This window comes from Brassica napus, chromosome A2 (assembly GCF_020379485.1).
Source record: "Brassica napus cultivar Da-Ae chromosome A2, Da-Ae, whole genome shotgun sequence".
Classification (NCBI taxonomy): Eukaryota; Viridiplantae; Streptophyta; class Magnoliopsida; order Brassicales; family Brassicaceae; genus Brassica; species Brassica napus.
This window is the reverse complement of record NC_063435.1, coordinates 9,902,023-10,038,472: the sequence shown is the minus strand read 5'-3', so window position 1 is coordinate 10,038,472 and position 136,450 is coordinate 9,902,023. Positions and strand designations below refer to the sequence as shown.

At 37.3% G+C, this 136,450-nt stretch overlaps 20 protein-coding genes, 1 non-coding gene and 1 pseudogene across 30 annotated transcripts; 11 read left to right on the top strand and 11 right to left on the bottom strand.

Annotated features, from left to right (window-relative positions):
• The first annotated feature begins 5,458 nt into the window (after nt 1-5,458).
• LOC111203074 (meiosis-specific protein ASY2-like) lies at nt 5,459-8,801 on the top strand. The gene is made up of 5 exons (XM_048752207.1): nt 5,459-6,434; nt 6,500-6,634; nt 6,715-7,382; nt 7,484-7,570; nt 7,641-8,801. Exons 1-5 carry the CDS (start codon nt 5,459-5,461, stop codon nt 8,799-8,801), a joined length of 3,027 nt encoding a protein of 1,008 aa, XP_048608164.1.
• A 14,225-nt stretch (nt 8,802-23,026) lies between these two features.
• On the bottom strand, nt 23,027-24,444 carry LOC106354473 (vesicle transport v-SNARE 12). The gene is made up of 5 exons (XM_013794415.3): nt 24,175-24,444; nt 23,961-24,019; nt 23,677-23,865; nt 23,422-23,592; nt 23,027-23,335 (listed from the first exon to the last, which is right to left on the bottom strand). Exons 1-5 carry the CDS (start codon nt 24,269-24,271, stop codon nt 23,183-23,185), a joined length of 669 nt encoding a protein of 222 aa, XP_013649869.2. The 5' UTR covers nt 24,272-24,444; the 3' UTR covers nt 23,027-23,182.
• A 15,373-nt stretch (nt 24,445-39,817) lies between these two features.
• On the bottom strand, nt 39,818-43,484 carry LOC125587512 (probable protein S-acyltransferase 22). Of its 2 annotated transcripts, XM_048758203.1 has the most exons (10): nt 43,383-43,484; nt 42,999-43,055; nt 42,796-42,909; nt 41,902-42,264; nt 41,749-41,817; nt 41,597-41,668; nt 41,369-41,497; nt 41,205-41,285; nt 40,947-41,138; nt 39,818-40,854 (listed from the first exon to the last, which is right to left on the bottom strand). In XM_048758203.1, the coding sequence occupies exons 2-10, from the start codon at nt 43,038-43,040 to the stop codon at nt 40,147-40,149; spliced, it is 1,770 nt and encodes a 589-aa protein (XP_048614160.1). In that variant the 5' UTR covers nt 43,041-43,055; nt 43,383-43,484; the 3' UTR covers nt 39,818-40,146. The 2 variants fall into 2 exon arrangements, with proteins under 2 accessions (XP_048614160.1, XP_048614158.1); XM_048758201.1 differs by lacking the exon at nt 43,383-43,484 and having other exon boundaries at nt 42,999-43,362.
• Nucleotides 43,485-47,671: 4,187 nt separating this feature from the next.
• LOC125584173 lies at nt 47,672-48,723 on the bottom strand (annotated as a pseudogene).
• A 195-nt stretch (nt 48,724-48,918) lies between these two features.
• Nucleotides 48,919-51,386, bottom strand: LOC125588579 (mitotic checkpoint protein BUB3.3-like). Of its 2 annotated transcripts, none has more exons than XM_048760004.1 (9): nt 51,148-51,386; nt 50,926-51,056; nt 50,782-50,864; nt 50,092-50,343; nt 49,910-49,985; nt 49,711-49,791; nt 49,563-49,644; nt 49,374-49,474; nt 48,919-49,267 (listed from the first exon to the last, which is right to left on the bottom strand). In XM_048760004.1, the coding sequence occupies exons 1-9, from the start codon at nt 51,250-51,252 to the stop codon at nt 49,231-49,233; spliced, it is 948 nt and encodes a 315-aa protein (XP_048615961.1). In that variant the 5' UTR covers nt 51,253-51,386; the 3' UTR covers nt 48,919-49,230. The 2 variants fall into 2 exon arrangements, with proteins under 2 accessions (XP_048615961.1, XP_048615963.1); XM_048760006.1 differs by having other exon boundaries at nt 49,910-49,982.
• Nucleotides 51,387-51,698: 312 nt separating this feature from the next.
• On the bottom strand, nt 51,699-53,436 carry LOC125588577 (cell division topological specificity factor homolog, chloroplastic-like). Its single transcript, XM_048760000.1, has 2 exons — nt 53,124-53,436; nt 51,699-52,439 (listed from the first exon to the last, which is right to left on the bottom strand). Exons 1-2 carry the CDS (start codon nt 53,211-53,213, stop codon nt 51,870-51,872), a joined length of 660 nt encoding a protein of 219 aa, XP_048615957.1. The 5' UTR covers nt 53,214-53,436; the 3' UTR covers nt 51,699-51,869.
• A 113-nt stretch (nt 53,437-53,549) lies between these two features.
• On the top strand, nt 53,550-55,618 carry LOC125588574 (protein RETARDED ROOT GROWTH, mitochondrial-like). The gene is made up of 7 exons (XM_048759997.1): nt 53,550-54,014; nt 54,121-54,232; nt 54,341-54,500; nt 54,587-54,735; nt 54,851-55,002; nt 55,098-55,212; nt 55,310-55,618. Exons 1-7 carry the CDS (start codon nt 53,722-53,724, stop codon nt 55,451-55,453), a joined length of 1,125 nt encoding a protein of 374 aa, XP_048615954.1. The 5' UTR covers nt 53,550-53,721; the 3' UTR covers nt 55,454-55,618.
• Nucleotides 55,619-56,909: 1,291 nt separating this feature from the next.
• Nucleotides 56,910-58,084, top strand: LOC125588569. The gene is made up of 4 exons (XM_048759989.1): nt 56,910-57,130; nt 57,230-57,356; nt 57,446-57,518; nt 57,589-58,084. The coding sequence occupies exons 1-4, from the start codon at nt 57,103-57,105 to the stop codon at nt 57,847-57,849; spliced, it is 489 nt and encodes a 162-aa protein (XP_048615946.1). The 5' UTR covers nt 56,910-57,102; the 3' UTR covers nt 57,850-58,084.
• A 304-nt stretch (nt 58,085-58,388) lies between these two features.
• Nucleotides 58,389-62,347, bottom strand: LOC125588559 (protein GDAP2 homolog). 4 transcript variants are annotated; one of them, XM_048759972.1, is made up of 16 exons: nt 62,193-62,211; nt 61,933-62,004; nt 61,370-61,755; nt 61,212-61,289; nt 61,083-61,138; nt 60,673-60,792; nt 60,495-60,565; nt 60,318-60,411; nt 60,026-60,229; nt 59,678-59,929; nt 59,466-59,574; nt 59,281-59,348; nt 59,116-59,185; nt 58,971-59,045; nt 58,793-58,884; nt 58,389-58,707 (listed from the first exon to the last, which is right to left on the bottom strand). In XM_048759972.1, the coding sequence occupies exons 3-16, from the start codon at nt 61,703-61,705 to the stop codon at nt 58,632-58,634; spliced, it is 1,701 nt and encodes a 566-aa protein (XP_048615929.1). In that variant the 5' UTR covers nt 61,706-61,755; nt 61,933-62,004; nt 62,193-62,211; the 3' UTR covers nt 58,389-58,631. The 4 variants fall into 4 exon arrangements, with proteins under 4 accessions (XP_048615929.1, XP_048615939.1, XP_048615926.1 ...); XM_048759982.1 differs by lacking the exon at nt 61,933-62,004 and having other exon boundaries at nt 62,193-62,347; XM_048759969.1 differs by lacking the exon at nt 62,193-62,211 and having other exon boundaries at nt 61,933-62,158.
• Nucleotides 62,348-62,804: 457 nt separating this feature from the next.
• On the bottom strand, nt 62,805-63,630 carry LOC106357299. Its single transcript, XM_013796983.3, has 3 exons — nt 63,488-63,630; nt 63,299-63,380; nt 62,805-63,209 (listed from the first exon to the last, which is right to left on the bottom strand). The coding sequence occupies exons 1-3, from the start codon at nt 63,541-63,543 to the stop codon at nt 63,024-63,026; spliced, it is 324 nt and encodes a 107-aa protein (XP_013652437.2). The 5' UTR covers nt 63,544-63,630; the 3' UTR covers nt 62,805-63,023.
• Nucleotides 63,631-73,039: 9,409 nt separating this feature from the next.
• Nucleotides 73,040-76,696, top strand: LOC125575615 (probable WRKY transcription factor 57). Its single transcript, XM_048759964.1, has 4 exons — nt 73,040-73,627; nt 74,433-74,576; nt 74,723-75,090; nt 76,209-76,696. Exons 1-3 carry the CDS (start codon nt 73,239-73,241, stop codon nt 75,087-75,089), a joined length of 900 nt encoding a protein of 299 aa, XP_048615921.1. The 5' UTR covers nt 73,040-73,238; the 3' UTR covers nt 75,090; nt 76,209-76,696.
• A 3,651-nt stretch (nt 76,697-80,347) lies between these two features.
• On the top strand, nt 80,348-82,119 carry LOC125588554 (PLASMODESMATA CALLOSE-BINDING PROTEIN 4-like). Its single transcript, XM_048759960.1, has 4 exons — nt 80,348-80,619; nt 80,811-81,050; nt 81,166-81,193; nt 81,512-82,119. Exons 1-4 carry the CDS (start codon nt 80,568-80,570, stop codon nt 81,822-81,824), a joined length of 633 nt encoding a protein of 210 aa, XP_048615917.1. The 5' UTR covers nt 80,348-80,567; the 3' UTR covers nt 81,825-82,119.
• Nucleotides 82,120-83,354: 1,235 nt separating this feature from the next.
• On the top strand, nt 83,355-87,518 carry LOC106410245 (pentatricopeptide repeat-containing protein At1g69290-like). The gene is made up of 2 exons (XM_048759956.1): nt 83,355-85,615; nt 86,354-87,518. Exon 1 carries the CDS (start codon nt 83,550-83,552, stop codon nt 85,524-85,526), a length of 1,977 nt encoding a protein of 658 aa, XP_048615913.1. The 5' UTR covers nt 83,355-83,549; the 3' UTR covers nt 85,527-85,615; nt 86,354-87,518.
• TRNAN-GUU lies at nt 83,361-83,434 on the bottom strand. Its single transcript has one exon. It is a non-coding gene; the product is annotated as a tRNA-Asn (tRNA).
• On the top strand, nt 87,366-89,292 carry LOC106393578 (probable LRR receptor-like serine/threonine-protein kinase RPK1). Its single transcript, XM_013834267.3, has one exon. The coding sequence runs from the start codon at nt 87,562-87,564 to the stop codon at nt 89,107-89,109; it is 1,548 nt and encodes a 515-aa protein (XP_013689721.2). The 5' UTR covers nt 87,366-87,561; the 3' UTR covers nt 89,110-89,292.
• Nucleotides 89,293-91,106: 1,814 nt separating this feature from the next.
• LOC106393558 (general transcription and DNA repair factor IIH subunit TFB1-1) lies at nt 91,107-95,800 on the bottom strand. 4 transcript variants are annotated; one of them, XM_013834253.3, is made up of 21 exons: nt 95,758-95,800; nt 95,500-95,659; nt 95,351-95,429; nt 95,206-95,267; nt 95,047-95,110; nt 94,826-94,946; nt 94,665-94,740; nt 94,485-94,580; nt 94,245-94,289; nt 93,863-93,919; nt 93,608-93,763; nt 93,444-93,509; nt 93,065-93,188; nt 92,853-92,909; nt 92,610-92,737; nt 92,363-92,536; nt 92,146-92,259; nt 91,941-92,018; nt 91,791-91,838; nt 91,556-91,624; nt 91,107-91,452 (listed from the first exon to the last, which is right to left on the bottom strand). In XM_013834253.3, exons 2-21 carry the CDS (start codon nt 95,566-95,568, stop codon nt 91,354-91,356), a joined length of 1,782 nt encoding a protein of 593 aa, XP_013689707.2. In that variant the 5' UTR covers nt 95,569-95,659; nt 95,758-95,800; the 3' UTR covers nt 91,107-91,353. The 4 variants fall into 4 exon arrangements, 2 of the variants coding, with proteins under 2 accessions (XP_013689707.2, XP_048615903.1); XM_048759946.1 differs by lacking the exon at nt 95,758-95,800 and having other exon boundaries at nt 94,665-94,730; nt 94,822-94,946; XR_007324676.1 differs by lacking the exons at nt 91,107-91,452; nt 95,758-95,800 and having other exon boundaries at nt 91,555-91,624; nt 92,338-92,536.
• Nucleotides 95,801-101,102: 5,302 nt separating this feature from the next.
• On the bottom strand, nt 101,103-103,650 carry LOC106393550 (nuclear transport factor 2). The gene is made up of 9 exons (XM_013834246.3): nt 103,466-103,650; nt 103,110-103,299; nt 102,680-102,938; nt 102,373-102,590; nt 102,122-102,296; nt 101,916-102,031; nt 101,757-101,822; nt 101,626-101,686; nt 101,103-101,531 (listed from the first exon to the last, which is right to left on the bottom strand). Exons 2-9 carry the CDS (start codon nt 103,281-103,283, stop codon nt 101,326-101,328), a joined length of 1,275 nt encoding a protein of 424 aa, XP_013689700.2. The 5' UTR covers nt 103,284-103,299; nt 103,466-103,650; the 3' UTR covers nt 101,103-101,325.
• A 4,216-nt stretch (nt 103,651-107,866) lies between these two features.
• LOC106420490 (putative methylesterase 15, chloroplastic) lies at nt 107,867-111,756 on the top strand. The gene is made up of 6 exons (XM_022702283.2): nt 107,867-108,982; nt 109,363-109,599; nt 109,705-109,848; nt 110,005-110,139; nt 110,208-111,092; nt 111,593-111,756. The coding sequence occupies exons 1-5, from the start codon at nt 108,434-108,436 to the stop codon at nt 110,496-110,498; spliced, it is 1,356 nt and encodes a 451-aa protein (XP_022558004.2). The 5' UTR covers nt 107,867-108,433; the 3' UTR covers nt 110,499-111,092; nt 111,593-111,756.
• On the top strand, nt 111,603-112,385 carry LOC106393539 (protein SPIRAL1-like 1). Its single transcript, XM_013834239.3, has 2 exons — nt 111,603-111,868; nt 112,116-112,385. Exons 1-2 carry the CDS (start codon nt 111,617-111,619, stop codon nt 112,197-112,199), a joined length of 336 nt encoding a protein of 111 aa, XP_013689693.2. The 5' UTR covers nt 111,603-111,616; the 3' UTR covers nt 112,200-112,385.
• A 408-nt stretch (nt 112,386-112,793) lies between these two features.
• Nucleotides 112,794-118,471, top strand: LOC106393531 (serine/threonine-protein kinase 3/4). 2 transcript variants are annotated; one of them, XM_013834226.3, is made up of 17 exons: nt 112,794-113,590; nt 113,662-113,750; nt 113,836-113,943; nt 114,068-114,175; nt 114,334-114,424; nt 114,629-114,681; nt 114,808-114,870; nt 115,211-115,255; nt 115,473-115,508; nt 116,096-116,151; nt 116,330-116,411; nt 116,637-116,762; nt 116,875-116,995; nt 117,353-117,696; nt 117,777-117,977; nt 118,058-118,143; nt 118,224-118,471. In XM_013834226.3, the coding sequence occupies exons 1-17, from the start codon at nt 112,906-112,908 to the stop codon at nt 118,321-118,323; spliced, it is 2,394 nt and encodes a 797-aa protein (XP_013689680.2). In that variant the 5' UTR covers nt 112,794-112,905; the 3' UTR covers nt 118,324-118,471. The 2 variants fall into 2 exon arrangements, with proteins under 2 accessions (XP_013689680.2, XP_048611652.1); XM_048755695.1 differs by lacking the exon at nt 118,058-118,143 and having other exon boundaries at nt 112,834-113,590; nt 118,237-118,471.
• Nucleotides 118,472-118,603: 132 nt separating this feature from the next.
• On the top strand, nt 118,604-120,290 carry LOC106420479. Its single transcript, XM_013861323.3, has 5 exons — nt 118,604-118,921; nt 119,179-119,246; nt 119,320-119,495; nt 119,599-119,707; nt 119,791-120,290. The coding sequence occupies exons 1-5, from the start codon at nt 118,654-118,656 to the stop codon at nt 120,091-120,093; spliced, it is 924 nt and encodes a 307-aa protein (XP_013716777.2). The 5' UTR covers nt 118,604-118,653; the 3' UTR covers nt 120,094-120,290.
• A 1,469-nt stretch (nt 120,291-121,759) lies between these two features.
• On the bottom strand, nt 121,760-124,847 carry LOC106410226 (probable aspartic proteinase GIP1). The gene is made up of 3 exons (XM_048752194.1): nt 124,778-124,847; nt 122,362-122,732; nt 121,760-122,074 (listed from the first exon to the last, which is right to left on the bottom strand). Exons 1-3 carry the CDS (start codon nt 124,845-124,847, stop codon nt 121,760-121,762), a joined length of 756 nt encoding a protein of 251 aa, XP_048608151.1.
• Between the last annotated feature and the right edge of the window lie 11,603 nt (nt 124,848-136,450).

Below are 136,450 nucleotides of genomic sequence, written 5' to 3'. Positions count from 1 at the left end.
AAATTTTTTAAAAGTTAAATTATATTTAAAATGAAATTTATTAATATTATATATTTTATTATTTTTGACTAATATTTAATATAAAGTTGATTATTTAAGCATAAAATAAGCAAAAAATAATTTTGTTTATTTTAAATTATATTTAATAATATATATTTAATATATTTTAAATTTGAATCTTAGATAAAAAATTTATCTATTTATTTTTGTTAAATGTATTAAATCAACTTGTATAAAATTTCTAAAAAATCATATAAAAATTGTATAGTTATTAAAAATTATAGCTAAATAATATTTATAAAATTTGTAGATATCTAAACGAAACTAATGAAATTACGATTAACAATTTATTAATATTTTAAAAAACATGTAGAAAATTTTGAAAATATTAGTAATAAAAATTGTATAATTATAAAAATACAATTAAATAATGTATTTCGAAATTTATAATGCATATTTCAATATATTTATTTTAGTGATGATTTATGAATTATTACCTACGTTGCACGGAAGCTTCATCGGACGTCCGCTTCCCGCTTCGGAATCGGAATCGGAATCGGAACCTTGTGGAAGCTTGCGGAATCTCGCTTCGAAAACGTTTCTAAAATATTCTCTTTAAAAACCTGTTGGAAGCTTATGATTCCGTTTTAGAATCACGCTTCCGTTTAAAAAACAAATACAATGTATATCAATAAAATATAAAACCATAGTTTTAATCTATATAAAATAAAAAAAAATTAATAGTAATGAATATTGAGTTATAAATATACAAATATCAAAAATAATACTATAAATTATCTTTATGCATTGAGATTTTTTATTAAAGATATAGCACATATTGAAACATATTGTGTCAATTATTTATGAAGATTAAAAATAATTAATATAATATTTTTTGTAAACATAATTTATGTGTATTTTTACAGTTTTAATATAAAATCATTTCAAAATTATTATAAATGAATAAATGTTTTATTTCAAATTTAAATCATATAATTTTTAGTCCTAATTTTTATGAAAAATTTACACACATATATATATATATATATATATATATATATATATATATATATATATATATATATGGAAATACGCTTCCAACACGTACCCGCTTCCTAATATTTTAAAACTTCTCGCTTCTGCGCTTCCTTACGCTTCCGCTTCCACGTACCCGCTTCTGTTTCCATGTAACATAGATTATTACCATATTTTAAAAGTTTACCAAAAATATAAATCAACATTAAATGTAATGTATTAGTTATTGCCATATTCTATAAAATTTACCAAAAATATATGTCAGTAATAAATGTGATTGTCCATGTCATATTAATTATAAGCAATGCCATCAATCTTGTTAGCTATGTCATCATTGTTTTTGTAAAAATGATTGTAGAGAGGACATGTGACAAAATCACTTCGCAAATATAGTCTAGGGAATATGCAGTTACATAAAATAAGGAGTTGTATTTAATTTTTGAAAGAGTAAAACATGAAAATAATTAGTTGGACATAACATTTATCAATTGGTCATGATCCTGATTTAATAGAATAGATCAGAGTGTTTTAAAATTTAATACTCCCTCTGTTTCATTATAAGTGTCGTTTTAGGTTTCAACACACGGATTAAAGAAACAATTAATTTTGTATTGAAAATCGAAAATGACACTTATTTTGTAACGAAAAAAATTCTCTAAAACGACACTTAATACGGAGGGAGTATGTAACATTTGAGTGAAGTGGAGTTTGAATGTTTCTTTTTCCAGCGCTTTTGCATTTTTTAAGGGAGAAAGTTGATTACCATATCTATATATATAAAGTAGATTTTTATCCCTTCTCATGACAAGTGGTAGGGGACTTTTGCGACACGTGTCCCCTTTTGTTTTTTTAATATTTAAGGTCCTTATTCTTTTAGATTATTGTAATTTAGCTCATCATTTTCTAATTGTGTACTATCTAATCATTCTCACATTAACAATCATCATATTTTGAGAATCTACTTTACTGATCCTTACCATTCAAGAAATAAGTAAAATAATATAAATATATCTATATATATAAAGTAGATTTTTATCCCTTCTCATGACAAGTGGTAGGGGACTTTTGCGACACGTGTCCCCTTTTGTTTTTTTAATATTTAAGGTCCTTATTCTTTTAGATTATTGTAATTTAGCTCATCATTTTCTAATTGTGTACTATCTAATCATTCTCACATTAACAATCATCATATTTTGAGAATCTATTTTACTGATCCTTACCATTCAAGAAATAAGTAAAATAATATAAATATATTTTAAATGTTTAATTTATTCACAGCTGAAAATAGCATAAACTTTCATTATTTTCTTATTTTTACTATTTTCTATTATATCATTTACAAATTATATATTTATTTTAGTATTAAAATCATAAAATAACCAAACTAAGAATAAGATACTAGAGCACAACAAAAAAAATTAAACCTAAAACCTCCACAATCACTGAGAAAAACAAAATGTCATAGTAATACTAACTCAATAAGGGTCTGGAACTGAAAGAAGATCAAGACCGAAGATTAATTTACCTCATTGTAATATAGAGTGTCTTGACTATAACAAATAGAAATATAACAAAGTAATCCCCCTAATATAAAGAAACTTGACCAAACACCAACGAAATCATCAAACCGTGGAGCCGTCATTGAGTTATAAAACACATCATATAAGTCAAATCACCAAAACCTAGATCTTAAGAACCAAGACGAGCAGAGACTATTGATGGTAAGCCAACGACGAGGAAGACAACATCAAAGACGACTAAATTATGACCCAACCCAAGAAGATGTAATTCCTAACATCATCTGAAATCTAAGGAAGAAGAGGAGCAACCAATATTGACTGGAATAGCCTACAACGCCGTGAGAAACAACCTTACAATTGAAACCTCATAAACCCAATCTACAACAAATACAAAATAATCTCAAAGTGGAGAAGGCAAGGAAGAACAAGAGCATGAGGTGAGTCTTTTCTGGTGATGGTGAGAAGCACCATACACTAGAAAAGTAAACAAAATACATAGATGGTGACAGTTTATTGTCAAAATACGGAGAAAAGGCAAAAAACATCTTAAAAGTTATAATGTTCAAAAATATGAAAAAAAGAATAAAAAACAATTTTGACGCTGAAACCTTTAATTTAGAATCAACAAATGACTAAATGCAAAGTTGTTGAAATTCAATATGTATTTACATTATAGGCTAATTTCACTACTAACGAATACTATACACACAAAACACATTATTGAAAAAAACAAACACAAAATATATTAACCTATCACTACTACTATATAACACAATAAAAATACCAAATATTGCTCTTAACAAATCAAAATGACCACATAATTACATTATCCAAAAAATTATATTCTTACCAACAAGCGTAACTATTAAAAGGGTCAATTGCATCGAATAAGCGCTCAGAGAGGTCCGATTCTAGTGTGTTTCATATGAGACGTGTGTTACAAGCTATATAACTTAGAATGAGTTGGATACCAAAGAGAGTTTCGAAAAATAAGAATCAGCTTGCATAGCATCGAAAACGAAGTATAGAATACCTACAATTCGGTAGGGACCGTCCCATATTTATTTGATATTTCATCGATCTAAAGACCCATCAGGCTATATTATGCCTACATTACTTATATCGCAAGGGACCAATAATAACAAGTGAGGCATACTAAACAAAAAAAGCTCAATAATATAAACCCTAACCCTTCTTAGTTCTTTTTTTCTTTTTCTTAGCTTTCTGACATTTATAAACCTTGAAAACATCCAAACACTAACAGAAAAAAAAAACTAGTTTGATTCGTTAGATTCTTCTAATTGTTCTAAAAACACTTCATGTTTCGTTAGAGCTCATTGTTTTACTATCTCCAAAACCAGACAATGTCTAAGCAATGCCTTGTCTCAATCATCCAGAAGTAGATGTCTACATCCATGGCAATATATCTGGCCTTGTCGTTGACGTTAACTCTGTTATTTTCTTTTCATTGTAAAAAACTGAATAGAGAAAACAGAGTTTGGAGGGGGAAACGAGTGGAAGCAGGGGATTACATGGCTTGTTTCTCATAGGCGTGAGGTGGCGCTAAGCATTGATTCTGAGTGGAGGACGGGTGTTCAGTCCAAGAGTATGGGTTACTGTTGCTAAGAAGGCCAAGTCCAAGTAAGCTCAGCTCTGTTGTTCTTTATTTCTCCTTCTCTTTTGTGTGGATCGTCTGGTTTCTTACATAGATTGTAGCTGAACTGTTTAGTTTGAGATTGGCAATAGAGAAACTGTTTGAGCTGGAGACTATGGATATGGTAGTGTTGGGCTTGTTGAGTTTGTCTGTTTATTAACAATGTTCATCTTCGTTGTTTGTACAGGATTCGGTTGATTAGAATGATGAACTTAGGAAATGGGGTGACTAAAGACGTTTTTATTAGGATCAACACAATGGGTTACAAGACTGATCAAAGGTAAGGAGACAAGATCAAAGGTTTAAACGACAAGATCCAAGAGATGATTAGGAAACCCTAAATCTAGCCGCTTAGTGTGTGATGTGTCCAAAAATCCTTCTTTCGTTGCCTCCTCCTTCTCTCTTATAGTGCCCTTGTGCGTGATGCCCTAATCGCGCTTGTCCTTTGGGCCTTGTCGCCCAAAGGCCGAGTATGTGGGCCTTGGTACTGTTTCGTCCAAGTCGAGTATAGCTGATCGGCTTAGCTGACCGGCTTAAAGTACTCTAGGGTCGAGCCGACGGCTCTAGCCGCTAAGCCGACTAAGCTCGATCGACCTTGTCGGGCTAGGGCCTGTTATTTGATGGGCCTTGTGGAGGGATGTAATCCATCTCCTACAATAAGTCCCCCCCCCCAGTTCACTTGTGAGCGGCTTGTCGGTCTCAGTGAATTTGCGGGTCAGGTTCGTTCATATAACAGGATCTAATGCCGGCGACAGCTCGTTTTACCGGTATATGGTTTTAGTCGCGTGCCGCGTCTAGTCGCTCCGCGTTACGTCTTCTCACGATGCGTTGTGTTTTACTCGGGAGGTAAACTTCTCGAATTAGGAGCCCAGGCGGTCTTTGGATGGTTAACTCTGTTGAGTTGGTTCGGGCTAGAACCGGAGATTAATTTCGGTCCGGTTTCTTGATTGAAAACCGGTTTGGGCGAGAAACCGAACCGTCGCGAGTAGGCTTTTGGGCATTTAGGCGGCCTTTGAAACCCATTTAGGCCTTTGTAGACCTAATGATGATGCTTCGAAGAATGCGCCTCGTTTTTGCTATAAATAGGCGTCTCTCCTTTGCTTTCGTCATTCTTCTCTGCAGACTCAGGTATTCCACTTTCTCTCCCTTCTCTCTACTTTTACTTTCTCTCTCTAGATAAGCCTTCTGTAGCGTAGGGTTTTCTGCTAGCGATCTAGCTAGTTTAGTCGTCCCCCCGAGTAGAAAGGATATGGCTTCAGGGAATCGGTTATCGCGCGAGGAGAAAGGGAAAGATATAGCTACCTCTCCGAGCCCGGCTAGGGATGCGGACGGGGGTCCGTTGGAGGATTTCGACATAATCCATCGTGATGCTCTGCGGGATACGGAGAACATGAGCCTTTCCCAGCGTCTTCTGGTCGCTGACGCCCATAGGCAGTTTCGCGAAGAAATCGAAGGAAACATTGAGGACGAGGGTAGAGAGGCGAGTGGTTCTGAAGCGCCTATTTCTGAAGCGCCTAGCCTTGTTGTGAGACCCAGGAGACGGGCTCATCGGAGGGGTCGTATCGACCAGTCAGACCGTCTTCCCGCTCCGAGAAGCGTTCCGTTCGACGAAGTAGACTGCCGTCCTGTGATATATCACCCTGGTGGAATTTTCGAAGAACTACCTTCGCTGCCTCCCGAAGCGTTACGCGACCCGCGAGTTCAATCATGGGGAAACGTTTTCAGTTCCTGTTCTTCCAACGAGACTGTGAAGAGATTGCTAAGGGAGAATGGTGGCGCAGGAGTCACCTTCCTCATTCCGTCAACCGAACAGCGGCCGTGGTCGCCACCGGTTGGTTACCAGTGCGTGTACGAATCTTACTTCAAGGATCAGACGAAGCTCTGGTTCCCAATCCCCAGACTGATCACGTCTTACGCGTTTCGTCGGGATATCGCGATTTCTCAGCTGCTGAATGGGTCGCTGCGCATAGCTGTCATGTTGATGGTTATGGCAGCGAAGATGGATGTTTCGATGAGCGTGAGGGTGTTCGAGGAGCTGACTTTCACGAAGGCGGAGCCTAACGGGATCTTTTCAATAAAGATGCGAGCGAGTTACAACGTCTTGACCGGTCATCCCAACAAGACGCAGGATTGGCAACGCGCATACTTCTTCATTAAGTCCGACGAGCATGCCTTCGAGGAGCCGCCGGGGGACGATTATCGCGTTTTATGGAATCAGCAACTTGGTAGAGATTTGTCTGTTTACTCGTATTCTGGTCGATGGTTCTGATGTTCCCTTTTTCTTTTGCAGTTCGTCATCCCAATACAATTGCCTATCCTGAGAAATTCTTTGAAACTGCTCAACTGATCGCGACGCATAGTCATCTCAGGTGGCCGGATCTTAGTCGTGAGTGGATACGTCGGCAGCAAGCTAGGATCGCTAGAGGTAAAATTGCTGTTCACCTTAGAGAGATGTTCTTGAACCTTTTTCGTAGTCTTCGTGTCTGATCTCTCTTTCTTATACAGTTGATTGGGAATCGAGACTTCCTTGTGTACTCGGCCCCCGCAAGTCACGTCTCTCCCTGTTTACTCGGAAACAACAAAAACTCCTTAACCAAGCTAGAAAGATGGAGGGAGTTCCCGACTTGAGTGCCCTGTTGAAAGGGAAGCTTCAAATGCTCTCAACAAAGTCGTCTTCTGCCGGTGCCTCAGAAGTCAGGCCTGTCCCCGTAGATGGAGATGTGAACTCTGAGCCACCAGCTCAGAGTTCCCCAAAGAAGAAGGCCAATAAGGCCAAGAAAAGGAGTGTCCCTTCGGAGGAGGCACCATCTTCTGCTGATGTCTCTGAAGTCGCGGCTAAGAAGAAGAAGAAAAAGGAGAGCAAGAAAAGGTCTCGTGAGGAGGCTTCTGTTGAGGTTTTGGAGACCTCAACTGCCGCGGGGAATGATGATGCGGAAAGAAACGATCCAACCAACTCTACTCGGGGATCGCCTGAGGAACGTCCCAAGAAGAAGTTGAAGAAAAAGACAGCGGAGGATGATGGGACTTCAGCTCCCGGGATTCCTTCTGGAAGTGGGGAACCGGCAACCGAAGCCGGAGATGGCTCACGGGATGAATCTCCGTTAAGTAAGGGAGCCCCTTCTTCTTCTGCGAGGGAGACAGGTGCGGGAAGCGGAGGTTCGCTTCCGCAGAAGGCGGGAGGAGGAATTCGCTTCCGGATCACGTAGAGTTCCTTTACGACGAGGCGACTCCGTTGGTTCTGAATCCACTTCAATGTGCTGAACTCACCCGTCAGATCCGTGGAGGGACCAAAGAGTTGCCGCCGATCGACGACTTATACTTCAAAAAGGAGTACATTGACGCGGCTATGGCGGGCAGACGGGTAAACTCGCTTTTCCCTTATTCCCCTTTTCTTCCTTAAAAATTTCCTAAGTCTTTATTGCTTCATGCAGAGCGACGAGAGCATGAATTATCTCGTTGAGAAGTACGACAGCACCTTGAAGCAGACGATGGTCCAGCTGGGCGCCTCGGAGAAGCTCGCACGGACCAGGTTGGGCGTGATCGAGAGGTTACGTGCTGAAAACAAAAAGGCCTGCGACAAAGCGGCCAAAGAGAAAGAGGTCCTCCGAGTCAAATTTGAGGAGTTGGAAGACAAATTGAAGTCTGACCGTCTTGCGAAGAAGGACGCTCTACGCGAGAAAACTCGCTTAGAGCGGTTGGTCGCTTCCCTCGAGAAGGAGAAGGCTGAGCTCGAGGGAGAGAGGGACGCTGTCGTCGGGACGCTGGTCAAAGAGAGGCAACGCCTGAGGGACTCTAGGGTTCAGGAGGTCACCCGCGAAAGGATCAAGGTTCAAACGGCTATGGCGGACAAGTCTACTCGCTGCGTAGGTAAGATGAAGGGATATCTGGATCGCCTTAACGCGCTAGAGAAGGCCAAAAATCTATACGGGCAGGCTTCAGGAACAAAAAGGTGCCTTGAGATGATAAAAGATAGCGGGGTCGAGATTCCGCAGAGTATGATCAACATCTTCTCGCAGCAGGAGAAGATGTATGAGGCTGAAGTCGCCAATCTTTACCTCGAGCCATTCTCTGAGGATGACTTTGCTCTCTCTCCTCTCAACCTCCCTTCTCGATTTGTAAGTGAAGAGCTCATGGGGGTACTCGACCCGTACGGATCGAATGTTGGCTTGATTGGCCAGGAATCGGCTTCCCAGTTGATTACTTCCCACGAGGCGACCGAAGATCCAGTCGACGAGCCGGTGGTAGATATTACTTCTGCTCTGTCAGAGCATATTGTCGTTCCCGAAGGAACTGTCATCGAGGAACGTCCTGACGGAAACGATCCCGAGGAAGCCGGGGACGCGATTCAAGCAGACACGGGAGATGTAGCCACCGAAGATCCGGCCCTGGTTTCTTCATCTGAGGAGCGAGAAGAGGACGAGGTGGGCGAGGAGGAGAACAGGTCGCTACCGGCACTTATCGAAGAGACGGTTCCGATCCCATCAGTTTCAGACCCTCCTGCTCAAGTTGAAGACCTTGGCGCTCAAGCCGTTGAAGAGGAAACGGTTGAACCGCTTGACCCGAGCAGAGACGACCAAGATGTCGTCGTTTGATCTTGTTGTAATATTAGAATGTTTTCATCGGTGGTCTTGATAGACCTTGTTGTTGTATTTTAAGATTCTTTTTGTGTTTCTCATTATTTATTTGCAACTCTTTTAAGCGATTTCGGTTATCTGTTGTGTTTGGAAAACATCAGATTTTTGTCCTTAATCTTTTGCAAATAGACAAGTGATGAACCGGTAATTGGTTTTACTCGGTTGTCATCATGTTTCGATAACAAAGAGTTGAGTATAAGAGTTGAAGGTTCTTCTGTCCGTTTCCTCAGTGACAATTAAGTAACCGGGTAGCTAAGCCGTTACATTTTAGTCGAGAAAAGGCAAAGATTCACTCTGTTTAGTCGGTTCAATGCTTAGGCATAGGTGAATCGCGACTATTAAGGTCCTGGAGCCAAGTGTCTGATCAGGACATAGCTGTAAGCAAAGGAGCGTGAGTGTCCGCGTGTCCTCTGCTGGAGGCACGGGAGTCATTCGATGTGAAAGTCATTATTTATTCGATTGAGAGCTAGGTAAGGTTTTGACTTTGGTTTTGTTACAGCTGGACCTGTTAAGGCTGCCTACGTACCTCGGTTGAGGATCAAGCCATTCGTAGTTCGTTTTTCCCGAGTAAAAGTGGCTGTGAGTGGCGCATTTACTCGGTCGAGTAGAAGTGACCACGGGGGTGCATCTACTCGTTTTTTTTTTTTTTTTTTTTTGTGTGGAAATACTTCTACGAGTAGAAACGTCGTAGGTGCATTGAGTTCCATGATCGTGGGACTTCTTCGCCGCGCGACGTTTGGAGTCTGTATACGCCAGGCTTGACGACTTTAATGATTTTGTAAGGTCCTTCCCATCTGGCGCCGAGTTTGCCGGCGTTTAGCTCCTTAGTGTTTTCGAACACTTTGCGCATGACGAGGTCGCCGAGTTCCAGGGGTCGTGCGCGGACCTTTTTGTTATAGTAACTTTCTATCTGATGTTGGTAATTCTGGATGCGCAGCAGGGCCTGATCTCTTCGTTCTTCTATCTCATCGAGGGCATCAAGTAGCATTTCCTTGTTGAGCTCGACGTATTGAGGCATCTTGGAACGTCGGAGGCTTGAAACGTTAACTTCAGCGGGAGCCATTGCTTCGACACCGTAGGCGAGGGAGAAAGGTGTCGATTTAGTTGACCCTCGCGGGGTTGTGCGGTGGCTCCATAGGACTCCGTCGAGTTCGTCAGCCCAGTGACCCTTTTTCAGGTCCAGACGCTTCTTAATACCATCGATGATGAGTTTGTTGGAGGACTCAGCCTGACCGTTACCTTGCGGGTAACGAGGAGTGGAGGGGCTTAGTCGTATGTTCCACTTGCCACAGAACTCCTTGAAATTACCTGACATGAACTGAGATCCGTTGTCGGTAACAATTTCATAAGGTAGACCATGGCGACAAATGATGTTTTTCCAGACGAAACCGCGGACTTCTTTGTCTGTGACTTGGGCGTATGCTTCAGCTTCAATCCATTTAGTGAAGTAGTCGGTCAGGACCAGGATGAAGCGTCTTTGGCGGGAACAAGGAAGCGGTCCTATGATGTCCATCGCCCATCGCATGAACGGGTAAGGGGCGGTGGTTGTGCGCAACATCTCGGTTGGACAATGGATGCTAGGTGCGTGTCGTTGGCACTTGTCGCAGCTTCTCGCGTATGACTCGCAATCAGCGTTCATCGTCGGCCAAAAGAAACCTAAGCTCCTTACTTTGATTGCTAACGCACGTCCGCCCGAATGATTTCCGCCAGCGCCTTCATGTGTCTCAGCCATAACCCTTGCTGTCTCGTCGCCATGGATGCATTTGAGGAGCACTTTACTCGCCGTCCATCGGTGCAGTTCATCGTCAAGAACGACGTAATGGGCGCTGCGGGTTTTTAGCCGGCGAGCTGCCCATTTTTCTGCTGGGAGTTCCCCCCTAGAGAGGTAGTCGATGAACTCGGTTCTCCAATCTGGGCCAAATCCGTCGTCGTCTGGAGCAACAGGCTCGACGACCTGGGCGACGAGGGTTTGGTCGGTCAGCATATCGATGCTTGGTTTCTCGATACGATGTATCGGGATTGTTCTTTTCACTTGATCATGAAGCTTGCTGCCAAGGGCAGCAAGGGCGTCGGCTCAGACGTTCTCGCCTCTCGGAACTTTGATGAGTTCGAAGAATTCGAACTCTGCTGCCAAGCTTTGCACTATTTTGAGATAGGCGTCCATCCGATCGTTGCGGGCGTCGTAGTCGCCACTGAACTGACTGGCGACTAACTGAGAGTCGCAATAAGCGCTTAGTCGTTTAGCTTTGACGGCTTTTGCTAAGCGGAGTCCTGCGATCAGAGATTCGTATTCTGCCTCGTTGTTTGACGCGGGAAAGCCAAAGCTGAAAGATTGTCTGATTAGCTCGCCGGTCGGGGACTGTAATTGGACTCCGGCACCTGCTCCTTTGTTGGTCGACGATCCGTCGACGTGCAATGTCCAGTTTGAGCTTGGGAATGTGAGATCTTGCTCTAACTCTGGGGCCAGTTCGACCAAGAAATCGGCAAGGACCTGGGATTTCGCTGCCGTGCGGTTCTTGTAGATGATATCGAGCTCGCCGAGTTCGATGGCCCACTTTGTAAGTCTGCCGGATCTGTTAGTGTTCTGGAGTATCGTTCGGAGAGGCTGATCAGTCAATACTTCCACGGAGTGCGACTGGAAATACGGTCGTAGTTTTCTCGCTGCTTCAACAACTGCCAAAGCCATCTTTTCTAGAGTTGGATACCGCGTCTCGGGTCCTGTCAAGCGTCGGCTCGTATAGAAGATGGGCTTTTGCTCGCCGCGGTCTTCTTTTACAGAACGCTGCTGACTGCAGCCTGTGATACTGCGACATAGAGAGATAGAACATCGCCGACGTCAGGCTTAGCGAGTACCGGAGGTGTAGTCAGGTACTGTTTGAGCTGAGTGAATGCTTTCTCGCACTTTTCGTCCCAAATGAACTTTTTATTTCCTCGCAAGAGATCATAGAATGGCAGGCACTTGTCGGTGGATCTGGAGATGAATCGATTTAGAGCGGCTATCCGGCCTGTGAGCCGCTGCACTTCTCTGCTGTTCTTCGGACTCGGGAGGTTTAGGACCGCAGAGATTTGCTTTGGATTCGCCTCGATTCCTCGCTGTGTGACAATGTAACCGAGGAACTCGCCAGAAGAAACCCCGAAAGTGCACTTTGCTGGGTTTAGCTTCATGCCGTACTTGTTGAGCGTTTCGAAGCATTCTTGTAGATGGCGGAGGTGATCGGTGGCGTGGAGCGACTTAACCAGCATGTCGTCGATGTACACTTCCATGGTGGTGCCCAACTTATCTGCGAACATCTTGTTCACAAGCCTTTGGTAGGTTGCTCCGGCGTTCTTCAGACCGAATGGCATGACCTTGTAGCAATAGGTTCCCCTATCTGTGATGAAGGCCGTCTTCTCGCGATCATCCGGGTGCATCATTATCTGGTTGTATCCGGAAAAGGCGTCCATGAAGGTTAGCATCTCGTTTCCAGCCGTGGACTCGACTAAACGGTCGATGTTGGGAAGGGGGTATGATGTGCCTCAGTCCGAGGAACTCGACCATCAGGAAGATCAGGACATTCCAACCGAGGTTCATCGTCCCAACCAAGGCCGAGCTGTGTACCGGATCGATCCACGGATGGACGGGAAGGAGCTTAGACTAGATCCTCGACCTATCAGCCGAACTGACCGTACGGGGTCGTCTCTCTCTCGGACAACTCGCCAATCTCAGACTGACGGTCAAGCCAGAAGCAACTTAGGCCGAGCCGAACAAGAAACTGGACGCGACTTCTCTTTTCTCGCACGTTTGGAACGTACCGACCGTATTGACGAACTGATCGATCCATTTGATCAGTTCATACACTTTGATCATCCAAATCCCTCTAAGGCACAGATTCTTCATCTTTCAGAAGACTTGGGACGCTTATGGTCGAAGATGGTTCAGGAGACGGACAAGACGGAACAGACGGACCGGCCCGCGACCGTCCTGCTCTTGGCCGCGGTTCAACCAGCCGAAGGGTCACTTTGACCAGTCCGAAAATTGAAGAGTCTTTCTTCTTTGTCTTTCAAAATTCTAGTCAAATGTCTTTAATTTGATTTGTCTTTCAAACTTCTAGTCAAGTAGCCCCTTTGTCTCCTACTTGTACTATAAATAAGTGTTTCATTCCATTAATAAAATCAGATCATTTTGGATTAAGTTTCTGAGTTTAAACTCTCTGTTCTCTTTAGAACTTGTTTTCGATTGTCTTGGTGAGTCATATCCGAGCAATTCACTTCTCAACTAGTTGGTCTTGTGAGTCATATCAAGCAACCAGTTCGAGATCTTCCTTGGCGGACTTGTGAGTCATATCAAGCGCCTTTGAAGTCGGGAATATCAAGGGAACATCCGCAACCCTTGTGCGACCCAACGTTTCATCAGTTCTCCTTTCCGGAGTTCATATCCAAACGAATCCAGTCGAGGGCAATCCGATCTTAGGGTCCTTCAAGTGGTATCAGAGCCACTCTTCTGGTATTCTCTAGCTCGATCCATCTTCTCATCTCCCATTTTCTTCTAAACACTTCTTCATCTGTCTATCTTGAATCCGGGCCCCTCAATACCATCCACTTATTAAAAAAAAAAAAAAAGAAACAAGCAAGATCCATATTATTAAAAAAAAAAAAAAAAAAATGAAAGAAAGAGTTTACTTTGTGGATTGGTGGTGGAAGAGGAAGCCTGCTGGCTGAGGAGAAATCCAGCCTTTGAGGAGGTTAAAACGGATTCTTTCAAAACAAATCTCTTATCTTTCTATCTTTAAAGTTCCCGTGTGTTTTGCTTAAGTTTGGCCATCCAGATTCCGAGATCTGTTCTTCATAGAACTTTGAGTGGAAACTTGAGTGATCACTTTTAAATCGAGAGAAACACGTGTGTGGGTGAGGAACAAACACTTGAGAGTGTGAGTTTTTAATCCTAACGTTTTGTGTTTAAGAAAATTTCAGGAACCATGAGTAGCCATGAAGAACAAAACCGTCCCGGAAATTCAGTTGCTGGACTGTCTAATCTTCAGATGCGAGCTTTGAATGATTCTTTTTCTAACCTTATAAACACAGGTCTAGAGCAGATCCATCAAAGGCTTGACGAACTTCAAGTAAGTCAGTCCCATCCGAGATCAAGGACAAGAACCAATCAGCCGCGAAGGAATACCCGGTCAGATGATGAGTTTCCTGATGAGGACGCCCAAGAGGACGAGGTTAGATCCGCTTACCGGCCTAGAAGAGGTCATAGAACTCGAAACCCAGGTGATGTCAATCCATTTGCTAGAAACAATCGTACTGATGATAGTTTGAACGGATTGAAATTGAAAATTCCACCTTTTGATGGTAAAAACGATCCTGATGCTTTTCTAGAGTGGGAAAGAAAAATTGAGCATGTCTTTGATTGTCAAAACTATTCTGAACTTAGAAAAGTAAGGCTTGCGGCCACTGAATTCTCTGGCTATGCTATTAACTGGTATGATCAAGTGTTGACCCACAGGAGGAGAACAGGTGAGCGACCGATTGAGACATGGGATGAGCTTACCTTGTTGATGAGGAAACGATTCGTGCCAACCCATTATCACCGTGACCTTCACCAAAAGCTAAGACGTTTGCTTCAAGGAACCAAATCTGTGGAAGACTATTATCAAGAGATGGAAGTTTTGATGACCAAAACGGACACAGATGAACCTTTGGACGCCACTATGGCTCGCTTTCTTTCAGGCCTCAACCGTGACATCCAAGATCGTATGGAGCTTCAAGAGTATGGAAGTGTGGAACAGATGCTACACAAAGCCATCTTGATCGAGCAACAACTCAAGAGAAGGAGTTTCTCAAAACCGGCCACTACTTCTAAGCCGGCCTACTCTCCTAAACCGGCCTATGCTCCTAAGCCAAGTTATCAAGACAAAGGTAAGTCTCCTATCACAACACATACTGCCTTTAAAACTAATGTTTCCACTCGTGATGACAAAGGAAAGGCAGTAGACGACTCAAGCCGAGCAAGAGGATTAGATGTTTCAAATGTCAAGGGCTAGGACATTATGCCAAGAACTGTCCAAACCAGCGTGTGATGATTCTCTTGGAAAATGGTGAAGTTGAGTCCGAGGATGAACAAGAAAACAAGGAGGATCTTGGTCCTATCTTTGATGAGGAAGAGGAGTCCTTTGACTACCCACATCACGGACCATTACTTGTGGCTAGGCAGGCATGGAACGATCCCATCTTCGATAAAACGGACGGCCCCGCGAACGGCCACACGGACAACGACCATGACCTGTCCTTTGATTCAGATTCTGAGCCGATCTTTGATGATGAAGATAGTTTTGACTATCCAGCTCATGGACCACTACTGGTCACTAGACGTTCCTTGAGTGTTCAGCCCAAAACCGATGAAAAGGAACAAAGGGAGAATCTCTTTCATTCTCGTTGTTTAATCTCTGAAAAAGTTTGTTCCTTGATCATTGATGGTGGGAGTTGTACTAACGTTGCTAGTGATACTCTTGTCAGGAAATTAGGTCTAGCTACTCGACCTCTTTCTCGTCCTTTCAGGTTGGAATGGCTCAATGAAACTGGTGAACAGTATGTTAAGGAGCAAGTCACGATCCCTCTCACCATTGGTCGTTATGAGGACGAGATTGTGTGCAACGTCCTTCCCATGGATGCTTGTCACATTCTGTTGGGACGTCCATGGCAGTTTGATAAAAGAACCGTCCATGATGGTTACACAAACCGGCACTCCTTTGACCATAAAGGAAAGAAGATCACGCTTGTACCACTCTCGCCCTTGGAGGTCCATCAAGACCAGCTCCAACTTAAAAAGAACCGTGAACAAGAGGCCAAACCAGACAAACCTGAGTCCTCAACCCGGAACTCCAACTTCTTTGTCAAACAAAGTCAGGTTAAGAAGTCTCTTCACTCTCAAAAGCCCTTTCTTTTACTTGTGTACAAAGAATCTCTGATGGCTTCTACTTCTTCTAACCTTGCACCGGAAGTTCCGAGTGATTTGCTAGATGTCTTGCAGGATTATTCGGATGTCTTTCCAGATGAAAACCCAAAGGGTTTGCCACCAGTACGAGGGATTGAACATCAGATTGACTTTGTTCCGGGTGCGTCTCTACCTAACCGGCCAGCTTACAGAACCAATCCGGTGGAGACCAAGGAACTTGAGAAACAAATTGGAGACCTTATGGAGAAAGGTTACATCAGGGAAAGCCTCAGTCCTTGTGCCGTTCCAGTTCTACTTGTCCCCAAAAAGGATGGATCATGGCGCATGTGTGTGGACTGCCGTGCCATCAACAACATTACGGTAAAGTATAGGCATCCCATTCCTAGACTAGACGACATGCTTGATGAACTTTACGGTTCATGTGTCTTTTCTAAGATAGATTTGAAAAGTGGCTATCACCAAATCCGAATGAAAGAAGGTGATGAATGGAAAACTGCATTTAAAACCAAGCTAGGATTGTATGAATGGTTAGTTATGCCATTTGGTCTTACTAATGCACCTAGCACTTTCATGCGATTGATGAACCATATCTTGAGAGCATTCATTGGTCATTTCGTGGTAGTTTACTTTGATGATATTCTTATCTACAGCAAGAACATGGATGAACATAAGAAACATTTGAAATCTGTCCTTGAAGTTCTTAGAAAGGAACATTTGTTTGCTAACCTTGGAAAGTGTTCTTTTGGCACAGATCATGTGGTCTTCTTAGGTTTTGTTGTAGGTGCTGAAGGACTTAGAGTGGACGAGGAGAAAATCAAAGCCATCCGAGACTGGCCAAGTCCAACTAACGTGAGTGAAGTAAGGAGCTTCCACGGCCTTGCCGGGTTCTATCGACGGTTCGTTCAAGATTTCAGTACCATAGCGGCCCCATTGACCGAAGTCATTAAAAAGAATGTTGGGTTCAAATGGGAACAAGCTCAGGAAGAAGCCTTCCAAATCCTTAAAGGGAAGTTGACTAATGCCCCTTTACTTGTTCTTCCTGACTTTTCTAAAACGTTTGAGATCGAATGTGATGCTTCGGGTGTTGGTATTGGTGCAGTTTTGATGCAGGATAGAAAGCCTATTGCTTACTTCAGTGAGAAGCTTGGAGGCGCCACACTCAACTACCCAACTTATGATCAAGAGTTGTATGCTTTGGTAAGAGCTCTTCAAACATGGCAACACTATCTTTGGCCTAAGGAGTTTGTTATCCACACGGATCATCAGTCCCTGAAACACCTTAAGGGTCAACAGAAGCTGAACAAGAGGCATGCCCGCTGGGTTGAATTCATTGAGACATTTCCTTATGTCATCAAATACAAGCAAGGTAAGGAAAACGTTGTGGCTGATGCCTTGTCCCGAAGGTATACTCTTCTTTCAGCCCTCGAAACAAAACTTCTCGGTTTTGAATTTATCAAAGACTTGTATGCTTCTGATCCGGATTTTAAAGAAATTTTCAACAAGTGTTCCAGAGTGGCTTATGGCAAGTATTATCGAAACTCGGGTTTTCTTTTCTATGATAACCGTTTGTGTGTGCCCCAATGTTCTTTGAGGGAATTGTTTCTCAGGGAATCTCATGGAGGAGGTCTTATGGGACACTTTGGAATCAAGAAGACATACAAGGCCGTGTATGATCATTTCTACTGGCCTAGCTTGATGAAGGACGTAGAGAGAATTTGTGGCCGATGTGTGGTGTGCAAGAAGTCCAAAGCCAAGGCATCCAATCACGGTTTGTACTCGGCCTTACCTATTCCTTCTCATCCTTGGATTGATATTTCTATGGACTTTGTTCTTGGATTGCCTAGAACTAAGAATGGCCGAGACTCTATCTTTGTGGTTGTCGATAGATTTTCGAAAATGGCTCACTTTATTCCTTGCCATAAAACTGATGATGCTGTACAAGTTGCTGATCTGTTCTTTAGGGAAATTGTGAGATTGCATGGAATGCCTAAGACCATTGTTTCTGATCGTGATGCTAAGTTTCTTAGTTATTTTTGGAAAACTTTGTGGTCTAAGTTAGGAACGAGATTGATGTTTTCCACAACTTGTCATCCGCAAACTGATGGTCAAACCGAAGTTGTTAATCGAACTTTGTCTGCTTTGCTTAGATCTTTGGTCAAGAAAAATCTTAAGTCTTGGGAAGATTGCTTGCCGCATGTTGAGTTTGCTTATAATCATGCTATGCATTCAGCTACAAAGTTCTCTCCTTTTGAAGTTGTTTATGGTTTTAATCCCTTATCTCCACTTGATCTTTTACCTTTACCTTTGAGTGAAAGAGTTAGTACAGATGGTAAAAGAAGGGCGGACACCATCAAAAAGCTTCATGAGCAAGTTCGAGCCAACATTGAAACCAAAACCGAGGGATACAAAAGATATGCCAACAAGAAGCGAAAGGAGTTGGTTTTCCAAGAAGGTGACTTGGTTTGGGTTCATTTGAGGAAGGAACGATTTCCGGAAGAAAGGAAGTCCAAACTTATGCCTCGAGTCGACGGTCCATTCCGGATTCTTAGAAGGATCAATGATAATGCTTACCAGCTTGATTTGGAAGGTAAGTATGAAATCTCTTCAAGTTTTAATGTTTCTGATCTATCTCCTTTTCTGGCAGATAATCCAGATTTGTGGACAAATCCTTTTGAAGAGGGAGGGAATGATGTGCCTCAGTCCGAGGAACTCGACCATCAGGAAGATCAGGACATTCCAACCGAGGTTCATCGTCCCAACCAAGGCCGAGCTGTGTACCGGATCGATCCACGGATGGACGGGAAGGAGCTTAGACTAGATCCTCGACCTATCAGCCGAACTGACCGTACGGGGTCGTCTCTCTCTCGGACAACTCGCCAATCTCAGACTGACGGTCAAGCCAGAAGCAACTTAGGCCGAGCCGAACAAGAAACTGGACGCGACTTCTCTTTTCTCGCACGTTTGGAACGTACCGACCGTATTGACGAACTGATCGATCCATTTGATCAGTTCATACACTTTGATCATCCAAATCCCTCTAAGGCACAGATTCTTCATCTTTCAGAAGACTTGGGACGCTTATGGTCGAAGATGGTTCAGGAGACAGACAAGACGGAACAGACGGACCGGCCCGCGACCGTCCTGCTCTTGGCCGCGGTTCAACCAGCCGAAGGGTCACTTTGACCAGTCCGCAAATTGAAGAGTCTTTCTTCTTTGTCTTTCAAAATTCTAGTCAAATGTCTTTAATTTGATTTGTCTTTCAAACTTCTAGTCAAGTAGCCCCTTTGTCTCCTACTTGTACTATAAATAAGTGTTTCATTCCATTAATAAAATCAGATCATTTTGGATTAAGTTTCTGAGTTTAAACTCTCTGTTCTCTTTAGAACTTGTTTTCGATTGTCTTGGTGAGTCATATCCGAGCAATTCACTTCTCAACTAGTTGGTCTTGTGAGTCATATCAAGCAACCAGTTCGAGATCTTCCTTGGCGGACTTGTGAGTCATATCAAGCGCCTTTGAAGTCGGGAATATCAAGGGAACATCCGCAACCCTTGTGCGACCCAACGTTTCATCAGTTCTCCTTTCCGGAGTTCATATCCAAACGAATCCAGTCGAGGGCAATCCGATCTTAGGGTCCTTCAGGGTAGCTATCCTTTGGGCAAGCTTTATTGAGGTCGGTGAAGTCGACGCAGACGCGCCACTTGCCATTTTTCTTTTTGACGACTACCGGGTTTGCCAACCACTCAGGGTAGCGAACCTCAGCAATCGAACCCGCGCCGAGTAGCCTGTCAACTTCTTCGTTTACGGCCTTAGACCTATCAGGGCCGAGCTTGCGTCTCTTCTGCCGGATAGGCTTGAAAGTTGGGTCGACGTTTAGTTCGTGAGTTGTTATAGTAGGGTCGATGCCTTTCATGTCTGCCATCGACCAGGCGAACGTGGACACGTTCTTTCTGAGGAAATCCAGGACTGACTGCTGCATTTCGTCGGAGAGGTATGCGCCAACTCTCACGGTGCGACTCTTGTCGGCATCATCAATAGGTAACTCGAGAACCTCGTTTTCATGAGAGTTGGCTTTTGAGGTTGGAGGGGACACTGAGTTAACGGGTAGTGACGTTCGTTGGAGTTTGACTGTGGCGACTAGGAGATCCCTAGCGGCCTTTTGGTCCCCGCGCAATGTTTTTATCTTCCCATCCGCGCCGGGGAACTTGACGCACTGATGGTAGGTGGAAGGGACAGCCTGCATCGAGTGTAACCAAGGGGTACCGAGTATAGCGTGATACGGAGCTTTTGTGCTAACGACGGCAAATTTGACCGTTCGAGTAACGCCGCATGCGCGCACCGGGAGGCGGATCGTTCCCAAGATAGTTTCGGATGACCCATTGAATCCTGTTAGCGTTCTGGAGGACGCTTTTATGTCGTCGAGGTCGACTCCCATCTTCTGCAGAGTTCCTCGGAAGATGAGGTCAACGGAACTTCCGGTGTCAATAAGGATCTTGGTGACATCGTACTCTCCAATTCCAAGGACGACGAGGAGGGGATCATTATGGGGCGCGTGAACACCTTCAGCGTCATCTGGTGAGAAGGTTATCGGGGGATGACTTGTCGGTTTAGTCGGCCACTTCTGGGACGTTGCGACTTGTCGGCGATAATCTTTCACGGAACGGACTGAGTCGCCACTAGGAGAGCCTCCCATGATGACGTTCAAAGACTGTTCCGTTTGTACTTGCTTGGAGTTCAGTAAGGCGCGGAGGTCTGTGGGTACGCTGGTATCAGGATGTGGAAGTTGAGGCTGACCTTTAGCTCGCTCCAACTGTCGTCGTACGTCTGTTGGTTTTGAACGGTTGAGCTTTACGCGGAGATCGCCTGCTCTGGCATTGAGTTTATCTCGGAGGTCGCTAATTGGGCCTTCGTTGTTGTTGCCATTGCTTGTCGAGATGCGCCGAGACTTCCGTGCATCCAGCATCGTCCGGAGATCTCTGCGAGTGGAATCGCCTCCATTTTCCGGTTCGAGCTTCCGTTTAAGGCTATCTCTCAGGTCTCCGAGTACGGGTGACTCGTCGTTATCTTCGTCGGACGACAAGGATTGCTGAGAGAGTATAACCTCAATGCGTCTGCGATTAGCCGGATGCTCTTCGTCGGCTGAGGAGTCTCCCCCGCCGTTATCCCTTGGGGTTTCTTCCTCGTCGTCTCGTTGCGGAGCGTCGTTTTGTCGACCTTTGCCAGTGGCTTTGCGCTGGGCCCTTCTTTCTTTATTCTTGCTCCAGCTCTTGCCGTTCTTTGGTTTGGCTTTCAATGGCTCAAACTTAAACTCGCCGCTTGCAAGGGACGAGAGGTAATGTGCGTAGAGAGATTTGCATTCTGAGGTATCGTGTCCTTTGACGTCGTGATACTTGCAATGTTTGGTGAGGTCGACGGTCCGGGAAGGACCTGCTGCTGATCCGGCTCCCGCTGCGGGTTGGGTGGTGCAAACAGAATCGACTTTTTGGTCGGACGACTCGAGTTCTCTAACCCACTTGTTCCACCCCTCTCCGCGAACTACGAGAGTGGAGATTGGTGTGTTATTCTCGTTAACGACATACACGTAACCGTCTTTGCGACCGTTTTTGTCGTTTGGAGCGTGTTGGCGCGGTTCTTGTTGCGCATTTGCGTTCTTAGCCACTGGAGCCTTGGGCGCGCTCATCTTGCTGAGGATTGCGTTCGTGTCCTCCTCCATTCGGATGAAGTTATCGGAGCGTGCGATAGCGTCTTGGAGCGACTTAGTTGGGTTCTGGTACAGGTCTTCTCGGAACTTGGAGTGGACCCACAAGGTGTTGCGCAAGGCGTCGATAGCAATTCCGTCTGGGATCTCAATCTTCGACACTACGGCTTTGAATTTCTCCATGTACTCGCGCAAGCTCTGGTCCTTTTTCTGATTGAGGTTCCATAGGCTGGATGCGGTGGCGCTGCGCTTTGTGAACATGATGTATGTCTTGAGAAAAGCTGCTGATAAGTCGCGGAAACATCCGATTGAGTTCTCTTCCAACTGGGAGAACCATGTCAGGGCTTGCTCGTGGAGAGTCTCGACGAACAGCTGGCAGTAACCTGCGTCCCTTTCGTCGTCGGGGAGTCGAGCTCGCGCCATGGCGATGTTAAAAGCGGTCATATGTTCCACCGGGTCTCCGCCGGGCTTATACTCGGGTAAGCGCAGCTTTTCTATCTTTCCGAGTTGGACGCTAGTTAGCGCGCGAGTAAAAGGAGTACGCGAGGTTGCGGCGAGTACACTCTCTATTTGCGGATCTGCGCTGGTTACTTGGTGGATCTTCTCTCCCATTTGTTGAAGGCTGAGTATGAGCTCGGCGAGCTCGCGTATTGTCGTGAGATCTGAGCCTGCTGGGAGAGCGTCTGCGAGAAGGGCTTCGTTAGGCTCCGAGTCGTCAGAGATATGGTCGACTCCGGTTGCCGTAGGGTTTGTGTTGAAGAGGCGGCGGCGTATCTGCTGGGGACGGCTCGTTTGTCCTTCAGGAGCTGTGAGCGCCGCGACCAACGCAGCGAGTTGGTCGTTGGTTGTCTTTTGGACTTCGTCTTGGCGAGCGAGTCGAGCCATGACGGAGTTCATGAAATCTGAGGTGATGGGCGGCGCGGCCGCAGGCGTAGGCGTCGGTTCCTCGCCTGGGGCGCCGAAGGCGGCGTCGTCTTGAGCCATGTAGATCTAGAACGTTGCTTTAGTCTGCCCCACGGTGGGCGCCAATTGTTTGTACAGGATTCGGTTGATTAGAATGATGAACTTAGGAAATGGGGTGACTAAAGACGTTTTTATTAGGATCAACACAATGGGTTACAAGACTGATCAAAGGTAAGGAGACAAGATCAAAGGTTTAAACGACAAGATCCAAGAGATGATTAGGAAACCCTAAATCTAGCCGCTTAGTGTGTGATGTGTCCAAAAATCCTTCTTTCGTTGCCTCCTCCTTCTCTCTTATAGTGCCCTTGTGCGTGATGCCCTAATCGCGCCTGTCCTTTGGGCCTTGTCGCCCAAAGGCCGAGTATGTGGGCCTTGGTACTGTTTCGTCCAAGTCGAGTATAGCTGATCGGCTTAGCTGACCGGCTTAAAGTACTCTAGGGGCGAGCCGACGGCTCTAGCCGCTAAGCCGACTAAGCTCGATCGACCTTGTCGGGTTAGGACCTGTTATTTGATGGGCCTTGTGGAGGGATGTAATCCATCTCCTACATTCGTGTTAAACTACAGAAAATGTTTCAGTTTCAGACAGCAGAGAGAGAACATGTACCACTTGTAATAGTAATATGTAAAAAACATGTCATAACACATTTTTGGGTCATACAAGTGGAAACCTGCTGGAGAGACAAAGAGATTCAAGCGCATTACAAAGGAAAGTACCATAATCTTATACACAAATGGCTGAGAGCATATTAATGAGAAAGTTTGAATGAGATGATGAGGATGATGGCTAGAATGAGAGCAATGATCACTGAAGTAACGATCCATTTGTTCCTCGTTATTCTTCTTGACATCGCCGTCAAGACCTTCTTGCTCTTGTCAATGGCCTCATCCACACCATGAAGCTGCAAATCAAATAGGAAAGGTATTGATCTTATGGTTGCCTTGATACTATAGAGTAACTTTATTGCTGTAATGTCTGGGACCATACCTTGCTGTGGGAGTGGAGGAGAGTTTGGCGCTGCTGGCTGAGATCTTGAAGAATGGAGACACCAAGCTCTTCAGTCTCCATCATGGTCCTTCTACTCTCTCTGATTCTGTCGCTAGACTGGTCCAGCCTCTCTACGGACATTGCCAATCTCTCTCTTTGATCAGCAGAAACCTGGAAAGGAAAGACTAACTCAAGTTTACTCTCCTCTGCATAGAGAGAACTAACAAAGAAAGGAAGCAATGGATCGATGTATACGGAGAGAGGATCAGCCATTCCAGATTCCATCAACTCTTCGCGGGCAGATTGATTAACATCAGGAGAAGAAACCCTTTTGAACTCCTTCTTGAGTTGGTTGAGGTCAGACTTATATTCTCTGAGTTTAGCAAGACAAGTAGCCTTAGCACTCGGCTGCAAACTCCTAGCCTCAAGGTCCATTTTTCGGATCTTTTAGAAAAAATAAATATGTTATATCACAAGTTTTGTTGTCTCTTGTCTTGTGTACAATAAAAACAAGAAGAAGTGAAATGGTAAAAAGTTACCAAGACATCAGCTTCATCAATCCCAGATTTGATCTCACCAAGCTTCCCTTTCTTATCATCTGCCAATAAATAGTTCATGGATTCACCACTCTTTAATCTAAAGATGTAAACTTTGAATCCCAAATCTCAGATAACAAAGCTAATTAATACAAACGAAAAAGGTTGGTGATTTGCAGGGGAAAATCAGATTAGGATCGTGACAAGATGAGAATACCTCCGTGGGGGAGAAGGGAAGCTGAATTGGATTTTCGGGTGAGATTAGTTGATAGCTCGCAGTACTGCCGCTCGTACCCTTCGAACACGTCGCTCATCTTCTTCTTCTTCTTCTTTGATTGGATCGAAAGAGGTGCGCTTGCTTCTCTCCTCCCTCCGCTCTTCGCTTTCCCAAAGCTTAGATACAATATTATTTCCTCTTTCAGATCGTCCAGGCTCTAAACGGTGCGTCTCATTGCTTCCTCAATGTTTGTAATGTCTTTTACTATTTCAATTTTTTTAAAACAAATCATGATAAAATAATAAATCTAGCAATTTTAGATTGAACTTTTATGTGCACAAAAAGACTGATTTTAAAAAAAAAATCTTATGCAAATAAAAAAATGCTACTGAAACACTTTATAAATTAGGATAACACGAATTTTTGTTGAAAGATGAGTATTCTTTTAGAATTTTTGATCAATATGATGTATTTTAAAAATATTTTTCTAAAACCTGCTATTTAAGGAAAGTTTTTATTTTTATAGACAAATATTGTAGACTTGGGATTGACATTTAGAAATTAGGATAACAAGAATTTTTGTTGAAAGATGAGTATTCTTTTAGAATTTTTGATCAATAGGATTATTTTTTAAATAATTTTCTAAAACCTGCTATTTAAGGAAATTTTTCATTTTTATAGAGAAATATTGTAGATTTGGGATTTTGATTTAGAAATTGGGATAAATAGAGTTTTTATGTTAGATGTGTATTCTTTTAGAATTTTTGATCAATAGAATAATTTTTTAAATAATTTTCTAAAACCTGCTATTTAAGGTAAGTTTTCATTTTTATAGAGAAATATTGTATATTTGGGATTTTGATTTAGAATTGGGATAAATAGAGTTTTTTTGTTAGATGTGTATTTTTTTAGAATTTTTGGTCAATAGGAAGTATTTTTAAATAATTTTCTAAAAGCTGCTATTTAAGAAAAGTTTTCATATTTATAGATAAATATTGTAGATTTGGGATTCTCATTTAGAAATTAGGATAACAAGAATTGTTTTTTGAAAGATGAGTATTATTTTAGAATTTTTGATCAATATGATGTATTTTTTAAATAATTTTCTAAAATCTGCTATATAAGGAAGTTTTCATTTTTATAGAGAAATATTGTAGATTTGGGATTTTGATTTAGAAATTGGGATAAAGAGAGCTTTTGTCGTTAGATGTGTATTCTTTTAAAAATTTTGATCAATATGATTATTTTTAAAATAATTTTCTAAAAGCTGCTATTTAAGGAAAGTTCTCATTTTTATAAAGAAATATTGTAGATTTGCAATTTTGATTTAGAAATTGGGGTAAATAGAGTTTTTTTGTTGAAAGTATTCCTTTAAGTAGGAATCAGTTTGAGGATAGGAATGGATGGCATTTTACTACTAATGGAAAATATTCAGTCCGATCAGGTTATCAAGTGGAACGAGTCTATCCTGATAAGAAAAAACCACCAGATTTTTATGGCCCTACAGTGGATATACTTAAAGCTTTCTGTTGGAAAGTTCGGTGCCCCCCAAAAATAAGACATTTTTTATGGCAACTTCTCTCGGGATGTATATCGGTAATGAAAAATCTCAAGGCAAGAGGGATACAAGGAGATATATGTTGTGCTCGATGCGGAGATCCGGAAGAATCAATTAACCATGTATTTTTTGAATGTCCGCCGGCACGCCAAGTGTGGGCATTATCCAAGATTCCGTCGTCTCCTAATATATTTCCTATCACCTCATTATTTGCTAATATGGATCATCTTTTTTGGAGAGTTCAGCCAAAGATGGATGACCATCACTTTGCATGGATTTTATGGTATATTTGGAAAGCCCGAAATAACAAAGTTTTTAGTAATCTGGATATTGATCCGAGGGATACTCTTCAATTAGCTGAATTAGAATCATCACTTTGGGCAGAAGCACAGGTGGGAAATGATCCTACGAGGGAGCCTTCGGTACAGACCAGTTCCTCCCTAGCAACACAAGGTCGATGGTGTTTCATAGATGGTTCATGGAAAGATAAGGATTCTTTTTCAGGGCAAGGTTGGTATAGTACTTTACAGGGGTTTGATGATCTGTTAGGGGCAAGGAATGTAAGGGCATGTCTTTCACCCCTCCATTCGGAGGTAGAGGCTTTGATTTGGGCAATGGAATGTATGAAGAATTTAAGACAGTTACAGGTAACGTTTGCGACGGATTGTTCTCAATTGGTGAAGATGGTTTCAGAACCAGAAGAATGGCCAGCATTCGAAAGCTATTTGGAAGATATCAAACTTCTCAAAAGAAGTTTCCTCAACTCAGACATCGTTCATGTTCCTCGGACGGCGAACCTTCGGGCGGATAGCTTAGCACGCAATGCTAGGAAACAATCGTCCTTTGTCGTTCACATGGATGCGGAGTTACCAACTTGGTTTACAGAGCCAACATGAGTCTGTAAATTCTTTGCTGTCAAAAAAAAAAAAAAAAAAAAGAGTTTTTTTGTTAGATGTGTATTCTTTTATAATTTTTGATCAATATAATGTATTTTTAAAATAATTTTCTAAAACGTGCTATTTAAGGAAAGTTTTCAGTTTTATAGAGAAATATTTTGGATTTAAGATTGTGATTTAGAAATTGAGATAATAAGAATTTTTTGTGTTAGATGTGTATTCTTTTAGAATTTTTGATCAATAAGATGTATTTTTAAAATAGTTTTCTAATACCTGCTATTTAAGGAAAGTTTTCATTTTTATAGAGAAATATTGTAGATATGGGATTTTGATTTAGAAATTGGGATATATAGAGTTTTTGTTGTTTGATGTGTATTCTTTTAGAATTTTTGATCAATAGGATGTATTTTTTAAATAATTTTCTAAAACCTGCTATTTAAGGAAAATTTTCATTTTTATAGAGAAATATTATATATTTAGGATTGTGATTTAGAAATTGAGTTAAATAGAGTTTTGTTGTTAGATGTCTATTTTTTTAAAACATTTGATCAATAGGATGTATTTTTTAAATAATTTTCTAAGACCTGGTATTTAAGGAAAGTTTTCATTTTTACAGAGAAATATTGTAGATTTGGGATTTTGATTTAGAAATTGGGATAAATAGAGTTTTTTTTTGTTAGATGTGTATTCTTTTACAATTTTTGATCACTAGAATGTATTTTTTAAATAATTTCTAAAACCTGCTATTTAAGGAAAGTTTTTAGTTTTATAGAGAAATATTTTGGATTTAAGATTATAATTTAGAAATTGAGATAAATAGAATTTTTGTGTTAGATGTGTATTCTTTTAGAATTTTTGATCAATAAGATGTATTTTTAAAATAATTTTCTAATACCTGCTATTTAAGGAAAGTTTTCATTTTTATAGAGAAATATTGTAGATATGGGATTTTGATTTAGAAATAGGGATATATAGAGTTTTTGTTGTTAGATGTGTATTCTTTAAGAAATTTTGATCAATAGGATGTATTTTTTAAATAATTTTCTAAAACCTGCTATTTAAGGAAAGTTTTTATTTTTATAGAGAAATATTATAGATTTAGGATTGTGATTTAGAAATTGAGATAATTAAAGTTTTTTTGTTAGATGTGTATTCTTTTAGAATTTTTGATCAATAGGATGTATTTTTTAAATAATTTTCTAAAACCTGCTATTTAAGGAAAGTTTTCATTTTTATAGAGAATTATTATAGATTTAGGATTGTGATTTAGAAATTGAGATAAATAGAGTTTTGTTGTTAGATGTGTATTCTTTTAGAATTTTTAATCAATAGGATGTATTTTTTAAATAATTTTCTAAAAGATGTTATTTAAGGATAGTTTTCATTTTTATAGACAAATATTGTAGATTTGGGATTTTGATTTAGAAATTGTGATAAATAGAGTTTTTTTGTTAGATGTGTATTCTTTTTGAATTTTTGTTCAATAAAATGTATTTTTAAATAATTTTCTAAAAGTTGCTACTTAAGGAAAGTTTTCATTTTTATAGAGAAATATTGTAGATTTGGGATTTTGATTTAGAAATTGGGATAAATAGAGTTTTTTTTGTTAGATGTGTATTCTTATAGAATTTTTGTTCACTAGGATGTATTTTTTAAAAAAATTTCTAAAACCTGCTATTAAAGGAAAGTTTTTAGTTTTATAGAGAAATATTTTGGATTTAAGATTGTAATTTAGAAATTGAGATAAATAGAATTTTTTGTGTTAGATGTGTATTCTTTTAAAATTTTTGATCAATAAGATGTATTTTTAAAATAATTTTCTAATACCTGCTATTTAAGGAAAGTTTTCATTTTAATAGAAAAATATTATAGATTTAGGATTGTGATTTAGAAATTGGGATAAATAGAGTTTTTGTTGTTGACGTGTATTCTTTTAGAATTTTTGATCAATAGGATGTATTTTTAAAATAATTTTCTATAAGCTGCTATTTAAGGAAACTTTTCATTTTTATAGACAAATATTGTAGACTTGGGATTTTGATTTAGAAATTGTGATAAATAGAGTTTTTTTGTTAGATGTGTACTCTTTTAGAATTTTTGATCAATATGATGTATTTTTAAAATAATTTTCTGAAAGCTGCTATTTAAGGAAAGTTTTCATTTTTATAGAGAAATATTGTAGATTTAGGATTTTGATTTAGAAATTGGAATAAATAGAGTTTTTGTTGTTAGATGTGTATTCTTTTTGAATTTTGGATCAATATGATGTATTTTTAAAATAATTTCTAAAACTTGCTATTTAAGGAAAGTTTTCATTTTTATAGAGAAATATTGTTGATATGGGATTTTGATTTAGAAAATTGGGATAAATAGAGTTTTTTTGTAAGATGAGCATTCTTTTAGAATTTTTGATTGATAGGATGTATTTTTAAAATAATTTTTTTAAACGTGCTATTTAAGGAAAGTTTTCATTTTTATAGATAAATATTGTAGATTTGGGATTTTTATTTAGAAATTGGGATATCAATAACTTTTGTTGAAAGATGAGTATTCGTTTAGAATTTTTGATCAACAAGATGTATTTTTAAAATAATTTTCTAAAACCTACTATTTAAGGAAAGTTTTCATTTTAATAGAGAAATATTGTGTATTATTTAGAAATTGGGATAAATAGAGTTTTTTTTTAGATGTGTATTCTTTTAGAATTATTGATCAATAAGATGTATTTTTAAAATAATTTTCTAATACCTGCTATTTAAGGAAAGTTTTCATTTTTATAGAGAAATATTGTAGATATGGGATTTTGATTTAGAAATTTGGATATATAGAGTTTTTGTTGTTAGATGTGTATTCTTTTAGATTTTTTGATTAATAGGATGTATTTTTTAAATAATTTTCTAAGACCTGCTATTTAAGGACAGTTTTCATTTTTATAGAGAAATATTATAGATTTAGGATTGTGATTTATAAATTGAGATAAATAGAGTTTTTTTGTTAGATGTGTATTTTTTTAGAATTTTTGATCAATAGGATGTATTTTTTAAATAATTTTCTAAAACCTGCTATTTAAGGAAAGTTTTCATTTTTATAGAGAAATATTATAGATTCGGATTGTGATTCAGAAATTGAGATAAATAGAGTTTTGTTGTTAGATGTCTATTCTTTAAGAATTTTTGATCAATAGGATGTATTTTTTAAATAATTTTCTAAAAGGTGTTATTTATGGAAAGTTTTCATTTTTATAGACAAATATTGTAGATTTGGGATTTTGATTTAGAAATTATGATAAATAGAGTTTTTTTTGTTAGAAGTGTATTCTTTTTGAATTTTTGATCAATAGAATGTATTTTTAAATAATTTTCTAGAAGCTGCTACTTAAGAAAAGTTTTCATTTTTATAGAGAAATATTGTAGATTTGGTATTTTGATTTAGAAATTGGGATAAATAGAGTTTTTTTGTTAGATGTGTATTCTTTTAGAATTTTTGATCACTAGGATGTATTTTTTAAATAATTTTCTAAAACCTGCTATTTAAGGAAAGTTTATAGTTTTATAGAGAAATATTTTGGATTTAAGATTGTAATTTAGAAATTGAGATAAATAGAATTTTTTGTGTTAGATGTGTATTCTTTTAGAATTTTTGATCAATAAGATGTCTTTTTAAAATAATTTTCTAATACCTGCTATTTAAGGAAAGTTTTCATTTTTATAGAGAAATATTGTAGATATGGGATTTTGATTTAGAAATTGGGATATATAGAGTTTTTGTTGTTAGATGTGTATTCTTTTAGAAATTTTGATCAATAGGATGTATTTTTTAAATAATTTTCTAAAAGCTGCTATTTAAGGAAAGTTTTTATTTTTATAGAGAAATATTATAGATTTAGGATTGTGATTTAGAAATTGAGATAAATAGAGTTTTTTTTGTTAGATGTGTATTCTTTTAAAATTTTTGATCAATAGGATGTATTTTTTAAATAATTTTCTAAAACCTGCTATTTAAGGAAAGTTTTCATTTTTATAGATAAATATTATAGATTTCGGATTGTGATTCAGAAATTGTGATAAATAGAGTTTTGTTGTTAGATGTCTATTCTTTTAGAATTTTTGATCAATAGGATGTATTTTTTAAATAATTTTCTAAAAGGTGTTATTTAAGGAAAGTTTTCATTTTTATAGACAAATATTGTAGATTTGGGATTTTGATTTAGAAATTATGATAAATAGAGTTTTTTTTTGTTAGAAGTGTATTCTTTTTGAATTTTTGATCAATAGAATGTATTTTTAAATAATTTCTAAAAGCTGCTACTTAAGGAAAGTTTTCATTTTTATAGAGAAATATTGTAGATTTGGGATTTTGATTTAGAAATTGGGATAAATAGAGTTTTTTTGTTAGATGTGTATTCTTTTAGAATTTTTGATCACTAGGATGTATTTTTTAAATAATTTTCTAAAACTTGCTATTTAAGGAAAGTTTTTATTTTTATAGAGAAATATTTTGGATTTAAGATTGTTATTTAGAAATTGAGATAAATAGAATTTTTTGTGTTAGATGTGTTTTCTTTTAGAAGTTTTGATCAATAAGATGTATTTTTAAAATAATTTTCTAATACCTGCTATTTAAGGAAAGTTTTCATTTTCATAGAGAAATATTGTAGATTTGGATTTTGATTTAGAAATTGGGATAAATAGAGTTTTTGTTGTTGATGTGTGTTCTTTTAAAACTTTTGATCAATAGGATGTATTTTTAAAATAATTTTCTAGAACCTGCTATTTAAGGAAAATTTTCATTTTTATAGAGAAATATTGTAGATTTGGGATTTTGACTTAGAAATTGGGATAAATAGAGTTTTTTTGTTAGATGTGTATTCTTTTAGAATTTTTGATCACTAGAATGTATTTTTTAAATAATTTTCAAAAACTTGATATTTAAGGATAGTTTTTAGTTTTATAGAGAAATGTTTTGGATTTAAGATTGTAATTTAGAAATTGAGATAAATAGAATTTTTCGTGTTAGATGTGTATTCTTTTAGAATTTTTAATCAATGAGATGTATTTTTAAAATAATTTTCTAATACCTGCTATTTAAGGAAAGTTTTTATTTTTATAGAGAAATGTTGTAGATTTGGGATTTTGATTTAGAAATTGGGATATATAGAGTTTTTGTTGTTAGATGTGTATTCTTTTAGAATTTTTGATCGATAGGATGTATTTTTTAAAATAATTTTCTAAAACCTGCTATTTAAGTAAAGTTTTTATTTTTATACAGAAATACTATAGATTTAGGATTGTGATTTAGAAATTGAGATAAATAGAGTTTTTTTGTTAAATGTGTATTCTATTAGAATTTTTGATAATAGGATGTATTTTTTAAATAATTTTCTAAAACCTGTTATTTAAGGAAAGTTTTCATTTTTATAGATAATTATTATAGATTTGGGATTGTGATTTAGAAATTGAGATAAACAGAGTTTTGTTGTTAGATGTGTATTCTTTTAGAATTTTTGATCAATAGGATTTATTTTTTAAATAATTTTCTAAAAGGTGTTATTTAAGGAAAGTTTTCATTTTTATAGACAAATATTGTAGATTTGGGATTTTGATTTAGAAATTGTGATAAATAGAATTTTTTTGTTAGATGTGTATTCTTTTAGAATTTTTGATCAATAGAATGTATTTTTAAATAATTTTCTAAAAGTTGCTATTTAAGGAAAGTTTTCATTTTTATAGAGAAAAATTGTAGATTTGGGATTTTGATTTAGAAATTGGGATAAATAGAGTTTTTTTGTTAGATGTGTATTCTTATAGAATTTTTGTTCACTAGGATGAATTTTTTAAATAATTTTCTAAAACCTGCTATTTAAGGAAAGTTTTTAGTATTATTGAGAAATATTTTGGATTTAAGATTGTAATTTAGAAATTGAGATAAATAGAATTTTTTCTGTTAGATGTGTATTCTTTTAGAATTTTTGATCAATAAGATGTATTTTTAAAATAATTTTCTAATACCTGTTATTTAAGGAAAGTTTTCATTTTTATAGAGAAATATTATAGATTTAGGATTGTGATTTAGAAATTGGGATAAATAGAGTTTTTGTTGTTGATGTGTATTCTTTTAGAATTTTTTATCAATATGATGTATTTTTAAAATAATTTTCTTAAACCTGCTATTTAAGGAAAGTTTTCAGTTTTATAGAGAAATATTTTGGATTTAAGATCGTTATTTAGAAATTGAGATAAATAGAATTTTTTGTGTTAGAAGTGTATTCTTTTAGAAGTTTTGATCAATAAGATGTATTTTAAAAATAATTTTCTAATACCTGCTATTTAAGAATAGTTTTCATTTTCATAGAGAAATATTGTAGATTTTGGATTTTGATTTAGAAATTGGGATAAATAGAGTTTTTGTTGTTGATGTGTATTCTTTTAAAACTTTTGATCAATAGGATGTATTTTTTAAATAATTTTCTAAAACCTGCTATTTAAGGAAAGTTTTCATTTCTATAGAGAAATATTGTAGATTTTGGATTTTGATTACGAAATTGGGATAAAAAGAGTTTTTTTGTGAGAAGTGTATTCTTTTAGAGGTTTTGATCACTAGAATGTATTTTTTAAATAATTTTCTAAAACCTACTATTTAAGGAAAGTTTTCATTGTTATAGAGAAATATTATAAATTTAAGATTGTGATTTAGAAATTTAGATAAATAGAGTTTTGTTGTTAGATGTGTATTCTTTTAGAATTTTTGATCAATAAGATGTATTTTTTAAATAATTTTCTAAAAGGTGTTATCTAAGGAAAGTTTTCATTTTTATAGACATATATTGTAGACTTGGGATTTTCATTAAGAAATTAGGATAACAAGAATTTTTGTTGAAATATGAGTACTCTTTTAAATATTTTTGATCAATAGGATGTATTTTTAAAATAATTTTCAAAACCTGGTATTTCAGGAAAGTTTTTATTTTTCTAGACAAATATTGTAGACTTGAAATTGTCATTTAGAAATTTGGATAACAAGAATTTTTTTGAAAGATGAGTATTCTTTTAGAATTTTTGATCAATAGGATGTATTTTTTAAATAATTTTCTAAAACCTGCTATTTAAGGAAAATTTTCATTTTTATAAAGAAATATTGTAGATTTGGGATTTTGGTTTAGAAATTGGGAGAAATAGAGTTTTGTTGTTAGATGTATACTCTTTTAGAATTTTTTATCAATATGACTTATTTTTAAAATAATTTTCTATAAACTGTTATTTAAGGAAAGTTTTCATCTTTATGGAGAAATATTGTTGATTTAAGATTGTTATTTAGAAATTGAGATAAATAGAGTTTTTGTTGTTAGATGTATACTCTTTTAGAATTTTTGATATTTTTAAAATAATTTTCTAAAAGCTGCTATTTAAAAAAAGTTTTCATTTTTATAGAGAAATATTGTAGATTTGGGATTGTCATTTAGAAATTGGGATAAATAAAGTTTTTGTTGAAAGATGAGTATTCGTTTAGAATTTTTGATCAACATGATGTATTTTTAAAATAATTTTCTAAAACCTGCTATTTAAGGAAATATTTCATTTTTATAGAGAAAATAATGTAGATTTGGGATTGTGATTTAGAAACTAGGATAACAGGATTTTTTGTTGAAAGAAGAGTATTCTTTTAGAATTTTTTATTTTGATCAATAGAATTTATTTTTTATATAATTTTCTAAAACTTGCTATTTAAGGAAAGTTTTCGTTTTTATAGAGAAATGTTGTAGATTTGGGATTTTGATTTAGAAATTGGGATAAATAGAATTTTTGTTGTTAGATGTGTATTCTTTTAGAATTTTGGATCAATATGATGTATTTTTAAAATAATTTCTAAAACTTGCTATTTAAGAAAAGTTTTCATTTTTATAGAGAAATATTGTTGATTTCGGATTGTTATTTAGAAACTAGGATAACACAATTTTTTGTTGAAAGATGAGCATTCTTTTAGAATTTTTGATCAATAGGATGTATTTTCTAAATAATTTTTTAAATGTGCTATTTAAGGAAAGTTTTCATTTTTATAAAGAAATATTGTATATTTGTTATTTTTATTTAGAAATTAGGATAACAATAATTTTTGTTGAAAGATGAGTTTTCGTTTAGAATTTTTGATCAACAGGATTTATTTTTTAAATATTTTTCTAAAACCTACTATTTAAGGAAAATTTTCATTTTAATAAAGAAATATTATAGATTTGGGATTTTGATTTAGAAATTGGGATAAATAGATTTTTTTGTAAGATGTGTATTCTTTTAGAATTTTTTATCAATATGATAATTTTTTAAATAATTTTCTAAAACCTGCTATTTAAGGAACGTTTTCATTTTTATAGAAAAATATTGTAGATTTGGGATTTTTATTTAGAAATTGGGATAAATAGAGTTTTTTTGTTAGATGTGTATTCTTTCAGAATTTTTGATCAATAGGATGTATTTTTAAAATAATTTTCTAAAACCTGCTATTTAAGGAAAGTTTTCATTTTTATAGAGAAATATTGTAGATTTGAGATTTTGATTTAGAAATTGGGATAAATAGAGTTTTTGTTGTTATATGTGTATTCTTTTAAAATTTTTGATCAATATGATTATTTTTAAAATAATTTTCAAAAACCTTCTATTTAAAGAAAGTTTTCATTTTTATAGAGAAATATTGTAGATTTGGGATTTTGATTTAGAAAATTGGAATAAATAGAGTTTTTTTGTTAGATGTGTATTATTTTAGAATTTTTGATCCATAAAATGTATTTTGGAAATAATTTTTTTAAACGTGCTATTTTAGGAAAGTTTTCATTTTTATAGAGAAATATTGCAGATTTGAGATTTTTATTTAGAAATTAGGATAACAATAACTTTTGCTGAAAGATTAGTATTCGTTTAGAATTTTTGATCAACAGGATGTATTTTTTAAATAATTTTTTTAAACCTACTATTTAAGGAAAGTTTTCATTTTTATAGAGAAATATTGTGTATTTAAGATTGTGATTTAGAAATTGAGATAAATAGAGTTTTTTTGTTAGATGTGTATTTTTTTAGAATTTTTGATCAATAGGATGTATTTTTAAAATAATTTTCTAAAACCTATTATTTAAGGAAAGTTTTCATTTTTATAAAGAAATATTGTAGATTTAGGATTTTTATTTAGAAATTTGGAAAAATAGAGTTTTCTTGTTAGATGTGTATTCCTTTAGAATTTTTGATTAGTAGTATGTAATTTTTAAATAATTTTCTAAAATCTGCTATTTAAGGAAAGTTTTCATTTTTATAGAGAAATATTGTAGATTTGGGATTTTGATTTAGAAGTTGGGATAAATAGATGTGTACTCCTATAGAATTTTTGATTAATAGTATGTAATTTTTAAATAATTTTCTAAAAGCTGCTATTTAAGGAAAGTTTTCATTTTTATAGAGAAATATTTTGGATTTAAGATTGTGATTTAGAAAATGAGGTAAATAGAATTTTTTTTGTTAGATGTGTATTCTTTTAGAATTTTTGATCAATAAAATATATATTTTGGATTTAAGGAACGTTTTCATTTTTATAGACAAATATTGTAGACTTGGGATTGTCATTTAGAAATTAGGATAACAATAATTTTTTTTGAAAGATGAGTATTCTTTTAGAATTTTTGATCAATAGGATGTATTTTTTAAATAATTATCTAAAACCTGCTATTTAAGAAAAAATTTCATTTTCATAGAGAAATATTGTAGATTTGAGATTTTGATTTAGAAATTGGGATAAATAGAGTTTTTGTTGTTGATGTGTATTCTTTTAAAACTTTTGATCAATATGATGTATTTTTAAAATAATTTTCTATAAGCTGCTATTTAAGAAAAGTTTTCATCTTTATAGAGAAATATTGTAGTTTTAAGATTGTGATTTAGAAATTGAGATAAATAGAGTTTTTGTTGTTAGATGTGTACTCTTTTAGAATTTTTGATCAATATGATGTATTTTGAATATAATTTACTAAAAGCTGCTATTTAAGGAAATATTTCATTTTTATAGAGAAATATTGTAGATTTGGGATTGTCATTTAGAAATTAGGATAACAAGAATTTTTGTTGAAAGATGAGTATTCTTTTTGATCAATAGGATTATTTTTAAAATAATTTTCTCAAAACCTGTTATTTAAGGAATTTTTCATTTTTATAGAGAAATATTATAGATTTGGGATTTTGATTTAGAAATTGGGATAAATAGAGTTTTTTGTTTGATGTGTATTCATTTAGAATTTTTGATCAATAGGATAATTTTTTAAATAATTTTCTAAAACCTGCTATTTAAGAAAAGTTTTCATTTTTATAGAGAAATATTTTAGATTTGGGATTTTGATTTAGAAAATGGGATAAATAGAGTTTTATTTGTTAGATGTGTATTTTTTTAGAATTTTTGATCAATAGGATGTATTTTTAAATAATTTTCAAAAAGCTGCTATTTAAGAACATCCCTCCAGGCACAGTTGTTGATACGGTGGTAACTCATCCGAAAGAGTTTGATTTCTATCTTTTTAGCCACGTGGGAGTGAAGGGCACGAGCAGGCCAACTCATTATCACATCCTGTGGGATGAGAACGAGTTTACTTCAGATGAGTTGCAGAGACTTGTGTATAACTTGTGTTACACTTTCGTGAGATGCAAGAAACCTGTTTCCATTGTGCGACCGGCTTATTACGCTCACCTTGCAGCATACAGAGGAAGACTATACATCGAGAGATCGTCTGAAGCTAATGGAGGATCCATGAATCCATCTTGTGTCTTTCGAGTGGGTCTCCCAAGACGATTCTATTACCCAAACTAGTGGTATTGAATTCAGGAATTTGAAAGAATTCACAAGTAATAACTTTTGCAGTATTTTAAATGATTTTATGAGATTTTAATGCAATTGTCTAATTCTTATGTTTACCTATAATGTTAAGAATCTCATGTTTTACTGTTGACTATTAAGAAAGTGTTCTTAGTTTGAGTTCCACTTCAATTTATCACATGTTATTATTATTACCAAAACCCACCAGCCACCACCAATTATTGAACTTTAAAAAGACCAAACAGTAAGTTCTCCTTTATTTACATAACTCTTCCTAAAATGAAAAAAAAAGTTCTTTTTGTTGTTTTGTTTTCTTTTGTTTGGATGCTTGAAGTTGATCATTTCACTTTTTACCATCAGAACCACAAAACCTTATATGAATGTCAGTATTTGTTTTTTTGGAACATACCAATAATATAGAGAGGGGATCATATCATCAAGCTCAAAACTCCAACTAAAGTAATTCAATCACATTCAATATCACATCAAGACCAAAACTTCAACCAATCACTCCAAAAACTAAAGAGTAGTAATTTGTAGGGACTCCAAATGTTTTGCCTTTTTAATCATTTAAGTTCAAATTGTCATGATTTAAGAGAAACAATTATATTTGCGATTAAAATAGAAAAGACTAAAAGTTAAAGGGATCCAAAATTAAATGCTCTGAAACAAATAAAAGCTTTGGGAGTTTGGAAAGGTGAAAGTCCCAAAACAACAGAAAGGACAAAAGTGAGAAAGTAGAAAAATGAATAGTTTGAAAGTTGGGAGAAAGTGCAGTTAATGAATGAGCAGAGAGGTGTAGCAGAAGAAGCCATAGCAAAACTTATTATTGAACAAAGACGGCACAGAGGAATAAAGAGAGAGTCTGTGTTTGTGAGTTGTCACAAAATATGAAAGGGGAATGAAATAAAGAATATAAAAATGTTACAACATCTATTCTTTTCATCTTTTCTAGATCTCGGGAACTAGAACTGTTCAGGCAAGTAAGAGAACTAGTATTAGACCATCCGCAATGGTGAGATTCATTGGAGTCCTTAGCACAAGGACATTTCGGATTAATTTTGGATATTTTGGATTTTTTTTTTTTTTTTTTTAAAATGACCATTCACGGGCCGCCACGTAGTCACTGGGATCTGTGAACAGTGGGCTCCACACCCTCTAAGGATTCCTTTAAGAGCTTTCATTGTGGATGCTCTTACTATTACCAAACTGTCTCGTACGTTACTTCCAATATTTTCAAACATATACTAGTCAAATCTTTGTTCTTGATTTTGCAGGTTAGTGTTAGAACTTTGATGTATATTGATTACGTAACCTCCCAACCTCCCTCTCTTAGTCTCTACAGCTCAGAGAACTAAGCCAAATACAATCTTGCTCTCTAATCGAGAAGCAAGCCTCAGACTATCCAACTAACTAACTAACTTTATTCCTCTTGGGTTATTTTATATACTTCAGGCCCAAACACAATATCAAATTCACTAAAGCAACTCGTAACAAACTAATGCCATGTCATTCTGTTTCCTTCAAGTCCTCTTCAATCCTCTGCTCTTCTCTCTTCTCTTTCTCCTTTCTCTTCCTCACGTAAACCCTCCTTAGCATATCAGTTAGTTAAATTGTCTGTCTATCAATGTTAACCAGCAAACTACATGAACCAATCCCATCATGGTCGACTTTAATCTATGATCCAATAGTTCACATTTGACATTACTGTGTTCCTAAACTCTGGTACTAGATTTTATTTTAGCCTAAACAACACCCATTATTAGAGTTCCAGACTGGATTGTCTTCCCTATTTTGAGTCTGATGGCCCAATGGCTGACAAGTTTTTAACCCTTCTCATATACACCAAATCTGATCAAATACGAAGATATCCATCACCAGATGTCCAATCTCTGGCTTATTATGTGCCATTGTCCGTTTTTAATATAAGTTCTCACGGATTTGTTTTGGTCGGTTATTCTCCAAAACGTTTCATACTAAGTGAAACTAAGCCAGATATATATATCAACTCTTTTTTTTTTGGTTTAATATCTGACGTGAGACTTTGATTGCTAATTTTTTCTAACAGTATACATACAATCACCACAAATGAATACCGCAAGAAGTGGACATTCCCATACCCTCGAAGACCCGTCTCCATCCATAGGCATTGAAATCAGGAGATTCCAATAAACAAATAATGAGCTACAAAGCGCGACTGAGTAAGACGCGGAAGGAAGTGAGGAAAAGAACATTGACAAGACAAACACAAGTAAGTGAAGAGAAGACGCTTCTATAGTCATTGCATGATCACCAAGAACTTGCGTTTCTCCTGGAGTTAAGTGCTATCCACAAAAAAAAGGCGTGAGACTTGGGGTAAGGTTGAGTCCGAATCCTTCAAAAACACAACAATGCAAGGAGATACAACATATGAACTGTGCAAACTTTGACATCTTTTTCAGAAAGAAAAAGAAGATTTGTTCCTAACAAAAACAAGTAAAGAAAGTTCTGGTTAATCCTGTTCAACCTGCTCGTCACCTTAAACAATACAAATCTCAAGAATACACAATACTCTTCCCCGCTTCCCTTAAGAGCTCCTTGCAAACAGTCTGAGAACGTTGACTTTTCTTGATCGATCCATTTGAATGTGACCAGCCATTTATCAAAGAATGCCTCAAGGAGTGATGATTATTATACTTCTTATCTTGATTTGTGGATGTTTCTAGAAGGAACCTGATCACTGTCTTCTCCACCAGAGGCATCGTATCCACCACTTGTAGACCTTGACAATGGCATCATCATCATCATCATGGATTGCTGTTGTTGCTGCCCTCTATTCTGACCCATTAGACCAACAGCTGAAGAAAATCCACTGAGCTGCACCGACCCTTCTGCTTCAGACGACACTCTAAAAGGGTGAATGTCATGCGAGTCTAAGCTGCTCTCTGGTGAAGAAGATGTCCCCATAACACCACCTGACCCTGACATTGCTCGGCTCGTCTGAAACGCGCTTCTTGCTTCTAGCTGAAGAGGACCTAGCCCTGAGCTAGTTGATGTCTCCATAGAGGCAACTCTTGTCTGAACATTCATCAGAGGCAATTCTGCTGGTAACCTTATGCGCTGCTTAGATTGCCTTCTCTGCTGCTTCCCGTTACTATTAGCAGCTTCAAATTTTGCCGGGAACATTCTACGGTCGCTGCTGCTTGCTTCCCTCCTCTCCACAGGCTGGATAATTTTGGATCTCTTCCTTGCCTCTGCTGCTGCCTTTGAGACTTCTTCTGCATTGAGACGCGCTAGAGTCCATGGACTGATCTTCACAGGTTGCGTCTTCTTCTTGACGCGTTTCTCAACCACTGTCTTCTTTCCATATGAACTTACAGAAGCATTCTCTGGAGGAACTACATCAAACTGCACACAGAAACACACACACACACACATATATTAGAGAAAACCAAATTGGTGAATGATGCGGTGAACAAACAAACAAACAAACAAGATACCTGATCCTCAACAAACAGACGCGGTGGGGTGCACCAAGCTCCACGGTGAAATGTATTGAAGGAGCTTGCACTACTTAGACCAGTGAATGAGCTGATCATTGACATTTGAGGGCTTTGTTGACCTCCACCACCTTCTTCTAGCTCTTGCTCTTGTTCCCTAAGTGCAACTATGTAGTCGTATGTACTGATTCCCTGTTAAGAGAAATTCATTTAGTTAGAGAGCAAAGACTTGGCGTGTACTCGAGCATTGGTAACAACCTTTTTGATGAGAAGAATGTGGAAGAAGAAAAGCTGAGCAACAGGTAGCGTTGCCAGCATTGCCAATAGAGTGCAAACAGCCTGCAAGAGAATAAAAAACATTCACACCTTGCATTCAAGAGACAATAAAGGGAAGATCAATTGTATAAAGAAGATTAACTTACAACGACTATAACAAATGGAACTAGCGAGAAGCTGCTTCCCAGCTTTAAGGCAATGTCTGTGTTGAACTGGTTCCTTCGGAGTAGACATAGTACCAGCACAAATATCCCAGTTGACCATTGCATAGTGAGCTGCAAGATCAAGCCTCAAAAGGAAGAACAATTTAGAACACATCATTAACAGAAGAGAGAAAATTTTCATGGAGTGGTGAAAGATCAACGCAGCCTTACCAAGAAAATAGCTGATACCATGAGGCTGAAGAACTTTCTGTAATTCTGCTTGCCAATGCAATTGTTTAGCCACTACACACACACACACAAGTCCATAAGCAAAAGAAGGTGAGAAATTTTGAAATAGAATGCGGGGAAAATCTTTTTAGTACCCTGCAGTGATGATCAAAACGGTCAACACATTTGTCACAAACTCTGCAATGCTTGCTGAATTTGAAGACCTGCAAACGGACCAGAATAATTAGTCCTGAGCATATGCAGAGCTTTCTTGAAGAAAAGTTTGTGGTTTCAAGTGTTAATCGGACCTCAACTTCGCACAGACTGCAATAGAACATCCCATCCTCACTCATCTGCTGCTCAGAAGATTCATCTCTTCCGCTGCAACAACCACAAATCAATGCACAAGGAGAGCAAAGCACACGCAGGAGACAAGATCTTTGCGATGACTCATGTTTCTTGTTAGTTCCATTTTCTTGATCCTTTACACATGTGCTGTCATGAGACTTAGCACCACCTATAGCTGATCCACCACAACTATCTTTTGTGCCCTTTGATTGAGGAAATTTCTCGTTTTCAGGTATTTTAAGGTACTTCTTTGACCTGAAAACTCCAGGGTCTGCAGGATCTGAAGCCGCACACCATATATACAGTCCAACCACACACGTTATCTGCAAAGAAAAATATCACTGACTTCAAGTAAATCTCTCAGAGGAGAAGGTAAAATACAAGTTCCAAAAAATTACATACGAGTTGAAATAAGATGGATGTAAAGATGGTAAAACATTGTATGCAAAATAATTCTACCCAAGAGTTGAAGGTTTTAGCTTTAATGAAAGAAAGACTCAAGAAGTGAATATGCTTGAACCAGTGGATACTACTACTATCTCTAAAACGATGGAGCAAGAGATAAGTTTACCATTTTAATGAATAAGTGAAGCTTCTAAGCTCTTGATGGGACCATATAAGGATCCAAATAGAAAGAGTGATAAATCAAATCTGCCTGATTAGCTATAATAAGTAACAAATTTTGCTAGCCACGTTAGTTGTGGAGGCGCTAGTCTATGTACTTCCAGAAAAAGCTAAGCAATTTCCAGAAATAGAAAGAAAACAAAACAGAGACAATAAGTACACAATTGTGATCTCTAAAATCTACAAGCAAAGATGAGTTTGGAATCCAAAGCAAACAAATTTTAGCTTACCAGAGGAGTGTAAATACCCATGGCAATGTACTGATGAATCTTGTTCCCAACAAACGGAGCAAAGAAGACGTAGAAAGCAAACCCAAGTGCCAAGAACACAGCAACAGCCACCACCTACCCACAAAGTGAACAAAGTCTCAAACTTTCACCTCAAAAATCAAAAACCCTCCAAAGAAACTTCAGTTGAAGTAAGAAGAAAGTACCTGAAGAGGATGGTAAGGAAGTTGCCATCCATGTTTCCTCATTTTCCCCTTACAATGCTGCAAAAAAAAAAAACAGATGTAGACTGAAGAAGCTCAAGTCAAATTAACAGAAAAAACTTTCCCTTTTCCCTTCATCTTTTCCAAATAAACAGAAGTCTCATAGCAAAGGGAAGAAGAAGAGTAGAGATTAAGACATTTGACCACTGGGTGGGTGGAAAGTAAATAGCTTAATTATCAAATAGAAACAAAAAGAAATAAAGTAAGACTCTTTCTTTGTGGTTTCTCTGATTCTCTCTGTGCAAAGTTCTAAGCTTTTGTGCAGAGATCTAAAAGAACCCACCACCATGGAAGAGAGAGAGAGAGAGAGAGGTGAAAAGCAGTTACCTTTTCTCCAAAGACACCAAATCATGTGTCACAGTCCAGTTGCTGGCAAATCCAGTAACACTTGTTTTTTCTTTCTCCTTTTGATAACACTCTCTCTCTCTCTCTCTCTCTCTCTCTCTCTCTCTCTCTCTCTCTCTCTCTCTCTCTCTCTCTCTCTCTCTCTCTCTCTCTCTCTTTCACTGTCTTAGTAATTTTCTTTCTTTTACCTTTTTACCCACTCATTTGTTTACCTTTTATGTTTTCACCCCCACACTCTCTCTCCCTTTGTAATGATCAACTGAGCATAATTAGATTTTTCAAGATTTAATTGTGTGATTAGGTAGCCTAATGTTTGACATAAACATACCTAACTACAAATGTGTCTTTGTGTATTTAATGATCGAAGCTCACGTTTAATGTTTGTACCAAAATACTTTTTTTTTTCTGAAAAAAAGACAAAAAAGAGAAGAACCAAAAGACTTTAGTATTGTGTCTTAAATGTTTTATCTTCCAACCTGGTAACTACTCTGCACACTTTATGTTACACGAATCAAAGCTGATTTGGTTAAAGAGAATTTTCAACTTTGAAGATGTAACATTGCATAGAAGATTATGATCAAACATCTGATTGGAGGAATATTTATTAAGCAGCTCCACGGTCTATATATTCGAGCCCCGAGGAAATGGAGAGTTACTCAAACATAGCAGCCAAGAAAGCGATGGTCGGGAGAAGACATAAGAATTTGGGAATTATTTTCCGCATCCATAAAATCTTAAGAGTTTTCCAGATAAAAATATTAATAAATTTTAATTATAAGTTGGAAGTTAATTTTAAAATGAAAACTTAACAAATTTATAGATTTGAAGTGTTTTATAGAGTTTAATAGGTTTTCCTAAAGTTCCATATATATGCGAACCAATTTATAAATTGTGAGTGTTTTATAGAAACCATGGCTTTTGTTTAAATTTTTAAAAGCTTTGGCAGTTGGTTTGTCTCTTATTATGGTCTCTCTCTTCATCACAAAATGGACTTCTATTCTACCAATAAAAACTTCTTTTATAATTGGTTTCTGTTTCAGTTACCTTTTCGTTGCTTGGATCAAAAAAGCCAATCTCTTACATGTCTAATATTATGTGCATATAAAAATTAATATACGTTGACTTTACATGCAATTACGAAAGTAAAATTATTTTTTTTTATTCAGAAATTCGTATAACACATATGATACGAACATGTTTCTGTTTTATCCTAAGAATATACTAATTGTTAAGCTCCGATTGTCCACTGCTAAAGAGTTTTTACGTCCGGTCGTTCATTGTAATGAGACTTCATCCTGTGCGATCGTCGATGGGTTAATTATCAAAATCTTATGTCTTATTTACTGATTATACAATGACATTTCTAATGTATTTTGATCTCATTCACGTAATATCGCCAATCATTTTTTGATATGTCCTGTTACTACAGTTCAACCATGTTTAACACTAAATTCTTTCTATACAAGTAACTCAAAAGATAAGTGTGCTAACATAGATAATTAAATCAACTTTTATAAGCATTTTACTATAAACTATCATATATCACAAACCCACTGTTTTTTTTTTGCAACAAACGGCTATTTTATTACTCAAACACAAACCGACTGTTACAATATCAGCCAAAAACATTACAATACTTTAGTAAAATCGTTTTTTATAAAAGAAATAGCTACATGTTTTGTTTTCCTCTTTGAATGTGTAATGCGATGAATTATAATATAATTTAATGTCAAATCTTATAAAACTCAATAGACATTCATATGGGTGGAGTAAATGTGACGCATTAAATTCTATGGACCTCTTTATGTATGTCGTTTTCCTTGTTCATATTCTTTCTTCTTTCTTGGTAGAAGTGATCGCAATTTTAAAGTTCCATAAAAAAAAAAAAGGATGAGACAAGCATTCTTATAAAAATTCTAAAAACGTAACTGAGCATAGTTTAATACTCTACGAATAATTAAAAGAACATACTAGTTTGGAACTGCACGAAACTAAAACAAAGCTATATCCCGCAGAATACGGCTAATCGTTTATCGAGATTTCGAAATATCTGGTCGCAACCAATATTAAAAGAGTTAACTTCGACGGACTTAATTCGTCGTAATGGCTATGACCAATTAACACCAATTATCGATGTTAATTCATCGTCGTTTTTTGGTGTATTCCAAAACCATGCAATTATGAAACATTACGACTAAGTAATAACAAATATTTACTATTTAATTACAATGAAACAATACAACGTAAGGTTACGTCGAACTAACATTGATTTCTGACCTTTACAACAACATTACGTTCATTTGTAAGTTATGACGTGCATATAAGGGCATCTCCATCTTTACTCTATTTTTTTTTCTAAAATTGAGTAAAAGTGAATATGGAGTAAGGAATGCTCCAACCCAATTCTATATCTCACTCCATAATAAAATTTACTCTATAAATAGAGTAATCTATTTTTTGTATGTTCATCACTCCATTATAGAGTAAGAAATAGAGTAGGGTTGGAACAATTTTACTCCATTTTTACTTTTACTCCATTTTCAAAGAAAAAATTGAGTTTTACATTAAAGATGCTGTAAATACAATTTACATTTCATTGCTAGTAAGTGATCAATGACAAACTAACGATGATATGTGTCGTCGTTAATTGCATGTTTTTTTATAGTGTTTGTAAGAATTTAGCATGCAAAATTTTCAATTTATCACAATTCCGTTATTTGATCCAACTTTAATTAAATACTCTTAAATAGATCGATTTTAGTTGAAAAAAATACGTTAATGAAGGTGTACCTATCATGTTCAACAGAATTCACGATTCAACATGTCTACTAATTTATGCTACCATTTTATGTTTGTGCAATCTTATTGGTTAGAAACATGTCTCAAGTATTTAACTCTCAAAAACATGTCTTAAGTAAAAAACGAGGCTACTTGAATTTATAATTATTTGAAATTTGTTTATTAAAAAGAAGTCAATTCGTCGACCACCCAAAAAAAGAAGCCAACCCCGTGGTAGCAAGACCACACTACAAACAAAAAGACAGGACGATATCAACAGTTTTTTGGTAGGACACAAAAATACAAAATTGATAATGAATGTATACTTTGTTAGAATGTTGAAGGATATAGAGGATATACATGATCTAACCAACGAATGTTACAAAATTGTAGATGGGGACATACAGACTGAGTGAGGATAGTGTTGTTCTCATTTGCTTGGGTCTTTTCTTTTAGCCATGTGCATTGTGCCTCTCTTATCTATTCCCGTGACTCAACATTTTGACTCTAAGCCCGCCCCCCCTCTCATCTCTATTTAACTATCTATAGGGTATTAGGTTTGTTGACCAAGAAGAAAAAACAAGGTTTCATTCTCACTCAACACAGATTTGTAATACTAATGTTTATGGAATACTGAATATTTTCGCTACTTGCAATACTTTTTTTTTTGGTCAGAGTTACTAACAATACTTAAAAACTATTTATTGAGGCGGTGGAACAATGAACTGGTGTAATGGAAGCAAATCAATGCAATGATAAGAGAGGTGGGGGGCAATAACTACTTTATGAGAAAATGGATGTCTTAATTCTCGTGTCTTTAACCAAAAACATAATACAATTTGAAACAGAGGGAATATATATTTATTTAGACACTTGACCCTTAGGATCTAAGAGTACCACATCACACATGTAATAGTATAGCTCTGGAACAAACTGAATTAAACTAAACGTTTCTTTACCACACATGGCACATGTAATAGTATAGCTTTCCATATCACACATCACCTTGCAGGTCACTAATATATGAGAGCTTGCGCAATGCTAAAAAACTCTTTTGAGAAACTTGGTACGTGATGATGAGAAAATGGTATGTGAGTCAAAAATCTCTCATTTTATTCTTAAGAAACTTGTGGAGAAATGCTCTACTGCGTATGCTCTTATTTAGAAAATTAAATCTTCTTACGGAAAGATTTTATTTTTCAAAATATAGATAGATACAAATATTTTTTCAATTATTTTTCACACGCTTAATAAATTCTCGATCGGATTTTCTCTCTAGGTTTTAGCAGTTTTTGAAGTTTAAGATAGGTGTCACAGCAAGATCACAAGTAAGTTGCAATTACGCAAGTTACTTCAGTAAAACTTTCCGTACTTTGAAGAACAAGCGCAAATAAATATATGTAGGAAAAAAGAGCGCTGTAATAGATAATGTAACTTTATAACAGCGACAGCGTATTAAAATGTTCTAAAACATATTTAAATGAATAGTCTCGCTACCACGGGGTTGATGAGGTACTACCAACTCCACATGAGTGATGAAGATTAATAGACGGTGATCCACAACGATAGCAAAACTGGAAACCACACCTACCAAAATAATCAAAAGTAACGACAAATAATTATAACAAATTAAAACGAACTTTACAATAACACTTCTTAATATGTAATGAAAATGCGTACTGACCTGCATCTTATATGCAAACAACCAGAGGCTTTCTCAACGTAGAATTTGCATTTAGGGCACCTGACCTCCTCCACTTCTTCTTCTTAGCCAAATCAATCAACAAAGCATCTTCTTTGTCGCTATTCCTCGTCTTCTTCTTCTTCGTCTCCTTGCACCCACTCCCTGCGTGCCATGGCACCTCACATTGAGCGCAAAACAGTCTGTGACAAGACGGACACTCCGTCTGCGTCACTTTTTCACCATCATCATCGTCCACCACCATCACAAGCCGAGCATTTTTCGAACGGACAGTACACTTTCTCTGAAGACATGATCAACAACTCGCACAAGGCTTTGTCCCATCGCACGAACAAGTCCTTTGGGATCAAATCTCTACACGTGTAGGGCTCTATCAGTTGCGTGCAATTCATGTCAGGACACTTGATCCTTGCCCTTGCTGCGTTTTCTTCCACCTTGGTCGTCACGTAACGGACCGTGCACTCGGTGCAGTACGAGTGAGTGCAACTAGTGGTTCCTCGGAAGATGTCGGAGGGAGACTTTTCGTCCATACAGATCAGACATAGCTTGGTAGATGGTTTAGCTCGTACTTGCTGCTTGGTACGCGTTGGCCTGGCGATATAGTTTACCTTGTAATCTACCGTCCTTGTGCGTGGCAATGTTGATGATGATGACGGCGACGATAAGCATGATCCCATATCGTCTTCTTCTCCTTCTTACCTTGTCTTGAGTTTGATTTTTGGTGTGTATTCACATTATATGATGGCATATAGTTGAAAATAATTGCATTATATATTGGCATACATTATAAGATAATTGCATTATATATTGGAATACATAAGAAGATATACATTACAAGATAGAAGATAATTGCATCATATTGGCATATATCAGAGAATAATTGTATTATATATTGGCATATATTTAGAAGGTAATTACTTCGAGTTATATGTATGAAAATCTTTCTATTTTAAATTGCTTATCTATGAACACACTCATACTGAATATGTTAGCTTACAAAAAAATTTAGAATTTTCTTGTTTTAAAAAAAACAGAATATGAGAAAAAAATTTCATTACATCTTTAAGATAAATGGACGGGAAAGACAAATAGACAAAGTGTTGTAGCTCTAAGAATAAGACAACATGAACGTTTACAAACATAGAGAGAGACTTAAGAGATACGATTCTTACATGTGGGAGCTTAACATTCCACAAGTCTAGCAACTTCTAAATACCATAAAACATACTTGCCATGGTTAACGTGCTACCCATCTACCAAGTAACACACAGAGATTCAAACTAAATAGCTAGGAAAAAAAAAAGAGAGTCATGCTTTGATTAACCTGAGATTCAAGAAGCCACCAATCTTTTAAAACTTGTGTATGAACACTTGGGGAGGTTCTTCCCTGCAAAAGACAAATGAGATATATCGATACATATCTTTGTTGATGTACTATGCGATAATGAAGCAAAAGAAGTAAAGAAGAGAGCAGAGAGAAGAGTGAGACTCACTTCTCGTTAGCTTCTTGGTAAGTGTGGCTTGATGCAACCGCCAAGAGTTCTCCAGTGTGGTTAAATGCCAAAGACGCGACGCTATTTGAGTACTTTGGCAACTTTTGTAAAGGAAAACAAAATATTATATAAGAAAAGAACCAAATAACAGTAGTTCTAGAGAACAAGTCATGTTTTAGTGTTTGATACCTCAAAGAGTCTTCTTCTGCTTTTAGCATTCCATGAGATAACATAGCCTTCATTGTCACCAGTCACAAAAGTCCCTGATCCACTGTGGCAAGAAACAATGAGTGAACCATGTACAACCCAATTAAATTTGTGAATGAGGAAAACCTACCCTGGAGTGAACTCAATAGCGTTTATGCATGCACCATGGAGTCTTCCTTTCATAGATTTGGGATGGCATCGGAAAGTGTATCTGCCATGAGTTAAATGATTGACATAAGAGAAGTATCCAATAGAATACATGCAGTGATAATAAGGATTGAAAGTCACACCAAATGATCATTTCTATATTATTGTCAGTCATGACTTACTTCATCTCACTAGAGCATGCTGTATTGGGGAAATCCAAGGCTACTTGTCCATCTACTGAGCCAACTGCATATCCTGCTGAACACCAACTTTAAACACCTCAGATCTCAAACCACACATGAACGCTGGTCTATGAAAAATCATTGCCACATCACCAGAAAATCACATGAAACTATATGTTTACCAGTGGAGAAAGGTACAGAGGTGAGGCATCTGATAGGCACCTCAACTTGTGATTCATAAGACTGAAAAGGTCGATCTAAGCTACGCAAATCATATATATGCATTGATGCCGCTACGCAAACCACTAAGTTGTTTCCATTAACAGTGATGCATCTGACTGGAGCACCAGCATCAGTAGAAAGAACAAGACTTTGTCCTCGTCGTGTATCCCAAAATTTGATCTTCTTATCCAAGCCAGTAGAGATAACTTCACCTGAACCGTACCACACAACTTAAAACTCTTTAACTAATTCCATATATAACAACAAAGAGTACTTTTGATTAAAAAAATCAAGACCTGTGATTCTCCTAGTTCAACCAACTTGATAACAGTATAGTATACAACAGTCAAAATAAAGTTAGGCAAAGTCATTGATTCCAAACATCTGAAACTAAGAAAAGTGAATGTGTTTATACAATTTACCAAAGATTCCTATTATAAAAACTTAGAGAAGTACTGTAGCAAGTGACCTGGAAAGCTGTTAGTGTAAGACAGTCTATATATAAAGTAACCAAAGTCATTGATCCCAAACACAAAACCTCTTAAAAACATCTGAAACGAAAAAAAGGTGCATGTATATATATAATTTACCAAAGACTACTATTATAAAACTTAGATCTATCTTTGGGAAGAGTTAAAGAAGAAGCTGACCTTTATCAAGAGAGTAGAGAACAGATGTGGCAATGCCGTCATGTCTACCAATTCTATCAACTGTTCCAGCGTTTAAATCGTACCTGACAAACGAAATGTCAAGGTCACTATAAGCAAGATGCTATCTTTAAAGCAAGACCAAACCTTTGGATGAATCCATCGGAGCCAGAGGTGTAGGAAGTTGATTCGTTCTCGAAACAGCAGTCGAGAAGAGCGGCACGAGAGTACAGTTGTAAGATTAGCGAAGAGCTCTCTACATTATACAATCTCAGATACTGTACACAGAAAAAAAAAGGAAAGAGGAATTGATATCAATAAACAACATATATGGTTTGGATTTGAGATCTGAGGAGAGGAGAGACTAACGGAATCCCAAGAAGCGATAAGGAGATTGTTTGACTCTGGTGAGAATTTGAGCTTCGAAATGGAATCCTCTATAGGGTTCTGGAATTCAAGTCGAGCGCCGCTCATGTCTCTCGAAACTCTCGATGAGAAGGTGTTCTGAAGCTTGGCCAACACAAACGTGTCACTCTAGAAGAAGAAGAAGCATTCGAGATTTCAAAAATCGTAGAGATCGATTTTGATGAAATTGAACAACACCTGAAGAAATTCAAAAATCACGGATCCCGCTCCTAAACTTGTGTTAATGGGCTTTATGGGCCGAGTTTGATCAGTCCATACTTGTACTCTGTTATTTACACTCCCCTTCGCTATCTACCCTTCAAGGAATCCTGGTGAGACCAAGTGTACTTCCATAATCTCTGCGCCGCCTCTCACTTGGATGATTGTTGTGGAAGATGACTCAGAGGATGATGAAACGGCAGCAAAGTTAATATTTACTGCTTTGAAGCTTTGACTGGCTGGAAACTTATCATATGAGCCATGTTGATGCCGTGTGTGAAGAGGAAGAAGCATGGTAAGAGAATAAAGCATAGGTTTTGATAAAACTATGAAGAGATAAGTCGCATATATATACAATGAGAGTGTCAAGAAACTGTCTTTGTTCCCTCACACACTAAAACTTAAAAAACAGACAAACACAGACACTGTTCAAGAAAATAACTCTAACAAAGACCGTGCCCTTGTTACTACTCTGGAACATAAAAATCGAACCTGACATCCACAGAACCATCAAGCGTATCTTTGTACTCCACGTTGGTTATAGATCCAGCCTCGTCCACGTCCTGGTACTCTGGTTTCACCCTCCTAACAGGCACCGTGACCGAGTAAATGGTTCCCAGGTCACCGTCCGTGGAGACATTAAGCTGAACTTTCTCCTCCGACTCTATCTCCACGAAATCCGACAGCGCGTGAACGATGTTGTTGACGATCTTCCTTTTAGCTTCGTCGCTGACCGCACACCTGTCCGAGAAGAGGATCATCTTGAGCCGCTGCTTTGCGATTCTCGCGTTGGAGCTTCTCCTCGACGCGTGGGATGGGAAGATGATCTTCCACGCTATGTTTAACCGGTCAAAGAAGCTCATGTTGATGGCGTTCAAGAGAAAGCTCTCCACCTCTTGCTGAACCGGGCTTGGTGAGAGTTCATAGTCTCCCGTGGCGTTCCTTGCTAAAACCTTCGCTTCACCACGTTTGTTTTTGCTGCTTATCGACACTTTCTGCGTTTCCAAACTGTTTGCGACATTGCTTATGAAATCAACCTGCAAATTTACATCCATCATTCCCCAAAAGGGATAAAAAATCAGATATGGAACTGTACAAACTAGATGCAATTGGAAACTCAGGTTTATAGGTGATGACATCATAAAGTCAAGCTCATGTAACTAAATGACATGGTTTTGTCAAAAGATGAGCTCATAACATCATAAACATATATCTAGCAGAAGACCGGTTCAGTCTCAGTAATTCAAGACAACATAGCCATTGAGAAGTCCAAGTTAAGACAATCAATGTCGATCAGAAGTACACTTTAGTTCTTAAAACACGAAACACAAAACAAGTTCACTACAATGTTCTCTTCATATCTCGTCTAAAGACAATGGTGTCTATATATAAGACAAGGAAATACATGTAACTAACTACGAATATCACACAACTATCACATGGAAAGACATTATCATTTAACTTAGGAGCAAAGGGTAATGCCACGTCTCTTCTTAAACCGTAACATTGGTTAACCAATTGAATCTCATCAGCTACATGCTAAAGAACAATATTCACCCTTATATAAGACGAATTCAGATATCTTCCTAACAAACACAGACCTAGAAGCCCAAGATCAACAACGCTGGTGATATCATTTCTTCTCAGAACAGTGAGTCGCCAATTTCATAATTCGAATCGAAGAGTCAAAGAGAGAGAGTAAAGAAGAGAAGAAACCGGACCTTGGAAGAAGGTAACGAGAGGCATTTAGGATGGTGATGATAAGGAGAAATTAAGCTCGCGGAGATCCTCAGATTCCCAGATATCGCCATTTCCGAGAAGATGAATCAAGTTCTTCCTTCGCCTGAGATGCGAATCTTTTCGGTCGTCTTCCCTCAGTTCAAGAGAGGATTACGACTCGTACGAGTAGAGTAAAAAAGGCTATTATCATACGAAACGTCGACGTTTTCACTTCATTGCTAACTGAACGTCGTCGTTCGTTGCCGACTAAACGGTTGTGCCTAACTGGCATTTGCTTGCGTTCCTAATTAAATGTCGTCGTTTCACTGATAAGTACGGTCGTTTCATTGGTAGTAACTACGCTGTCATTTCGTTGCAAACTAACGCAGTCGTTTTCGTTGCAAATGAAACGTGGTCGTATTAAGTGCATTGGAGAAGCCAAAACGTGAGGTTTAAACTAGTGTCGCCGGCGAGAACCTTGACTGCTGAGGCTTCTTCTTCGGACCATTACTTTGGAATCAAGACAAATCTCCCACTAGATATGCAATAAACTCGAACGAAACAAGAAAAAGAAAATTTGAATTTGGAAAATTGGTGTGAATGGGTAGATGGAGAGCAGTTACTGCTCTTCTTCTTCGTCATAATCAAAAACTCAATTCTCCAAAGCCTTCTTCTCCACGTATTTGGAAACACCAGGCCACTGGTTTCCGTCGAAGCCAAGCTTCTTGCTTGCTTGATCTCCGATGCTTTTCAGCGTTCCCTTCTCCGATTTCGATTTACAACAATGACTCTGATTCTGGGTCGAGCGATGTTTATCAAAACTACGACTTTGGAACAAAGGAAGAGGAAGACAAAGGGAAGATCCCTGTCAAAGCCTATTTTCTCAGTACTAGGTATCTTCTCTCTACTAGTTCTGACTTCTCTCTCTCAAGTGTTCCAAAGTTTCAAGCTTTATGTTTTTTTAAATGATTTGGTTTATCAGATTTATGGTTTTGGCAGTATTGATTTGAAGGGCATGCAAGCTGACAATTTGTGTTATGTTGTTCCTCCTACCTCCCGCTCTACCAACTCTATTGCCCTTAAGTTTTCTGATTCTTCTTCTGGATTCCCTGTAAGATCGAGCACTCTGCTGTTTCGTCCTCTAATCGTAGCTTTATCTCTTTGTTCATCAAGAGGAAGTTGATGTTGATGTTGATGTTGTTTTCTCTCTTCTTCACAGACGCTGGACGAGAGGGAGAGTGTAAGCAGCTGCCGGTTCATGGTTGTCTTTCAGTACGGTTCTGCTGTTCTTTTCAATGTTGATGACAATGACGTTGAGTCTTATCTCGACATTGTTCGTAGATATGCTTCTGGCTTGCTTACAGAAATCAGAAAAGATGGTCAGTGCCCTATATAACCTCTGTCACTTCTTACCACTGGCGAAATCATAGCTTTATGAACAACTCTTTTCTTGATGTTGTGTTAGATTATGCTGTTAAGGAGAAGCCTTTGTTGACTGAGGAAATGCGAGGTGGCCCTGACTACATTGTTCTCAAAACGTTGGATACTGATAGCATCCGTATAATTGGGAGTGTGCTTGGACAAAGTATTGCATTGGATTACTTTGTTTCTCAGGTAACCTGTTCCTTCTCAATTAACCGAATCAACTATACATTTGTCCTTCACAGAAAGAGTGAGAGACGAAAGTGTGAAGAGATGTTGGAAGTTTGAGATTTGTGATTCAACTCAGGTTGATAAGTTGGTGGAAGAGTTTGCTGGTATAAACCGTGGAATGGAGAAAACGGGAACTTTCACAATGCACAGGAAAAAGCTCTTCCAACTTGTAGGCAAGGCTAATTCTAATCTTGCTGACGTCATTCTCAGAGTTGGTTTGTTTGACAGGTACTCTATTTTTCTCTTTGATCTCTATATATGTGCTTTTACTCATATACAATAGTCCAAGTTCTTGAATCTTGACTTTGGAAGTATGCTCATAGATCCGAGATTGCTTGGAGAGAGGCGAGATATGCTCAGATCTATGAGTACCTAAGAGAAGAGTACGAGGTCACTCAGAGATTCGGGAATCTAGATTTTAAGCTAAAGTTTGTAGAGGTATTGTCAAATATCATTACAACATTACTCGGTTGAATATAAAGAGTAGTCATTGTTTTGGTTTTTGTAAGTGATTCTTTGTTTTTAAATCTTGCAGCACAACATTCATTTCCTCCAAGAGGTGATACAGAACCGAAAATCAGATCTTTTGGAATGGTGCATTATCTTCTTACTCACCATTGAAAACGTTTTGTCTATTTACGAGATTGTCCGAGAATCCACAGGAGTTTCACTTCTGTGAACATCATTCTTTTATTATTTCTCAGAGTAGTTCATTTGTTTGATTCTTGGTTTACATCTGTAATAAAAAACAACATGACTAGCTAGCTTCCGCTGCTTATGCCACATTACGGTTTTGTAAGTTAAGATCAAATACAAATGTTATGATTCCTTCTTTTTGATAACATTAGTCAAGCCTCTTCCTAAGCAGTTACCTCCATTTGGACTTCCTTTGTGAGTGGCATGATTCTTTCTCCGTAGAGTTTTTTGCAACCAAGCTAGAGTTAATATTGTAGGAAAGATCAGCTCCAGTTTATGGATTGTTTGATCGTTATGTCTTGACTGAAAATTCTTGCTTTGATCTCAACTCTTTTCTTGATTGCTTCTTCAACCGTTTCATACGTCAGAAGTTGCAACAGCTGTGTCCGGTCCTGGGAAGACTCAGCCAGTATAATGAATAAAGAGAGGGCAGTTTTAGCATGAACTAAAATGGGAGTTTTATTAGTAACACTAAAACTACTCTTTATCATAAAATAGCACATAAAGAGAAAACTTTCAAAATATCATTCATCAAAAGTTAAAATTAAAATTATATCCCTTTGATAACTATTAAAAAAATATATATATATATATATGTAATAATTATACAATATACATATATTTTCTAGTTAAGTTTAGAACTTAATGATTAAAATTTATGTTTTAGTATATGGAGTTGGGTTTAGGGTGATTGGTTAGATTGTAGATACTTTCTTTAACTTTAGTTTTCATCTACAACCTTTAAAATTATTAATCATGATAAAAAAGGATGCAAAACTCTTATTTACTAAATCATTATTTGTGTGCTGTAATAAAATATATAGCTACAACATATATATTTACAGCAAAAGTTATACATAATTTTAAAGCACAAATTTTAAAACTATATCTCAACCAATCACTCCCGGTGTTTTGGCTTTTGGGTAATATATTTTCCTCATGTTTATTAGATGTTAATTTAAGATCTTTGTATATGCAATTTTTGTGATAATTTTTTCATGCTATTGATGCGATTCGCCAAAAAAAATTTTCATGTAATATCAGTTTTGAAAACGATAAAATGGCTAAAATCAGTGTTTTGAAAATCAGACCGGATCGGTCGGTTGGACTGAACAGACCGTGATTCTTTCTTCTAACCATTTTTGGGTTGTACTAAAAACTAGATTTGAATTAAACCGACAAATTTGGTCAAGCTCGCTAAAATCAGTAACACGGTTTGATATTAAAACTCGGATTTTCTCAAATTTAAATCAGAAAAATATATATGTAATTTTAAAAAAGTTTTCATAAAAGTTTTTTTAATATATATCCAAATAAATTAGTTTTCACTATATTTTTTATTATTTTTGAAGTTTTCATTTTATTTTCGTATCATTTTTAGGTTCTAACAAAGACATACAAAAATTTTAAAATAATTTTATAGTTATTTAATTTAAAATCCGGTTGGATTTGTATGAAACATTGGCTAAAAGTCTTGACACCTCGTACGGTCATCCCCAATTGGGCCTAAGTGAAACAGAGGATCACGCCTCCACTGAGATCCACATAATTGTTTTTAAGAATTAGAAAAAAAAAAGAAACAATTAGCAAATCAGATTTGCATCATCATCAGACGAGAAGAAATTCATCGCCATGGGACAAGTCTTCGACAAGCTCCGAGGTTAAATTATCTCCTCTTCTCTTTGAGTGTTGTAATACGCGTTGAAATTGCTTATTATGTGATATATATATAAATTGAATCGCAATTGGTAAATTACAGGTAAGCAGTGGAGGCATAAACAGGTCCAAGCGATATGTGATCGTGTATTCGATCGGTTCAAGCTTGAAACCGGAAGAGCCAATCTTACGTTCGAAGAGCTATACATCGCCGTCCTTCTCGTCTACAAGTAAAGATGTTCAAAATCTTTATTTATAAAAAAAACTCAAACATTTTAATCAATCATCCTTATGATTTTTTTTTAAAATTATTTCTCAGTGACATAAACAAGCGATTGCCTGGTCCTCATTTCGATCCGCCTTCTAAGGATCTTGTCCGAAGCATGATGACGGTAATTTCTAGTGAACAAACGCGGTTTAATTTGAATGCTCTCTCATATGATTGTTCTTTGTAATAAATAGGAGTGTGATATGAACTTGGATGGAGAAATAGACCGGGAGGAGTTTGTGAAGTTTATTGAGCTGCTTACGACTGACACATTAGCGGTTGTGAGTCAGGGTTTGATCATATCGTTGATTGTGGCTCCCACTGTGGCTATTGCTACAAAGAAGGCCACGGAAGGTGTCCCAGGTGTTGGGAAAGTGGTGCATAAGCTGCCTACTTCTGTGTATGCTACTCTTGTGACCCTTGCTGTGGTGTGGGTGAATTCCGATACTAGTTGAGGAGGAGCTTCTATGATTTGCATAAGCTTGCTACAAAATAAATGTGCTTTTAGTCTCTACTATTTCTTACAAGAACTTGTTCTTTTGGCACGAAAATATAGAATAACTCAACTGTTGAGTGAAATAGTTTGTTAAAACAATCATACGTGGATGATAAAACACCTACCTTCATTTCCATATTTCAAGTTTTGTTAAATTCACTGTTAAAAATCAATACTAGTCTATTTATGATAAATTTCTCACATATGTTATTTTGTTTTCCTATAATTAGAATATTTTATATACTAAAATATAAGTCATATAACCAATAAAATTTTGGCAAATGATATATTTTAGAATTAAAAAAAAACGTAAATACAAAAATATGCAAAACCAGTTTCATCCATTTTGCTCTATACTGATTTTTTATATAAAATAAATGATCTCTAATATTTCTCCCACTACATTCATGAATGTGATTAAAATTGGGACAACGGGGAATTCATGAATTCATGCTCATCTTCAGCTAAGCAAGAACATTGACAAAAGAGAATGGGGAAAAGAGAAATCGTTGGCTATAACTATTAACAAAGATTCAAACACTAGAATACATCAAAAAGCTAAGAGAGGGTTTTATTTTGCTCCCAGCATCAAACACAAAAAAAGGGTAGCTAAAGTCTTACTTAGACCAAACATGAAAGAATAAACAAATATTGCACAAAAAGCATCAACACATACACAATTTGACTGGATAAAGTTAACTGTGTCTTGATGATTTTTCACCATTTGGGATGAGGTTTGATTCATGGCCGTTGATAGACATACTTGGTTCTTGGGTCAACGATTAGACCTTTTCCTCCGTTAACTTCAAGATCATGCCTGTCAAGTTCCACACAAGAGTCAGTAACTATAACAATTCCAGCAACTGAAGTAACACTGTAGAGAGTGATGAGTAAACCGTAACTGGAAAACAAAGTCAGGGATTGTCAGCTGCTCACGAGGTACATATTTGAACAGCTGCAGAAGTCTGTCCGCATATACAACTTTCTTCCACACCTTTATTAAGACGACCAAGGTTAGAAGAGTGACATTAACTCTTGGGGGAAAAAGTCTGGAGCTTTGAAATAAGTTAAGGAGTTTACCACATTATCAACGAACAATTGCATTGTTACAATAGTCGCCTTCAAGTGGAAAGTTGGATGAAGAACATATATTGCCTGGAGGAAGCAGAGATTGATTAGGATTTGTACCAGGAGGAAGGAAGGCCGAGTAAGTGTGGTTCCATACCTGAAGGTTACGCTGGTGTTTGCGACCAAGTATCTGTTGTAATCTTTTCATCCATCCTAAATCTGGTTGGCTGTTCAAATCCAAACCGGTAAATGCAAAAATGTTATTGAATCTTATAAACAATAAAGGTCTTGTTCCACTAAACAAGAGTAAGAATCAACTTACACTTGTAAAGATGCTGCAGAGTGGAAATAGACAATCGAGTAAGGCTTTTGTATCAAAGGTTCAAATTCCTGTAAACATGTACCAAATGCAGTATCGTCAGACATCAAATCAATACAAGATAGTATTCAGAAGACAGAGCTCTTATGTTGCAGTGAGTTGGAGAGCCATTGGGGCAATGTGCTTACCTTTATAACATATAGGACAAAACGCTCTAGATCAAGACATCGCAGCAAAAAGTGAGCTCCTACAACAACCATCACCGGATGGCCCTCTGTGTCAACACCACCACGGTAGCTGAAGAGCGAAAACAGAAAGGGCTTTGTCAAGGGCATAAAAAGCGAACTTATGCAGGCAAGGGATGAGAGAGAAGAAAAGACCAAAGACAGAGAAGCCATACACAATTTTCATCTCTGCAATCTCCGAGAGGTTGAGAGAATTAGCTTTTGCTAGGTATCGTGAATGAAGTGAGTATTCCTCTGCAGGAGAGAGAGGGGGTCCCCCGAGATCACCAAATCCTAGCAGTTTAACAAAATTGAACCCACTCTGTGCTTGTGCAGTCTTCTCCCACTGTTCTTTCCGCCTTTCATCTGGATCTTTAATCAAAGACATGAAGGCAGGATCCAAATATGAATCAAGATGATTCGAGTTCCTGAAATCATATATGAGTATCAATCAACTAAGTGCAAAGCCGAGGAACAGGCAAACAAAGTGCGAAGAGTAGTGAAGCAGTCAGAGTTTCACCAACCTTCGTACCAAAGCATGATCAGTGGCAGAGCGCTCAACTAGAGCTGGAAAAGACCTGAGTGGAGGCTTATTTGGCAGCGCTTGTATTCTTATTTTACGTTCGTCTATAACCGTCTCACCATTTTCATCCCCAACATCAGCAGGGAGCTTTGAGATGGCAACCTCCTCCTCGTGCTCATCTCGAGGAAAGTAAAGTGGAAGTAATCTAACATTTATAGAGTCGAAAATTTTAGCAAACGCTACATTGCTTCTGCATCACATAACTGTACGAATTAGGGACTGCTGCTCTATACCTTTTGTATATCTCTGTATCAGAGGTTGTGGTGGTACAGAAAACAACGGCACTGATTTGATCTTTCTGCTTCTCTAGAAACCGACGTACAGTTCCTGGGGACCACGCACGAAACATGATTAGGAAACATGGAGGTTATTTACTGAAAGGAATGAGAATGTTCAAGAACTGTCTTTACTGATGGCAACATGAGCAGCTGGTTCTCGGGGATAGTTTTTGGCTTCTGTGTATATACAGTCCATAGCAATACTGTAATGTTGTATGTTAACCAAAATCGAGTTTTTTATTTTAAGAACAAAGAAAAATTTGCAAATGATATTAAGGGAAAACTAAGAATTTTCCCTTAATTCACAAACCTTTGAAGCCCATTATCAATGAGAAGCTCCAGACAAGATCTATAGCAGTGACTTAGAGCATTCTCAGCGGCTGTATGATACTTTACTGCATACTTGGGTCCCACTGTATGGATAACCCTCCTGAACAAGAAACCAAAAAAAAAAAAAAAAAAAAATCTTGGAGTTCCGGACTAAGAGAACTGACAAATCAATTGCACAGTGCACACAGAATGTTTGATATTTAAGACTAAGAGCTACCAGGCCTGTCCACCTTAATTTCGAAATTCCCCAGGAATCACAAAAAGTAGTACTCACAGTCATAGGGCATGAAAAAAATTGTACATAGTCAACAATGAAGCAACTCTAACATAGGGACAAGGCTAGTTGAAGAACATAGCAGAGAGTGAATTTATGTTTCCATCACCAATTACCTGGCAGGTAGATCATAGGCGTTTGTTACTTTCGCCATCCCTGTCCGGCATCCACCCTGTCAACATAATACACAAATGTAATGCTTAAAGAACTGTGCTTAAGAAAATAGTGAAAGAAAGTGTTGGTACCAAAGTAGCACACTGTTCTGCAAGGCCAGGTCCAGCAGCAGCATGTAGACCAGGACTGCTATGTGCCTCATCCAAGTTCTGTCCAGCAAAATTCAACCACATCAAACGACACACATAAAGAGAAATTTACTTTCCCATCTATGATTCTCAGGTTTTACCTCATTGGTGGAATTGACAACAGCATCAACCTCAAGGTTCCAGGGCTCCCCTCTCCAGAGGTAGATCTTGGAGTTAATCTCGTGATCAACAGGAAACTTAGACACCATCCCATTCCCGCCGCTGCCTCCTGCTTCAGAAGACGAAGAAGCCAAAGGGTTTGCATAGCGAGGATTAGAATGCGCCGGATCTCCAGTTTCACCTTCCAGGGATGATGACGACCTCTGCTCAACATCACTCCACCTCGGAATCTGATCCAAAGTGACAACGTAATCAGCACTCTCCGTTGGAGTTCCACCACGAGAGGTTGTGGCCGTGGGCACGGCCTGATACATCATTGCAGATCAAGACCACAACCACCACCCAGCCAAGACTTTGAAATGCTCCACTAAAAAGGGTGACAAACCAAAACACACAAGAAGGATCATTTACATGGAAGAGAAACCTGAAATTCAACTTTCAATGCTTGAGATCGTATTAAAACAAAAAAAGATGTGTAAAACTGGAAAGTGTTGATCTTTCACCACCCAGAGGTCGTCCGTCAGATTTAAAAACACGGTTTTACCTGAAATTTGATCAGGAAGCGAATCGAAGGCAACCTTATTCTACTTCATGTGCCCACGAAAGGAGAAGCTAGCTAGAGAGAGAGAGATAGAACATTATTAGTATCCTACAACTGTGATAGATACATAGACAGATGGTGGTGGTGGATCGATGATGATGAGGTTGCGGAAGACATCAACCGGCTCTCTTGTCAAATTAATCATAAAATCCAAAAAAAGAAAAAACATATACGAATTTTGGTTGTCGTTTACGCGAATATACCTCAGCTCAGCTCGTATCCTCTCGCTCATTCGGAAGGTGTTGACAATCAGAACCGTTAAGAGTTAAGACCGTCGTCCTTTTGATCTGTGGTAGCAGCAGACCTCCGAGATTGGTTAGCTCGGTTCGGGTAACTTAGTTTTCGGTTAGTTTGGTTCATATATTGCTCAATTGAACCTAAGAAAAACTCAGTTCACTAATCGGTTTGTTTGGTTTCAGGAAATTCTATAATTTTCAATTTACTTCGATTATGTTTGATTTAGTTAATAATTTGGTTTGAAGTTCGAAATTTAAATATGGTTTGTATAAATTGGAATTATTTGGTTAGAATCTTTATATCGGTAAAAACTGAATTAACATGTTACCAAACAAATAATCGATTATAGTTCAATTTTCCTTTAAAAAATGGATAATTTTGATCACATTTGCTTTTGTTTTGTTTGTTTATTTCCGTTTATTTGGTTCAATAACTGGTTTCTTTCTTTAACCTGCCAAACTGAACCGACCTCAGGACCAAACTTGAATCAAAAACCGAAAATTTCAAATTGGTTCGGTTTGGTTAATTTCCACACTATGTGGTCGTTTTGCACCTTTTTATGTTTACTGATTGCAAGCTTGGGAATTGTATTTGTGATTTTGAGTTCTAGTACTATTGTGCAACTTTAAGTTATTGTTTCCTGATTTGTGACGTAATTGATGATTGATCATGTGTTATCTCTCTAATACTCTATAGATTGTGACACCTCAGTTGTGTCTGCCTTTTACATATTCAACAATAATTATAAGCAGTTAAGAAAGAATGTTTAGCTTCGCATTTCTTGCAGTTTGCAGTATTCAAAGGCATGCACATGGACTCCTCCCTGTTGTTCTCATGAGGTTTGCTTTCTCCTTAACCTTCAACACTTCCTTCATTTGACTCTCATATGCATGTGTTCTTGCACTTGCAACAATGATCTCAATGCGTTCATTATCATCTATGAACCTCTGCTTCGCCTTCAACTTTGCCTTTTCAACACCTCTCTGCACATGCATCACATACATTAGTCTTATAGTTATGCCAGAATCACTAATTTAAAAACCGAGTAAAAAAAAAAGAGGAAGATGTATACCTCTGTTCTATGAAGCTTTCTCTTTGCTTTTTTCTTCTTCTTGTCTTCCCATAACATAATCTTCTCGCTTAGCCTCTCGTACCTACAAATCTCAAACTCATTAGGCTCTTATCTGCCTTGGAAACAAATCGTGTTCAATGAACCAACATCTGAACATATGACGGTTAAAAAAGAAAACATGACACACACTTCTTTCTCGTTTTATCCATCTCTCTTTCCTTCCATAGCTCCACCGCAGGTCCCATTGGCACAGAGTTTGCTTGCTGCTCCCTGGTTTCATAAAACTAATATGTATCGAGTAGAACTTTACCTTGAATTTTTTTATAAATCAGAGCATGGCCACGGAAAGCTACATACGCATACTTATAGAGACATATATTGCAGTTTGACGCAAGGAATGTGTAGTTTGTGAAAAGCTTCTTACGCAATACCTTCCCCTTGATGCAAGCCATATAAGTTTAGGCCTCACAAAGGGTCTATAAACTTAATTCCCTATTAGGAAGTAAAATTCAAAGAGGTTATCCACTTTTATAGATGCCTTGTCCCACAATAAAATTTTCTCTTATGTAACCTTTTTCTCTTTCTTTTGTAAAGTTTCTAATTTTACCACGATTAGTTGGCCTAGTAGCTAAAACTCTTAGATTATCTAGTAAGTATTTATAGAGTAACGATTCAATTTCCGTTGGAAAGAGTCTGCTATCCTAAGAAAAGTTAATTTAAAATTGTTTGGAACCTCTGACATTATAAAAAAGTAGTTTTTTTCTTGGAGGTGAGATTTGTTAAGCAATTCATGAATGTTGCTAACAGCTTCAAGTTAATGGAACTCATGTGTTTCTTTTGATTCCCAACCTCTTGTCTTAATCACACAAGTGTATGAAGATACGTTTTCGTTTTCCGTTTTTGCTTTGAAATAAGATTGAATGCAGAAGAACGAGAAGAAGGAAGTCAAAGAGCTATATCCATGGTAACTAAAAAAATTGCTTAAATAAATGCAAATTGTAAAAAGATTGACCATGCAAAAACAATGAGAATTCTAAGATGATAGAAACTGACATGAATATTGTAGTTTTTAAAGTCAATATGGTTGAAAATAATTATATAAAATTGTATGGTTTTGATGGTACAAATAATATCTTATAATGATATGTATATTTGCTAAAAAGCAAAAATATGTTGTGGACAAATTCAAATCATATATAGGTTTGATTTATAAATCAACTTAAGAGAACTACGAAGATAGTTATTTGTAAAATGTGATATATGAGAATGAAATACATCAAAAAGAAAATTTTAATATTTTTTAAAATTGCTTTTTATTCATTTAAATCTAAAAGAATTATAGATCATTTTTCTAAACTCTTAAAAGATCTTAAATGTAAATATGCATGTTTTAAAGTTATCTCGAGAAATATGAGGAAAACTTTGCTTACAATATAAAGTTGTTGGCAAGAGGCCAAATATAATTAGTGATAGTTATCACAATATGATTTTTTTTGAAAAACGAAAAACTAGTGCCATACACTGAGTTTTGTGTATAATGGTTAATTGTATCTTGAAAAAAAATGACAAAAATCATCAGACAATTGATCTCGACTAATCTTAAGAGATTATGTTCATCGTGATGACAACCTAGAATCTTTTTATTAAAGGTGTTTCATGAGATCATATTGTATATCATCAAAAGGAATGTGTAGCATGTGAATTAAGATGAGGTTTGACGGTAACTCTACCTAACTGACTGGAGATCCCAATAAATAGGTTCAAGGAGACAACTAAGTCAAACTAAATCTGTCCAAAACACTGTAAGACTTCGGTCTATACCCAGTTCTTATGATGATTAAACAGTGCTACATGTAAGAAATATATGATAAGCATTAGCTTTTAATGATTTGTGTCCATTGTTTTGAGATATGAATGAAGTAGTACATGATTTCTAAACAAAACATGGCAAATCACCTTGTGAGTATGAAATGGGACCGTTTCTAGGAGAATGAAGGAAAAACTATATTCTCCAAGTTCATTCATGACCAACCAGGACTGTTCACGGTCAAAATGAACACAATAGAGAACCTAGTTCTGTGAGAGAATGAAGTTGTGTTATAGATATTGTCTAGTTTTACACTAAAGCCCGGGAGGTTCAAGACATCATGGCCACCTCCTGGCCGAGTAAATCTGATATCTATTAACAATGATTGGTTAAAGGCTGAAAAATTGCTACCAACTCATCACGCAGTGGATTTTTCGTTTGTATTCTCAAAAGTCCTTAGTTGAGTCTTGTCTAGGAAGTCAAGTCTTTCGAGTCGTCTACTGTATAGAGTCATTTCTATTCATGTGGTGGATTGTTGAAACTCGTTTTTTTGACGAAATGGTTTTAGACCTTTTTAGTAAGATTTCGGGCGAAGACGTTCGTTGGAATAACCATGGACACTATGAAGTAATGTAACTACTTGTCAAAATAAGAGTTGTTGTGAATAAAAAATGAAGATCTAATGTGAGTGTTTTATAATTTATAAAACTTTAGATTTGACTAAGTATAAAACCTAGCAAATGTCTCACAATGAATATTTGGCTTTGAATGTGGATTTATACTTAAATCTAGGGGTGTTCAATCCGGTTATCGGTTCGGTTTCGGTTCGGTTTTTTTTCGGTTTTCGGTATTTCGGTTAGTAAAATATAACTACCATTCTAAATCCATATTTACTTCGGTTCGGTTCGGTTTATATACCGTCGGTTTTTGGTTTATTCGGTTTTATACCAAAAAACATAATTATTTTATTTGAGATCATATTATATGAATTTTGGAGTCATATTGTCAATACAGTCATTTATTAAAAATATATTACATGTTCAAATAAATGAACAAAAAAGTAAAAATGCCTCTACCATCAAATAAAATAATCAAATCTATAACTAAAATCAAAACTTGAAATTTTGAAAATAAAAATATGAAACAAAATAGAAACATGAAAGAAAAGTTTTTCCACTCTTCCATATTTAGTGTTCATTAAAATTATACTTTTTCAATTGAAAATTTTTCATTAATTATTGTCCATCAAATTTATAATCTTCATATTAATTTAGTGAAGACTAAAATAAATCAAAAAGATCAAAAAAAGATTTACAAAATAAGATGTATGAATTGCGATGTATTGTTATTTAGTTATAGTTCAAACGTTTTACAAATTAAGGTTTTTTATTACTATAAAATTATGGTAATAGTTATTAACACAAATTTAACTTATGTAACAAATAGATTTTCATGTATTGTTATAAAATAGATACATATTTACATATTTTTACTTTTAATCGGTTTTGTTTGGTTTATTCGGTTTAATCGGTTATATACCAAACCATATCCAAATCCTACGGTTTTTATAAAATTATATCCATTCGGTTTATATGGTATATACCAAAACCAAACCATATTGTCTATTTCGGTTCGGTTCGGTTCGGTACGGTTCGGTTTTACCATATTGAACAGCCCTACTTAAATCTTATTCATGAAAATTTTATATGTTTGTTTTCATATAAAATATAACCCATTAAAGAAAATGTTATTGGTGTTTAATTTAGTCAAATTTACAATATCTTTTCTTGAATGTTAATGTCATGAAAATGGTCAAAAGGAATCAATATTCTTTATGACATTTGATGTGATTCAATGCTCCACTTATGACTTAGGGGGTGTTATTCAATCACTGCTTTCAAATCAGTTATTAATGTTTTATAATCTATCAAATTTTAAAGTTTTAAGTTGATGGATTCTAAAATCTCTGCATTAGACCTCAGATTTTGAATTCATTCATTTGTTCATAAGAATCCATAAGAGATTATTTGAAATCAATTTAAAATACAAAGAACTTTAAAATCTTTGAAAGTTGAATAACACTAGATTTTAAAAGCTGGATTTAAATCATTCACTGAATAACACTAGATTTTAAAATAGAATTTAGAATCATCATTTGAATACCAGTGGATTGTGTTTAAATTTAAACTCTATTAAAATACATGATTGAATAACACCACCTTAGTGCTGAACTTTTTTTTTGTTGATTATAAAAGGGAAGCAAGTCATATTCTCTAGTACACACATTCATACAATCAAGAAACAATTCTCCCACTCATAATAGTTATGCTAGTATCTTTCTTTTTTTTAGTCTGAGAGTATATCACAAAAATAGGTTTGATAGATTCTGTTTTTCGGTGATGGTAAATAGAAACAATGTTGCAGTTGTATCCTGAAAATATGACCGCTATGAAACAGTCACACTACAGGGCGTTTAAAGATTTAAGGAAAGAAATTAATCATCCTGACTCTGCAATTCTTCTTTATTCTTGTATTTCAATATTGTAATTTTTATTTTATGTTCTTATTATTATTTACAAATATCAGTTGTCCTATAGTAGTGAAATAAGGTTCATACAAGTACAACTCCAGATGCGAAAATCAATAAACCAAAGTGTTTGTACCAAACTCGGATCCTTAACAATATGTAAAGTCGTCCACCGATTCTTACTATGTTTGTACACTTTCAACTTCTCTAGTTTCCTCTCTAGATATCTTTATAGATGCGACCCCATATGTAACGAGTTAATAAGCAAAGGGGTGTGATACTCATTCCATGTCAGGGCGTAATGATGTTTGTGTCTACTACATGGAAGCCCGAAAAAGAAAAAGAGCTTAATTTGGTTTCCCATTTCTATTAATTGAAATTCTGTTTAATTTTTAGAGTAGCTTTTTCTCATCCAGTCAGGCGTGATTTTCATAGGACGGCTCAAATGAGACAGTTAGGCGTAGATCCTTATAAGGCAGGTTGTATTGTCGGTAATCAAATCGTCTTTGTAATCTTTCTCATAATTGTAATATCTAAATAAATCCCCGACAAAAAAAAAATAGTTTTTTCCTTCTAAAAAAAATTACATACTATTTCAGAAACAATTTTATGGAAAATTTGGAATTATTAATTCAAAAGCCATATAATACACATTTTCTTGATGTACTCAGTTTAGATATATACAATTGTTTGAAAATCGTAGTTTAGTTATATTATAAATTAGGTTTTTCTTTGCTAGTATTTCTGGTGTTTCCTTATTTATCCTATTTCATTTTAAAAATATTTATATTTCCCATCGGTTCTTGTATTTGGAGATATTAATATCTTCTATTAATTTTTTTTTTGCTAAAAATATCTTCTATTAATCCATATAGCGATTTTCTGATATAGGTATAATTTTAGCATGTTGTTAAAAAAAAAAGGGTATACTTTTAGGTTCGTAAATATACTTCATGCGTCTCCCTTGCTAACAAATCAAAGCATCAAAAACATGTGTTGAAAGTTCCTTAACTACGCTCGTTTATATAAACATATATAATTACAAAAGGTCGGCTCACTGGTTAACTGAATCTTGAACATGAGTGTCATTTTCGAGAAGAGATTTAACGTGGTCGCACTAGGATCACGGATTCGCAATCTATTTATCCTTATTTGTTATCATGATTCTTAGTGTGTTTTTTTTTAAAACTACGATTCTTTGAATTTTTCAGTAGAGTTCTTTAGCTATTTAATATTAATATAATTTATTATCCCATTTAAATTTAAATAAAAAGAAAATATAACAAATTATAGTGCAACACTTGGAAACTGAGTACCTGCTGTATTGAAGAACACTTCTTTATCAAGAGACCATTATCTCTCTTTTTTCCCTAATTTTTTATTAATTAAAAATGATAAATTTGAGAGGAAAATACTTCCAATGCGTGTGCTCTTAGTTTTTTTAAATGGTATTTATAATAGAAATTTAACTGCGGTATATTCCATGAAAATTGTATGATAAAATTCGAAGTTTAAGGTGCATCTCTCCTGACTGCTGATGCCACTTGACTTATGTAACTTTATGACTCGATCTCGCACCATTGCTCCCACTTTTGTCGACGCAGACTGATCTGATTAATATCAACTCTCGCATAGACACTTAAATAGTATTTTGATTCTATCATTAAACTATAAGTTTCTTAATCCATCAAATTTAACATTTAGACCCAAAAAAAAACTATAAGTGCGTGCAAAATGGCCTTATTATTGTTTGTTTTACTTTTGTTTAGTTTTTTTCCTATATAGTTTACGATTTTTATCAAGGCCATGTTCGTTTACCTATCGTGCAACATACGACATGCGACCTGCGACTAATCGCAGGTCGCAGGTTGTTGTTCGTTTTGCTATCGCAAAATATGCGACATGCGATTGGTCGCATGTCTCAAGTCGCAGGTTGTTGTTCGTTTTGATGCCGCGCGACTGATTGTACAACCAGTTATGGGTTCTCATTCAAGTCGCCGAAAAAAACAGTGACTAAAAAAGAAAATTTTGATCGCGCGACTGGTCGAAGATCGCAGGTCGTGCGACACGTAAATGAACATAGTTTTAGTCGCAAGTTGCATGTTTAGTCGCAGGTCGCAAATCACATAAACGTAATCTTAGTCGCAAGTTGCAGATCGCAGGTCGCGCGACAAGTAAACTAACAGGGCCCATTTCGTATCAATATTTTGTAAGCAACTTATTTTTGATATGTAAAGGAATTTGACCATATTTTATAAAGCAAACAAATTTTTTTGATTACTTTGATTCTCAGATTAGCAAGTGATTCGTGAACAGTTCTTATAAAATAACATAATTTTCAATAGCTTGGTATTTAATCCGAAAACACGTTGTCGTGCAGGTATATTTTGTTGATGCATGGTTTATACAAACTGTTATCATGTTATGAATAAATGTTGATCGTTTCAACTTTTCTTTTTGTTTTGTAGTCTAAACAGAAAATGTGAAATACAAACAGACACAAATAACAATTGCTTCATATGATGGTTTCTCTCATGCTTGCGTTTCAGATGTTTGAACAACTGCATATGAGCGTTTGCGTTTAGCGGTCGCAAACTCTACTGTTCATGGTTTTTTTTTGTCAACTGTTCATGGTTATATTTCCAACAGGATTCGTACCGATTATTGATACTTTTATTCATAATAATCTATATTTTATTAATTACCGAGGATATATATACCGAATGACCAAAAAGGGACCTACGAGACTATAGATGAAATGTGGAAATACAGGTAGGTGTCACTCTTGCGTGTACGCACAAATGATCATTCTAATAGCACCAATAGCGATAGATGAAACCCGTAAATGGCTAATAAAAAATATTGCTATTTGAATGTGTATATTAAGTTAACACTTAATTATTTTGATTATATGCATACACGGTATATGATGATAACCCACACAAAATACATGGAAAAGGTTTTTATTTTCTAATCACAACTCTAAAGACACACACTCTAATGTTACAGCTGTAGCCTGTACATATATGTTGGTAGCGTACTAGCGTGTGGTACATATGTTACATGTTTTCAACGGTATTCTAATAATGGTCACCTAGACATGTGTTTCGCTTAATTTTAATTTTTAACCATTTAATTTACAAAAATCGATTAGTCTGCTGATTTTGTGACAAACTAGTTCAAAAATTCAATGTTATTTTATCGGTACCAGTGAAGGTTTACATGGTTCTCCAACATATATGTTTTTATAATATAATCTATTCATCTTATTTTACTACTACCAGTGAAGGTTTACATGATTCTTCAAGATATGTTTAAAAAAAATATAATTTATCCAAGATATGTTTAGATTGAGTGCGACCAAAAACGTTTGTATTCGAAGGATTGCAATTACGGGAATAGAAATAAGGAATAACAGTCGAATGTATAAGATAATGAAAATGATGATCAAGAAGTTCCACGTGGTTGGTTAATTGTTTGTGGATTACATTCGTTAGATTCTTATCATATCCAACATGGACAACACGACGCAGGAATCAACACTTACTTAATTACTTTCAAACATTAAATTTTAAATTAAATATATACCTTATTCAAATTTTATTTATGCTTCTTTTTCTAAAGATATTTTCTTTTAAAATATCAAATTATGCTTATTTTTTTAATTTGCTCGTCTCATCGTCGATATTTGAAAGTAAAAGCTTCCTTTTTACAAAATGGGGAATCGGCTCATATAATTCCTATTTTTTTAATTGCAAATCGAAGAGAGCGTGTTGTATATAGTTATTATATATAAATGTAAACTACTCCCATGCATGAATAGACAAAGTAAAATAAATAAATACATCTTTTATTTATTTTTTATTTAAAAAAAAACTGAAATAACTAAAAGGTAAAGAAAGTGTAAATGCGAATCCGACTCCTAAAATAGGGGTCGATCTAGGAGGGAAAAGTAGATTCGGGACCCACTTTTCAGCTTAAACTAATACTCCATACTCTTCTCTCTCATCCCTTATATATTAAAAGAGAAGCATTGTAATAAATGCATTCACACTATAACGGACACGTGTCAGATTCACAGTGATTTGATAATAAATATGCTAACGCGTTCACACTATATTCATAAATGTGTTCACACTATGTATTTTGCGTTTTTAAATATAAAACTCACATACATTGTTCCAATAAAACTCTGGATTTTTCGGTTCAAATAAAAATAGATAACGAATCAAAAGCCAAACTATATATATATATATATATATATATATATATATTACTTTTATTGTTTACAGATAAAGTTGAGCAAAATATTCATAAATTTTGATTCGAATCGTTATCCGTTTTGATTTGAACCAAATAATTTGGATATCTGTAACTCTACGAAACAAATCAAATACTAAAATTCAATGACCAAACAAAAAGCAAATCACAAATACCAATAATTTTAGGAACATATATCTAATTTGATCTGCTATATGAATATATATACACATATGTAAAGAATTATATATATATACATATATATATATATATATGTTATGAATTAAATTAAATATATTAGGTACTAAAATTTAAAAAGTTAAATAATGTTTTATTTTTGTAATAAAATGTTATTATTAAAATTTTCAATTATTTTAAAATTTTATTTTATTTACGGATCAAGTCGATATTCTTTAAAATTCTAAAACATTTCAGATATCCGAGTCACCGAATATCTAGGTGGCTAAAGATTGAATCGGCACGAATGCTTCCAAATACCTATATATTCGATTTGGCCTCACCCCTATTTACGGATACAATTTTATTTCTTTATATGAAAAATGACTAATGTCAAAGCCTTTTTTATTTTAATTGAAATTTAATTTTATTATTTTGAACAAAAATGTCATTTCATATTAATTAACAATATCTTTATATATTTGTCAACTATTTTTATATACTTTTTACATACACATACAACAACTGAAATATCTAATTCTTTTGAAAATTGATATATTTTTTCTTATTGCTTCTTTCACTACCGACAAATTGTAGTAAAATGATTTGTCTTAATAATTTTCTTTTCTTTTTCATTAAATATTATCTGTTTAGAAACTATAATATGAAACTATTGGTTCGACATGACAACTATCTAAAATGCATAACATGAAAATAAACAAATAATATTAATTTTTGGTTTTTACCGGAAAAAAACAAAAAAAAATCAAACATTTTAACCGAATAAACTAAAATGAATATTAATTTAAAATAATAGTTATATTTTAGAAGATTAAAAACCAAAAAAAAACTTAAAACCGAACCAATATCCAGATTAAACAGATTTAATGTCTTTTTATTAAAAATATCGAAACTAATAATCACATCCCGCGCAAGGCGCGGGTTATTACCTAGTGAATTATTATTTAAGTTTACGTATTTCGCAATATGTTTCAAGAAATTAAAAAGAAAAAAATTCAAAAGAGAGAAAGAGTCTTTGATCGGTGTTTGACGAGACACTGCACTTTAATGGGCTTCTACTCTTTATTTCTTCTTCTTCTTCTCTCTCTCTCTCTCTCTCTTCCAATTGCAAACAAACCCTAGCTACCTCTCTCTCTCTACCTCTCATCATGAACGATCCTGAAAATCCCGATCTGACCAACCACGACTCCTCTTGGACACAACTCACAGCTCCAAACTCTCACTTCTTCCACAGAGACACTTCCGACATCTTCTCTGACTTTGTCAGGAACCTCCACGCTTCCTCCCAATCCGATCATCATCATCATCCTCACTCCCTCCGGTTTGGTACCGGTTTAACACCAAGTTCCGGTGTCCCATCTTCCGTTACCACCACCACTCTACCCTCTACTCCTTCCTCTTCCTCATCCCCCGCAGCTGCTCTTTCTGTTGCCGTTACAGAGGTTTCAACCTCTAATGATCTCCCCGCCACCTCCAGTTCAACCGAGGATCCAACTGAGAACTCAACTGCCTCCGCCGCGAAAGCACTGGAGACGCCGTGAGTTTTTTTTTCCTTTCCTTTCCGCATATATAGACGATGAGACAAGAAACACGTATATGTCTCCTTTCGCAGGGGTCTGATCGTAATTTTACACATCATATTGGTGGTTGTATATTAACTTAAGGCCAAAAACATAACGCGAATAAAATTTCCTTTTCATTTATTTTTTATTTGTCGCATTGTATCATCGCAAGAAAAATGGAGAATCGATTCGTCCGTACAAAATAATTGTGAGTTTAGTAATTTTGTGATGAATCGTCGGTGCCAGTGAAGACAAGGACAATAATGATGAACGCACAGCGCCGCTATTGCGGCTGTGTGATGTGTTTGCGTGCACTCTACATCTCTCCCTCGTCCTTTCTTTTTATTAAACTAATGTTAATTAGGTCAAAAGTGTGTCACGTTTTTGTGATGTAATTGTTATCTAATAGTGAAAACAAAACCCTGGATTATTTTATAATTCTCGTCTCGTAAACCGTAATAATATCATGCTCTAATTGATATGTAGGGTTTCGGAGTCCACCATCCATGAAAATGAGTGCTGCTCAGTATGATTTTACATCGTTATTGCAAATGATCATGATCACGAGTCTACGCTTTAACTCTAGTAACGTTTTTCTTTACATGTTTAGGTTCGGTTTATGAAAGTATTGTTATAGATATTTTTTTATGGAAGTTTGACAGTGGTGGTATTAGCATTACAGAATTAATGTTTTTGTGAGATGTTTTGGTGGATTGATTGGTTATTCTGTGGTTTCTGATGCATGGTGATATATTAATAATCTTTTGATGTTATTTGTAGAAAGAAGGAGAAGAAAAAGGCTCAGAAGCGAATCCGGCAGCCAAGATTCGCATTCATGACCAAGAGTGATGTGGATAATCTTGAAGATGGATATCGATGGCGCAAATATGGACAGAAAGCTGTCAAAAATAGTCCATTCCCAAGGTCTCCAAGCTAGCTATCATCACTTTCTTGTCATCTTAAATTAATTTTCACATGTAGTTATATATTAACTAAAGCAAAATTACATATATACATGGTACAACACTTAGATCAGTAGATAAACCTGACGACTTCTACTGTTTATATAGGAGCTACTATAGATGCACGAACAGCAGATGCACGGTGAAGAAGAGAGTGGAACGATCATCTGAAGATCCATCGATAGTTATCACAACATACGAAGGACAACATTGCCATCAAACCACTGGATTCCCTCGTGGTGGAATCCTCACCGCTCACGACCCTAGTAACTTCACATCCCATCATCTTCTCCCTCCTCCATTGCTAGATCCTTATTACCACCAAGAACTCCTTCATCAACTTCACAGAGACAATACTTCTTCGCTGAGATTACCCCAATCTACTACTGAAGGACCTGCTGCAGTGTCGTTTATTAATCCACCAGAAGAAGGCTTGCTTGGTGATATTGTACCTCAAACCATGCGCAATACTTGAGGTAATGCTCCTATATATCTTTTTATTTGTCCGTGTTCGTCTATATATATATGATTAGGACTGAATTCTATACAGAGAAGAAAATATATATTTTTTCGGTTCGCAAGGGTTTAACACCTTTACTGGACCACAAAGGCATAAAGGGTTACTTTTTCTAGTCCAAAACTAAAATCCCAAATCAAGAGATATCTTCAGTGGATGAAAATTCTTATACTTTGACAGGAACGAGTCTATTTGATGTAGATGTACTTATGAATATATATGTGAGAATCTTTATCGTGTTAGTCTAATCATTGATGCAACCCATCATCTCTCGTGGCACAATATTTGATCATTTGATAGATATGTCGGCCAGTGCTTTTTTTCTTTCCTTTATAGTAATGCATTTTTTTGTAGAACGCATATAAAAGTTGGATGATGCATATATAATAAGTGGATGATTGCCTCACTATCTATCTATTCATTTAGTAAACCAAAGGTCTATTATGAATTTCTAGTGACTGCATTAGGATCAAGCACCGGCGTATAGCGCCTTTTGTCTTACTCTCGCTCTAAGGCATATATGTAGGCAGGATTATAAAAATGTCAACAAATATTAATATGTAACGAAGCTCAACTACTCCTCTTAATCTAGTGTCACTCTTATGCTGAAACTCTCCCCCTTTATTTATATTAACCCTTAATCTATGTATTCACATTAACTCAGTTATGTGTATGCATGACTGTGTCCTGGTGTATCGAATTTTATTCTATGTACATGTATATATGAGATACATGCATGAAGCATATATATATATATATATATATGTGTGTGTATTAATATCTGAGGGTAATGTGTTAGGTCACAGGAATAAATACTTTCTGTTTTAGCTAAAGGCAGCCAAGAAAGAAAAGGGATCAGAAAATTATTAAGAAGAGATATATGAGCATCTTATTACGAACGTAAATGACTTAGAACGTTTGGTCATAAACCACATGACCAAAGTATACACCATTCACATTACGAAAAAAGAATATATCTGTTACATTTTATCAGTAGGGGATGTGTGCTTGTATGTTTTGTTTCAAAGATGAAAATGACATATATGAATGTCTGCCGTGTTTGATATAATCTCCCAGGTACCCTAAGCAAATCATCACAACCTTGGTAACAAATAAGGAGAGGTACTAACTAATTTTATAGAAGATATCGCAGACTGGAAAACAATACGGCCACAACGGGTTGTAAGCAGAGATCTCTATATTATTTCAATGTTGATCAATGGCGTCGGTTTCTTAAGGTATATATAGTATAATTTTGATGTAACTCAACTTGAATAAATCTACTGACTAGTTATGTCCCACATGTAGATGCATGTATGTTCACTTGGGGAAAATGTGGAGGATTTCTGGATATTATTTTTGCTAATCCTTTTGAGTTCTACATTTATTTGAGACTTTTTTCTAATAACTTTATAGGGTGATAACTATGGTCTAGCTTTATTGCTTGGTGAAATATATATCTTCTAGTTGCTATGTGATGAAAAATGGATGTTTCGAACAATGTTGAGATCTACGTCATTTTGAATATATAGTGATAATATAATGCAAGTGTGCAATTGGTGTCATACGTTTGTTTGTAAGAGCATCCTTAAAAAAACTCTCTACTTCAAAGTTTTCAAAACTTTATATTTTAAATTTCAAGGTGTTCTTCTAAAAAAAAAAAAAAAACTTCAAGTTTAATTTCAAAATTATTTGTATTTTCCACTATAGTCCTTATATTTATCATAATTAATGTAAATTCATATATTTTATAAATAACTAGCACTTATATAAAAATATTACATTAATATTAATCAATAAAATATTACACTTATAAATAGAAATACATAATGAACTACAAGTAAAATACCACATTATGCCATAAAATTATTTTTATAATGCTCCACTTCGGTTATACAAATTGTTTTGGACAATATTTTGGAGGTTCCGGAGCAAATTTGCAAGATTATTAATTAGTATTGTTGAAATATTTTTAATTTGTGTTATAATTATGTCTTCGAGTACCTTTAAAAAAATTGTTAAGTTTTTTTGGTAATATTTTTTTTGTCTAATTCTAATTTTAAAATAGTATAAATTTTATTTCAAAACTTTTATTTAATTTTATGTATAAAAATTGAATTTATAAAAATAAATTTGAAATATTTATGAGATATAAAAATTTTAAGGATTAAAATGATAAACAAAAAATACTTAAGAATCATAAATGAGATGTGTAATTAATTATAAGGACTATAATACAAATAAAAAGATGAAAATTTAAATTTAAAGTTTTGAGTAGTAAATTTTCACTTTTAAAGTTTCGCTTCTCAGAACTCTAAATTTGAAGTTTTGAAATTTCTTTTTGTAGAGAAAAAAATTCTATATTTAAAATTATAGAATTTTCTTAGGAGATGTTCTAAACAAAAAACTTGTGGCGATATGTAAAGTCGTCTTAGTGCCAAGTAAAGCTCTGTAATTAATGTGTTAAAAGAATGCGACAAATCTTTCACCAATTGTAATTCACTGTTCATCAAAATTCTGCTTCTTATGATCCGTATATATATATTTTATCATTCATTGTCCAAACTCTTCAATATGTATTACTACCGATGATTTGTGTTGTGAAAAGATCATGTCATCCACAAAAACAAAGACATCCACAAAAGACCAGATCAACTTTTGCTGGAATACAATGATATATGAGGAATGATCTGCACCGCATACATGATATAAAGTTTTTGATTTAGTATATAGAACAAAATTGACAGTTTTACATGTACCACTCTAAAATTTGCAGTAAGTTTACATTCACAACAACAAACGCATTTCCTTTATAGTCAAACTTAAAAAGGGCTTACCCACCCATGCTTACAGTCATCGCCTAGAGTAGAACAAGGTCTCTAGATCACACAGTAAACCAATAATAAGCGAAAACGGCATATGCTGTAAAAGTTACGGACCAGCAAGTTTTCCATAAGCTCAGGAATACAAGCCAGTCCAGATGGTTTAAAAGCTTCAAGTTTTGAATTACATTTTGATAAATATGTTCCATTTGGAAGTTCAATGTTTAATTAGACGGAACTACACATTATGGACTATTGCGAAAACACAATTGGATTTCAAAGTAGCACGATCTAATTTTCAATTAAGTCCGTCTAGCATATTTTCTTAAAGTTGCGAGATACGATTCTATCATACATGATTGAATTACAAAAATTTCTCGATGGGTATCTTACATCTGAACATAATTTTTTTTATTTAATTCTTTTTCTAATTGTTCTGGAACAATTAAGAGATTATCTAAAAAAATACGGGTTATAACGGCAACTAGTGGACAATTAATTTAGAGATATTTAATTTACATTTAAATATAGTTTGGTTTATGGTCTATTTCTGATATTTTATTTTATAAAAAATAGTTATCGGAGAAATTAATAGTATTTAGTTTGCTTTATATTTTTCCAGTTTTAAATTTATTTGTTTTATATAAAAAAGCTTAACTACTAAATTCGAGAGAGGCTCTCTCTCCTCCTTTAGAGCATCTCCAAAAGAAACTCTATAACTTCAAATATAGAGTTTTTGGCTCTTCAAAAAGGAACTTCAAAACTTCAAATTTAGAGTTTTAAGAAGTGAAACTTCAAATATGAAGTTTCACTACTCAAAACTCTAAATTTGAAGTTTCATCTTTTTATTTGCATCTTGGTCCTTATAATTAATTATACATCACATTTATGATTCTTAAGTATTTTTTCATTCATGGTTTTAATCTTTAAAACTTCTGTCTATTTTAAATATTTCAAATTTATTTGTATAAATTAAAATTTTACATATAAAAGTTTTTTTAAAAATCAAAATAAAGATTTATAATATTTTAAAACTAGATTTAGACAAAAAGAATATTACAAAAGAAACTTAATAATTTTTTTTTAAGAAGATATATACATGAAGACATAATTGTTATACAAATTTAAATATTACATCAACACTAATAGTCTAGTAAATTTTCTCTGGAACTTCTAAAATATTGTCCAAACAAATTTTGTATACCCGAAAATGGAGCATTAATAAAATAATTTTATGTAATAATGTGATATTTTTCTTGTAGTTTAATATTTAATTATGTATTTCTATTTATAATTTTATATTTTAATGTAAGATTTTATTAATTAATATTACTATAATATTTTTATATATGTGCTAGTTGTCTACAAAAGTTTTATGGATTTATATTAATTATGATAAATATAAAGAGCATAATGTAAATTACAAATAGTTTTGAAGTTAAATTTGAAGTTTTCCTTTTGGAGAAGAACATCTTGAAACTTCAAATATAGAGTTTGCAAAACTCTATAATAGAGAGTCTTTTTGGAGATGCTCTTAGTGAGCGTTTTTGCTCTCTGTAAACTCTGACCTTCTTATCAAAAAAAACAAATCTTTCAGAAGGTTTGGAATTTGTTTGGAGGTAGAGAGAGTCTGAGGTTTTTTGTTTGTGCTTCCCTGTTTCTGACCCTTGCGCCCGGCGTTGCATCTGCTCACCAGATGATCGTTCGGATTTTGACTCCGGGAAACGGTGGCTTCCATAGCGCCTGCTTCGCCGGCTATGGCTCCGGGATTCGGCGGCTTAGTTAGCGTCGTTTTCGCCGGCTCTGTTTGATCGTCGTTTCAAATCCTTCACTTCTACATCGACTCTCGATTTCATCCTCTGAAGAAGATCGGAGTTCTTTGAATCGATTGAAGACGGTGGTTTTATTTTCCGAAGAGACGATCTGGTTGCGCTGTGCTCTTGGTGAAGATTACTTCGTTCAGATAATCTTTCACCGTTTGTTCTGGTGGCGGAGCTCCGTCGTGACCCTTCCGGAGGAGGTGGTAGTTTCGGTTTGACGTGTGTCTTCGAATCGTGTGTCGATCGGATACGTGGTGGCTTGAGACGATAACCTTCCTCTACGGTTTTCTTTTTGGGCTGCTGGCCCTTGTAGCTTGTGTGGGTTTGGCCTGATGTTTGGGTTTCTGTGTATGTTTGTTGGGCTTAGTCCATGTTTTGGGCTTTGACTCTTAATAAATCTTCCCGAGTAAAAAAAAAAAAAAAAAGCTTAATTACTGTACTATCAATCAAGTTTATATAAAAATTAATATTCCCTTCATATTATATTTATCAAATGGGGGGGCGGTGGGGTTAACTTTTGACCGTTGCTAGAGTTTTAATTACAAAAAGACAGGTGTTGTAAAGGAACACATCTGAGTTACGTAAATCGAGGTGGCACCACTGGTAAATAAAGTAAACTTCTGGTCCCATTTTACGAAAAAGCCGAAGAAAAAGAGTAAGTTGGTCGTCTATAATTGTATGTCTAAACACCATCACACACACTTGCCACTATTGTCTAGAACTCACTCTATTTATCGCTCGCACCGTCTTTGAACCCAAGAAAAGAAAGTTCGTTACACTTGCCCAGCAGAGTCATGTCTGTTATACTTCCTCTGTGTCTGGTTCTCTCAATGATTACCTATTCAAGTAAGCCCTTTTATATCCTCTGTTTCATTCTTCTTGTGCCAGTTCTGAAAAGTGTTTATATGTATCTATCTTTTTGCTAGTTATGATACCTCTTGTATAAATCTAAGAGATGTGAAACTTCAAAATCTGATTTGCTTCTTGGTTTGGTTCTAATGATCTTGATTTTTCTTTTTGGGGGAAACTTTAAAAAGATGCGGCTTATTGTGTGTGCAAAGACGGTAACGAGCAAGTGCTTCAGAAGGCAATAGACTATGCTTGTGGAGCTGGAGCTGACTGTACTCAGATCCAGCTGAACGGAGCTTGTTACCAACCTAACACCATCAAAAACCACTGTGACGTCGCTGTCAACAGTTACTACCAGAAGAAATCTTCTTCCGGTGCAACATGTGATTTTAACGGCGCAGCCGTCATCTCTAGCTCCCCTCCGTCAAGTATTCAACTTTATTATGACCCATTATGTTTTTGGAATTAATCAAATCTATAAATATTTATTTGCATTGATTTACTCTTGTCCCTTCTTTTTTTTTCTCTTTCTGAATCTTGCAGCGGCTTCAAGCTGTTTATCTGGTTCCAGGTATGTTAAGTTTGTCTTTATCCATTCTTGTTCGTTGTTTAAGTGTTGTTTTTCTTTACCACCGACTAAACTAATTTTTATTATTTTAAAAATGCGATTTTAATTATTTGATCTTTTTTTGGAGACACAATGATAGAATAGACAAGGATCCGTGATAACAATTGTATCATTTCTGTTCAGTTCACCTTTACAAAGAATATCAAAAAACAATTAATCATTCACATGATCAAGATGTGCATTATCGATTGATCTTAAATAAATCAACAATTTATCCTTTTTAATAATTTAGTCACTGATATTTTTGGGATACTTTTGCAGCTCTAGTGGGACCCCGTCCACTGGAACCCCAAAAAGTGAGACCCCATCCACTGGGACACCAACCAGTGGCTTCCCATCCACCGGGACTCCGTCCACAGGGAACCCCACTTCCGGAATGCCCAACACTGTGACTCCTTCCACTTCCACGGGGATGCCTACTTCTTCCTCGTCTTCAGTGCTCCCGGGTACTACTCTTGGACCGGTCGGGAGTGGCGGACTAGGTGATCCGAACTCTGGAGTGAAGTTGTCAGACCGAACTAACACGGTGTTCTTCTTACTAGCCGGTGTAGTTATGCTTGTCATGATGGGTTAGGGAGACATCATCTCAGACACACGGTTGGTTGTTGCAATGGATGAGCTTTGATTTTGCCATGGGTTGTGCAAATCGGATAGTGCTGCTGTATCTTTTCTAGTTCTTGTGGAGTTCCTACAGTTAGGTTGGCCGAGAGACATCATTATGCGGGGTTAGCAGCTAGTAACTTGTGATGTACAAGTCTAAAGCAAAACTTTTTTTTTTGGGTAAAATCCGGAGGACGAGATGCTCGTTTGTTTCTATTCTTTTTATATCCTTTTGTTTCTTTGAACCTTTCATCTTTTAGAACGTATCACTACGTCTCCAATTATATAATGTGGCATATAGAGTGCCGTAACAATGACAAAAAATGTGATTTTTATCATGTGTTTAAATAACGCAAGATTACCCAACATAAAAATGAGAAATAGTAGACGTGACATCTTGTAATTTGTCACTTTGTACTTAAACAAAAGACATGGGTTTAGTAATTTGGTGATATTGTGGTTATCGTTTTGTTCTTTCCACTAAGTTAACGTGGAAAGCAGAGACGTATACGATCTTAAAGTTAAGAGGCTATTAGGTATTCATCAGAAAATGGCAGCGAGTCAATAAACTTTTGGTCTCCACAAGATTGCTCCTCCTAATCCTATATAAAAAAATGGGAAGACGTTGGTAGTTGAATGCTCAAGAATATCTTTTGGATTCAAGTTAGGTTTTATGGGGGACGAGTTTGGGAATCGGGTGCGGCTTGTGGTGGCCAAGAATCTGATACCAATCTCTTTCCCAAGCTGCTTTCTCGCATCCATCCATTCAAGCTGATTCTTAAAGTTCCTTTTGATTATTAGCCAGCATCTCGTTTTCCCTATCTCTAGTCTACTTAAACACCTTCCTCAGGCTCAACTCATATAGACAAAGCTTTACCTAACCTACTACAATAATGATTTCTTTAAGTAACTAGTTAGTTTCTCAAAATGAATATCGTATCTTATCGAAGCTTCATCTAATTTAAGTGGTTCCTCAAAACACAAGCTTCTCTAATTTGGGTTCAAGATCATCATCTAGTCTGGTTCAGTATTTATGTGATTCTAACAACAACTTATTTGCATATAAATTTGTATCAATATAAAATTACTGATTTGACATGGTATCCAAGTTGGTATCAAATCCAAAAATAGGATCTAGTTAACTAAATGAAATAAACATGCCAACTAAAAAAGTATGATGTACAACAGAAATTGCACTTACCAAAAAAATAAACTCAAATACACAAACTAACCAAAATCACTCTCTCTTTTTTTTCCTATCTACCCTCTTTCTAAAATCAATTTCTTTTTGTTTTTTGTTATTTCACAAATAACCCCTTGATACAAAAAACTACAAAAAAATTTATGATAATATTGCAAGAAATTGTCTCCCATTTACTTGAGGTAAAAGGCAGAGGATGCTGTCTTCCGGCTATCTTTGGGCTTTTGAAAAGCATTAATATATGGCCTTCTGGATGTTCTCATCATTTTTTGGGGGCTTTAAAGAGAAATCTCCCCCCAAAAAAAAACCCGCTAGAAGGAGGGGTCGAACCTCCGACCTTGTGGTTAACAGCCACACGCTCTAACCAACTGAGCTATTCCAGCTTGCTTGATTCTTACAGTACAATCACCGATATATACTCATCATTACAAAACTCGGAAGCAAACTGAATATGTCGGAATGTGGTCTGAAACCAGACTCTGATCGATCACTGCTTCAATGTTGAGGAAAACTCTAACATCAATCCAACGAAGAAGACAACACTTCTCATCGTCTTCTTCTTCTTCTCAAGAAAGTGAATCCCTTTACTCATTCCTGAAACCATCTCTCTTCTCCCACAAACCAATCACCCTCACTCCCTCCTTATCACCGCCTCCTCAACCCTCCAAAGCCCTAACCCACGACCAAAAAGCCTCCCTCGAATCCACCCTCCACCTCTCCTTATCCACCCTCAACACCGACGAAGCATGGAAGTCCTTCAGATCCCTCGTCGCCGCTTCTTCCCTCCCGGACAAGCCTCTCCTCAACTCCCTCATCACTCACTTATCCGAATCAACCACCTCCCCGCACAGACTCAAACGCGCCTTCGCTTCCGCTGCTTACGTCATCGAGAAAGATCCAATCTTGCTCGACTTCGACACTCTCCTCACGCTTCTCCAGTCCATGAAGATAGCCAAAGCTGCTTCCCCTGCGTTGGCGTTGGTCAAGTGTATGTTCAAAAACAGGTTCTTTGTCCCCTTTGATCTCTGGGGAGGTTTGGTTATCGACATCTGCCGAGAAAGTGGAACCTTGTCTTCGTTTCTTAAAGTGTTTAAGGAGAGCTGTAGAGTTGCAATCGATGAGAAGCTTGATTACATGAAACCTGGTTTGGAAGCGTGTAACGCGGCTCTTGAAGCGTGTTGTAGGCAGATGGAGTCTCTAACCGATGCTGAGAGTGTGATTGAGTTGATGGCTGTGATTGGTGTGAAGCCTGACGAGTCCACCTTTGGGTTTCTTGCTTACTTGTATGCAAGAAAAGGGCTTAAGGAGAAGATAAAGGAGGTTGAGAGTTTGATGGATGGTTTTGGTTTTGCTAATAAGAGAATCCTTTATTCGAATATGATTAGCGGTTATGTTAAGGTTGGTGATTTAGATAGTGTTTCTGATGTTATACTCCATAGTCTTCAAGGAGATTGTAGCTTCTGTGAGGAGACGTATTGTGAAATAGTGAAAGGGTTTATAGAGAGTAAAAGCGTCAAGAGTTTAGCTAGACTAATAACCGAAGCTCAGAGGTTGGAGTCTGAGTCCATTGACATTGACGTATCAGTTGGTTTTGGAGTCATAAACGCTTGTGTTAAACTCGGATTCTCTGATAAAGCACATAGTGTACTCGAGGAGATGATAGCTCAGGGAGAAGAAGGAACCGTGGGGCTTGGGGTCTACTTACCAATCTTGAAAGCCTACAGCAAAGAGTACAAAACAGCTGAAGCTACTCAGCTGGTTACAGAGATCAGCAGCTCCGGTCTACAGCTAGAGGTTGAGATCTACAACGCTCTGATAGAAGCGTCAATGACCAACCAGGACTTCGTGTCTGCGTTCACGTTGTTTAGGGACATGAGAGAGGCAAGAGCGGTGGATTTGAAAGGGAGCTACTTAACAATCATGACGGGACTCCTCGAGAATCAGAGACCAGAGTTGATGGCAGCGTTTCTAGACGAAGTAGTGGAGGATCCTCGCGTGGAAGTGAACTCTCATGACTGGAACTCGATCATTCACGCCTTTTGTAAGTCGGGACGGTTGGAGGACGCGAGGAGGACGTTCAGGAGGATGGTTTTCTTGCGTTACGAGCCTAATAACCAGACCTACTTGTCGTTGATCAATGGATACGTGAGTGGTGAGAAGTACTTCAATGTCTTGCTCCTGTGGAACGAGGTCAAAGGGAAGGTGTCGTGTGTAGATGCGGAGAAGAGGTCGAAGCTGGACCATGGTTTGGTGGATGCGTTCTTGTATGCGTTGGTGAAAGGAGGGTTCTTCGATGCGGCGATGCAGGTGGTGGAGAAGTCTCAGGAGATGAAGATATTTGTGGATAAGTGGAGGTATAAGCAGGCGTTTATGGAGACTCATAAGAAGCTTAGGTTGCCGAAGTTGAGGAAGAGGAACTACAAGAAGATGGAATCTCTTGTTGCCTTCAAGAACTGGGCTGGTCTCAGCACATGAGAAAAGCCAGAGGTGTTGTCTGTTTATGGTGTTCTGACACGTGGAGTTGCTAATTTGGGGGGAGCAGGAGACTAGGAGAAGCAGCCAAGGTTTGGTTAAGGCGAGCTAATCCCTGTATTGTAGGAATACCTTTTGGTTTAAAAAGAAATCTGCAGAAAGAAATGGATTAGTTCTTTTGATTTTGTTCAACCTTTTTCCTTTTTAGTCTCAAAATTTTCAAAGGATTATCCATTTTTGTGTGTTTGTTATTTTTTTTATAAAGATTATTAGATGGTTACTGTCATTGTTCCAAGCCTCAAGAATAAGTTTTTTTTTTTTACTGTTTTGTGTATATAGAGGGTCGTCCCTTGTCAATATGTATCATCATGTTTCTGTTGTTTGTTCTTCGAATCTTTTGCCCATTTTTCATCTGATCTATAGAGAGAGAGAAGAATGACGAGGAGAATATTACTAACAGAGGTAGCCATTGCGGGTAAAGTAGAAGGTTCATTGGAACTTTTACATGGATATTCGTATGTATAGTAAGTCCTCTTTTTTTTTTCTTTTTTACTGTGATATAGTTCTTCTCTATGCTGCTTCACATCAAAGAAATTCTGAATTACAATGACTTGATGATAGGTCTTTGTTGTGCATTAGAACATGTGTACTAGAAATGATTTTGATTTTCTTAGACATGTTGCTGAATAAGGATTTTTACAAGGATTCTGATGCATTCATTGAGTCCTTTCGAATTTTTTCAAACCATTTCTCTTTTTTTCATGCATATTGTGAAGCAAGTTAAAAGAAATGAGAAAGTCTTCGTTTTTGCTTCTTTTTTTTTTGTTCAGCCATTGGAAACGAAGCAGAAGAGGGGACACAGTAGAAAAGGCTTTTCAATCTAAAGAAGCATAGAAAAGCTTATGATATAGTAGGAGTTTTGATCCAAGACGAACGAACAGAGAAGGGAGTGATGAGAAGCCGGTTTTGGGAACTGACAGTGAGGGGTCAAACTGAGAGGATGAACATTGGAGACAGCAGTTACTCAGACGAAGCACCAAGCAGCACACAGTCAGCAGTTTCACATCCAATGTGTGTTTGTTTCTTTTCTTACTCACCGTACTAGTCTTTGATTCCGGGAAACAGGAACTTATGTTTTGATTATTCTTTTTTTTTTAGCTAAAGACACTTGACAAAAAAAAGCACTAAACAACTGGGGCCTTGTTTCTGACGTAAAACAAACGTCGTTATGACGTAGATACACAGAGGAAGACACGTCTACATAAAAAAAACCCGTGACGATCGTTAAAACGATTTTCGGAATCTAATCATTCATGGATCAATTAAAAAGGGTAGGTCCCACACTTAGCCTGGCTGGTCAAACTAGAAGCAGCCATGTGGAGACCCTCCTTAAATATAACATCACAGACAATTGACTTCTCCTGGGTCCTACTCCCTCTCTCTCTCTCTCTCTAAAGTCTGTAATGACAACGACAATTAAACCGAGAGAGACACGCCTGAAAGTGAAACGCTATCTATCTATCTATCTCCCAAAACTTCACATTTTTATTATTTTATTTAAAATATATACATTATTAACATCACCATTTTTTAACAATATATTTTTTTAACATCACTGATAATTAGTAAAGTAGTGTGTTTTGAAAAAAATTCCTAGTTAAAAATATATATATATTTTGAAAGCTAAGCTTTTTAGACTTTGTTTTATCATTCTTTGTTCTTCTTTTCCTCGAAGTTCATATACTCGTTTGACTGTTTCCAATACGTCAACTAACTTTTTTCTTTTGTATTGATTATTGAGCCAATAAATATTTTTGTTTTCTTTTAAAATTGTCGTTTTCTTTTAGAGTAAAGAAACTTTCATCTTTTGCAACTTGAATTTCGAGAGAGAGAGAGAGAAAGAGATCAAAAATCTACAAAAGACTTAAAACCTTTTTATTTGATTTTATGTTTCTCAAAAAAAAAGGGTAAATCGAAAAATCAGGGCTTTGATTATCTTCCTGCGTTCATCTCTCTCTAACTCTCTCTGGTTGGAGAAATGAAGAAAACGCTCCTTGCTTTGTTCTTGCTGCTTCTTCTGAATCTGTTTGCGTTTTCATCTTCTCGGAAACTCAAACCTTTCCACGACGCAACTGTTCTTCTCGAGTTGAAGACTAGCTTCTCCGATCCACACGGTGTTCTCTCTAGCTGGGATCCGAACATCTCCAACCACTGTTCCTGGTTCGGTGTCTCTTGCAACTCCGATCTCAGAGTCGTCTCTCTAACCCTCGACGAGACTAGACTCGGCGGCGAGATCTCTCCGGTGGTCGGAAGGCTCTCCGAGATTAGGGTTTTATCTCTTGCTTTCAACAACCTTGGAGGCCAAGTTCCAAAGGAGATCTGGGGGTTGAAGAGGTTAGAGTTCCTTGACCTTCAAGGCAACGACTTTAGGGTTCAGAGTTTCTCACGCAATGCTGTCAGGAAACTCATGAGTCATAACGGTGAAGAAGAAGAAGAAGAGAACGAAGCGAGTTCAACCTCAGATTCTTCAGACAAAACCGGTTTGTACCCTATCGAGATAGCTTCAATCGTGTCGGCTTCAGTTATTGTCTTTGTCCTTCTCGTCCTCGTTGTCTTGTTCATCTACACTAGAAAAGGCAAACGTAACTCGCAAGTTCAAGTGGTTGAACCAAAGGAGATCAAAGTCTTTGTGGACAATGGTGTCCCTCTGACCTACGAGAGCATCGTTAGAGCCACTGGCTACTTCAGCAACTCGAACTGTATAGGACACGGTGGGTTCGGTTCCACATACAAAGCTGAAGTCTCTCCAAACAATGTCTTCGCTGTTAAAAGACTCTCCATTGGTAGGTTCCAAGGGGACCAACAGTTCCACGCGGAGATCTCAGCTCTCGAAATGGTTAGGCATCCGAATCTCGTTATGCTAATAGGTTACCACGCGAGCGAGACAGAGATGTTCCTTATCTACAACTACTTGTCCGGAGGGAACCTTGAAGACTTCATCAAAGAAAGATCCAAGCCTGCTCTCGACTGGAAGATCCTTCACAAGATTGCTCTCGATGTGGCCCGTGCTCTCGCCTACCTACACGAACAGTGTTCTCCTAAAGTCCTGCATAGAGACATCAAACCGAGTAACATACTCTTGGACAACAACTACAACGCTTATCTGTCTGATTTTGGGCTGTCTAAACTCTTGGGGGCGTCGCAGTCTCATGTGACAACAGGAGTGGCTGGAACGTTTGGGTATGTTGCTCCTGAATACGCGATGACGTGCCGTGTCTCGGAGAAAGCAGATGTTTACAGCTACGGTATTGTCATCTTGGAGCTGATATCGGATAAGCGAGCTTTGGATCCTTCTTTCTCGTCTCACGAGAATGGATTCAACATTGTCTCGTGGGCGCATATGATGCTGAGTCAGGGTAAAGCTAAGGAGGTTTTCACTAAGGGGCTGTGGGAGACTGGTCCTCAGGATGATCTGGTCGAGGTTCTGCATTTAGCACTCAAGTGCACGGTCGATAGCCTCTCGATAAGGCCGACGATGAAACAAGCTGTAAAACAACTGAAACGAATCCATCCTTCTAGATTGTGATACAGCAGCAAAAACACAAGTGTGTAGTAGCTATTAGAAGCTTTGTAGCTTTTTGTATTTTTTTGTTTTTGTTTTTAAGTCTGTTTGCTTATTTTCAGAGTAGGAGGTTTTTCATCTGTGTACTACTCTACTACTTAGTACTCATCATATGCATCATCAATGTCATTCTCTTGAAACTGAAAACTGATAGGCTTGTGTTGCTTACAAAATGTTAACTCAGATTCAGACAAAACATATGTTGTCTGATCTAAAATTCTTAGACATAAAGGGAGTAAATGAAGAGATAGTATTAGGGGGTCTATGTTGTTGCCTCATGTTGTTGTTGTAAGCTTTTTGCTTCCTTGCTAGACCCTGTAATGAATCAAAACAACACTGTTTCTAAGTAACATTTGGTTAAGTTTAAATCTTCATAACCAAGCAAATGGGCCTTTCAGGTTCCGACAAGGTGAAAACTAACTTTTGTGTTATGTAATGATTTCAGAATGATGCATCCATTTGTGTAATGCGATTTGGTTTCCATCTCGGAAACACTTGTACAACTTCCTCCGCCGCCGCCTTGGGACTCAACGGAGCCTTGTAGTGAACAAATGACCAGCACTGTCGGTGTTGTCTTAAAAGCCCACCTTTGTTAGCCGTCGCTGACCACCGTGGAACACGTACAAAATTATTAATAGCTGAAGCTTGATCATAATCACACCATCATAGTAAGTAGAATAATCTTTTGTAATCTCACATTCTATAGTAGCATCCATGGTTGAAACGCATACGAAATCATCAGTATCGTTGAATCCCATATAGTTTATACGAAACTTAAATGTAGCTCCACTAAAAGCATTTCATCCAAAACTTCTATAGAGTAAATTATTATGAAGGGTTTTGCCATAATAATCATAAACTGAACAGATTCTATGCCATTAATGGGTCGGGTTCTAAATGTTTTAAAATATGCGAGGATGCTAGATTCTACCATTTTCTGTTCCACATTATTTTGTGAGTATAATTTTCTTGGATAGATTTTGATTGCTATAAAAAAAAGAATAGATTAGGACTACGACATTAGAAAGTAACACTATGAATACATTCACCAATCACCAGTTGTCGAAAAGAATTCTTAACATTCTAAGATGATATTCTACCTTTTTATCCTTTTTTTTTTTTTGTCAAACTACCTTTTTATCCTCTTAAACTGTAATTATTGTAGGCATCTCCTATATAGTTACGCGCTAATGCTATAAGAAATTAGAAAACTAGTTCTAAAATTGTATTTGAAAAAAGAATAAAAGATAAAGCAACGTTGACCCATTTTATAAGAAAAAGGTTAAGTAATAAGAGCATGATTATCCACTGAACCCCTTTTTGGGTTTCTAAAACTTTTTTATTTTTGCTTTATCTGATTTAAAAAAAAAAAATTAAAATCGCACCAATTGCGGGCCGCCACGTGTCGGTGGGACCCGCAAACAGTGCACAAAACCCATCTGAAGCGATCCTCAACTCACGTCTTCTGTCACCGTTTTTAAAATATTGGTGGAGCCCACACACACCTTTTTGCCTAAGAAACCGTTTTACATACTGCAATAATGCTGCTCTAATAAGATGGAGAAAGGAATGGAATCAGATCTAAGCAAAATCGTTGACGTGTAAAGCTTTTGCAATCCAAACCCTGCAGATTATAGAGGTGTCACATTCGCATAATTGTTGATTTAAATTGCTTTATAACCACTGATTACTTTTTTGGAAGTAAGATGCTAATCACCTTGCTTTTTATGTTATTACAAATGCATATCATTCTTTGTTTACGTAATATTTGATTAACGCAACATTAGACCAGAAGCCCATCTTATAGTTTATTTATTTTCTTAAAGGTGATTGATTCGCAAAGGAACAAAATCATAGGATATACCTTCACGCATTCACAAGTGGAAACTTGATTGAACTCGATGGCTATAATAAGAAAGAGGGGTGAATTTCCGAATAAAATAGAGAAAAACAAAAGAAAGTAGAAAAATAATCTCAAATTGGATTTGCAATATCTTCTCTTGAAACAATCAAAGTCCTTTGAGAATCTGTACGCCAAAGAAACTCTCTTTGTTCTTGCCAAGTACAATAAAGTCTTCATTATACAATAATAACGCCTTTGTTGTAGTTCCAGTGGCTGGACAAAATCACAACAAATGAAAAATCTCGAAAGCAGCAACAAAGGCTGATGAAACAAAACAAAAATCTTGCAGACGTTTTGTTCATCTTCTAAACAGACCCGTTTGCTTCGCCGGCGCTACCTCTGGCGCTCTTAGCGGTTCTTCTCTGCAAGTCAGCATCGTAGTGTTGGAACGCAGCATCAAGAGCCTGGCAGAGAAAAATAGGTTTATACAAATTCATAAACTGGATTACAATGCAAGTTTAGATATATGATGTAAGCTGATCTAAGTAGGCACTGGAAGAAGCTAACCTGTTGCATTGGACGAACTAGTAGAGAAAGCTGATGGCGGAGTTCCGATTGCACCGACTCTTTCATTGCCTGAGTCCAATTGCACGGTTTAATATCAAGGAAACAGTACACACTAGACTACATGCAATACGCTTAAACTACCGATTCAATTTCATGTTTGTGTTGCATTGGTATTGAGATATTAGTAAACTACTGTTCTAACGGATTACTCCAAGGTTCTTATTTCATAGCTTACCTCGAGTTGTGAATAACTATTGGACATTGCATCCTTCAGCTTCCCTACCTGCATAAATACAATATAACATCTGTAAGGTAAGTTTGAATCTTTCCTGAGAAAGCTCAGGAATATACGTATATAGAGATTGTGAGATAGAAAGAACATTACTTTGGTATGAAGATATGTGGTTGTTATCGGGTAAGATGACCAAAAATGTTTAAGTAATTCTTGTATTGATGTCCAATGCTGCAGATGAAAAGAAAAAGGTAAGACTTCCGATGCATTTGATTGGACAACAGAATCCACACGCATAATGATAAAAACCCACAAAGCTTATTGTTGATTTGGACATTGGAATAGATTAGAAACTTACATGTAAAACCTCGTCTCTAGTGGACTTCGGCAATCTGTCCAGAAAGCTCTCTCGCGGGTTCTTCCCGATAATATTTTTGGCGGTGGAGATAGTTTGGGTTAATGACCTGAAAACCTGAATGGGGATAGACATTTTTAGTCTAGGAAACGAAGGAATATGTGAATAAGCCATGGTTTCTTTAAGTCAGCACACATTTTACGACGGGATAGAAGAGCACCTCGAAGGCAACTTCAGGTTTAATCAACGGATCCCTTAACCCTTTCGTTCTAATCTCCAAAATGGATTCTTTTAACGATCCGTAAGCTTCATGAACATTTCTCTTTAATGTCCCTGCTCCTCTAGGTTCATTGACGACGTTTCCTTGTTGAGATTCAAAGTAATCACGAGGGTCCTGATTCCAAAGAAGAAAGGGTAAATCAGAATCTATGATCAACAGTGAAAATCTTTTATTGAAAGAGACGAACCTTGATAGAGAGCGGTGCTAACGGGAAATTCTGCGGTGCTTGAAGATCCTCCATTTCAGCCAAACGGGACATTCTCGCCAATCTCTCCTGATTAGCGTCTTTAGTGGTTTCACCATCAGCTTTGCTTACTACCAGGGGTAACAGATATAGATAGTGAGGTCAGAGGAATATTAAGTAAGGCATTGGTCATGGATCAGCACAGAAGAAAGCAAAAGCAGAATATAGCAGAATGTAACAGCAAACCTTGTTTAACCCGTGCGAGCGCCTCTGCAACACTCCTTGTGTTTTCTGAATCAACATCTGATTTCCAATTTAAGAGAATAAGTGAGCATCATTGTATACTGACCACCAGTAACTAAAGTCAAAAGGCCAATACACATGCTTACACTTAGTAAACTAGCTACCGTGAAAAACGTAAGAAGAAAGTATCGAAGGAGGTGCAAAGAGGTGTTTACCAATGTTCCTGCCTTCCAATACAACAGCAGCATGACGATTAAGATCTTGCAAAAGTGATCTTCTAAACTGACCATTCTGAGGTTCAACAACATCCATGGTGCCATCTCGCTGGATCCCGTGGTCCTGTGTTACGGGTAATTAACAATAAGTACAACATAGGGTAATATGATACAGTACAATTGTAAATATCAAAATTTCCACAGTAAATATTATAGATCACTAGAGCCCAGTTCTTCCCATCTAATAGGGTGAGACAATATATCGACGTATATATAGCTGTGCCAGTCATTTTAATTTTTTTTGTTTCAACAACCCTTGATCCGCACTGAGGTGGAAGTTATCCAAACCTCCCATCTCATGTAGTGGTAGTTGGCTTACCATAAGATGAGTGTAGTCATCTCCCTGGTCAGCTTCCATGTCAAGAGTTGGATCAACCCGTCTGATCTACAAGACACGACATTCAAATCAAAAGGATGTGCCACAAGTGTTTTCATCTCAATTAAAATACATGGAAATGATTTTAACTGTAGAAACGAGATAACCTTTTGACGAGCTTCCTGAGCCAATATCTCATCAGGCTTTAGAAAGACAGCGAGTTCCTCGTCCTCAGCAGCTTCTGCTGCAGCTACCGCTGTATTTTTGGTGCTGTAAAGATATTCTGCTCTAAAATATTTTGTCCAGAAGTCTTTTTCTGTCATCTGGCGTAGGAAAATAGCTACCAAAGCCAGTCAAGACTCGTCCTATCTGATGATTAAACCTATAAACAAAGATTGGGATAGTGTTGAAGTCTTTGCTACCTTACTCGGAACATAATTAATGAATGCCTGCCGAACAGCTGGCTTCTCAGCAAAAATCTGAAAGCGTAACGAAGATAGTATATGAGGAAAGGACAGTCGCATGTATAAAACAGCACTGAAGATTCTTTCTAAATGTTTATAGATCAAACGAACTCAAAATAGAAGGTAAAGTGAAATGCTATTCCATATCTCGCGTTTAGCTTTCAATTGGAAACACATGTTGCAACCTGAACACCTATTTATGAATTTTAGTCCCAGTGTATTACCAATTCCAACTTTAACCCCATTCACCATACAAACTGATCCCAACCCAGCTTGGATTAGGATTCAGAAACTTATAGGACTTACATCAATGACAAATGTAGTGAACCAAAGAGGTTACCTGAAAAATTATCTCAGAGGTTAAGTTGAACGTCACCCTATTAGTCTGAAAGAAAAAAAAAAGGTAAAGAAAGTGGTTAATAAGCCAGATGAAATGTTACATGATATACAAGAACAAATGGAACTACTTCAGCGAAAGACGACATAGTATGGATTATTTCTTTCCTACAGAGGCATACACATGAGAATTTAACTGGAGAAGATAAACTTCCAAGAAGGGGTAAAGAGAAGTATGCTATACCCGCCCATCAGTAGAAGGTTTGATGCCGGAAACCATCATGCTCTTCAGTCCGACCTGTTGCTTCGACTTTCTGATGGAATCTTTACCCAGTAGTTTCTACAATGAATAAAGTCGGTAACTACAAGGACACACACTCACAAGAAGATTGAAAAACTAAAGGAAACCAAGAAAGAAGCAAACCTTCCTAGTAGCCCAGAATTCATCTTCAGTCAGGACTTTAGTTTCAACAAATTCCTTATGCAATCTCTGCAACTCACTTCACATCATATGTACGTTACTCAAGTCCTGATTAAACTTCTAACAGAAAAAAATCAACCTAATGGTTATGAATCATTACACACATATTTTCTCGAAGAACCTTGAAGCGTAGCTCCAAGTCAGCAATACTGAGTTGCTCAGCAGAGGTCAAGACAGCAGCTGGTTTCTTAGGCTGCTCCTCTTCACATTTGGCTAGGGCCTTAGCTGCTCACAGTAAAAAACAAAATGGATTGCAAAATACAACAAGATAAAGTAGATTTCAATCAAAGTTAAAAAGAAAAGAGAATGGAAGATGAAGCTTTACTGATGAGAGCACGGCAAGCATGCATGTCCTGATAATTTTGAAACTCAAAGATATGACTGTCTCCCTATATTCAGAAAAATTGAGGAAACTTCAATGACACATGGGAACTTGCACAAATCTTGGCTTTCAACACAAAGGGCAACAAGAGAAAAACAAAACCTGCTTGTTGGAGAGATTGAGCCAAGCAGGTTTTTTTGATCCTTCTTTAGTATATTTTTGACCTGAAAAAATTAACCAATGAGGAATTGATAAAGAGTGAGCAGTAAGGAAGGAAGGATCATCAAATGAGGAGGAAGAGAGATACTTTTGATGTTGGGAGTGAGGACTTTAAGCTTTGAATCAGAGGTGGGATCATTTGGAACGAAGAGCAGTATCCCTTCCCTCTGCCGAAAAGTAAGCAAAGCATTCACCAAACCAATTGCTCAAAAGAGAGAGAGAGAGAGAGGTTCATACTAATTTGAGGATTCCCTCAGTTCCTCGATCCTTCAGAGAGCTCTTGTATTTCACTTGCCAGTCCGACATACTCCTGATTTCGAGACGAACCAACTCTTCAATTGATACGATTGGTGTTGCGTTTGGGTTTTCACAAATCGACGAATCTCTTTCTCTCGATCTGCCAAAGAAACGAAGAGGTTGTTAAGAAAACAGAGAGAGAGATCGGAATCTAGGGTTTAGAGTGGTGCGGAATCAAATAATATGCGAGATGATTACCAGTTACGTTCTACTGAATCTCCCCCACTTCTACTGGCGAAGAAGAAGAAGAAGAAGTAGAAGCACCTTTATTTTCCGAGCCCTCTTATTATTAACGAGGCCCAGCCCATAAACACCATTTTTGAGAGAGTTGAAATATTGATGCAGAGGTTTGATTACTTTAGGCCCGGCCCATAATCGCCATTTGAGAGAGAGTTGAAATATTGATGCAGAGGTTTGATACTTTGATCCCTACCTTTTGCGGGGAAAATTGCCTATTTCCCTATGAACTAATTGTTTCTAGTTTTTTCACATACAAACTTTTAATCCATAATAAAAAAATCTCTTGAACAAAAAAAAAAGAGTGAATTATTCTCCTATGAACTAGTTTTTCTTAGCTTTTTTACACAAACTTTTAAATCATACTAAAAAACACATGAACAATTCTGTTTTTTGAATTACATACACAAACTATCAATTTTAAACTAATTCTCTTAAAATTATAAATGGCGTTATTTAAATGTTAACTAGCTTTATGACAGGTGCAGAGCTGGTTTAATTTGGATTGATAAAAAAAAATACTACGTCGTTTCATTCTTCTTCTCTTTTTTTTTTGTCAATTGTTCTTACTTTTCATAAATAGTTTTACTCTTCATCATCAATTGGAAATAAAATTTATTAGTTTGCAGAAGAATAAAACGTTTTACATGATGCATAAAAAAAACAGCAACTACTAGCTTACCAATCTCCATGTATTGCCACAAGAAATTATAAAATCGGCGTAATATCTCAAACTGATGATAAAGAGTAAAAAAATTATGAAGAAAAAGAGCAGTTGACAAAAAAAAAAGAATAAAACGACATAGTATCTTTTTATCAACCCAAATTAAACCGGTTATCAACATGCTATAAACCAAGTTAACATTTAAATAACACCATTTATGGTTTTAGGCAATGTTTTTAAACCCGACCCAGACACTGAACCGGACGACTTACCGGATCGATGGGTCACTGGGTCGACCGCGGGTGAACCGCAGGTTAATAAATTAATTAATCTTATTATATAATAATATATTAGCTATGAAAATAAATATATAAAAACTAAAGTTTAATATTTTTTAAATATTTTTTAAAACATAAAATAATAGTTTGAATATGTATATATTTTATGTTTAAAAAATATTTAGAAAATACTTAACTTTAATTTTTATATTTTTATTTTCATTTGACATAGAAAATATCAAAAATAGTTTAGATTATTTAAATTTTTCTATAACAATGTAAGAGTTATGACATCTAAAAAAATCAAGATATAAAATTCATAAATATTTAAATGTCTAATGTGAATAATAAAGTAAACTTCAAATTCAAAATAAACTAAAAGTAAAAGATCATTGTAATAAATTGTCAATATCGGAAATAAACTAACACCAAATCACATCAACTAATGGTTCTCTCTACCATCATTGACTTTATTTTCTTCAAGTGTCATAGTGAAATCTTCATCAAAATCTAAAAAATCACAAATATAAAACTGAAAAGGAAAAACCTAAGTTTTTTTTTGCCAACATCTAATTTCTTAATTGGAAATTTAGAATATAAAACATAATTTAAAAACTAATAAAATGATGTAAAAGTTATTTATTGGTTCAACCGGTGGTTCAACCGGTATCGGGTTCCGAGTTTTAGTGGGTTTTTGCGGGTTTTTGTGAGTTTTTAAATATTGGGTTTTTCACAAAACCCAAACCGATTTTTTTCTGGGTCACCGGGTTTACCGGTTCAACCGCGGGTCCGGATCGGGTTTCAAAACAACTGGTTTTAGGAAAATTAGTTTAAAATAAATTGTATATTTAATTTTAAAAATAGAGTTGTTCATGTGCTTTTTGACATGATTTAAAAGTCTGTGCGTGAAAAGACCAGAAAAAACTAGTTAGTAGAAGAATGAACCATTTTCGCGTTGTTCACGTAGCTTTTGGCATGGATTAAAAGTTTAAGTGCGAAAAAACCAGAAATAATTAGTTCATAGCGAAAGAGGCCATTTTCTCACCTTTTCTGACCGTCTGTCGCTCTCTTCTTTATTACACACTAGGACCGGCCCGCCCTACGGGCGGGATGTGTTACATTTATATTTTTCATTACGAATATATGATTGTTAATATGTAAATCCAATGGTAGGGGTTGGTTTGGAACTTGATGTTGTAGTTGGTTTGTTTGTGTAAAGTTAAATCGATGGATGGACGATTGAAAATAAAAATCATGCTCTTTGAATTATTTTGAGTTTTTGTAGTTGGACTTTATTATTTTTATCTATTGTGGTTGTCTACTGTATATAATATAGTGCAATTTTGGTTGAGCAAGTGCATTGGTGAAAATAACATGAGTTTTATAGGTTGGCTATCGCTGTGGACCTCTGATTTATATGATTAACTCTGGTAATAGTATTTCTTTGTGGGGGCTAGTGCGATTCTTATTGTTGTAGCAAAAATATTAGTCAATATAAATTGTTTTCTACATTGTTTTAAGATCACCTAATGGAAATATTGGCGATTCTACATTGTTTTAGCAAAAATAGTGGCATAGACTGTGATGAAGTCACATCAGATCATTCTGGAAATTTAAAGTGTATATGCATATATGATACAAACTGGAACTGGAATCACCCGTACACTTGGAACGTTTGTGTTATCAGCATCAGAGCCCAATTCTGTTTCAGTGGTGGATCTCAACTCAGTGGAACCAATTTTATGAGTTCTAACAACCGTCTTTTTCACCATCACGGGGGCAGTTCTAACAGATCAGATAACACTGGAAGGAAAGATTTTTCTGCAATGTGTATGATGAGAAAAACAATAATGATTGTTGATGTTTATTAACTAACTGTTACAGAAATATCACTGAGAGAATGAGAAGTCATATTTAATTATTTTTTTAGAACACCAAGCATAATATGTCCGACCCTATTAACAACAATAAAACTGTCTCACACGCGTAAAAACGATTATCTTTGGATTCTATAAACTCCTTATTAAGATTTTTTTGTACCCTGCCTTTCACTTAATTAAAAAAAAGGAATCTCGCTTAGATTTTTTTTACTTAAGATAATTACTCAAACACTATTAAAAAGTTGCATAATTAATAAACATTTAAAATTTATTCTTATTCTTATTCAACACTTGAAAGTTAGCTATGGAATTATAACTTTATTTTCTCTAGGAAAAAGTTTAACCGGAGTTTCCCCGATCCTTATTCAACTTGTGTCAATCAGGGCACAATAGTTGATCGGATAGCTACAATATCCAAAATGTTTCTACATCGAGAGAGGAAAGCTATAAGCAACTACAAAAGGTTTGATTCTTAACCAAAAACTACATAAGTTATTTTATTGTGAGGTCTTAGAAAACTAACAGAGAGACCTGTTTTTTTATAGGCGGAGAGAACACAAAGAGAAGGAGCAATGGTGAAATGTGCAATGATACTCCTTATACTTTGCTTCATAATTATTGTCCTTTTAATTCTCAAGAATGTATTGTTTTAGTCACATCACATACGTATCATTTTTCAGTATCAGCTGTCAGCTGCCCCTTTGTTATAAACAAACGTTAACCATGTCTTTTTCTTGTTGAGTTATCATTTCCAAGTGTTTTCTAAATGTAGAGTTTCAAAAAACAAATAGCAGTTTTTTTTTTTTTTTGTTATCTTGAAAATTTGGAACTGATGGTAACACTGGAAAGAAAAAACAGTTTCATCCATGGATATTGATAAAATATTAGATGAACGCAGCAGAGAAAATATTAGCTTTCATTGATATTGATAAAAAGTTGAGAACAGATAAGAGAAACGTTTTATGGAGTCTCTCCCTTTACCTGCTGGCTGCTGTTTTTATGGAGCTATCATTGATATTTTACCCTGATACACTATCCCAATCCAGACATTGAGAAGCATTTAGATTAATGTGCGTTGCATAGAAAGTAGCAGGTGTAAAACAAAAGAGAACTTACATGTGTAGCATCAGGTCCTTTCTAAGATCCATCAAGATGAAGTGCCTTTTCTTGTATCATTCTCAGTCTAGCAGCTTCTCTCTCTCGCTTCAGCCTGACGCTCTGATCTCTCCCGGATCTCTTCTTCTTATTCTTCTACGTGATCCCTCTTTGTCTCAGTTGACCCTCTTTAAACGCTTCAACTCTTCCTGTTTCTTTTTCTCCCTCTCATTGATATCTAATCTCTCTCATTGTTTCTGTTTTTCATACTCTGATTCCAGTTATGTTTCTTCTCTAACTCAGGCTCTTTCACAACCATCTCATCCTCCAGAGCCTAAGCTTTATCATCTTCCTGAGTCATGAACTGACCATAGCAAAAAATATTAGCAACAGAAAATAAGTTCAAGACAGCGGAGATGTGTAAAGCATCTAACCGGTGAAACTACTCCGATGGTGAAAATTTACGAACATCAAAAACGTACACAACAATCATCAAAATCTGGAAAATGTCTCAGTGAAAAATCTGTAACAGAAACTTAAAAAAAAAACAAAGTGACGATTATAAAGGATTCATGACGGCAAAGATGTGTAACATTAACTGGTGAAACTAATCTGACTATGAACAAAAGGGGGAGTTAAATTGATAACCTTAGAGGAAGACTGAAACGTTAGCCATAGAACACCATGGCGTACATTCCTGGCCTCCCGGAACGGAGCAAACAAACTTAAACGGTGGAGGAGGAGCGGCCAGTCTGCAAATCAGAGAAGAAGACTGAAACGTTAGCCATAGAACACCATTTTTGTTTACTGGGTTGTTTAGAACGAATGAAAGGATGATTCTCAAAGGAGTAAAGCATACCTTTTTTATAGCCGAACTCCATCGCCTTGCATAACAGAAAATCGCATTGAATAGATCGTGGATGATCGATTAATGGAAGGTTGAAAGTGGATATCTCGGTTACTTGTACCGTTCCAGACCGTAAGAAGGGAAGATGAGAGATCGTCTTCAAAACCCTAATCGCCATTAGCGCTGGAGACGAGAAGAGAAGAACACATGATAACTGGAACGGTGCATTTCATTAAGGAAAAGCTAGTGGGCTCAACAGAGAGGTGAAACGGCCCAACAAATATAAAGTCCATACGAATGAACAAAAGCAATAAATGGAACGGTGCGTTTAGCACGCAGCGGACACGTGTCGAGACGACATACACCGAATTTTTGACCTAGACGCCTACATGTCGCAACCTGGAGAGAAAGAACCCTCTTCTATATAAAAAGATGTATATACCTTCGTTTCTTTCCCAAATTACAAATATTCATATGATTTCCATATTAAACCACACAACGGGATTGATTTCAAATTATTGGATACAATACCCTTCCAACAATGAAAAAAAAACTAATTTATTTGTTCTTTTCAAAATATAATAAGGTGCAAGTAAGAAAACGAAAATAAAATAAGATGTAAAAAGAAGAAATTGTGCTGAGATGTCAAAAAGAAAATTAAGAAAGATGAATCTGTAATGTAAAAAAATCTCAACTTGTTGCAAGGTTTAGAATAATAGATTTTCTAAGAAGGCTGCTTCTGCAAATATGAACTCTTCTTGAGTATCAGGCTTTTGGTTTTGGTGTTGTTTGCACACTGTTCTTCTCGTTGTTACCGTTTCCCTTCTTCTCGCTTCTGTTCCTACGGCTTCTGATAGGCTTGAAGTCATCTTCCGCATCTGCAGCAGACCCATTCTCTGTCTTGCTTCCATCTGCTGCAGACCCATTCTCAGTCCTTTTCCCACCAGACGGTTTGCTTCCATCATACTCAACTGCAAACAAAACAAGTCAAAGTTTTAGACTTGCACAGGAGACACTGACAACTGTTTAGATAAGAGGGTTGGTCTAAAGAAAGAGAAAGCTTGCCTTGCTTTTCCTTTACACGAAGCTTACGGTCTCCAAGCTTGAAGGCATTGTTCTTGGCAGCCTATGGATTTGACAGAGTTAGAATTAAAAAAATTCAAGATGGAAACAAGAAACTGGTATTTATAATTTACCTCAAGCACACTCTGGACAGAGGTAACATTTTCAAAGGCAACAAAACCGAAGCAAGTTCCACGAGCCTGAGACCACATAAGAAAAATGTTAGAATTGTTTCTTCAATGAAAGGAAGCTAGCACAAGAAAAAAAGACAAGATTGATCAAAAGATCATTACATTGGAGCTTCTGACTTGAACCCCATGTTCTTTGATAGGACCAAACTCCTTGAAAAGTTCATAGAGCTGAGGCGGCATTGCATCCATTGGCAGGTTTGACACAAATATCGAAGTCCCTGAAACCCAAAGCAACAATCACCAATCTGATAATCCAAAAATAGACAAGAAGAAAAAAGACCAACTACAATGGATGACCATCTTCTAACCTGGTTCGTCGACAATCCTCTGGTCGTTTTTCCTTTCACGTTTACTAACAGCAGCAGGTGCCTTGGGTGCTGGAGCTGCCTCACGGGGCTTGGGTGCTGCCATGTATTTAGGTTTCTGAACCACTGGGGATGCTTTAACTTGGAACGGAGCAGAGCTTCTCGCCATTGAAGCAACCTGTTTCTCAGGTTAGTTAGATTAGCATTGCATAGACGGCACATGCAAGAGCAAAACCACTAAAAAGAAAACTCACCATCGCAGCAAAAGATTTCTTTCCCCCATCAACCGGAGGAGCAGCTGTATCAGCAACTATCTCTTTAGGTTTCTGAGCAGTAACAGCTTTTTCAGCAGAGTGATTGTCACTCCCATTGTCCAACGGAGTAGCAGCTTCAGCAACAGCCGTCTTCACTTCAGCAACGTTCTTTACTTCAGCAGGAGCATGGACAGGCTCCACCACCTCAGTTTCTGGCACTACAAAAGAGTTCTCAACTCAGATCAAGATACGAACATACCCTCTCTCTCTCTATATATATCTCTATCTTTCAAGTTAGAAGACTTACCAGATTCAACAACAGGTGGAAGAGTTGTTGGAGTATAGGACACTTCATCAACATAACGAAAGATGTCATTGACAACCACATAGGCAGTGTTCTGACGTGCCAGATAGAACATTTGCGAAAACTTCCTCTTCAGGTTGTCTTCTCCAGTCAAGAAACCAATAACCATAATAAATATCCCCTCTTCCAAGGAAGACTGAGAGTCAACACTAAGCACCTCGAATGTAGTAGAGTCACATGAAAGAAAGTGCTTGTCGATAGCCTGGAACCATAATGATAAAAAAAACAAAGCGAAGTCTCTTGCATTAGATAGTACTAATCAAGAGTCTCTCTTAAACTCAAGTCAACAAAGCATTAAAGCATGAGAAACCAATAATTAAAATCATTAACTACTTTACAATAGGAGCGTGGAAGGAGGAGACGAGTTTAGTACCTCAAGGGATGTGAAAGAGGTCATGGTACCATCAGGACCTGGTCTGCTGACAACGCTAGCAGCTACATAAAGCTTATGAGCTTCTTGAGTCACCTTTCCGACAATATGATAGTACTGTTCCACAAAAGCCTCAGAGACTTGGTGAGCCTCATGTACACCTTCCTCGGTAGCCATATTCCTGTGAATTAACCTTTAAACAAAAAAAAGAAGAAATTTAATTAGAGATCCAACAGATGGAGACAAGAACCAATCAAAGATTCAAATCGAAAAGCCTAGATCAAAACCCCAGAAAGAAAAGTTTAAATCTTTCAATCAGATTGAAATCACAAATCTGAATTGAGATCAAGAAAATAAACCTGGCGGCAGAGAAAGATGGAACCGAGGAGAGTCCTGAGAATCCGGCGAGAATAAAGGAGGAAGCTTTGGTGTGAGGAGGAGGCTAGAGAGGAGAGCTTGATTAGGGTTTTAGAGAGGTTCACAGATTCTGCTTTGATTGAAGGAAAAATAAAAAGGGAAGTTGAATATTTATTCTTGAATGTTCTTTCTTATTACAATATATATATGTACACGGACTTAACTCCAACTAGTTATTGGTTTTGTTTTTGTGTTTTTACTTTTATATCCTTTTCCCGTTGACCCTAATGACTTGACTTTAATCACAGTTAAAAAGAAAGAGAATAACCTGAACTTTTGTACTCACTGATCAAATCTAGTGGTTCGTACTTGCTTTCGTCATGTATTGGAACTCTTGAAGGCACTTTAAGAATCAAACGCAAATGCCATTGTGTTATTGTTATGTTACATGAAGAATTGCAATATCTAATATTTAATTAACTAATAATTATAGATCTTTAAAGATAAATACAGAAGATCTAGTTTTGTTCAATTCAAGATATATATATAACTTTCCTTTTATATCTTCAATGATATTTTTAGGCAAAAAAGAACAATTATTGTAAGAATTTTATCTTCAAAATTTGATTTTTGGTTTACAATAAGATATATATGATTGGTTCTAAAAGAAATATAGATATATCTATATATTATTGTTTGGGATGATAACGAATTAACGATAACACATGACATGGACCAACCCATAAAAAGGAGATTCATGTGATGTCAAAATATATAATACTAGGGTAGATGCTTCGCGCTGTTTGGTTGGAACCTGTATCTAATATGATTCTTTTACGATTGGTGTAACTGCTAATTTACGTACTGGAGATTGTAGACATGACATTGTTATTTTTAACATAAGAGGATGGTGTGAGTTTATTGTTTTTGTCCAAACTTCGCAATTATTAATATTCTTATGTTTAGTTGCAATCTTCTTTCTTTGACAACACCTAAATTGTGATCCGAGGTTGGTATTTGTCTAAGAAGTTCGAATAATTTAGTTTTATTTTTTTGTCTTTGAAAGTGTCTTGAGACCATGAGTTAACATTTTTTTAGATTATGAAAACGTAGCTAGTAGCATGTGTAACACTGGTTTCGGTTCTAATAATTGTTTCTCTTATTTCTATAGTTTATCTAATTACTCTAATTTTACAGTCATATTTTGATGTGCTTCCTGCATTGTCCATTTTTATTTTATTTAGTTTACATTCAGGTTTACCAAGCATTGGTTGATCGACGCAGACTCTACTTTACGCAACATTATTATTACCGAATAAACGTAACAAGAACACAAAGATTTAACGTGGTAAACACCTGTAGGTTACCTCCACAAACCATACAAATATCTGTCCACAAGAAAAACAGATTTGATTGCTCTCTATTTCAGCTGCTATAAAGGTTTAAAGGTGGCACAAGATATATATAATGGTATCTTGAGTCCTAAAAATCCTAGAACTAATGTGCCTCAAAACACTTAAGCCCAAACCGATATATGTTTCCTTGATTCCTATATCCGAAGAATTATGATCTGAACCCAAATCAAACTAAAAATCGAACGAATATCGAAAATATAAAAAATATAAGTATATATCCAAAATATTATACACTATTTGCAATAACTGATAAATCCAAATATATATACTTTTAATATGAATTCAGTGTATTTGATATGATTACGATTTTGATTTAAGATTGCAGATTGCAGAAGTCTATGTATTGAGAACGGAACTCAGTAAATAAGCATAAACGATGTTTTATTATGTTATAGATGAACTCAGTTAATAGCTGCATACATACCCTTTGAATATAGATCAAGCCAATTGTATTTTATTACAAAAGAGTCTAAGTCGTCTAAGATATTTTAGAGAGTTCTTGGCTTTTTGTAGTAAAGTGTCGAGATACCTGTAGATGTTTTTGAGATGATCATGGATGATCTTTTAGAATTGATTAGCCCCCTTATTTATATAAGATTGAAGGCAGTGTATTTTCTTTTTTCCTTTAGGCTTTTCCTTCTGTCTTTAAGGTATTTTGCCTTTTATCGCCAACTTCGTTTTCTGCGATGATTTCCTTTTCCTTGTTGAATTCATATTCTTTGCTAACTTTCCATTTAATAGCTTTCAGTATAAGTCACTTGGATAAGTCATTTTCTCAGAGAACCTGGTCTTCCTATTCTAGTCACTAACGAGCTTCTCTGTGGCAATTTGAGTGCAGTCATGCTTACTGCCAATCTTGCTTTCCATTCCAAAACCAAGCATTTTAAACTAAACTGAAGATGCAGTCTGCTGAGATGATCTGTATCAGTTCGCGAAGTACTACATGAGGTACTACGGGCGTGTGTCATGAAGATGGAGCTTAATGTGAGTTTGGGTTTTGTGATGTGTGTGGGCTTGCTGAGCTTTGAAAAGGAAAGATGATATGTGCTTGAAGACACATGGATGTTTTCCATAAAGCAAAAGAGAGTTTGCTTGAAGATGAAGTTTTCCATTAATGAAAATAGAAAGTTACCTTAAGTGTATTTGGAAGACTTGAATAGCAAGTTGAAGACGTGGAGAGCAAGTTCTGGTCTGCTATATAAGCAGGGACGTGCCTTCTGAGAAAGTCAGACCTCAGAGAATAAAGAGAGAGAGGTTTCCTTGGTGTGTGTTACTGCTTGGTGTCGAAGGACATTCTGAAGCATTGTCTGATGGAGTCTGATGTGGACTTAGTTTGGTGGCGTTGGAATTGGCGCTTTGTGTGGTGGAGTTAGCCATCGTGTATAGCTCGTGTGAGCTTTGTGTGTGCTTGGGTGATCAAGCGTTTTGGTGTCACTGGTGTGCGTTGGGTGCTGACGTACTTGGTGAAGTACTTCCGTGGAGGTTGGAAGATCGAAGCCTAGACTCAGGGGGAGTTTAGCAAATGCGGTTTCATTGAAGAGATCTGTGAAGATTGCAGCTGTAGAAGACAGTGTGCTCCGGTGAGCCGGATGAGATCTATGCATGCGTGCTTTATTCCTAATCTTTGTAGATTGCTACTTAGAAAAGAGTGGTAAACACTAGTGTGTGTGTGTTGTATCATATAGCAATTGTAGGTTGCTCCTTGCTCTAAGTCAATGAAATCTGGATGAGGTCCCGAGGATGTAGAAAACAAACCCCGTTAACAAATTTTGTGTGTTTTACTTTCTGCACTTGTTTTCGTCGCCTCATCTGCACTAACATAAACCATCATTATGTAAGAGAGAGAGAGTCGCTCTTGGTACACTTGTGGTTAAACACATTCCAGGAATGCATCAGCTGGCTAATATATTCACCAAGTCTCTGCATGTTTCCTCATTCACTCTAAGGAACAAACTTGGCGTGACTAAACCATTTACTCCAAATTTTAGGGGGACTGTTAAAACTGAAACACAAAACGGCAGTGCTTCATCAGTTGGGCTCGGACATAACAAGACATTGGACGGTCACGAATCACTGTAGCCCATCAAGAGAACGTGTCAAAATCAAAACGGAGCACAACAGTCAACAGTCTCCTCTACAAACAATAAACGACAAAGTTGGCAAAAGCAGAAAAGCTGTCACAAAAGAAATTGTTGGAAAGGTCACAAAGACTTGTACGAATAGCATCATGCCTATCCACAATCGATTCAATATGTTAGCGACCATAGCAGCTTACTGAGATGAAGACAAGTGTCTTTAGATCCTTATATTGGCTTTACTATATAACAATTAGTTTGTACTGCATGAAACTCAAGAAGAATCAATAATAAAAATATTCAGTTTCATTCAGTTTCACTCTCTTTAGCATTTCTTTCAGAATGTATCCTGATTATAATATTACAATTTTTCAACATTTTTTTTTGTTTCTTGCCAGAATGTAATTATTTCTTACACTCATTGAAGATTGGTTCGGTGTAGAATAAATTTCTATATAAAACAGTATACCGTATTAAGTTCGCTCATTCATTATGATTGGTGTTACAATTTTATATCTTTCTCTAGTCCATATCGATATACCTTAGGGATGAAGTTGAAGGTGCAGTAGGTGTAGACTTATAATCATGAAGACCATTTGCAACCACCGGCGCATACACAGAACAACCATTTGCAATGACCAAAAAGGCCACAAATATTTCGTGGTCCGGCGATAATTAGCTACAAATATGTAAAGACCAGTTCGTGGATATTTGCTATAAGTGCTCACTAATTAGGTGTATGTAGCTATAGTTGTAGCCAAAATACAAGAAAAACTTGATATGTTGGTCTAGGCTAATAGTATTTTTCAGCCAACAGAGAATATAGGCTAGATCGTGGCCGTGGCCTCAGAGTGGTCAGGCAAACCATTAACCATGGCTAATCGTAGGGCAATATTAACAGTTTTACCAGTGGCTGCTAGTCAAAACCAGAATGTACTAATAATCTTCAACAAGATGATGCTAATTAACCTGCAAAGTGCATCCAAAACCACAAAGATACGAGGAATCTGTGTGTTTATTGTTGTATCCTTGTAAAATTGGCCTGCACTAGAAAGTCAAAGGACCAGAGATATTGCTGAGAGCCTCAGAGAAAGTGCCCTCCCATGTTCCTTCCTCTTTCTTCTTATATCCAACTGTCCAGGCAATCAATCAGTATTCACAAGACTATAATAGAATATTGAAATTTAAAATCAAAAATTTTAAAACAAAATTTTATCCTATGTGTGTTTTTGTGAGATCAATAAGGCATAATAAGTATCAAAAACTATCACGATCAAGCAGATTTAATCAAGAGACGACACTTACTTAAAAGCACAGCTTCACAACGTGAAGGTCTCAACTCCACATTTTTGCACCCATCAAAAATCAAAATCAACACACATGGAAGCACGAACATTCTCCATATATATACACATAACACACAAACAAACGTGTATTCACATTCACATACTCATCCCTTAAACACCAAAACCCTAAAAAAATGGGAAACTCTTTGAGATGCATCTCGCAAGACCAAGAACAGAACCAGAAGAAACCCACCGTCGTCAACGGAGGAGGAGAGAGTAGCAACTCCGAGAAACACGTGCGTAGGCTGTCGCTGATACCATCTTTCCGGCGCCGGACATTACTACCATCCCTCTCATGCGCCGGATCATCAACGTCTGGATCGTCCACGTCGAAGAAAGGAGGTGTCAAGACGAAGAAGAAGATCAGAGAAAGACACCACCAAGAGCATCATCACCATGATAACGAGAAAGACTCTCGTATCCAAGAACAAACCTTAGCTGCTACAAATGTACTCTTTAGCCAGACGCCTCGTAACAGCAACTCTGCTCCTCCTTTCCGACGGTCCACCTCCGTCGTCTATCCATCCTCTCAGCCACCTCCCTCCGCCGTGGCCGCCGTCACAGGTTCTGTTTCTGGCGTCCTGACTCCTAAAAAGTCTACTTGTGGATTCGTGAGGAGTTCCAGCAATAGGCAGAGATCAAGCACTGATCCTGTTCTCAAACCCAATCAGCTTCTAGACAAGGCAAGCACATTATTATTTAATTAATTATCTTATTCATTTTCATAACTTTTAATTCAATCAAAATAAGTGATGTTTTAAATCTTTTGAACATTCATTAAAAAATTATTAATTTTATTCAATTTATGTTCCTTTGCATTAAAACAGTAATAGCTATGTTTAATTTGAACCAATACAGAATACAAATGGTATTTATGTAGAAGCTCGAAATCATCGTAACTAAAATATTTTTTTTATTTTAAAACATTATTTAAGGTAAAACGAAGAGAATATATGAATTTTTTTGATAACCACATTCTATATATATTTTATAGAAGTCAACACATATACTGAGTGCTATTTTATGTTACTGACCGTATTATATGAAAAATGGGTGGAAACAGGAGCTGAAGGTGGAAGGTGCAGACACGAAGCGGTTCGTGCTGGTTCATGGAGGAGGGTTTGGGGCGTGGTGTTGGTACAAAACCATAACACTCTTAGAGAAACATGGCTTCCAAGTGGACGCCGTTGACTTGACCGGTTCTGGTGTCAGTTCCTTCGACACCAACAACATCACCAGCCTCGCTCAGTATGTCAAACCCCTCCTCCACTTCTTCGACACCTTGAAACCCACAGAAAAGGTCGTAGGCTCTTAGCTCTCTTCAAATCTTATTATTTGTTCTTTTCTAAGTAACCATATATAAATGTTAATTTTAATAACCAAGATTTTCAATTGATGGGTGCAGGTGATTTTAGTGGGACATGATTTTGGAGGAGCGTGTATGTCGTATGCCATGGAGATGTTCCCTTCTAAGATCTCTAAGGCTGTTTTCATCTCTGCTGCTATGTTGGCTAATGGCCAAAGCACCCTTGATCTCTTCAATCAACAGGTTTTTTTTTTCATAACCATCAAATCTCTAAATTTAATTGATTTTTTTTGCTTTTAGAATTTGCTGAACAACTACATACTGTTCCATAATTGGTAATTACACTTTTTCGTTTCTCCTAATTAGAACCATTTTGATCCTTCGTATTTATTTTTCCAGCCTGAGTCAAGTCATGATCTGATGGAACAAGTCCATCTATTCTTGTACGCCAACGGCAAAAAGAGCTCGCCAACAGCCGTTGATTTCGATAGATCTTTGCTTAGGGATTTTTTCTTTAATCAGAGCCCTCCAAAGGTACACATAAGCTAACACCCAAACCGGTATGATTCGGTTTGACTAAACCTGACCTGTTTTGGTAACAGGATGTTGCATTGGCGTCGGTGTCCATGAGACCGATCCCGTTCGCACCGGTAATCGAGAAGCTCCACGTGTCGGAGAAGAATTACGGTTCAATCCGACGGTTCTACATCAAAACCATGGAAGATGATTACGCTGTACCGGTTTGTCTCCAAGACGCGATGATCAAATCAAACCCTCCAGAGCAAGTCTTCCAGCTCAAAGGATCCGATCACGCTCCATTTTTCTCTCGTCCTCAGTCCTTGAACCGAATACTCGTCGAGATTTCTCAAATTCCTTCCAAGAAATCTTCCTAAACATGTAACCGGTTATGTCAAAACCAAACCGTACCGGACATAGGATCCCGTAAACGTAAAGCTAGAGATTGTCGGATTTGATTTCTTGGAGTTTGCTGCAGAGATATGAACATCCCATTTGCTATCCTTTTTCATTATTTGTAACTTTTCTATCAAACAGTAACCTTTATTATAAAATTTTGATTAATTAATGCAAAATATCAGAAAAGTGAAATTAATTAGTGGAGTACGATATTTAAAGAACAAAACGACACGGATTTAGACAGTGATTGTTCTGTAAAATTGACGTGCCAGCTAACCGTTACTTTAAAAAAAAAAATTGTTATTTTCCTTTGCTAAATTCGTTCTTGTCTTTTAAAATACATGGATAGATCTTGCTAATAGATTCTTGAAGTAAAAGTGAGGGATAGAAATATCTCACGTTCTCGTTTCAAAAGAGATCTTTCTATCAGCTTTTGTGTTGTGTGCCTATATAAATCACATCACAAGTCACATGCATCTTGCTTTCTCTCACTTACTATTCTTCTTCTCTCCGATCATCACCTTGCCGACTCATATCAATTCTTGGATCTGTTCTTATCAGATTCTTCGCAGGTAAATGTTTTCAGATTAGCTCCTTACAAAGAGGTCGTGTTGTTTACTTGTTTTACATGTTTGATTGGTATGTCTTTCTTTCTATGTTGTTGCGACTACGCAGATTTGATATGAACTATATCTCTAGGTTATCGAATAGTTGATTTTGTTAGGCTTTGATCGAATACGCAGAAGCTTTTACCAACCAATCAAAGTTATGTTCGTAAGATGTGAATGTTATCATTGGATAGTTTGGATCTTGTAAATAATTTTTACGATCACGTACAACTGGTCAGATAATTATAAATATTAAGAAAATAAATAAGTTTCAATCATTTTTTTAATTTGTGTGAAAAAATGTGGAAATGACACATTTTCATGAAACCGAGGGAATAGTAATATGAAGTTTGAGTAAGGCTGTTTGATAACTTTTACCAGACAATGTTCTGTATAGAATATGATGTGCTGATTCGTGATCTTCTCATATGTTCCAAATCACAAAGCTATATAATATCTTTCAGAGAAGCAAGATTGAGAGGGAGAGAATGGGGCGTGGAGTTAGTGCAGGTGGAGGGCAGAGTTCTTTGGGATATCTTTTTGGGAGCGGAGAGGCGCCAAAGCCAGCCGTTAACAGTGCCTCAGCTGAAACTCAGCCCCCTCCTCCATCTACTACACAACCTAAAACCGTTGCTCCAAAACCTGTTGATATTACCAAACAAGGCCCAGCTGGTCTTAATAGCAACTCTGCAAACAATTACATGCGCGCTGATGGACAGAACTCTGGCAACTTCCTCACCGTATGTTTCCTTCTCTCTTTCTTTTTTAAAAATGGTGTAAGAACAGACGCTGGGCTACCACCTCAATGAATCAGGTTGTGTGGGCTGATGATTGTATAGCAAAAACATTCTTGTCTTTTCGTGTCTTAGATTAGCTGCCTGAAGATGAGGAAACCATTATATAATGATGAGGCCTTGCGTTAACTTAGTAATCTTCAAAAACTCGTGGTATATAGTTGCTAAAGCCTGTCTTTTGCTTGATATGCAGGACCGGCCTTCTACCAAGGTCCACTCAGCTCCAGGAGGTGGCTCGTCTCTGAATTACCTCTTTGGTGGTGGCAGCAGCAACTAGCAAATGAGTACAACTGTGTCACTCTCTATCTTCTTCTTATCACCAAGTCCTTCACTCATTCTTGTTCCCTGGGAAAAACTGTTTTTATGATGTCTAAATATTCGTATATGTATGTGTTTCATATGTTGTATTTCGTATTTCAAAAATAACACTGGTGATGTATACCACATTTCTAGGTTTCCATGATTCCGAGGTGTATCTAAATTTTGTTTTGCTGCAGAAATATTGTGCATACGCTTGCGGTTTTGAACCAGACCAAACATGCCAAACCGAACTGATATTACAGTTTCGGTTTGACAGAACCGATCGACACATTTTAAAACTAATTCAGTTTGGCAACCGATTAGAATTTTTTTATACCAATATTTCGAACTAGCAGAAATAACTAAAAAACAATTATTTGAATATAACTGAATTTAATCAAAATTAACCGAAACCATCCCATATTTTCGGATTAATTAGATATATTTTTGAGTTCCCGAATTAACCAGAAAACTGAAATACCCCGGTTCAACCGATCTTACCCGAGAACCCGCTTGCATAAAATTATAACCGGAGCTGTATGTAAATGGAAGAAAATAACAAGCAAATAATATTCCAGCGTGGAATATTTGTTTTCTTATAAATCGCATTTTCCCCCAATAATTTAATCACGAGCAGCAGCACTCTTTACTCTGTCTCCGGCGACAACGGTAGAGCCACCATCATGGATCAGAACTCGCCGAGATCTCGTCGGACCCGGCAACCCGATCCCAAACCCGATATTTACTCCACCTTCGTAGTCCACTCCGACTCCGATTCCGATCAAGACAGCAAACGCAAGCCCAAGGCCGAGGACGACGAAGACGACGAAAACGTCGATTTATACGCCACAACGGTCTACAAGGGCGACACTGACGGCGGCGGAGATGAAGACGACGACGACGACTCTTTCCTCCCCCCTCTTCTCAAGCGTCTTCCCAAGGATTTCGGAGGCGGCGCGTCGCTCGACTACGACGACGAAGACGATGGAGACTTCGGCACGATGATTGTGAAGAAGGATCGGGATAGTCACAGCTCGTCGAAGCCGCGAGTGGCAGCCAGTCCTCCCCGGAGGATAGCCGATGAGGAATCTTCCGAGGAGGAAGAGTTTGGTACCTTCGTTGTGAAGCCTTCGTCTAAGAAGGGGAAGGAGAAGGAGAAGGAGATGGATTTGTCAACTATGGGAAGAGCGGTGGCGAGTATGCAGGAATCAAGCTTCGGTGGTAAGAAGAACCGTAAGTCTCGGCCTTCGTCTCCGTCGTCACATCGGAGAATGCAGCAGCAGAATAGTAAGATGTCGACGACGTCTCTTCCGGATAGCATTACTCGAGAAGATCCAACCACCAAATACGAGTTCCTCAATGAACTTGGTAACGTTACTAGTTGCAAAGGTTCAGAAGTTAGTTTTTTTTGCTTACTGTATCGAATTTGGTATTGGCAGGGAAAGGATCATATGGATCTGTTTACAAGGCAAGAGATTTGAAAACGTCTGAGATTGTTGCTGTTAAAGTCATTTCACTTACTGAAGGGGTAATGAATAGCTTTGTCATTGGCCTAAGTTAGAATGCCTCAGTTGCTAATCCACTCAATGTGATTCAACATCTTGTTTTAACAGGAGGAGGGCTATGAAGAGATTCGTGGGGAAATTGAGATGCTGCAGCAGTGTAATCATCCAAATGTTGTCCGTTACCTTGGGAGTTACCAAGGAGAAGATTATCTTTGGGTGAGCATATGGGGCCATTAGCTTGGTTATCTTGTTAGATAGAGCTGCTCTTACTGTTTGAAATCAGTTTGTTTCCGTTTTGAAAATACAGTCTCTCTAGTTACTAATTTTTGTCTTCTGGCAGATAGTGATGGAGTATTGTGGAGGTGGAAGCGTTGTTGATGTGATGAATGTTACTGAGGAGGCATTGGAGGAGTATCAGATTGCATATATTTGTCGAGAGGCTTTGAAGGTGTCACTTTTTTTCACTTTATAGAATGGCTATAAGCATTGATGAAGAAAACTGATTATAGTTTCCTGTATTTGATGCTGGTGTATTCGCTTGAGCACATCTGTTTCAACTTGTCACAGGCCTTAATACTTCTATTTGTATTTACGTCTTATATGTAGGGCCTTGCTTACCTGCATTCAATATTCAAAGTCCATAGAGATATTAAGGGTGGAAATATCTTGTTGACCGAACAAGGAGAGGTCAAACTCGGTAAGTTAGCTTGGAGAATTATATATCTACTACCTCTTTGAAGAGTGGCATTAACATATGTTGTTTCTATTACCCATGTGGCTTTCATGCTTTCATGCTTTCAAGCTTCAAATCTTGCGTTGCCTTATCAGTTGTTAATTAGAAGTTATTTATGGCTTTGCTGTTGCATGCCGATTCTAAAGTTTGCTACTTTGATCTTTACAGGTGACTTTGGAGTTGCGGCTCAACTTACGCGGACTATGTCGAAGCGAAACACGGTAAAGACCTAACGAGTAAAGTTTGCTTTGGTTTATTCATCAAGATGCCTTTGATCGATTGGGAAATTACCCTAAGAGGTTTTTGTGCCTGATGGTGGGATTCTTTAATGTTTCTCTTGCTTAAAGTTCATTGGGACTCCGCATTGGATGGCTCCGGAGGTTATTCAGGAAAACCGTTATGATGGGAAGGTATGTGTTCTATTTGACAATAATTTGGTCTGGTAACTCAAAGTTTTCGATCAATGTACTAAACTTCGGATTATAGAACTGATGTAATGGTATACTCCTGAATCCTGAAATTTAGGCTTCAGTACTACTAAATGTAGTATTATATCTCTTTAAGAAAGTAATTAATGTTTTACTGAAAATGGTTGTGCGAACCAGTTCTACCGGATCTTGTTTTTAGAGGAAATTTTGCGTCTGATATATAGGCATTTAGAAACTATAGCTAGCTGCACAATTATCCGAGAGAGTAGAATCAAGGATTTTCTGTTTTACTCCTAGATGACATTTGGACTCTTTATTACAGGTTGATGTATGGGCTCTTGGTGTTTCAGCAATTGAGATGGCAGAGGTAATTTGAAATTACCTCTCTTAGGACTACAGTTGTGTTGTAGTTGGCAGTTTAGCTGTACTGAGTCACTCACCTGAAATGTTATGAAAAAAATGAAGAAAATTCTTGTACATTTCGATTAACACTCTTGACCCCTCGTCCCATCACTCGCGTCTTCCATATTTCATTCTTAATCATCCTATGGTTGCCTATTGACATTTACTCTTGCTGTTTACAGGGGCTTCCTCCAAGATCAGCAGTTCATCCGATGAGGGTTGTTATATTAAGTCATCTTGCTTTTATTATTATGTTTCCAAGTGAAAAGATACTTTGCTGACTATAGGATGAGAAAATTGATCTACAGCCAGGCTTTTCTTCTGTTGCTTTCTTTCTCTTTTCGGAAAATTGGAATGAAGTGAATCTGGTCTTGAAGCCAAACCTATAACAATGAATTGCACATCGGTTCAATTTGGCTTCGTTTCAAGGGTCTCTATAAATATGGTTGGCTTCAGACCGTTCATTAACTCTTGTTTTAAGCGATTTGGGTTCGTCTGTTTTGAAACTAATACCAAGGAGCTGGGTTTGTGAAGTTTTTCACTATGAGTTGAAATGGAATCTGTATAGACCTTTTAAGAACTTTTCCATAAACATGTGAGTTGTTAGTCTAGGAAATGGAGGTCTTGAAATGCTCTTTAAAGGCCTTCTCTTGGTTGGTTAGTGGTGAAAAGTTAGGTAAAAGAGGGGAATATTCGCTTGTTTGCTTACTTGGTGGCCTACTAAGTTGTTCGTCTGAGAACCCTTTAATCACATCGTGCTATTGTCGTTATTTAATATCTCATTTTAGACATCCATTTTTGCTAGGTTTTGTTCATGATATCGATCGAGCCAGCTCCAATGCTTGAAGATAAAGAAAAATGGTATGTCTTGAACCTCTTGGGAATTGTCACATTGGTTGTCGTTAAGGCTCATACAAGTGCATTCAGTACCTTATAAGGTTGACAGCGTTCATTTATAACCTAGAAGAACTCTGAAGCTTAGTAGAGGTCTTTGCAATATCTCATACCGCACTCAACTGTTGGTTGCTACCCTCTGCAGGTCCCTGGTCTTTCATGATTTTGTTGCGAAGTGCCTCACAAAGGAACCACGTCTTCGCCCAACTGCAGATGAGATGCTTAAGGTAAGCTATGCTAATCTTTTGCGTTACGTTAAAGATCAGTGGTATGCGTATCTCTATTCTCTCCTTTTCTTTCTTTCCAGCTAAATTTGACTTGTTCTTGTCAATATCAGGATATATTCAGCTTTAGTTGTCAAAATTACCATCACTTTCATAACTAATATGCCATTTAATGTTTGAGATCTATGTGTTGTTCTGATACCGTTCACTCTTTTGTTTTAAATTCAGCACAAATTTATTCAGAGATGTAAAACTGGGGCTTCTGCAATGTCGGCAAAGATTGAGAAGTCTAGACAAATCAGAGCTTCAATGGCTCTGCAAGCGCAAAAAGTTGCAGCTTCTTCAGAGGACACTGTATGTATTGAGTTTTTCTCAAAGAGTCATCTCTCTCTTAGTCAACCCGCTCTTCTTTCCTAATATCTTTGCAAGATATAGTTGTCTAAATTATACTATAATCTTGTAACAGTCAACACTGGGTCTAAAATCAAGTGAAGAGATGAAAATTACTGTTCCATATACCGAAGAACCTCCAGCATGCTCCCTGAATCCGCAGCATATATCCAGCAACACCGCCTTGACTGGAGAAGGCAAGTATTACATGCATGACTATCTAAGGCCATATTGCAAACTGTAACCTTAGTAATCCAACTGAATGGTGTGTTGCTGTTGTTGACTAGTGATTATGGTTCTCGAAACTGTTCTACAAACCTTAGCATGTTATGTAGTAATCTACAAGTTGGCAATTTGCATTTCCTAACCATCATGAAAATTTTTGACTGCATTTTCTTGGCGATGTATATAGTAAACTCTGAGATGTTGATGCTTTGATGACTCTTCATCAGCCTTGTTTGCACACAGCTTGGATATGCTATTGTTAATTTTTTTTTCCATCATAATTTTGCAAAACGAATCTACTTTATGTTTTCACTGGTTCATGTACTCAGGTGGTGATTTTGGAACTATGATCTTTCACGGTGAGGATGAGGCAGACGAGATCCACTCAGGGTCTCAACTTGCCAAAGAGAAAGAATCTTCTTCTTCTAAGGTTGATCGCGCTTCTGTTGGGTTCTCCGGAGAAGAAGTAACTAGGATCCATGAAAGAAATAATCTTCCTACTACTGACGTTGCAGTTGAAACCTCAACTTCACGGGGAACTTTGTCAACCATTGAGCATAAAACGAGGCTGAGTAACATATCTGGAACACAGACCGAAGGTGGCAGTGATGCAAGTGGCAGTACCTTGAAGAATGAAACTGTTGGCAAGAAAGCTTTTGCTTTACAAGATAAGGTCAGTTAAGCTTTGTAGGGTTAAAAGCTCTTTTCCTTTGCTGATATGTTGTCATGACTTGAATGATTGGCACATGGCAGTTATGGTCAATATACGCAGCTGGAAACACAGTACCGATACCATTCTTGAGAGCGACAGATATATCACCAATAGCACTCTTGTCAGAGAACATGATCGGAGGCATGCAACAGGACGGGAATGGAAGTGTAGCCGTTGAAGCACTTCAGGAGCTCTTTACTTCTGATCCCCAATCCAAAAAGGGACGAAGAGGACAAAACGAGGTCCAACTTAAACCTCTCGAACACTATATGACGTGAATCATAATAATGTTTACATGTGTGGTTATTGAAATGGAATGCAGATGCCGCTACCTCCAAGTGTATACCAGAGACTGACGTCAAGCCCTCCTCTGATGAATCTTGCACAAGTTTTAGCCTACCACAGAGCGTACGTATATGCTAGCCAACTAAGCTCATATTACTTTCTTAATTTCTTTTGTTTCACCTACCTACCCATTGAAAACGCAGGTGTTACGAGGAGATGCCGCTGCAGGAAATGCAAGCAACGCAGGAGCAGCAAACCATTCAGAATCTGTGCGATACTCTTCGCACTATTCTTCGCCTCTAATCTTGTTTCTGTTCATATTTTAGTCCATATACTGTTTGGTATTATTTAGGTTGTTTCAATAAGTATACAAATTTGCTAATTTGAGAGTGACTTTTCAAGAATTGATAATATATTTGATAAAATTAAATGATAGTTCGTTTTTTTAAAATCGTTTTCATTTAAATATGTAAAAAAATAAATCGTTTTGTAATCAATCTCATAGGCAAATCTGCTAGAGATTTAGTGGACACAAGGGCATGCTTTACTTTCTTGTGTAATAACAAGAATAAACCCTAAACCCTTTCAACATAAGATGAGACTTTTATTGTGACAAATTGTATTGGAGGAGACATGACGAGATACCAAAGTCTGATAGCAGCTGCTCTGTTGCGAGCTTCTCGCCGTTTAACCTCACCGGCCGTTTCCTCCGTTAAGAGGACCTTCTCTTCTTCGTCCTTACTTCCACAGACAACAACAACCCTCGCCACTCTTCCTCGCTCTTCTCCCTTCTCAAAGTTTTATTTTTTTTCATCCTCCTCCTCCTCCTCCTCTTCTCCTCCTTCTGTTCCACCGCCGAAAGCGTCCCTTAAAAGTGGCCACGAAGAAGACACTTTTGAATGTAAGAAGAAAGATCAAACCTTCTCTTCTTATTTGATTGCGTCTTCCCTTTCTGGGTTTTACGGTTTATCAATAGGTTTTGCCTTCCTCTGTGTCTTCAAGGTGTTTGTTAAAATGTCTCCTGCCTAAAGTTATCTTCTTTTGTCTTTCCACTGTTTCTTGATGTGTTACAATGGAGTTTGCAAATTTGCGTCATTGATCCTCTATGTTTCCTTGTCTTGTCCCTCCTTACAAGCGCTTTACCACATCCTTTGGCAGATAAAACAACTGAGGATGTGGAGGTCATAGATGATTGGGAAGAAGAAGAGTATGAAGTTGAAGCTAAGGTAGTTTCTCTTTCCCATTCTTCTTCTTCTTCTTAGAGATTACGTTTTAGTTAATTTTTGTTCTATTTTACAGCTTGGCGATGGAGGAGATGGTGGTGGGGTTGTTCTTCGAGGTGTGCCATGGGGTGAAAGTGTTCTCTCTATTGCTTCCCAAGTTCTGAAGGAGTCTGATAAAGATCTGCAACTGTTTGCTTTCAGAACTTCTCCTCGTGGATATATATACATCAGACTTGACAAACCCTCTCATGAGTAATAATTATCCTTCCCTTTTCCTATATATATATATATATATAGCCATCACGAAAGCAATACGTTTCAGAAACTTAAGTAAAGCTTTATTCCTTGTGTAAAGATATGGATGTCCTAGCATGGACGAGCTTGAGGAATTTAGTCGAGAATATAAGAAGAGATTAGATGATGCAGGGGATGCAAAAGTAGTCCCAGAGGATCTGGCCCTCGAGGTGTAATAATAATAATAGTCTTTCCCCATGAATCACATCATTTTGTTCAAAGATTTGATCATGTATTGGTGTTTACTGTGAAGGTATCATCTCCAGGAGCAGAGAGACTGCTGAAAGTTCCAGAGGACTTGCACCGATTCAAGGAGATGCCTATGACAGTAAGCTACAAGGAGGAAACAAACTCGAGGAAAACAGTGAAGAAGAGCACAGTGTTGCTCTTGGAGTCTGTAGATGCAGAATCAGAGATATGTATTTGGAAACTAGCAGATGTGAGGGAGAACAGAGATCCCGAAAGCAAAGGCAGACCGTTGAGCCGGAAACAAAAGGACCTCAGATTCAAACTGCCTTTCTCAGTTCACAGGATGATAACTCTCTACTTGGATTAGATGCTGAATCAGAAAGTAGAGTTGCTAGAAAGGCAAGTTTTTTTGCCAGTTTTCTATTTGAAGGAAAAACGATGTTTATTCTGATGTTTCTTATATGGTCATGCACGTTAGAGGAGATCCATGTATTATGGCAAACCAAAGATAAATTGCAGCACAATGAATAATGATGTATGCAATGATGTTGCTTCAGAGCTTTATTTGACAGAAAAGATGCAAAAATCTCTTGGAATCCAGCTAGGAGGATTACGACCCAGGAATTGGGGTTTAAAGAGAATATATCGTAGTTTAGATTTATTCATGGGTTTGTTATAAAATCCGGGAAGGAATGGCTAAGAAGAGCATAGCATTGTTTCATGCACCTATGCTTATAGGACCTTCAAGGAAGAGATTCTTGGCAGATATTTGTGGTCAAGGTTGCTTGTGTTATTAAATGGATGACGTAGATGCAACAACGCTATATTATGCGATGATGAGACTGAAAACATTCAGAAATATGAAGAAGAAATTTGATGGGATATTCTGGCAGGAAGAAGCTGCTCCTTTCTTTCAGTCAGTAATACTATCAAAATAATGAACCTCTATGAACCAATGCTACCTCAAACTAGCTAAAGCCCATGAAGAAGAAACTTGGGGAACTTTATCCTTACTTTTTCAAGCTTGCAAATGGAATGGTCGCTTGGACTGAAGCTTGGGGACGAGCTCAACACCACAAAAGGAAACTAAACTAAAGCACCATACATGGAAGAGAGATGAAGTAAAAAAATGACATTGTTAATAAATGAGGTCGATGGGTAATCAATCATCTATAGTTCTTGTAGTTGATAGCGCATATATGATCTTGTTATACATAGCTAAATGTTGGACCACATTTTGTAAGTCAAATGAACTGAGTAAAACGTTAGATTTTATATGGAGGATAACCACCTCATTTTATAAGTCCATAAGTTGAGTAAAATTTTAAACTAAGTTGATGACTAAGTTAAGTTACTTTTGGTGACAAATGGCTAAGATAAGACACTTGATGACTGGTCCAAAATAACTCGGTGATAAAAAACTAAAACTTAGTAAAATTAACAACACATGTCTAGGTTACTTATGACTAAGCTTGGTAAATCTCTTCTATAAATAGACACTTCTGATCACCACTAAAAAAAATACATTCACATATATGAAAATGTATGAAGATAAACTCCGACAAGCTTTTATATAATCTACACACTTATTCTTCTAATAAAATATTTTTAGATTTTTATAGAGTTTCGACGGTATACGGTAGATGTTGAGTTTGTAGATTCTCTTTTGGCTGATACAAAACAGTCTTATATGGTTTTAACCTATGACTCAAAAATCATAAATAAACCTTTTCTAATATGAGATATTTTATTAAGTTAAAGAAAAAGATCAGACCTTGACTGGATATTTTATTAAGTTAAAGAAAGAGATCACATCTTGACTCTACTTATTCGTCTATTTATTTAATAGTTTTCGATCTATTTATTGTCTTATATTTTCGTTTTAACTCGTTTTGTTTGGTAATTTTTATTATGGATTTTAGTAACCTAAACTTAAAATGAACAACAACAAGAGTAACAAGATTTATTAAAAATCATCACATTCGACTACACGATGCATTGTGACGCAAAAGCGAAGAAGTGAATGAAAAAGTTTAGGCCTCAAAATCAAACTCAACTAGATGATTGTCCATTTGATATCCTCCTATCTCAATCGGAAATCTCGGATCATTTCCAGCATCAATAAACGCTAAACACATAATGGTCTTGTTCACCATTACAAGCGAGTTTGTTCCGTAGATATCCCACTTGGCTCCTCCTCCCAAAACAAAATTGATCACCGGAGTCTTCTTTCCAAGAAAAGACTTTCCTCCAAAACTTTTGTAACTAAAGCAATCACGGAAGGGATACACGGCTTTACGCTGAGCCTTCCTAACGAAGGCTTTAACAAGAGCTTTGTAGATGGAAGTCTACAAGAGAGTGTATGGAATTATGCTGCTGATCTTTGTGCCTCTCCAATGAGTCGTTTTGTTAAAAGTCAGAAAATCTTGATTAAAGGAGAGTTTATTTCCGTTGACTTCGATAGATTTCACATCAATGTAATAGTTATCCACCCCGTTCTCCGGGATTGAGACAAGAGGAGTGGAGACTAATAACCCTTGACATCTCTATGGTCCGGCGGCAGCAAATATGGGCTGCCGCCGATGTAAACACTCCCGGAATTATTTTTAGGCTTAGAAGGTAAACAAAGAGCTACTTTGAAGGGTATCTTGTAAGAAGACTCGAGGCTTTTAACAAAAGACATAGAGCTATCAGCCAGCCCGAGAATACTGTTAGCACCATTTGGAAGATCTGACCAGCCAGAGTCCTCAAAGACATCTACACAAGTGAGACGCGTCCTCACTGCGAGTTTGGGAGTTAAGTAAGCTGACGGTGACGTATAGCTTATGATCACATCGTGGTTGAGTAGATGACTGATGTTGCCGGTGAAGGCTAAGTCGGAATTGACTTTAGAGATACACGTCGTTTCTGCAGGTAGGCCAAAGGGAGCGCTAGAACAAGTGGTGCATCGATCTTTAGTTTGTATGCAGCCAGGGGACCCACAAGGTGGTTGAGTTATAGCCGATCCTGTCGCATTGGAAAAATAAGGCTGAGCCACCAAGTTCTACGACTAGTTTAACGACAAGTGGTGGCTGGCCGACAGTCATGTTGGTGTAGTAGATGTAGGTTTTGTTGTCTATGAAGATCGGAATTACAAAGGTATGAGATTTTGGGTTTTGGGTTATGTTCAGTTAGAGACGTGGTGTTTGCGATTAAAACAAACAAGAGGTTGATTGGTTGAACTGCAACTGTACAAAAATTACTTTAAAATTTACTTTGTAAATTTTTCTGATTTAGCTTTAAGAGATGTATTTTTAAAAATTTTCACGGTTAGAAAAAAATGAAGTTTTAGAAAATATGATTTTTACAGTTTTTTTTTTGTTTATTTACTGTAGCTTTATTTGTTTGGTTGTAGCTTTAAAAATCAATATAAAACATGATTGATAGTTTTTAAAGTTGTAGATGAAAATTAAAGCTAAAGTCACCTCTTACAATCCAACCAATCATCTTAGGTGTTTAGGAAAATGAAACGACATTTTTATAATTAAGGTGTGAGTTATGTATCTTTGATACTGCTTAGGCATTTATGTAGAGATACAAAGTTGAATCAGGTGTATTATTTATATGATTAAGAGGTAATTATAAAAACGTGGCAGAAAGTAGATAAAATATGCAAGCATGTGACTATGTGAGGAAGACTGAAGTCAAGATTCGTTGGTTTGCTTTGGATCCTCATGCACCCTAGTATATAATTATTAAAATAGCATGTGCATATCACTAACGAGTAACGTCACTTTATATAAAATCTACGGACTTTCCGAGGATGCCTCTCGAAAATGAAGTGTAGATACTTGAATGACTTTTATCCAACTTTGGTATTACATTCGCTGTCTTGTTTTTAAGTCCCAGCATTTAGAAAACTGACATTGATATGTTTACAACATGTTCATATTAGTCTTTAACATCAACTAAGGTTTTATGCTTTTGGTAAATTGCAGCTTGAACAACATCAGCTTTGTAAAACCCAAGGCCTAAACAAGATATCAAAACATTGTTCACCGACAACACTTGCTCGCCACACGAAGGTGCTCGTACACCCAGTCCTCTTACTCTGCCAAGTGCAGCTGTTGCAAAGCCTTCAACATATATGCTCCTCTTATGGTACATGGTAGAGCACGCTTAAATAGTAACTTAAAATTTGTAAACCATACAATAAATTTATTATAGTAACTTAAATTCCAAGATTCCAATTGATTCACACGCTGAAAACCCTCAGTCAGACCGGGACCCTAATTCACGGATGGACGGTGGTAATGTCTAGCGGAGCTGATGAGAACACTGATGTTGTCCTCAGCGCTGCCGAGTCCACTGAGCCAGTGCATGTTGTTTTGATCTAACAATTAGCCAGGCATGATATTTTCTCTAAGAATATCGTTCATTAATGCAGATAAGTTGATTTGGTTTTACCTCAGATTCAAGGGACGCGAAGACATTCCAGAACCTTAAGATTTCAGCTCCTGCTCCGATTTCAAACGTTTGTCCGTCAGGTAAGCTGTCAGAGTTGTCATCGTTATGTGCGACCTATCAGAGTTCCATTCTGGACCAGTTAACCACATATATACTTTGAAAAAGGGAAAATCGCATAAAAAACATTGAAAGTGTCACTTACTAGCACTTTAAACCTTCAACTTTTTTCACTAACACTTTTAACCTTCAAAGTGACATTTTTATCATAAAAAACCTCCAAAGAAGAAAAATGACCGGCTGAACAGGTTAAAAACAATAAAATAATTATTTAATTAATAAAATAAACAAAACAATTAATAAAAATCGAAAAATTAAACAAAAAACTCATGAATTCAAAAAATTCAAAAAATAAATAAAGATTTAAAAAATTAAATAAAAAATAACAAAAAAATTCAAAAAATAAATAAGATCAATTTAAAATGGAGAAAAATAAAAAAAATCATAAATTTCAAAAAAAAAAAATGAAAATTCAACATTCATTTTCAAATATAATGTCAGAAATTATCATTGGAGATATGTCAAAAACCGTATCATTGGAGATATACCAAAAACCGTTATTTCTGACATATCTCCAATGACGATTTTTGGCATATCTCCAATGATAATTTCCGACATTATATTTGAAATGAAAATAAAAGAAGACTTTTTTGAATTTTCAATTTTTGAAATTTATTATTATTTTTTCTCTATTTTAATTTGTTCTTATTTATTTTTGAATGTTTAGTTATTTTTTATTTAATTTTCTAAATCGTTATTTATTTTTCTCACTTTTTTTAAATTTATGAGTTTTTTGTTTAATTTTTCAATTTTTATTAATTTTTTTGTTTATTCATTAATTAAATAATTATTTTTTGAAAAAAAAACTGTTTTTAACCTGTTCAGCAGGTCATTTTTCTTCTTTGGAGGTTTTTTATGTTTTTAACCCAGTCCTCTTACTCTGCCAAGTGCAGGTGTTGCAAAGCCTTCAACATATATGTTCCTCTTATGGTACATGGTAGAGCAGCTTAAATAGTAACTTCAAATTTGTAAACCATACAATAAATTTATTATAGTAACTTAAATTCCAAGATTCCAATTGATTCACACGCTGAAATCCCTCAGCCAGACCGGGACCCTAATTCACGGATGGACGGTGGGAATGTCTAGCGGAGCTGATGAGAACACTGATGTTGTCCTCAGAGCTGCCGAGTCCACTGAGCCAGCGCATGTTGTTTTGATCTAACAATTAGCCAGGCATGATATTTTCTCTAAGAATATCGTTCATTAATGCAGATAAGTTGATTTGGTTTTACCTCAGATTCAAGGGACGCGAAGACATTCCAGAACCTTAAGATTTCAGCTCCTGCTCCGATTTCAAACGTTTGTCCGTCAGGTAAGCTGTCAGAGTTGTCATCGTTATGTGCGACCTATCAGAGTTCCATTCTGGACTAGTTAACCACATATATACTTTGGAAAAGTCAGAGATATTTATTACTTTGGAGATGGTGAGTTATTTCAAGGCTATGGCTTGGTTTTGGGAGTATCCGTGCGTGGTAAACAGCTTTTTTACGTTCTCAGACCAAGCTGGATTGCATACCTGTCATATGCATGAACAAAGAAGGAAGGTTAAGATATTTGGTTACGTTACGTAAAAGGGTGGGTATATTTTTTGTTTGTAATTTTTGAGAAATTTAATTTTTATATTTGTGTTTTTAGTTATATTTATGTTTTTCTTTATAAAATATTTCTCTTGAATGATTAATATGAAATTTTAATAACTGTATTAAAATAGTTGGACCACCCCTATATCAATAGATTATATTCATATTTTAATAGAATAAATGTCAAGTAACTCTTTATCAAAACATATATACACTTCGTTGTTTGATACATGAAGACGTAATAGGCTAATAGCTAATGAATTATATATAGAAACAATATCGACTTGACTATCTTAAATAATAAATGTAATCCCACCCGCTCTAATATTGAACAGTTATATTATTGGTGAACTGCATATTGATAACAAACGGTTACATTAGGGTAGTAGTCGATAAATATATGGAAAACGAAGTGTATATATGACAGTAGACATATGTTTAGTTATTAATAGGACAGTTATATTAGGGTTATATGAACAGGCGGTTATATTAAAAATTATATTATAAATTATCAATGAAAGTATGTCAGCCACTAAACACCTCATATGTCCACGATCAAATAAAAATGCATCATATTGTAATAGGAGAAAACAGTTAATTAGGAGAAAACGGTTACGTAAAAGTGATATATACATTTTGTTTTATCTTTAAATAAAGAAAATAAATAAGTAGACATAACCTTACATCAATTAGGGTATGACTGGTTTTCCCGTTACCACCCGCAAACGCAGCTTTTGCGGTTGGTAGCGGTTGTTGGCGTTTTGCAACAATCGCTCAAACCGCTTCAAACCGCTCCAAATCGCTCTGAACCTCATAAATTCAAAAGCTGGTTCCAACTAGCGTTTGCGGTTGCGGGCAGTTGCGGGAGGATAAAAAAATTTCTTTTTTTTCCAAAACAATATAAATACAAAAATAAAAATAAAAATAAAAAAATTAAATTAGAATTATAAAAATGCTAAAATATATCTATTATATTTTAATTAATATTATAAAACTTTAAAATAAAAATATTTTCTATAATTTTAAAAAAATTTAAGTATAACTTTATGAATATAACTTTTATATTTATTATAATATTATTATTTTTGATATTTTTATAATTGTATAAAATATAAATATTGTTAATTTATTATTTAACCACTTGCTGCATTTGGTAGTTAACCAGTTATAAGTATCACGCAAACGCACCAATTTCTAACCGCAGAACCAGTCGTACAAATCTCTTAAAACCGCTAGAAACCGCAACCACCCGCATCCGCAAACTCCCGCAACCGCAACCGCAACCGCTGCGGTTGAACCAGTCAGACCCTTAGTCATGTTATTGTTTTAATAGAATAGATTTACTTGACTGCAAGTATAATAATTAAATGAGTATTAGTTGTATTCCAAAAACGTGTGCATCTATCATAAATCCCACCACCAGAAGGAAGAAGCAAGATCGGTTAACACGAGGATACCAAGCTATGGCTTTAGAGTTCAGCACCAAACAATCTTGGTTGGGTTAGTTTATGCTAAAAAAATACTTGGAAGATCATTTTAAAAGATATTCAAACTACTTTTTAAACAAAATAATGTATCAAACCTTCTTCTTATGTGTGTGTAGCTAAGATTCGTTGGTTTGCTTTGGATCCTCCTCATGCACCCTAGTACATAATTATTAAAATAGCATGTGCATATCACTAACGAGTAACGTCACTTTATATAAAATCTACGGACTTTCCGAGGATGCCTCTCGAAAATGAAGTGTAGATACTTGAATGACTTTTATCCAACTTTGGTATTACATTCGCTGTCTTGTCTTTAAGTCCCAGCATTTAGAAAACTGACATTGATATGTTTACAACATGTTCATATTAGTCTTTAACATCAACTAAGGTTTTATGCTTTTGGTAAATTGCAGCTTGAACAACATCAGCTATGTAAAACCCAAGGCCTAAACCAGATGTCAAAACATTGTTCAGCGACAACACTTGCTCGCCACACGATTGAAAGATCCGTCCCTTCCCCAGATCATTCTGGGGTTCCCAGGACGGATTAAGGGTACACATGTCTACCTTTGGACATTCCTTGTGTAACCCTTACTGTCTCCTTTTTGAAATGCATAACTTAAGGAAAATGAGAAAACCAACTTGTAGTCTTTTATTTCTTAAAACCTTAGGAAAATCTTTAGAAAACAGTTTAGCATACGAGTCTTTGGAACGAAACACAGTTTTAAAGTACTAAATAAAAGCTTATCCCGACCCAAGAACCGGCACCACTCCGACTTCACTCCTGCGTCTCCCCGATCGTACCTGCAGAAGGAGGGGTGAGCATTTGGGGAAATACTCAGTGAGGACGGATTCCAGGAACCCGTTAACTCATATCAAGACACATAACACAGCAAGCATTAAGGAATAAGCTAATAAAAACCAGCAAGTTCGCATTTCATCAACCTAGACACCTAGGACCTACACAGCTCAAGCGGACCATTCCTCCCCTTTTCTTGCTGCTTCCTATGGAGTCGCCTGCCCTGGTAGGACCGCCGCCCAGTTCCTCGGGTTCGGTCCGCCTTTGCAGTGTATTACGACCCCTTCCCGCCAAGACTCGGCGTGACTCAATCTTACCGGCGCCTCTATTCTTACCCTGCCATTTTTATCGGATGCTATGGCCCCGCATCTCCGCCGTTTTTGAACGCTACGGCCGCCGCGTTTCCCATACTTCCCACCAGTTCCTCGGTGGGTCGTATTTCATTCATTTCTTAGTTCTTTTTCTTAGTCTTCCTAGACTCATTCTCATTTCTTTCTTTCTTTCTTTCTTTTCTTTCTTTTCTTTCTTTCTTTCTTTTTCTTTCTTTCTTTCTAGTTCAACTAGGTTCTTTCATCATTTATCATTATCACACAATAATCTCATCACTGAGTTCAATCATCAATCAATCAATCAATCAAGCCCGTACTAGCTAGACCCTAATACTATACGATGTTAGGAATCTTGAGAAGAGTTCACAGACAAGTCCTCACCTTAGTTGATTGTCGATCTGGTTCCAAGACAGCGACGAGGATAGGTTGGGTTCCGGATCTGGTACTCAAAGATCTGGGTGGGGAAGAAGAGGCTTTAGATCTCAGATTTGTCGTCTACTGTGACTAGGTAGAACAAGGGTTATGAGGTTTACCTTAGTAATCCAAACGAAGACGGTTACACGCCACAGAATCGAGAAGCCGGCGGCTTGGTACCCGCGATCGGCGACTTGGGCTACGTGGGCGGTGATCGGTGGCGGCGCTTCCTCGGTGATCGGCGGCGGCGCTTCCTCGGTGGGCTGGCGGCGGCGGCAGCTCTCGGATCTCGCAGGGCTTCGCTCGGTGAGTGTCTGATGGCTCAGCTGTGGGGAGACTCCTCTTTATATAGGTTTCTGGATTAGGGTTACTTAGGGTTTCCCTCTGTTGGGCCTTTTCTACTTGGGCCTGGGCCGGGGTGTTACAATTCTCCCCCACTAGAAATGAATTCGTCCCCGAATTCTGCTGAGTATCAACCTGGTTGCCTCTCTCCTGAGACATCCCCGGGTAGGCCTTCAGAAATTGGGACTCGCGCTCCCACACCTCTTCGGGTATTCCATCTCTTTCCCATCGCACCAGTACCATCCGCACCTTCTTCCCGCGGACCTCTATCTCTTTCTGGTCCACTATCCTGATGGGGGTACTATTCAGTGTTAGGTTGGGTTGCGCGTCCCAAGGCGGCTGGGACAGTATCAATTCAGGCTCCCGCACCATCTTCCGTAAAACCGACACGTGGAATACATCATGAAAATCTGCCATTTCGGGTGGCAATACCAACCGATACGCTACTGCCCCAATCCGTTCGGTGATGACGAATGGACCCATGTATCTAGGCCTGAGTTTCTTTAGTTTCCGGTTTGGATCGTTTCCGCGGAACGTACGCATCTTTAGGTATACCTCGTCCCCGACCGTGAATTCTAGATGTTTTCGGCGCTGGTCCGCGTAGCTTTTCTGGCGGTCGTGAGCCTCCTTGAGGCGATCCTTCAGCACGTTTACTTGTTCTACTGTCTCGCTTATCAGGTCTGGTTCTACACCACATCGCTCCCCCACTTCGGTCCAACACATGGGGGTTCGACAAGGCCTCCCGTACAGAGCCTCGAATGGGGACATTCCGATACTAGAATGGTAGCTGTTGTTGTACGCAAATTCCACCAGAGGGAGATACTCTCCCCACTTCCCTCCCCAGTCCAAGACACACGATCGTAGCATGTCCTCCAGAGTCTGTATTGTGCGTTCCGACTGACCATCGGTCTGGGGGTGGTAGGCCGTGCTAAGATGTACTTTGGTGCCCAATTCTTTCTGGAATGCTTGCCAGAAGGTCGAAGTGAACTTGGGGTCCCTATCTGATACGATGCTTACTGGCACCCCGTGCAGCCGTACTACGATGTCTAGGTACTTGCGGGCTAGTTTTTCCGCCCCGTCCGTCTTTTTAATCGCGATAAAGTGTGCCGTCTTCGTGAGTCGATCTACTATCACCCATATTGCATCCTTATTACCTGTGACCCGGGGCAGCCCCGTCACAAAGTCCATGGTGACCATGTCCCATTTCCATTGGGGTAGGGGTAAGCCTTGCAGTAAACCACTTGGTACCCTCTTCTCTGCCTTTACCACTTGACAAGTGGGACACTGGGAGACCCAGGTGGCCACATCATTTTTCACTCCTTCCCAGTGATAGTACCGCTTAAGGTCCCGATACATCTTGGTACTGCCGGGATGGATGGAGAACCGCGTCTGATGTGCTTGTCTCAAAATTTCCCTCCTAAGGTCCCAGTTGTTAGGAACACTGACCCGATTCCTGAATAGGATGGTTCCATTCTCTGCGGTACGATAACCTACGACTTGCTTACTAATCTTCTCCTGTAAGATGATGTCATTCCGCTGTTCCTCTCTGATTCTCCATAGCAAATCGGCCTGATCCAATGCCTCGAGTCCCATTCCATCTTCCTGAACCGTCGTGGCCCTCAAGCTCAGAGCCGCCAGCATTCCCGAGAGTTCTTGTACCTCCCTAGCTCCTGAGACATCGGTCCTTTTCCTGCTTAGTGCATCTGCTACCGGGTTTCCTTTCCCGGGGTGGTAATCAATCTGTAGATCGAAATCAGCCAACATTTCCATCCACCTTCTTTGTCTAAGGTTCAGGTCCGCCTGTGTGAAGACGTACTTTAGACTTTTGTGATCCGTGAAAATCTGCACTTTTTCTCCGTACAGATAAGCCCGCCAGATCTTTAGGGCGAAGACAACGGCAGCGAGTTCCAGGTCATGGGTGGGGTAGTTGACTTCGTGCTTCTTCAGTTGTCGTGACGCATAAGCGATTACTCGTTCTTCTTGCATAAGTACGCACCCTACCCCTACCCCCGAGGCGTCCGTGTATACCACGAAAGGTACACCGGTTCGTGGCAAGACGAGAACAGGCGTCTGGGTCAGTTGGCGTTTGAGTTGTTCGAACCCCTTTGTGCAGGTTTCTGTCCAATCGAACTTGGTATCCTTCCCGGTTAGTCGGGTGAGAGGCTTTGCTGTAGTGGCGAAATCCCGCACGAATTTCCGGTAATACCCTGCCAACCCTAGGAAGCTCCTTACTTCCGTGGCATTCCTCGGGGTAGGCCATTGGGTTATGGCTTTAATCTTTTCCTGATCTACTGCTACTCCAGCTTCTGTGATGACATGACCGAGGAATCCTATCTTCCTCTGCCAGAAGCTACACTTACTTAACTTCGCGAACAACTTATGTTTTCGTAGTTTTTCCAACACCAACCGGAGGTGCCAGTCATGTTCTTCCTTACTCCGCGAGTAGATGAGTATATCGTCGATGAAAACTATCACACAACGGTCTAAATAGTCTCGAAACACATTGTTCATCATGCCCATGAAGGCTGCTGGTGCGTTGGTTAGTCCGAACGGCATCACAACGAACTCGTAATGTCCGTAACGTGTGCGGAAAGCAGTCTTCTGTACGTCCTTTTCGTCTATAGGGATTTGGTGATATCCTGACGCGAGGTCGATTTTGGAAAACCAGGTTGCTCCTTCTAGCTGATCCAACAATTCGTCGATTCGAGGTAGTGGGTATTTGTTCTTGATAGTCACCTTATTTAATCCTCTATAGTCGATGCAGAGTCTCAAACTCCCATCCTTCTTCCTTACGAATAACACTGGAGCTCCCCAAGGCGAGCTACTGGGTCGTATAAAACCCTTACTTATCAAGTCTTCCAACTGTTCTCGTAACTCGGTCATCTCTGCTGGCGCCAGGCGGTATGGGGCCTTGGAGACGGGTGCAGTTCCTGGTTCCAACTCAATGGAGAACGCACTGTCCCGATTTGGTGGTGGTCCCTGTAGTGGTTCAAATACATCCGCGAATTCATTCGCTACGGCCACATCCTCCAAACTCGGTCCTTTCGGTGCTTCCAACATTTCTATCGTGGCTAAGTAAGCGTTGTGTCCCTTTTTAATTAGGTCTCCAGCTTGTGCCATTGATATGATTGTGACCCCGGTCTTAGTTTTCGATCCTTCGAACACTACTCGTCCTCCCTCTCTGGGAATCCGTATGTTTGCTCCGTTACAGTCGATAACCGCTCCGTGTCGTGATAACCAGTCCATTCCGAGTATCACCTCGTACCGCCCCATTTCTAGTTCCAGCAAGTCTACTGGCATAACCACTCCGGCGAGTTCTACGGTCACTCCCATGTATACTCCCATGGCGGATATCTCGTCTGGACCCGCGGTCTCGACCCGGGTGGTTCGTGCCTCGTACTTTCCCTGAAAGTTTCACTTCTTGGTTAGGGCCTGGCTCACGAAACTGTGGGTGGCTCCCGTGTCGAAGAGTGTGTAAGCTACAACTCCTCCGACCTTCACCCTCCCTACACGGAGACTATAGCTAAGTGTCTATTTTACCTTTTTCCTAAAACTTTCCCCTTTTTTTTTTTTTTTTTTTTTTTAATCGATATAAAGAGCTAGAGCAAGACTATTTACCTGCTATGGTCTCAGCTCCCTGGATGTTCCCTGCGACGAACACTCTCGGTTGAGTTGCTGGCTTCTTTGGCGGTGGCGCCGGAAGCGCAGCTCCGGTCCCTGCTTCAGTCCGGTCGCGACAGTCCCGGGCCGCATGCCCGTAACGTCCACACAGCTGACATGTGATATTGGGGGTCTTGGTAACCGTCCCGTCATTTAGCTGCGGACAGTTCCGTTTGATATGCCCCGGTTGTCCGCATTTGAAACATCCTGTTCCCTTACACTCTCCGTAGTGCATCTTCCCGCACTCTGTGCAAAGCGTGCGGACTGTTCCGTTGTCCACAGGGGTGGTAGTTTCGCGAGGACGCTTCGCGGCTCGGGTGGCCTGCTTCTGCTTGCGCTCCTCCTCTATCCCTGCCTCTTGCTCGGCTGCCTTCTCCAGTAGTTCGTTCAGGGAGCGGAACTCCCGAACATTGCAGTTGTTCTTGAGTTCGATCCTCAAACCTTTCATAAAGCGGCGAATCAGTTCCTTTTCAGTCATATGGCGTCCTGCAAACCTTCGGAGCCTGTTGAACTCTTCCCCGTACTTCCGTACATCCCGAGACCCCTGGCTGATGTCTTGGAATCTACCTTCCATCTTATCCATTGCCTCTCGGGGGAAGTATTTGTTATTAAATTCTTCTAAGAAATCCTCCCAGGTCAGTTCCGGTTGATCCCTTGCACCGTCCACCACACAATCCCACCAGACCAAGGCGTCGTCCTTTAGGTGGTGGGTAGCCAAGTCTCTACGGTACTCTGGTGGGCACCTGGCCGAGAGGAAGTTCTTTTCCAGCTTCCTTCTCCAGTTGTCTGCGGCGATCGGGTCGGCTCCCCCGCTGAACATTTCCATCTGCATGCTTTTCAGCTGCTTCATCATGTCCCAGTAGGAGGGCACGTGATCAGCGGCGGGCACCGCTAGGGGTGGTGCGAGTCCTCCGCCCGCGGCACCTTCCCCGGGCAGTCTACCCCCGTAAACCTCCCGGTACCTTCGCAGTTCTTCCACTGCTGCAGCGTCCATGGCGGCCTGGCCTTGCCCTTGGGCTGGTCCGTTCACTTGACCTCCTTGGGCAGGTCCATTCACCTGGTTCTCTTCCACACCATCCCCGGCATGACTTCCGTTGTCGCTGGTAGCCTGCGACGCGGCTCTGGCAGCCCGCCTGGCTGCTCTCTGAGCTGTGGTTGTGGGCTGAGCTAGTCTGGCGTTCCTGGGAGGCATCCTGTCATAACGAAATTGTTAAGTACTGGCAGTTAAGTAGCATGAAATTCTTATACCTTATCGGGTAGTGCAGGATTCAGCCGAAGTGATGCCTTAAGAGGAAAAGACCCATCCCCAAAAGAATTGATTAAAATATATCCTACTAAAATACAAGGTTTGACTGCCAGTACCCATCCGGACGGAACCGGACGGGTTTTAACCTGGCTCTGATACCAATTGAAAGATCCGTCCCTTCCCCAGATCATTCTGGGGTTCCCAGGACGGATTAAGGGTACACATGTCTACCTTTGGACATTCCTTGTGTAACCCTTACTGTCCCCTTTTTGAAATGCATAACTTAAGGAAAATGAGAAAACCAACTTGTAGTCTTTTATTTCTTAAAACCTTAGGAAAATCTTTAGAAAACAGTTTAGCATACGAGTCTTTGGAACGAAACACAGTTTTAAAGTACTAAATAAAAGCTTATCCCGACCCAAGAACCGGCACCACTCCGACTTCACTCCTGCGTCTCCCCGATCGTACCTGCAGAAGGAGGGGTGAGCATTTGGGGAAATACTCAGTGAGGACGGATTCCAGGAACCCGTTAACTCATATCAAGACACATAACATAGCAAGCATTAAGGAATAAGCTAATAAAAACCAGCAAGTTCGCATTTCATCAACCTAGACACCTAGGACCTACACAGCTCAAGCGGACCATTCCTCCCCTTTTCTTGCTGCTTCCTATGGAGTCGCCTGCCCTGGTAGGACCGCCGCCCAGTTCCTCGGGTTCGGTCCGCCTTTGCAGTGTATTACGACCCCTTCCCGCCAAGACTCGGCGTGACTCAATCTTACCGGCGCCTCTATTCTTACCCTGCCATTTTTATCGGATGCTATGGCCCCGCATCTCCGCCGTTTTTGAACGCTACGGCCGCCGCGTTTCCCATACTTCCCACCAGTTCCTCGGTGGGTCGTATTTCATTCATTTCTTAGTTCTTTTTCTTAGTCTTCCTAGACTCATTCTCATTTCTTTCTTTCTTTCTTTTCTTTCTTTCTTTTCTTTCTTTCTTTCTTTCTTTCTTTCTAGTTCAACTAGGTTCTTTCATCATTTATCATTATCACACAATAATCTCATCACTGAGTTCAATCATCAATCAATCAATCAATCAAGCCCGTACTAGCTAGACCCTAATACTATACGATGTTAGGAATCTTGAGAAGAGTTCACAGACAAGTCCTCACCTTAGTTGATTGTCGATCTGGTTCCAAGACAGCGACGAGGATAGGTTGGGTTCCGGATCTGGTACTCAAAGATCTGGGTGGGGAAGAAGAGGCTTTAGATCTCAGATTTGTCGTCTACTGTGACTAGGTAGAACAAGGGTTATGAGGTTTACCTTAGTAATCCAAACGAAGACGGTTACACGCCACAGAATCGAGAAGCCGGCGGCTTGGTACCCGCGATCGGCGACTTGGGCTACGTGGGCGGTGATCGGTGGCGGCGCTTCCTCGGTGATCGGCGGCGGCGCTTCCTCGGTGGGCTGGCGGCGGCGGCGGCTCTCGGATCTCGCAGGGCTTCGCTCGGTGAGTGTCTGATGGCTCAGCTGTGGGGAGACTCCTCTTTATATAGGTTTCTGGATTAGGGTTACTTAGGGTTTCCCTCTGTTGGGCCTTTTCTACTTGGGCCTGGGCCGGGGTGTTACAACGATGGTGCTCGTACACCCAGTCCTCTTACTCTGCCAAGTGCAGGTGTTGCAAAGCCTTCAACATATATGTTCCTCTTATGGTACATGGTAGAGCAGCTTAAATAGTAACTTCAAATTTGTAAACCATACAATAAATTTATTATAGTAACTTAAATTCCAAGATTCCAATTGATTCACACGCTGAAATCCCTCAGCCAGACCGGGACCCTAATTCACGGATGGACGGTGGGAATGTCTAGCGGAGCTGATGAGAACACTGATGTTGTCCTCAGAGCTGCCGAGTCCACTGAGCCAGCGCATGTTGTTTTGATCTAACAATTAGCCAGGCATGATATTTTCTCTAAGAATATCGTTCATTAATGCAGATAAGTTGATTTGGTTTTACCTCAGATTCAAGGGACGCGAAGACATTCCAGAACCTTAAGATTTCAGCTCCTGCTCCGATTTCAAACGTTTGTCCGTCAGGTAAGCTGTCAGAGTTGTCATCGTTATGTGCGACCTATCAGAGTTCCATTCTGGACTAGTTAACCACATATATACTTTGGAAAAGTCAGAGATATTTATTACTTTGGAGATGGTGAGTTATTTCAAGGCTATGGCTTGGTTTTGGGAGTATCCGTGCGTGGTAAACAGCTTTTTTACGTTCTCAGACCAAGCTGGATTGCATACCTGT

Coding starts and splice junctions, on each gene's coding strand:
- LOC111203074 (XM_048752207.1), top strand. CDS start 5,459: ATGGCTTCAGGGAATCGGTTATCGCGCGAGGAGAAAGGGAAAGATATA. Junction 6,635..6,714: donor GCAAGCTAGGATCGCTAGAG/GTAAAATTGCTG, acceptor TTTCTTATACAG/TTGATTGGGAATCGAGACTT. Junction 7,383..7,483: donor GAGGTTCGCTTCCGCAGAAG/GCGGGAGGAGGA, acceptor CTCACCCGTCAG/ATCCGTGGAGGGACCAAAGA.
- LOC106354473 (XM_013794415.3), bottom strand. CDS start 24,271: ATGAGCGACGTGTTCGAAGGGTACGAGCGGCAGTACTGCGAGCTATCA. Junction 23,866..23,960: donor TTGATGAAGCTGATGTCTTG/GTAACTTTTTAC, acceptor TTTTTCTAAAAG/ATCCGAAAAATGGACCTTGA. Junction 23,336..23,421: donor TCCTCCACTCCCACAGCAAG/GTATGGTCCCAG, acceptor TTTGATTTGCAG/CTTCATGGTGTGGATGAGGC.
- LOC125587512 (XM_048758203.1), bottom strand. CDS start 43,040: ATGAGGAAACATGGATGGCAACTTCCTTACCATCCTCTTCAG. Junction 41,669..41,748: donor GTTTTGATCATCACTGCAGG/GTACTAAAAAGA, acceptor GTGTGTGTGTAG/TGGCTAAACAATTGCATTGG. Junction 41,286..41,368: donor TTCCATTTGTTATAGTCGTT/GTAAGTTAATCT, acceptor ATTCTCTTGCAG/GCTGTTTGCACTCTATTGGC.
- LOC125588579 (XM_048760004.1), bottom strand. CDS start 51,252: ATGAGCGGCGCTCGACTTGAATTCCAGAACCCTATAGAGGATTCCATT. Junction 50,344..50,781: donor TCTCTACTCTCTTGATAAAG/GTCAGCTTCTTC, acceptor GGTACGGTTCAG/GTGAAGTTATCTCTACTGGC. Junction 49,986..50,091: donor CTCTGTACCTTTCTCCACTG/GTAAACATATAG, acceptor GTTGGTGTTCAG/CAGGATATGCAGTTGGCTCA.
- LOC125588577 (XM_048760000.1), bottom strand. CDS start 53,213: ATGGCGATATCTGGGAATCTGAGGATCTCCGCGAGCTTAATTTCTCCT. Junction 52,440..53,123: donor TCTCGTTACCTTCTTCCAAG/GTCCGGTTTCTT, acceptor GTAAATTTGCAG/GTTGATTTCATAAGCAATGT.
- LOC125588574 (XM_048759997.1), top strand. CDS start 53,722: ATGGGTAGATGGAGAGCAGTTACTGCTCTTCTTCTTCGTCATAATCAA. Junction 54,233..54,340: donor ATTCTTCTTCTGGATTCCCT/GTAAGATCGAGC, acceptor TCTTCTTCACAG/ACGCTGGACGAGAGGGAGAG. Junction 55,213..55,309: donor TTAAGCTAAAGTTTGTAGAG/GTATTGTCAAAT, acceptor TAAATCTTGCAG/CACAACATTCATTTCCTCCA.
- LOC125588569 (XM_048759989.1), top strand. CDS start 57,103: ATGGGACAAGTCTTCGACAAGCTCCGAG. Junction 57,131..57,229: donor AGTCTTCGACAAGCTCCGAG/GTTAAATTATCT, acceptor GGTAAATTACAG/GTAAGCAGTGGAGGCATAAA. Junction 57,519..57,588: donor TTGTCCGAAGCATGATGACG/GTAATTTCTAGT, acceptor TGTAATAAATAG/GAGTGTGATATGAACTTGGA.
- LOC125588559 (XM_048759982.1), bottom strand. CDS start 61,705: ATGATGTATCAGGCCGTGCCCACGGCCACAACCTCTCGTGGTGGAACT. Junction 61,290..61,369: donor TTGTCAATTCCACCAATGAG/GTAAAACCTGAG, acceptor TTTGCTGGACAG/AACTTGGATGAGGCACATAG. Junction 58,885..58,970: donor AATTGTTCGTTGATAATGTG/GTAAACTCCTTA, acceptor GTCTTAATAAAG/GTGTGGAAGAAAGTTGTATA.
- LOC106357299 (XM_013796983.3), bottom strand. CDS start 63,543: ATGGGACCTGCGGTGGAGCTATGGAAGGAAAGAGAGATGGATAAAACG. Junction 63,381..63,487: donor ATGGATAAAACGAGAAAGAA/GTGTGTGTCATG, acceptor TGAGATTTGTAG/GTACGAGAGGCTAAGCGAGA. Junction 63,210..63,298: donor GAAAGCTTCATAGAACAGAG/GTATACATCTTC, acceptor ATGCATGTGCAG/AGAGGTGTTGAAAAGGCAAA.
- LOC125575615 (XM_048759964.1), top strand. CDS start 73,239: ATGAACGATCCTGAAAATCCCGATCTGACCAACCACGACTCCTCTTGG. Junction 73,628..74,432: donor GCGAAAGCACTGGAGACGCC/GTGAGTTTTTTT, acceptor TGTTATTTGTAG/AAAGAAGGAGAAGAAAAAGG. Junction 74,577..74,722: donor AAAAATAGTCCATTCCCAAG/GTCTCCAAGCTA, acceptor CTGTTTATATAG/GAGCTACTATAGATGCACGA.
- LOC125588554 (XM_048759960.1), top strand. CDS start 80,568: ATGTCTGTTATACTTCCTCTGTGTCTGGTTCTCTCAATGATTACCTAT. Junction 81,051..81,165: donor CTCTAGCTCCCCTCCGTCAA/GTATTCAACTTT, acceptor TGAATCTTGCAG/CGGCTTCAAGCTGTTTATCT. Junction 81,194..81,511: donor AGCTGTTTATCTGGTTCCAG/GTATGTTAAGTT, acceptor ATACTTTTGCAG/CTCTAGTGGGACCCCGTCCA.
- LOC106410245 (XM_048759956.1), top strand. CDS start 83,550: ATGTTGAGGAAAACTCTAACATCAATCCAACGAAGAAGACAACACTTC.
- LOC106393578 (XM_013834267.3), top strand. CDS start 87,562: ATGAAGAAAACGCTCCTTGCTTTGTTCTTGCTGCTTCTTCTGAATCTG.
- LOC106393558 (XM_013834253.3), bottom strand. CDS start 95,568: ATGTCGGACTGGCAAGTGAAATACAAGAGCTCTCTGAAGGATCGAGGA. Junction 94,947..95,046: donor TGCTTGCCGTGCTCTCATCA/GTAAAGCTTCAT, acceptor TACTGTGAGCAG/CTAAGGCCCTAGCCAAATGT. Junction 91,453..91,555: donor TAGTTCGTCCAATGCAACAG/GTTAGCTTCTTC, acceptor TTTCTCTGCCAG/GCTCTTGATGCTGCGTTCCA.
- LOC106393550 (XM_013834246.3), bottom strand. CDS start 103,283: ATGGCTACCGAGGAAGGTGTACATGAGGCTCACCAAGTCTCTGAGGCT. Junction 102,591..102,679: donor TCCACCTGTTGTTGAATCTG/GTAAGTCTTCTA, acceptor ACTCTTTTGTAG/TGCCAGAAACTGAGGTGGTG. Junction 101,687..101,756: donor CTGTCCAGAGTGTGCTTGAG/GTAAATTATAAA, acceptor TCAAATCCATAG/GCTGCCAAGAACAATGCCTT.
- LOC106420490 (XM_022702283.2), top strand. CDS start 108,434: ATGGGAAACTCTTTGAGATGCATCTCGCAAGACCAAGAACAGAACCAG. Junction 109,849..110,004: donor TTGATCTCTTCAATCAACAG/GTTTTTTTTTTC, acceptor TTATTTTTCCAG/CCTGAGTCAAGTCATGATCT. Junction 110,140..110,207: donor TTAATCAGAGCCCTCCAAAG/GTACACATAAGC, acceptor TTTTGGTAACAG/GATGTTGCATTGGCGTCGGT.
- LOC106393539 (XM_013834239.3), top strand. CDS start 111,617: ATGGGGCGTGGAGTTAGTGCAGGTGGAGGGCAGAGTTCTTTGGGATAT. Junction 111,869..112,115: donor ACTCTGGCAACTTCCTCACC/GTATGTTTCCTT, acceptor CTTGATATGCAG/GACCGGCCTTCTACCAAGGT.
- LOC106393531 (XM_013834226.3), top strand. CDS start 112,906: ATGGATCAGAACTCGCCGAGATCTCGTCGGACCCGGCAACCCGATCCC. Junction 116,763..116,874: donor CAGCTTCTTCAGAGGACACT/GTATGTATTGAG, acceptor ATCTTGTAACAG/TCAACACTGGGTCTAAAATC. Junction 117,978..118,057: donor GACGAAGAGGACAAAACGAG/GTCCAACTTAAA, acceptor AATGGAATGCAG/ATGCCGCTACCTCCAAGTGT.
- LOC106420479 (XM_013861323.3), top strand. CDS start 118,654: ATGACGAGATACCAAAGTCTGATAGCAGCTGCTCTGTTGCGAGCTTCT. Junction 118,922..119,178: donor CGAAGAAGACACTTTTGAAT/GTAAGAAGAAAG, acceptor ATCCTTTGGCAG/ATAAAACAACTGAGGATGTG. Junction 119,496..119,598: donor CTTGACAAACCCTCTCATGA/GTAATAATTATC, acceptor CCTTGTGTAAAG/ATATGGATGTCCTAGCATGG.
- LOC106410226 (XM_048752194.1), bottom strand. CDS start 124,847: ATGTCGGAAATTATCATTGGAGATATGCCAAAAATCGTCATTGGAGAT. Junction 122,733..124,777: donor GTCAGAAATAACGGTTTTTG/GTATATCTCCAA, acceptor CCAATGCGACAG/GATCGGCTATAACTCAACCA. Junction 122,075..122,361: donor CTTACAAGATACCCTTCAAA/GTAGCTCTTTGT, acceptor ACTCTCTTGTAG/ACTTCCATCTACAAAGCTCT.